Genomic DNA, 138143 nt, shown 5'->3' on the forward strand with positions numbered 1-138143 from the left:
TGACTCAAGCAAGACGAACAGTTTATTTTTTTCCACACCACAGTGGAGCAGTCCAGTCGGTCTGTGGTCATTCCATCATCTGCTGTGTGCCCCTTTCATTACTTTCCTCTTACTTGGAGAATATTAGAAAAAAAATCTTTGGACTTTTTTTCCCCCCTGTATGTCTCTTCTATATGTCATTGTGGAGTGCTTTAGACAGAAAAGGAACATGTTAATATTTCAACAACATTATATATTCAGATATAAGTACATTTGGTGCTGCTGGAGTTAATGAAATATTTTAAAGGTCTAACACAAGGAGGGGAATAAAATCATGACTGTTATTTCCTTTCTGATTTGGTCAAGGTTTTCGCAGGTGAAATGAAAACAAGCGAGTTTCTTTTGTTGCCATGCAAGGATTCGAGAAATAAAAAATGAAAAAGGAGAGACTCCTGGAGTCTTTCTGCGCTCACTCACATGCAGATGAAGCTACTGAATCATATGTTTAATTGTGCTGAAAACATTCTTCAGAGGACAATTCCTTACAGGGCAATTCAACTCGACTAAACATTCATATTTTTATTCTAAAGGCCCAGGTGTTTCCCAGAGAAACAATACTTTAATCTGTGATTCTGATAAGCAGCCCTGAGCTGCTATTTTAGGGTTTGTCTAAACATTTCCTGAATCCTATTCTTACAATATTTCATCAGCTTCAAATGGGGGGAAAAAACACAGTTATTTCCACAAATTCTTTCTGAATCCAGTCTCAGACAGTGTTTTCTTTTTTTCTTTTTCTCTTTCTCTCATCATTTTCGAAGGTTGTGTACCACATTGACAATTTTCTCTCAAGGATACAGTATTGAATGTATTATAGTACAGCTGCCTGAGGGAAAAATAATAATTTAAAACTGAAAATCAGTTGCAGACTAATGGTGTATAGTAAGCAGGGGGGTAAAGGAAGAGACAAGAATAGCATCACACCTCATATAAAGAGCACATGAACTGCAATACGGGCTGAAGACGTGAGTGTAGCACAACACGTTAGCAGATCAATAGTCAAAATACCTTCTGAAGCTCAACCGGTTGTAAATGACGTGCAGATGTGACAGCTGATGTGTGGATTCTGGCAAGTGAGAGTCAGTTTGACATTTCTGAGATTTCTGTTGTAAATACGCTCTTAGATATTCGCTGGGGTTATCAAAATAAGACATGACTGAGATTACATGGGACATTCATGTCAACGTCAAGACTCTCAGAATTTGTGACACCCCCTGCCAAATTTAATCATTCTTTTTTTTTTTTTTTCAAATGCAACACACAAAAAAGCTATATTAGTTTTGCTTTTTTCATTCAGCTGAGAAAACACTTCTAAAATTAGTCCTGCCCTGGCTTTTAAAGACACAGACAAAATGATTAATGCTTTTCTGTTGTGCTTGAGCTGCTGCAATACTTCTTCGCCAGGCTTCTGCAGCTCGGCTCGGGTTATGTTGCTGCTGTTGCTTTTCTCTGGGGTCTACCTTCCCAGTTAGTTTAAACCGCTTTGGGTCTGGTGGAAAGCATTTCGCGATCAAGCGCCAAAGAATACGTGAGAGTATTTTTAGGTCCATTAGATAAGAGTTCTTGCTTATTGTAATGATGAGCCTAAAGCAGATGGCTGAATTTATGTTAGCAAATATCCAGTCCAGTGTTTTTAATTTAAAAAAACTATATGTTCACATTATCACTTAGCCCTAGAGACGTTGTAAGCTTAGATCTGACCAGCTTAATGTCTTTAATTAGTACCTTTGCCTGTGTTTAATTTCTTGCAATACACTGTATGCTTTTTGTATTTTTCCTCATATTGGTTCAAAGTTAAAAATCGTAGCTCTAAGCAACATTTCTTAACATCAAACACATCAAGCAGAAATTGTTTTCGCTTCTGTCCTACTTGCTGTGAAATCCAGACAGCTGGACACGAGCACAGAATAAAATAATTTAATTTGGGTTGAGGCAGGAAAAAAAAAGCATGTGGAAAGAGGAAAACAAGCCTTTTGAATGTCAGTCTATTTCTAAAGCCAGTAATTACAGAATAGATAGAAACCAGACTGAAAGTCTCTAACCGCACTCACTGCCCTGTGAGGCTGTGACGCTCATTACACACTAGAAAACAAAACTGTTGGTTTGGACCGAGTGTCTGTTTATGGTTATGCACTTGTGTCTCCATCAAACCATAAGGCATGATAAAGATTTATTGTAAGAGCACAGGTAATATTTCATGCTTTTAAAATATTAGTGTTCGTGGAAACTCTCCTGGTTTGTGCCCTACATTTCTTTCTGGTCACATCCTTCCCTTCTGTTTCAGTCTTCCAGAGCAGAGGCACCATCGCTGGGGAGAAATGAAGGGATGCTTTCAGGGGACCCATGGAAACAGTGGACCCGGTGCAGTTTTTTCTTTTGCTCCACATGGGGCTCAGCAGCTGTTTGTCTCCGGTGGCCTCCGGCTAATAAGCTTGAGTCGCCTGAGGTGTGACTGCCAGGACTGTGGATCAGCCAGTGGGCGGGATTGGAGCAGACCTCCACCCAGACTCTCTGAAGTGCTTAACTCAAAGTTATTACAGTATGAAGTGCCATCTTTTTTCATTCACTTTACATATTTTGACACCTTCCTCGTTTGATGCCGTACTTTTTGATGCATGTCCCTCAGTGGAAAATCCATCACCTTCTAATGCACGTGAAAGCATCAGAGCACACGCTGGCACCAATATGTTGCATTCAATAATTTATAGCTGTCAGTATCACCATTCATATTATTCAGAGCATCACTCCTGAGAGCGTTCACACTGCGCTGACAGCGGGGAAGAAGAGAAACAGCGACTTTCCAACTTTACAGTACGTCCAAACATCCGGCGGTCTAGTTTTCAGCTCCTTATCTGTGTCAGGGTCAAAAGTGGCAACAAGCAGAGCAGCCCAGATGTCCTCCTTCCCAGCAGCCTCCTCCAGCCTCCTTCTCAGGAACTCTGAAGGCGACTGCAGGTCAGTTGAAGCCGAGGTCGTAATGAGTCCAGGCAGCTTTGTGCTTCGTGGTGGGCTGCCTCTCCAACAGGAAATGACTAGGAGGCATCTTCTCTGGATGCCTGAACCTCTTCAACTTTAACTTAACTCTTCCCTGAATGAGGGTTAGGGTTAGGCTAGGTTATAGCATCATCCTGTTGCAGAGCAAGAAGCAAATCTGAGAGTTTTGCTTTGCTCTTTCTTTCACATTACTCTGATAGAAAGCTTATCCTAACTCAGGATACTGGATTTCAGGGAAACCTGAGGAGCTGTTGATATCCATCTAAAAATGTACTAATGGTTCAGCAAAGAAACCTGCATCCCAATGCGGTCATGTTGGTACTCGTCACAGCCTGGTCGCATTCAGCTGCCAACTCCTCCAGTGCAATGAGGGCAAAAAGTTGATGCATTTGCAGATGCTAAAGATGCACCTAATGTGATGAAATTAAATCCTGTCTAGACCTGAGCAGCACCTTGATTACAGCCTGACTCAGGTGTTTGGCATCTCTAATCAAGAGAGAGTTTGATTTAACCACAAGAATACACAAACAGGACGGCAAGCCCTTTAAATATGCAATCAGCAGCGGTAATAGCAGTCGTAGATGACAACAACTTCTTAGTTAAAATTCCAAGCCAACACAAGGTAATTTTGACTGGCACCAATCATTACAGATATCAACATTTAATTTCTTACTCTTGGAAATGTTCATTTAGATATCTGTAACTTCAGCTCTTCAACCTTTCCAAAATCAATTACAGACATCCATAATGAAATTTTGATGTGTTATAATTTCAGGTTTACAATATCCATAATGTAATTCTGAGAGTTGCAGTTCTGATTAATGTTGTATACAATTTTTCAGTCAAAACTGATCGTTGACATCCACAATTCAATTCTGACTTGGAGGAGGCATGGTGGTGCAGTGGTTAGCACTGTTGCCTCATAGCAAAAGGGTTCCAGGTTCAAATCCTGGTCTGGTCTGCATGTTCTCCCTGTACCATTAACATTAGGTTAATTGGCTACTCTATATTGCCCCTAGGTGTAAGTGTGTGCATGAGTGGTTGTCTGTCCTTGTGTGTCAGCCCTGCACTTGACTTGTGACCAGTCCAGGGTGTACCCCGCCTCTTGCCCATAGTCAGCTGGGATAGGCTCCAGCAACCCTGAAACCCTGACGGATAAGCGGTATAGAAAATGGATGGATGAATTCTGACTTGTGGAAATAGTATTATCTACAGTTATTCTCAGTGTCTAAAATTCACTTCTGACCAATCAAATAAAGTTATTGATATGCCTGCTTGGAGTTGTAACTAATAAGAAGGTAACTTTATAGCTTTCACTACTTTTAACTTTATAGTTTTCTCACACCTGCTTCTCAGATATCTAGAATTGCATTTCTGTAACACAACTGGAACATGAAATGAATCATTTCAAATATATAAAACTGATAATTCATCAGCAAAAGATCAAAAGATCATATGGGTCCATGTTTCTTGTCCATTTGTGTCAACATGATGCAGAAATCAAGTCGATCTTCCTGGGAATTCATCATCAGGGAGACACGGACAACATGACTTCGTTTTCGTCGAAGGTACGTCATATGAATGTCACTGCAAGGTTATTTTTATAAGCCTGTACTACATAAACCCAAAACAACGGCTGTCCTGATAGACATGGAAGAACATCAGCTTCTTCAGATCAGTGATCCTTTAAAATGTGCCATTAATTAATATGAGCAGCTTGTTCCTTGTATTCCCAATCAGCCTCAACTGAAATGATCAGAAGTGAAGTCTGCATTTGCATCATTTACTGTGCACAGCAGATCACTTGTGTATAACAGTAGAGTAAGCATTGACCCCAGACTGAATAAAGCTCAACACATTAGCATGAACTGTCAGATGCTTTCATACAGAGTCCTACAGTACCATTAGCTGCGACGGCCCTGATGGCAAGAAGACCTTCTCTCCAAACAATGTGAGTGCTCCCAACGGGTATTTTTTTTTTCTCCTTACTTTTGTTCTTCATCTAAAAATACTGGGTGCAGGAACACACGTGGGCAGGACTGAAAGGTCTCAGTGCTGTCACTCCAGAGGGGCTGACATGTTGGTCCTCATGTTGGACCCACTAAAACAAAGAGACGATTTTCTGCTACAAATGACTAAAATGATAAACAATGGCATCTTACGTGCCACGCCTGATCTTATGAACCTCTTTCCCAGCTGATATCATTTGAGCAATTTTTTATTTTTGTTTTCTGTCAAGGAAATGCGCAATGAACTGGCGCACGGGGCAAAACATATAGTGGATGAGCACATAAAAGGTTCCAAACCCTTCAGTGCTCACAAATCACTGAGGAGAGCATCATATAGATAGACATGCCGAGAGAGAGACAGACAGACAGGCACAGAGAGAGAGAGAGAGAGAGAGAGAGAGAGAGAGAGGGAGAGGGAGAGGGAGAGAGAGAGAGAGAGGGAGAGGGAGAAAGAGAGAGGGTGAGAGAGAGCTTTGTGGTGAAGCCAATGTTTGTCGTCGAACTCCAGCAAATATGAGGCTGGGAAGATAATGGCCCACACTGAACAGGATGACTGAACCTCCGCAATTATCAGTTTGTGTCCTTTTATGATGCGTTCTGACAAAACCAAACCCGAAGAAGAGACTCTGGACAGCACAGAACAAAGGATCGCATGTGGTTTTTGGACATGTCCAACCATCCTTCACAACATCCTGATGCATTGAGAGCGGATGTTACTGAGTCCAATCTAACATCTTCCTGAAATTTACTGGATCAGACATTTCCATGGATGAATTACTGGAGACTTCTGCGGTGTATGTGCGCACAGAGATGCCGTAGCGCGACACGTACCGTAATAGTACTTTTATGGAAATTGCTTGGAAATTTCAGCTCAGCTGAAAGACATACGGGCAGCAATAATAGCACACACCACACAGACACACTGAAGCCAGCGCCGGCGATCTGTGTGTCTCTGCAATAAGTGGCTGATAAAAAGCAATAAATTCTCTAAAATAAATACAGTCATCCGCTTGTGCGCCATGGGCGACGAGGCGTCAAACTTCAGGGGAAGCAGCAGGACCGGCGTCTCATCACCAAAACCCAGGACTGGTGAGGATCACGGCAGAGCGGAGATTCTGGGCTAAATTAAACCTGATTACCACTGAAAACAATGAGATTAATGATTTTTGGACAACTTGTCAGATTACCACTGTGACAGCTTTTGATGATATTCAGAAAACACGACTCTGGTCTGGGCTGTGTTGGACTTGGTCACTTTGATTTGCTCTCCCAGAGATCAAGTGGCAGAGAGGGACATGAAACGCTCTGTTTTGTGCTTGAAATAACAGAATACAGCCATATCATTTAATCAATAAGTTCAAAGAAGAATCTTTAATATATACATATATATTTTTTTGCACTATGATGGAACCACCTCCATGCTCTAAGAAGAGCCTGTCCCTGTCGCTCCCGGTTCCCCGGGAAGGACAGGCGACTCTGAAGCCTCCGCAGCATCTCTGGAGGCAACCCCGGACTCCGATCAAAATCAAACACCGGGGCTACTCCGACACCGACCGGCACCACCACCGGCACATGGAGCGCTCCGACGCCGTGGATACGAGCGACCGACCAGGACTGAAAAAGTCTCGGATGTCTTGGCCATCCTCCTTCCACGGGACCACAAACACATCCATCGGAAATTGTGTCGGGAATAAACGGTAGGCGAGAGAGGGGTGTGCAGTCCAAACATCCCAATAATAGCTCATGACAGCCCACAAGGCATATGCGTAAACGGGAGGGGAGGGAGGAGGGATGATGGAGGGTGGGGTGTGTGTGTCGGAGGGGGGGTGCATTTTAATGAGTGCGTAATAACGCAGTGTGCCTGAAGGGTTAACTGATATGAAGCGTTTTCTATCGGGAGGCGGGACGCGTGGGTTTTCGGTGCTGATGCGTTATGCGTCTTTGGATAGACTGTGTCAGATGAAGCGCAAACCAGTCCGCCCACTCGAAACGCAGGAGCAGCATCTGTAATTCCCAGTAAAGGTTTATAGGAGTGTCCACATGTTCCATGTAGCTGATGAGAATCAGTCGTTTTAATGGTACCAAAGGTCTTGTGGGTGCGTTCGAGCGTGCGGCACAGCACGGAGATATGACCATCGTCCGCACTCCACTCCAGGCCTTATCAGCTTGTTTGCAGATGGGAGGTTTGGGGCCCAGTGGGTGGAGGACTAAAAAGTAAAAAAAAATGTTTACAAGGATACACCCTGCTTAAGGGCCCTTTAACAAGGCAGAGAGTCTCTAAATTAAAGGTTAAGATCCTGACCTCTGACCCTCCACAGATGTGTTGGATGAGGTGGGCTGAAAATACACTCTCCCTACGTGGTATAAATAAGATATGAGAAAGTTATCAAGTGTTACCTGGACTTATGTCACAGGGATGCCACACAGATGGTTTCAGACAGCATTTAATTGGCACAACGCAGCTGCTCTCTGATCAGATATGACAGCTTAAAATTCACTGCATTAGCAGGAGGACGTTGACTGACACTGGGGACAAACACAGACGAATTATGTGATACTTAAACTCAACCAGATAACAACTCTTCCAGCACTTAAATCAAATTACACGATACATGTTAATCAAGCAGATTAGATTAAAGGCATTTCATTAAGTGAGTCATGGAACGATACAATTCTGATACGATTGCTTTGTTCTTACACAACAGTTGCTCCACTTATCCTCTCTGAATGCAGAACCTGGTTGTTTTTTATTGTTAAACAGTCAGTATGGAGGGGTTATGCTGGTTAATTTGAGTCATTTTTCATGTGCTTGTAAAAAGAGGGGTATCCCTGTTTCTGGGAGAGACTGTCACAGTGTGAAAATCAAGGCTGCAAATGCTGCTCTTATCCTTCGTGTGACCTGAAATCTCCAGATGTTCCTGCGAGCGAAAGAGTTAGTTTACTTGTCTGGATGTTTCAAACGCCCACACCCCCCCGTCACCTCTTCCCCATCACCGATGAAGCCCAAATGTGCTCTTTCCACAAGAGCAACACATTAAACAGGGTGATTATTACACCAACAACATATCCCTGAGCATGTGGCTGGTCTCAAGGGGACTGTTGGGGACCTTTTTTCCCTTTTCTTTTTACTCTTGTTGTTATTTGTTTTCTTTCTTTCATTTTTATAATGCCACAGACGGCCTTCCTGGGAGGCCCCCGGGAGAAGGGCCAACTCCAGCTGACTGGAGGAAGGGCTGATTTGTATTTTAGTCCTCAGGACACGCTCAGAGGTAGTCCAATCTTCAGTGCATTGGGACTGACTCTGCCTGCCCTTTTCCTTCTGTGGGTGGCAAACCATGAGAGGGCAGAGAGAGAGAGATAATTTGATTCCGACAAGCTCAGTTCTGAGAGCACACCAAGCTGGTTCCAACTCTCTCTCTCTGTGTGTGTGTGTGTGTGTGTGTGTGTGTGTGTGTGTGCGCCTTAGCAAAGCATGAAGTGATGTGTACGGTCTGTGGGTGTACGCTGGTCAGGAAGGAGGGTAAACGTTGTGTGTCATGAATAGTAGTGAAATGTGGCATGCACTGTATGCATGTGTGTGTGTGTGTGTGTGTGTGTGTGGAGGTATTTCTGAGTGGGCTGTACACAGGTTAGTGTCAGACCTGTAGCCCATATGGACTGCAATAGGCCTTGTTTTATCTGTTTTCATATCAGCCCGAGGCCAGAGGGATTTCCGTTGTGCTGATGTGATTTTCATTCTTTTCACGTATTAGAGCGACTGTGCTGCCTCCTTACTTATGTCCGGGTTAAAGATGCTTCGAGCTCGATGCTTCATCTCCTCACTGGATTCATCAGGCTTCATCAACATCTATGCGCATACTGCAGCTCTGTGTTCTTAGCTCAAGGCTAACTTGCATTCAGTCCGTCCTATGGAAAGCAGCTCCATGCCCATCTGCTCTCAATGCTGTTCTGGATGCTGTTGTTTCCATGCACTCAGTGCCTGGGACTATCATTACAATAAACGCGGAGAGATGGAAAGAAGACGGACAAGAAGTAGAAGTTGACCCTTTGATCCTGATAACGATGTTCCTGGGTGCAAGACACTCTTCCACTGAGATCTTTTAATGTATACTTATGAATTCAGGATACATTTCCATTGTTTTTAGCATAGAGCAAATATTTTTGTGCCATTGCAACGACATGTAAGTGACTTTGTTGTGGGAGGGTGGAAAAAGTAATATGTCTTCGATTGGTTGGGCACTGATCGACCCAGCGGATGACCTTAGCGTCTCAAGGAAACAGACTGTTCAATCAACGAAGGGTTGGTCAAGACCTCATCTGGTGGTTTGAAAGATCAATCAGCCCGAGAGCTGCTGGTGAAATTGTTTGGGACAAGGTTCCAGAGACAAGCAAATAGTACCGTGTTACTATAATTGATACCCTTGCTTTTGAAAATGAAGCACTCCCAACAGCTGCCAGTCTAGGAACGGATGGCACACAAGTGGGATTCTGGGTGCATAATTGCTTGCATTGTCTGCAACTGTTTTGATGAGTCTATTTCTATCTCTATGTGGTATCCCACAAAATGGCAGTCTTAGTGGCAATCACCCCCCCGCCCCCTAAAGAGTGTCAGTCTTCCTCCTCTTCCCACCCCTGATCTCTTTTGTTAGTCCTTTTGTCAGAGGGTGCTAATATGAGCTTATCAGTCATCAGGTCCCATGCCCAATACGCTGTGGGAAGTTCCTTCACGAAAATGAATGACTGACACTGAACGAGTAACAGCTCTTCCCGCAATTCTGTTGCTATGGTTACTTGTTTTGTGCATTTGTAGAATAGATTTCATTTACCCAAAAAAGGCAAAGCCTACAGGCACTTGATGGGCAGGACTGTATAATTTGTCAGTATGTAGAAGATCCCACTGGATATGCAGCATGACTTGTATGTTTATAAGGTGAAAAAGTGAATATTAATGCACTTCTGATGAAGAACGCCGTTTCATCCCGGCACCAGGGCTTGTTTCTTGTTCAGTCCTCTGCAACAAATTCAAACTAAAGCCTCCCTCCCACCCTTCCTCACCTACCACCACTTCATGCATTCTTTACACCTTTTTTCCTCGAGCTGGGATCCAGGGCTGATTTGTAAACTGGAGCTGCTCTTTTGCCTGCCTGACTGGCCAGCTGCCACAATAATTTAGCTCATAATGAGGTGCAGCCCCAGTTAATTACCACAACAGCTGTATTTTGATGTTGATCATAAATTTCTACACTCCACAAACAAAAAGTCTCATGTAGAGAATTTGTACTGTCAAATGTGTTTTAATAGCGTTAAGTAATAGACCTTTTATCTCATTTGTGTGGTGGAACCATCTGTTTAAGCTACAGATTGCACTCTGCTGTGAATACATTGTGCTTTCTCACTAGTCTCCGTGCTAATTAGTATCTGGAGGCAGTTCATGTACTGGAACGGCGCTCACTTTGGTTGGCTCAGGCAGATTTCAGAGACCTCAGGTAAAATCCCTCCGAGATCTTTTAGCAGTGACACCAAACAGGTTGTTTGCTTGAAGGGAACGAATACAGCTCTCATGCAAGGTTCCTCTTTGTGTTTTTGTTCTCCGTTCATCACTTTGTCTCAGTGGAGGACTCAACGGGCTCTTACAGATACTCAGGCCACTGCTAACCACATTTAGTAGAGTCGGTTTGCCTCATGAATCGACTGCAAACCTTGGCATCGTTGCATTTTAATTAATTTCACACTGAATCCTCTTAAAGTGGTGACACACTAGTCGTTTGTTTTTGTGTGTGTTTTTGACAAGTGTGGATGGGAATGGATCCCAGTGAGAGGAGACAAAAGTGAGCCACGGCATCAAAAATCCAAGTTGCACAACAAGTCCACCTGTTAACCACAAATATCCTCCAGTTTGGTGCATCTGGTCTGCTTCAGTTTTGTCTATAACAATGTGCAGCCCTTTTCGTGTCGTGTTCATGTCCACTAAAACACCTTCATGCCTCAGTTTATTGTGCAACAGTCTCCTCTGCCTCTCTGAAGATGCTCAGTGTGATTGTGATAAGCTTCATGCTGGTGATTTATTATCTCTTCAGATCCATAATAATATTGTTTGAATCAGTCTTTTGTCCCCAAAATTACACTCTTTGATTGCTACATTTCTCTCTTTTTGATCCTCTATTCTCCCGGTGCTTCATTTCACCCCAGTGTAAATGGGGAGTATTGATTCCATCTCCACTTCTGCTCTCCGCATTGTCTCTCTATTGTGCGGCTCGTCTCACCGGTTCTCTTTAGTTCCTCAGATTCTCTCTGATAGTCTTGTTCTTGCTTACAGCAGCATTAAGTGCATAGTTTCTCAATCATAAATCCGTCATTTCATCCCACTCTCCCTCTTTTGTCCACTGAGATCATCAGCTGCTTGCAGAGTCTCTCACCCCCCCTAAGCCATATCAGAATCTCAAACCTTCATATCCCCAGTCGGTGGAGAGCGCTTCCCACCACTGACAGTGTATCGGTGCAGTGCATCATCTCTTCCTATATTCTTCTCCTTTAAGTTATTTTATGCTGATGTAATTTTTCATTCTTCATGCTCTAGTTGTTACTTGAAAAATCACAGACTTCAAGGGCAGAGCAGACTCAAACGCCTTCATCATACGGCTGGCAATAAGCTGCCATCAAACAGACCTGTGCATCACAGAGCAGCCCATTTGAAGGGAAAACAGTATACTGTGCGATTAAAATACCTACTAAAAACATCCTGTGTGAATTCAGAACAGACTTTATTTTTCATCTGATGCAAAAAAAGAGGAAAAAAAATCCTATTAGCAAATTTAATAGTAACTTATTCTTCAAACCTGTAGGCACTAAGAGGAACAAAAAGGAAAAACATTTTTAGTGTAATCAAGTCACCCACTTACAACTAAGAAAAAGGTTTTCGCTGCTGAGTCTTGGGAGAATTTAAACGTCCAAATGTGCAGTGTATTCAATTTCAAAATAAGTAGTAGTTTGTCACCTCTCGGCAAATAGCTCTGCTTGAGAGAAATCTCTAACATAAGTGCTTGTTCTGCAGCAGATTGCCTGATGAGGTAGATGTGTGAACAAGGATATTGTGGCCATGTTACATCCTAGTAGGCGAGGCGGACTGCCAAAATGTAGAAACAGCTGGGGCAGAGTGACCTCCACCGAGAAGACGACCCCACTGAAATGTGCTCCAGGCTACTGTCTTAGCTCAGACCTGTCTGAAATGACGGAGACTGACAAACCTTCTGTCAGCTGTGTGTCAGTGCACGCACACACACACAAACACAGTGGAGCAGAAAGAACAAATAGCATACAGCTGTCAAGCAGAGCGCAGTGTCAGACTAATGTGAGGTACGTCGGGGGAGCGCCAAGAGAGCCGAGTTCATATCAAGAACTCACAATAAATCGGAGCTGAAGCTCAGGATGGAGGAGGGCCCCTGGAGACCACACTTGCCACAGACGAGACAAAGATGAAGACTGCACGTTCGTTCAGCTGCCTGCTGCAGCCTGCTGATGTCAGCGTCTCATCTGAGGTATCACTTCCAAACCTGCTGCCCCAGGATGCTTTTCTTGCCCAAAATTACTGGCAGGATGTCAGCTTCGGATGATTATGAAAGAGTGTCAGTCCTGCTTAGAGAAGAGCGACAGATGGCATTAGTAGTGGCTTACCATGTCGCAGGCTTCCTTACTGTACACTGTGGACCAAAGTGTTGTCCAGACCTTTGTTTTTATTCCGTCCACAACAAAACTCATGCTCGAAACGTGCTGCACATTTTATGATATAACAGTGTTGACAGACACAGAGTATGTCTGAGACAGAAACATAGCAGGAAATGCTTTTGTTTTGTTGTGACTCAGCTCCACTGTTGTTGTGTGAACTTAATTGGAAAAATGCTGCAAACAACATCAAATAATATTCAGTCGCTATCAAAACAATAGCAGCGCAAGGGCCACTAAATATTTCATAGTGTGCTAATGTGGTAAGCAGAAAACCAAATCAGCCTGTTAATATTCAGTGTCATTTGAGCTGCTGCTAGATGAAAGAATAAAATGTCTTTATTGTCATCGTACAGTACAATGAGATTGAAAACCTCTCAGGCAGCGGTACAGGAAATACTCTGATCCTTTACCTGAGTAAAAGTTGCCATATCACAATGTAAGATACACGTCTTTACAAGTAAAAATCCTGCAAAGTATGTAAGTATTGTCAATACTTTGAACATACAAATTAAAAATACAGGAAAAAATTGCTTATGAGTGTTACTACTGAATTAAGGAATAGGCAGCATTTAACTGAGCTGAGGAGCAAGGAGCTAAGTTTAAATTTCATGTCTTGTTGGGTGGTTTAATCAACAATATTTATATTCTATGAGATGATTTTGTTTTGTTTTTTTGATGTTGTTTTGTTTTAGTTTGTGTTACACTATAACTAACTTTGTGGCAGCAGTTCTATTCCAGCATGACTGTGCCCCAGTGCACAAAGCAAAGCTCCATAAACACATGGTTGGATGAGTTTGGTGTGGAAGAACCTGACTGGCCCACACAGAGTCCTGACCTCAACCCCATCCAACACCTTTGGGATGAACTGGTTGGTGTAACAGTGAAGTGTCCCAATGCTTTTGTCCACATAGAGTCTGTCAGATAAGGAACAGTGAAAGGAACCCAAAAGCACATCGCGGGGACAGGACTTGGACTGCCGGGGGTTCGGTACTTGGTAAAGCAGTCAGCAAGAGCAAACAAATCTAGAGGGTAAGACAAAGACGAGATTCACAAGATAAGCAAGGATCCAAGAAACCAGGTAGGCAAAACAGGAAGAATAGCTGCAACGTAGGTCACTGAGGAACACAATGAACTAGCAAGGAACACTAGGAGAGCCCAGGTACACATACAAGAAAGAACAAGGCCCAGGTAAAGGTAGTCGGGGTGGGATTAGTAACCTAAGTGGCAGGAACTGGACAGAGATGGGAAGTGTAACGCCAGACACAATGCAGCAGGTAGACAGGAAACACACAGTTTCTGTAGACAGTTTGAGTGCGGCGTGTGTCAGTAAAGTCTTAATTTGTGGTGTAACTCCAGCTGTAAATGTAGTGGAGTTAAAAAATCCAACACTCTCCTCTGAAGTATAGTGAATAATGAAGCAGAAGAACAAAGTTGCATAAAATAGAGAGGTAAATTACAACTACTTCAAAATTGTATTTAAGTGCAGTACTTAAAGGCAGAAGACGCAGGAACTCCCACTCAATCATCACTTATGACCCACTAGAAGTGTGAGGTGGTATCTTTATCTGTAGACTCTCTGTCCTCTGCCTGTATTTTCTTATTATTTTGCTGTGCTTGGGATGTTTCTGAGCCTCAGCGATTCTGAAGAACGATAGCTGCTTGTTAAGTTTCATTCCCAGGTCATCAAAATTGGCAAAACATCAAAACATCTCAGCCTTGGTGTTTGGCGACCTGGGGAATAAGACTCAAAGATCAACTATCTTTCTCCAGAATCGCTTAATGGTGTGTTTACTAACAGCAGCCGACTGTTACATTCCTGGATACCAGCAGTGCTTGTAGATGTGTGGGAACTAAAAGTCGGTGGTCCTCTTTTTAGCTTTTAGCTTTGAAGCAATCAAAAAACACTTTGGACGTTCCTCATGTTCCCATTTAACAAGATATGTGACACTGACACAGACTATAAAGTTCTCCCCATTGTTGTACATTAACATTTAACAACCGATGGTACACGTGTGCATCCCACATCATTATTATTATTACTGTGTGTTGTGGTACTGATATGTTGATGCCAGATGGTGCTTGTGCTTAGAAATGCATTATGCGTGTTGCCTCATGTTAGAGTCAGGGCGAAATCATTTTTTATTGCCACTGAGGCAGAATGATTCAGAAACCCACGAAAATAAAACAGATGCAATAGGTACATACATATGTGTGTGTGTGTGTGTGTGCATAAGCTGCATGAAGCAGCTTATGATTTATAGTGAACTGAAGTGCGCAGGCAGGCTGATGCACACCTTGGTTCCTAAAAGAGCTGCAGCTTCCAGCTCCTGACCCCTGCTAGATCGACTCGTGAGCGTAACCTTTCTTGTCAGAGCAGCGAGTGCATTTACTGAGGGTCATGTCCGTGTTCACACATTAACACTCAGCATTCAGGCTGTTGGAGGACGGAAAATACATTGCCCGAGGGTTTAGGATGGTTTCATTGGATGCTCTACTTTTCATTTTGAGATATGGATGTTTTTGAAGATTGCACGTTTTATTTCTCGAGCCAGGTCCACAGCAGGAGGTTTTAAGCACCATTCGGCATTATACAAAGCCTGGACAGGTTTTGTAATGATGCTGACGCAGACTGGGAGGTGTATTTTACCCCCAACAAAGGCAAAGTAATTAAGACCACTGAGACTCCAGTCTGAGTTCTCTCTCTTTCTTACTAACTCTCATTTTTGTTGTGTGTATCAAGGGGCTTATTTAGTTATTACTTGTGTGGATTGGGCATTTTTTGTTGTGAGATGTTTCCTCAAACAACACCAGAATTGGGTCTCCTCTTGCTCCTTGCAGCTTTTCTCCTGAGCTTCTCGATTTTGTTGTTTGCAGTTTTTAACAACTTGAAAGGTTGTTGTTGCAGTCCACAGCACTGACAGCGCCAAGCAAACGTTTCAAAGTGTCCATGAGCAAGAGTACCCAATCTTCATGCATGTTTGCATCAACACACTCTTCAGGCACATACTGGAGAGCAGCTAAAATCAGCTGCATCCATCCAAGAATTTTCATCCTCATCCTCAGTTGGAGTACCAGAAAAATTCCAGTGAAACGTCTTGGAATGATCGCAGCGGGGGAAGAGGAGGAGGCGGGATGCTCCCCTGCACATAGACGCTGCCTGCTTTAATAGACGGCAACCCCTGAGCCCATTCCTTCGCATCAAACAGGTGGGACGAAAGAAGCCGACACCAGGGAGAAGGTGTGAAGATAAGGAGAGCGGAGAGGAACAGAAGGTAACTGTGGCAAACAAGGAAGCGCGCATGTGCCTGGAGAATAGAAAATGAGGGCGGTTGTCTTCACAGATCACTGGCAATTGTGTATTTTGTCACATCAGATTTGATGCAAGACCCGTCTGTGATTGGTCGTGTCCCTTGCCACTCGCGGCTGCAGTTGCACAAGCCAGTGATGTTATGTACACGAAGGCCAGCCCTCCTCTCTTTCAGGGTGCTATAAATAGGGGAGGGGGGAGAGAAGCCTCAGGCTCTCACTGTAATGAGATTAAACCAAACCAGCCTCAGCTCCCAATGTTTTATTGAGCTTTATTTCAGTTTCCATTCTGTGTTTCAATATGTATAAGGAAGATATTGAGTGTGGCTGCTTCTGCGTGCTAGACAGAGTCCATGTAGGAATATTACGTAAACATAATGTGAAAGACTTGTGTGAGTATGTGTGTAATGTCCTTATTTTGCACCCCGCAGGGCATGACACATCTCCTGAAGATGTGCTCATCATGATGCTAAAGTCATCATCATGTTGTGCTCTCACGAAACTCCAAAACGAATGGCTTGAAATTCTCATGATTTCCACATTTTGCATCCTGAGTTTTTCAGTAGTTTCCATATTATGCATGTGAGGTCCAGTGGAAGAACGATAGTCAACCGCAGTGCACAAGGCTTGTGCAACGCTATAGTTAAATGTGGATGTGTGAAAGGCAGACAGGGAGCCGCACTGGCACGGCTATTGTGGCTGAGCATGTGCTTGTGCGAATGCTTTCGTGAGACGGAAAGCGTCTGGGGACATGCAGAGTGGGAGACATCCATTCTGTTTGGACATACTGCTGATTCTCACAGCCCATATTCTCAGACTCTGACGTTTCGGAAAGATCTGCCCGACTGCCTTTTCTATCACACTGCTCGGGAATCATAACCCAATCGCAACTTCATCCTCCATCATTTTGCCATCAGTCAGGGAGCACTCGGCTCCCAGAGGTTCAGTCATGATAAAGATGTGATAAAGATATCTGTTATTCACCTCCTGCTTCTGCTGCCATTAGCAGGGAACATAACATTATCAAGATCTGCAGCTCATCGTGAGAGCACATTCATCACTGGTCAATGAAAGAGAGATATGAAATGAAAAAAAAGACAACAAGAGCAGGGCTTCTTTGCATTTACAGCAAACGTAATGCACATAACTAAATGCAAACTGTGTTCATCTTACACAGTTTTGTTGACACATCCCTGAGCTTTTATTTAGCGCCGGCAACACAGCACCCTTTCCAGAGGTCTCCCACCAGATTTGGGCAACAGAGCGTGCAGGTGAGCAGGCAGGACATTTCGGTCAGGTCCGGCCACCGCTGTGTGACACAATGAAGTCGGACAGTTCAAGCTGTTGGCGTGATGTGATGTGAGGAAAAGAAGTGGAGACAAAAAGAGCGCATTTGAATAGGTGAACATTTTAGGAGTCTAAAATTACAGTGCTTATGCTTTAAATGAAAGGAGACTATGAGGGAGACGAGAGGGCACTGAATGACATTAGAATAAAAATGACAGACTGACTCATCAGACAAACATGTCACGTGAGTCAGTTTCAGGACAAGCGAATCCACACAGATTATCCTCCCCCTTTCCCACACTGATATCTAACTGCTATCTGGGATAATCGCCCTGATTTTCTTATTGTTCTCTTACTAACTCGATTCTTCTGGTTAACACCTAGTGTAACAGCGCTGTAATTGCAGTATAGTTTTGCTAATTGTCCTTTATGGTACTTAATTTATGGGATGTTATCTTCCAGGAAGAATTTACCTAATATAAAATCCTCAGATCTTCTTTTTGCAAGAGCAGATAATATAATTTTTCTTTTTTGTTTCATTTAAAGGAGCTACTGTGTAATTGATATTTTTCTAATAATAACAATGTATGAAATGAATATGTGTGAAACGAATCTGGTTGTTTCACAGAGCATTTTCACCAGACTCTGTCGCTGACCTTAGCATTGATGAGCTTCAGAGCATCTTTCAGCTCGTCGTTTCACTTTTCAGGCCTGGAGCTCAATTGTTTCAGCTCACACTCACCGTCTTTGGCTAATTTCAGTGAAAAAGCTCCCAAAAACAACCGAACGCTACCTCTCCAGGACCAAAGGGCAGACAGACTAATGAGACTAGTGAGTGGCTGGTCAACAAAGCAGGCGGTCTTCAGAAAAACAAGTGCGTCAGTCGTGCTGGCAAATGCCCTAAAAGGAAATATGTTTCTGTTCAAGTGACAAAGCCCCCTATAGCAGCTGTTGTAATTATGACTGTAATCCATCAAGAGCAAATGATGTAACTGTGTGACACTGTTGTAGAGGCCCGGTGTCCACAGAGAGTGCATATCAGAGCTGATGGACGGGTCACCTCAGACTTTTTTCTCTATTTATTTTAGCGTCATCTGAAAAACACTGTTGTTCTTGGAGGGCCTGGACGAATAACTTGAGGCGTGGAACATGGTAGAACATTTAGCAGCTGAAGAGCCAAATATTCAGTGTTAGTGGAAACCAAAACAGAGCTAAAAGGCCAAATACTTTCAATGGCCCCAAGTGGCCAGAAACTCAGCTATTGCAGGTTTAAGGGAAACTAACTAGCCAAAGACAAGCATTTCCAAATGTCCCTCACCATAATAATCTAGCTTAATAATAATAATCACCTGTGGGTCTCTCAAGCCAGAGGAATAATACGCTCTCTCTCCAGCCTGGTCAGGGTCTGGTGCCCGGAAAACCTCCGAAGGACGATCACAATGCCTGCCATGTCATCTCAATCTCTGATTCACCACCCAAAGCTCATGACTGTGGGCGAGGACTTTCCTAAAAGCAAAGTTGGTTTTGTTTCATATTTCTGCTTGTTTTCCAAGTCAGACCCATCAACTGCAGCTCACCTACAACTGCACTAACTCTAAAATCAGTCGCTTGGCATACAGCGCTGCCACACGATTGAAGGATGAAGGACAATACAGCAAAATGAACAAGAGGGAAGCAATTCACTGCTGCACTCGCTTTTGTTCAGCCACATCATGAATACATTACAGGACAATCCAGAGCATTAAGCTAAATGGACCATTTCACTGTGTGCTGAAGTCAGATGTGTATGCTTTTCCCTCAGCTGCGCCCTGCTCAGCATTTGTGTTTGCTCCACATTATATCAGTAATTATCTATCATTTCAGGGTAATATGCAGCCAGCCATCTTTGTTCTGGGCAATATGTTTGACGAATTGGATGCCAAGATGGCTTATTAGTCTGCATTTCACTTCCAGATTGGATTAAATATGACGGAATTTGAAATCACAGAAAGGATAAAGAATTTTTCCAACCATTAGATAGATAGATAGATAGATAGATAGATAGATAGATAGATAGATAGATAGATAGATAGATAGATAGATAGATAGATAGATAGACTCTTACATCAGCCAAGGGAGACAGACTTAGTGAAAAGGCAGAAGGAAGGAAAGATAGTGAGGTGGTGAGGAGGTACAGAGCCACAGTGACACAAAGGTATCTCTGGATGACTCACACACTCTTCTCTCTCTCTCTCTCTCTCTCTCTCTCTCTCTCTCTCTCTCTCTCTCTCTCTCTCTCTCTCTCTCTCTAGTCTGGATTAAAATAACAGAGGCCCAGCAGCCCCAGCCTGCAGAGAGGGAGTTACAAGCTCCATCTCAGAGATAGGGTGATACGCTAAAAATACCACTTTTTGTGTGGGCTTGGGCTTGGGGAGGGAGGGGGCACAGCATGGGGAGGGAGGTTTATGGATTCGAGATGCCAGTGCTATCACTACTTTCCACAGTCCATCTCAGTGGCATCTCCAGCATCTCTCAGCCTACTTTTTTTCTCATCATCTCCTCTCCACAATGCACACTAATTGGGTTTTTGTGCAAGCACTCTCCTACTTTCTAGGAATGCTGGTCAGTACAATTAAAAGCTAGTTCTTTCAGCAGGATGCCGCTTTTATCTCGTTAACCCCCATCGCTTCTTTCCGTCGCATCCCACTCCTGCTCACATCTCCCCTCTGAGAAACTCCATTATACAGCAAAAGCAAATCAATATCGCTCGCTGCTGAGAAACAGTTACTCTCCACGCTAAGGAGTTTGTCTCTCAACTCCTAATTTGTCTGGATGCGAGTGGCAGGAAACTAAACAGAGCACCGATTGAACATGTCCCTCCATCTGTCATCTCACAGGATGGTTCTCTGTGTCAGCTGATCCATCTGTTTAGCTTCAGTCTGCACAGCAGCGGAGGCGAGGAGAACTACAGTGGACCTCCTGCGTCATGAAGCTACAAGGTGCTTTTCAAGAGGGACGCTGCCCATTAAACAAGCAGTTCTGCCTCTGATATCTGGCAATCAGTACTCTGGTTTCAAGAAGAGCGAAGTGTTGAGAGTCGCTTTTCAAAGAGCCTGAACTTTCATACTAAACGGCCTCTGGGGTCGCAGGGCACATTTACATATAAAAGGGGAGGGAGCTCCAGGGAGCAAAAAGGATGAGGAGCAACAAGAGGAAGAAGGAACAAGATACCAAGATGAGATTGTGCTGGTGGGTTTGCCCAGTCTCAGTTGTAATTTTTCATTTTTTACATATGCAGAGTCAGAGAGGAGAGAGAGTGAGAAAGACATTCTGACAGGCAGAAAGAGTCATGGATAAAACAAAAACAGAGAACAAAATAGAAAACAATACAGGCTGTGCTGACCTTCTTGCCCCCCATTTCTAACACATGCTGCAAAAGTGCAGGAGCAAAACTACTGCGCAGAGATACAGTGCAGTTAGAAACAGGCTTTTCATTCCTTTGGCTGCACTCCAAGACAGTGACTGTAAGGTTAAAGTGGTGACTTTAAGGATCCTTGGTGGTGTTGTAGGTAAAGATTTGTAGCTGTTTTCATAAAAAGTCCCACATTTAAAAATAGTACAGCAGGAAAATCATCCTAAACACACAAACAAGATGAAACCAATGAATTTTTTAACGTCCAAACTTGACTATCCAGGTCAGTCATCTGACCTCAGTCCAACTGAGCATGTGTTCGGCTTCCTGCAGTCCAGATTGCAGACATGAAGGCCACAAAACAAGCAAAATGTGAAGATGGCTGCAGTACAGGCCTGGCAGCACATGGAAGAAAATATGTCCAAATGTCCAAAATGATTTTTGATTACCTCTGCAGCCTATACTTCTACATATTTCTGTATCGTGATATGTTTGAATGTTAAGTTTTAATTAAGTCACAGAAAGTCCTTTCTAATGTCAATGTTTAAAATCAAACCGATGTGCTGTGGTGCAGAACCAGCACAACAATAACAACAAAAAGTACAAGCACTATACTTTCTCCCTCCACTGTACTGCTGAATTTAAAATCTGACATAACGCAGTTGTGTGCCGCGCAGCGAGACGTGTCACAAAGTTGCATCCGAGCCGAGTTGAAAGACGAGCAACCCCGCGAAGCAGACACAGCGGTGACAGGATGAGTCGCTCTCCACCTGAGGAGAGACTCCTGTGACTTTTCGGGAGTTCAGAGATCTGCTGATGGTGATGCACAGTGACGGACCCCCTCGGTGGATTTCGAAGAATACGGAGCGTAAGACAATCCACAGAGCAGCACGGCCCAAATTCCTCAGGTGGAAGGAGGACACTGTGCTAAGAGCTTTGTGTGTCTAATGTGAAACCACTCAATCCATGTGGAATTTATTTTGTACAGTGCATTAATAGATTAAGAGGCCTCGCTGTGGCTGTCCTTTCACAACGCAGAGACCCTGTTGCTGCTGCGGAATAAAGGCTGATTATCCCGCCTGGCGTAACCCATAAAATAAATCCCTTTCCTGTGGCATTTGCCAGGTGTGTGTGATTGCGGCCAATCCCTCCAGGATCTTCCTGAAAGGCATGTGTTCTGCACTTTGAGAGGCTGAGGCCGGCTCTCTGTGTTCGGCCGCCCGGAGTTGGGTCGTTCATCCTGTGGGCAGGATAATCTTCTGTAATCCCCAGCTCTGTGATCTGACCACAGCGCTGGATGGGCAGGAGAGGCTTGGGTGGGCAGGGCCACTAAAAGCGTTCACTAATATCTTTTATTACAAATATAAATTACCAGACATTTACACTGTGTGATAAATGAACAAGAAAACAAATGTTTGTTCTGTTTGGCCATCAGTTGCTTTAATGTAAGTGAAGATAAGCCTAAGATATCAAAAACAGCGAATGTTCGGTTGTTTTGACTAATCAGACTTGCTCTCCAGTTGCATCAGTCTCTTCAGCACTGACAGAATTAAGGTTGTAATGCTTCGCGCACAATAATGAGTACAGATTTCCCAATATTGTGCACAGCCGCGTTCAGTCCAGTATTAGGAGTGAAATGTGGATCTCGCTGCAGCGCTGGTGACTTATCAACTCAGAGTGTGGAGGTGGGGGCCGAAGTGGATTTGAATTTTCATCGTGGCTAGCGATGTTTTCATTTTTTTCTGAGAAAAAAAATATTTGTGACTCATCTGAGATGCATGCACGAAAGGACTCAGAGCAGGCCTCATGCAGCTACTGGAAGGGCTTCCGGAGAGCTTTGATTCAAATCCAGTGTACGTTGGGAAGTATGCTAATAAGATGACACACTGAAAAAAGTGATTCTGAGCATTTGTAAACCTAACATAAATTAAATCTGTGAAATTAACAATAAAAATCGTAGTTTGTATCTTTACATGAAAATGTATCGTTTGAAATTAATATGCATTTGTTCAAAATACAAAGTATTGTGTGTTTTTTAATTTACAAGCGTTTTTTAGTTATCCCAGTCGATCTTCTCAAGTACAAACACTCAACAAACAATAAACTTGTTTCATTTACTTCGTGCCGTAATCCCGCCAACCGACATGCATTCTGGGTACCTCCTGCATGAAAACAGCGCCACATTTCCAGAGACTGAGCGTATGGTTGAGTCGACTAACCTTTAAGGTAAGAATAAAGTTTGCCAAGTAGCTAGTTAGATTAGATATTACTGTCTTTTCAGTTTTCATAATGTGTTATGTGTTTTTTCCCCCGTGCTTTGGCTCAGAACGCCAGTCAACAGGACCGCCAGAAATTAGCCGGCGCCAGCAGGGACGCCAGTTTCTATTTTTCATAGTGTTGCAGAATTAAAAAGTAAACTTGCGTAAAAAGCGACTTGCAATTATTAATGTATGAAAAGGAGAATTGTTATTTTGTTGAAGCAGTGGGCAGAAGTTATAAAAAGTAATGAGGAAACACTGCTGTCATCAGACAATCATGCATCACATTCAGTTTCATGAAGATTGTAACCGAGGCTGGCTCCCTCAAATAAATGTCTTGCCCCCTCAAATCAAAATTTTAGAAGTTGAAAAAACAACACTTTAATATCCTCACAAAATTAATATATTACAAGTTGACAAAATATCTACAATAGCGGAAAAATCCGCCGAAAAATGGAGACGATACATCAGACTCCTCTCATCTCCGCTGTGTATCTTCAGGTTTCAGCACGGCCACGGCCTTGCTGCATTCACTTACACTCGGAATATGACGTTTCTCGTTTCCTCTCTCCCTTAAGTAGCTGATGTACTTCCTTAGAAGTATTTTAAATGCTCGAAAGACATCCAAACAAACATCAACTTACTGTGGCCAGTCATGTTTTCCGAGGTTGCGCAGTGAAACACATTTACCTCGGAAGTCGGAATTTCCGACCCAGATCTTTCCAAGTTCCGAGTGTAATTGAACGCAGCAGAAGCAGCAGCGTAGTTCCGCACTGTTTTGTTTCAAATAATCACAGCGGTTTTTACAAAGCCAGCTTGCTTATTTTCCTCTCCATCTTTCAGCAGCTCACAAAGAGAAAGTTAATGCTGTGTAATGCATCTGTTTTCCAGAGCTTTTAAAAAGTGCAGTGCTGCTCCTGCCTGTATTGATAGTAGTAGCAATGATGCTGCTGCTAGTACATCAGAGACAGCAGCTAGCATAACTACTACTTTAGCATCAGAAAGCACTGCTTCTCCTGTACCTTCCCCAACAAGTGCTGCCCCAAAGCAGCCTGCTCAGCTACCTAATGACTTAAATGGCAATGCACCATCTCAGCCAATACTGGGTAGTTACCCAAAGCATGCATTTGGTACAACATTAAGATCATTCAATCCTGCCTGGTTTAAGGAAACATGACTGTGTACTTGATAACCTAGTTGTCTCCGATTTAGTCAAACAGTTGAGTGAGTCAAACCCAATTAGCACAGCTTTAAGAGCTGATGGTCCTCTTGCCACATCTTACAAAAGAAAGGAGTTTTATAAGAAGACTTTTAATGTGGTTGAGCCAGTTGAATACATTCTGGACATACATTCTATTGCATACACTGATTATCCACAACATTAAAATCACCTGCCTAAGAGGTTGTTTTAGTGTTCAATGTAGTGATTTATTTACCTGAGAATGCCTCTTATGCGTTTTAATACTGCTCTCTTTTTTTTTTTTTTTTTTTAAAAAAGTTTTTAAGTTATCTCTTTGTAATAAGATGTAAATGAATTTTTTGCATGCCTAAATTCAAAATAACCCTTTGTCTTTTTTTCCTACTACAGAATCAACATGTCTGTCAGACTTCGAGTCATACTGCAGGAAGAAATTCGCAAGCTTACCTTGCCCTCAGGAATCCCTCAGACTGTGGGGGAATTGAAGAATATTTTACAAGAGACATTTGCAATTGAACAAGATTTTAGTATTCAGTTTCAGGACCAAGATTTCGATGGTCAGTTTTTTAGTCTCCTTGAAACTAAGGACATAAAGGACAAAGACACTATCAAGGTGGTTCTTATTGAACCAGTGATCACACTAACATTTGAGGATTGTTTGAATGCTAAAGGACTCCAAGAGAGCACTGACTGCAGTCATGCAGAGTCATCGAAAGATACCTGTTCCACAGCATCCACCATAATTCTGTCTTCTCCAGAGAGCACCTCCTCCCTTCACTCTGAGTCCTGGCCAGCTCAGTTTGAGATACCTACCTTCTCCTTTGACACTGAACTCATTCTGCAAACTGCAAATGAAGCTTACAGAAAGGACGGAACCTTACTCAACAATCCTGCAGTAAAAGCCAACATTCTGGACAAATTAGCAGCTAGCATCTTTGTCTACACTGCCTATCCTTCACAAGCACAAAGGGAGCAGGTTGCTGAGGCCCTTGTTGCGAAGCACCCATCTTTGAGGGACCCAGTATCGTTCAATGGTTTATATAGTTGGCACAACAGCTTGAAGTATAAGCTTGGCAATTACAGAGCAAAGGTGAGGCACCTTGGACTACCAGAGGTAAATGTAAACTCTCGAAAGAAAAAATTGGCTGCAGACTCCAGCACTCCGTGTAGACACTTGAAAAAGGCGACGAAATCTGAGGTAAACTACCTCCCACCCCACTCTCAAGGTGAAACTGATGCAACACTTGAGAAGGAGCGAGTGGAGATTCTCTATGAGTACAAGAAAAGAGACAATAACAAACTCATAAATGAAAAGATGGCAAAAACCTTCTCACTGTGTCGAAATGATGTAATCCTCAACAAACCACCTGTGATTGACTTCAAAGCTCGATGGCCTGCCTTGTTTGAGTTTTCCCAGGTATAATGAACATTTTAATCATGTCTTCTCATTTTAATCTGTTTCTCTTGCCCATGTGCGTCTGTAATTCTTTTCTCTCTGTATCTCATTATGTTTCTACATGTTTGTCTCTTGGTCTCTCAGATTGAGGAGGAATTCCGCAGGATCACGCTGAAGCCACTTCAGTCCACATTCCTGGGCAAGTTGGACCAATACACACCCCAGCTGTTGAGCCTGTACAGGAGGAAGGGTGGAGCCGTTGGGAAGAAACTTGATGAGACCCTTGACATGCTGAATGAGGCATGTATTTACAACAGTGTAGTAGTAGTTAGTTTTAAGAAGTTGTCTTCTGACATCTGTAATCTCATATTTTATATTAATCTCATATTTCTCATATTAATGAGTATTCTCATTTCATATTTTTGTAGGACAGCAACGTTGAGTCCCGAAGAGAAGTTGTGATCAGAGGCCTCATTCTCTACCTTGGTGAAAACACTGGAGAGTTAATCAAGGACTTCCAGGTAAAGAAAATATAACTTTTGATTCAAAGCCCTGTCAGTATGAGATACGTTTGTGCAAAAATAGCTGTTATTGATAATTTGACAAGATTTATTTTGTAGATTTAACAAAGAGTTATGCATCCTTAACATTACTATACAATAAATAAGTTTTATTCTCTCTGGTGTATTTCACAGGTTTTCGATGACGACGATGCTGCAGCTGTCCAAGAAGCCATTACTACATTTGTCCTCGGCATCTTTGTGGTCAGCAAAGCCAGGGATGGTCTCCCCAAGCAAGCTGGAATAGCCATCGAGGGAGCAGAAGTCCTTTTTGGTATCCCAGATGTGGCACATGCTTGCACCTATCTGATGGGCCTTATCTATGCCTTGGAACTAAGGTACCCTAATAAACTGAAATACACATTTGAGGTCTTTCAGAAGATCTTTTTGGAGCTGGAGGATGCAAACAAAAAAATGTCCTCCAAAGTCCATGATCTCAAAGTCTGTTTGCATGCTTAAAAGCCATACAGATGGTGTTGAAAGTATAGGATTTGAGTGAACTCACTCTTGTCAAGTTTGACAGTTAGTTTTACACTGCACATTCTAAGGTTCTCCCAATGCACTCTCTCAGGTTACACTACTTGTTTTTTTATTCTGTGATGCTGGAAAATATTTAATTTGATTGAATATGATGATGTTGGTGCATGCTTAATTTTGTTATGTATTGTGCATTCTATCTGTTCTCTGCACTTTAAATGGCACACATAATGGATGTAGCTGTTTTGACAGCTAGGATTTCATTTAGTTATAGTGTTCTGATCTCTAAGAAAGATCGTCAGTGGGGTTCTGATAGTATGTCTGGAGTTCATAGAGTTCAGTTCTTATTGTCAAATAAATTTGTTTATTTGAGCTAAACGACTTCCAAGTCTTGTTTTGGGTTAAGATGCATAATTATACCTAAGATTGTTTGACTCATGTGGGTCTTGTTCATGGTATACAGTGTGATAAATCGATTTGTAGTTTGGTCCATACTATGTAAGAAAATGGTGAAAAATTAATCACTGTTTGATTTGTCCTAATCAACAGTCCACAATTTAAAACATTCACATCAGAGAATCTGGGATTTTTCTTCTTAAAAAAAATGACTAAAAAAAAAAAAATCATAATTGTTGACGATTAATTTAGTTGTTAGCAACTAATTGATTAATCAACTAATCGTTCCAGCTCCTGGCTATTTATCAGTATGGTCAACACTTAGGTCCACGGCAACATATCTTGACATGTGATAAGAAGATTGTCATTTCCAACAGATAGATGACACATACTTAACTTTTTAAGTAGACCAAGCATGATACAAAATATTGTGCCTGATCTACTTACAAAAGGTAAGGCAACTTTTTGCATCAGATTATTATGTAGATAATGCAAGGCTAGTCTTTGTACAGGCTACTTACTTTCTGGAATGTAAGAAATGGTTTAAGGAAGTAAAGTCTACTTAATTTTGCAAGTAAAGTCAACTTAGCTTAATTATATAGACTTTACTCATAAAATTAAGTTCACTCATTTGCAAAACTAAGTTGATGTTACTTGAAAAATTAAGTTGACTTTACCTGATAAGTTAATATTGACTTTACTTGCAAAACTCATTTCTTACACACAAGAAAGTAAGTAGCCTATACAAAGACTAGCCTTGCTTTATCTACATAATAATCTGATGCAAAAAGTTGCCTTACCTTTTTTAAGTAGATCAGGCACAATATTTTTATCAGTGCAATCACTCTTAGTTAACATCATTTGATGAGTGAAATGAGCGCTCAGCAGCAAGTCACGAAGCCTGAATGGATGATTATTCTGAAATGGTTCTGATTGGGCTAATTGGACATTTTATCTAATTGCATTCATTTAAATAAATCGGGAAGGTTAGTTGATCAGATTTTGCAGTGTGACTTTTGACCAACCTCTCGCTGTCACGCTGACAGCCTTCCCACACCTTTTTCCTCTTGTCCTGTCTTGCCTTTTCTCCTCCCCCGTGTATGTCATTGCATTATTCTCATGCTGGCTCAGTGAAGCTCCAGTGGCCAGATGCTCTCCCTGCCCGTGTGGCTTGGTGCCAGCTCTTTCCCTTCAGAGCTTCTGCTTTTGTGCATCGTACTGTAAATGTCGACATTAAAAGGGAAGCGTGCTGCTGTCTTTCTTCTCTCTCCCTCTCTCTCTCTCATGATTGCCTGAGAGGGACAAAGGGCAAGCTGAGGCAAGTGGAAGATGGCAAGCCCACTGTGGACATGTCATTTGAGATGTGTCAGTTATGGGCACGTTGCCCTAAAAGCATGCCCCGGCCTGAGAGAGAGCTTCATAATGAAAAACCCTTAATGCGCTGATGATTCAACTGCAGCAATAGAGTACAGCTGTGATTATATGGTCAGCCCATAAAAGTAGCGCCCTTTCCCAATTTGCAACTCCCTGCTTCTCTTCCCTTCAACTTCCATCACTGCCACCCCCATGCTGGTAGCAATCAGCCAGGTGCTAAATGCCTGGGTGAGGCACAGCTCATGTGTGAGTGTGTGTGTGTACGTGTGTGTACGTGTGTGTGTGTGTTGGGGGGGGGGATTGCACGTGGAAATAAGCATCTGGGCTTGCTTGGCAGCGAAGGAAGCGGGGGCAGGAAATAACTGTCATTCTGCACAGGCTGAGAGTACGGTGTCTGTGAGTGTGTGTGTGTGTGTGTGTGTGTGTCGTGGGGAGAGAGAGGGTGATGTACTCAGGCAGGTTAATCATTAACTTAGTGAACTGAGGAGAATGAAGAAAAGGGGCAGGCGGTGGTGGGGATTGACTGGGAGTTTTTTCTTCTTCTGAAGCAGCTTAAGTGAACGATCCCCTCGGAGAGTCCTGATTAACGGCGGCATACAGTGTGATGGAGGGAAAGGAGAGCCGACACCAACCAGACTGTTGGGAAAATGCTGATATGGCAGCAGCTACACCCCCACCTCCCAAATTAACTCGTGATCATTGTTAATGAATAATCGATGGCGAGAGGGGGTCAATGCAGGAGATGTGTGTAAATCTCCTCTACACTCTCATATACACTTACAGGTTTAATTCAACTAATCGCTGCATTGATTCAGGCCTCCAAAGCCCTTTGAAGCCTGCCGTACTAATGAAGTGAATTCAAGTCCTCCCCTCCTTTTGTTGCAGAAACGTGTGCAGAGAAGAAAGGGAAATTAAGCGCTGCGGCAGAACAGTCCAATTTCTCCGGCTTAGTCTGCGCACAAGGACTCCCTGTAAAACGATGCACATCGCTAATTTAATAAGCACGCCACAGCAATACCTGGGCACGGCAATCTTCCATCCAAACACGTCTCAGCTTAACGTTGCTCAGCTAAATGATCTTTACATTTTCCAAGTCAGTGACCGCATCTCTCAGTCACGCAAAATGAACCGGAGTCGTGTTGCTGTAAATGTCTTTTAAATTACTGTCCGGCATAGTTAAATGATATTTTGTTTCTCACGTTTATTAATTTCCTGAGTATACGTGGCTGCGATTCGTCCCGTTATTCATATTAAACAGACTGCTGTTTTTCTTATTTTAAAGGAGTAATTTAGAAGGCAAAATGATGCATGAGATACGTGTCAGCACGTCGTGACTTTCATAAGAAGGAAAATGTTGTTTAGCACCTGGCATATCAGGGCACAAAGTTTGTTTTCGTAGTTTGCTTTTTCACTCTGTTTCATGTTGATTGTAGATGGTGAATAAATACAACTTTTAAGCTCTCTGCCTGAGATTGTCATTGAGTTAGGTCAAAAGGTTAAAGAAGTGGAAGCTCCTGAGTGTAAATGAACGGTAACATTAGCTCAGCCTGTCATCAGGACGGTAATGTTTTGTTCTTGTCTTCCGCTTAAACCCACCCAGCATTTTGTGCAGAGTCACAGAGTTAGACCATCATCCAGCCGTGCAGGGACGCTGCAGTTGTTAACTCATCCATTAGCACAGGTTTGTCTCCGGCATGCGTCAGAGTGAGGCAGTTCAGGTAGGAGCCGACACGAGGAACAGCAGCTTTAATGGGCTCCTCTCCATCCTGACAGAGATGGTTTGTTATCTTCCATAAGAAGGAGTCACTCGGCTGGCACAAATCCCCCCATCTCTCTGAAACCTCTGATCATCATGTCATTGTCCGCAGTGATACACGCCAGGGACTCTGCTTTCACATAATGAAACCAAGAGAGCGGCCCACAGCCCGGCTTATAATCACCCTGTGTGCAGAGTGTGTGTGTGTGTGCAGAGTGTGTGTGTGTGTGTGTGTACATGCATCTAGTTTGCCTTTTTTTAGCGTTTGACTGAAAACAAAAGAGCTTCAGCATTAATTCTCATCTGTGTGTGCGCCTAAGTGCACCACGGGGGTGTGTTTTTGTCAGTGTGTGTGTGTGTGTGTGTGCGTGCGCGTCCACGTGTGCGCATGAGTCACTTCGAGAGGTTTCACCAGCTATTATTGAACTGGGACTCTGTATTTAATAGGAGATGGAATAATTGTCTCTTCATCAGCTCTCCAGAGATTACAATAGTAACTGTCATGTGAATTAGAATTCTTGACATTTTACTAAAGTCTGTCTTCGAAAAGCAGTGTTCAAACAGGCCGTACTGCGAGGCCTTTTCACAAGTGACTTTCCAAGAAGAGCTCCACAATCCCACCATCCTGTGTGCGTCATAAACAAACGACTGTTAACTCTCTCCCAGGGTAAAACAGGGGAGGGAAAAAGTGAGAGACTCAGAAGAGATGGCAAACTACTGAATATGGAAGGCAAAGGAGGAAACAGCTTGACACGGCATCTTATCTCTCCTGTGTTCCTCACTGTGCTCGGGCTTTAAGCTGCTCGCTGAAAGGTGGAACGCCGGATTCAGGAAGCAGGTTGTGTGTGTCATTTTTTTAATATATATATTTATTTATTTATTTATTTTGTTTTTGCCGGCTGCTCCCACAGAAAAAGGCTGAGGGAAAATCAGATTCTGTTCACTGGAGCTCTCATTTGGTATGTGCAGAGTGTATATTCAAACCGTGACACAAAGTTTGAATAAGTTCCCTCTTTGTGCTTCACGACGGTCGCAAATAAACACACGAAGACGGGCTGTCGTGCAGACGTGCCTGCACACACAATCTGTCACACTCGGGCGCGCGCGCGCACACACACAAACAAACACATAAACATTGACAAAAAGGTTAGCTCTGCTACCAGAAACAAAGTGTCTGTTTTTCCACTTAGACAAGCAGAAATTAAGAATTAGATTTGCACAAATCAGTCGCCTGTTCTGTTCTCTGTGGGGCCGTTTTTCAGGGTTTGGGCTCGGCTTGCTTCCAGTGAAGGGAAATCTTAATGCTTCAGCATACTGAGACATTTTGGTCAGTGCTGTGCTTCCAACTGTGTGGCAACAGTTTGGGGAAGGCCCTTTTCTATTCCAGCATGACTGTGTCCCAGTGCACAAAGCAAAGCTCCATAAACACATGGTTGGATGAGTTTGGTGTGGAAGACCTTGACTGGCCCACACAGAGTCCTGACCTCAACCCCATCCAACACCTTTGGGATGAACTGGAGCAGAGATTTTGAGCCAGGCCTGTTGGTCCAACATCAGTGTCTGACCTCACAAATGCTCTACTGTGTGAATGGGAAAAAATTCCCACAGAAACCCTCCACCATCTTGTGGAAAGCCTTCACAGAAGAGTGGAAGCTTTTGTAGCCGCAAAGTTCTCTGTGTATTTAGAATGTGATGTTGTTAAAGCCCCTGTTGGTGTAATGGTCAGGTGTCCCAGTACTTTTGTCTATATGATGTATCTTCTGATACTATTAAAGGCCTGTTTGTTACTATATAGTTTCATTTCTTAGTTAAGCAGCTTTGTACAGTAACTGTGTGGAATTAGAAATATGATTCTGGAGTACTGGACAGGAATGCAATCATTACAGAAAGAAATTCTGACGTAATACTCTTATAACTTTCAAAACCGACTCTGAACTTCTTTTGTGCTCTCGTCTAAGGAAATTGCCAAACTTGCAACAGCGCTGTTTCCAAATGGCACTTCTGGTAATTTAGGGGTCAGTGCTGCAATGTTATTAATCAGTACCTCTTCTCAGGAAAATGATAAAAGTCCTGCACATGCATCCATTGTTTTCACATCTTATCCCTGTGTTTTATCTGTGGTTTTAATCACGCTCTGTTTGAAGTGTCCTTATGCCAGCTTGTTTTAGTCATACACCACCTCAGATTTAATTTTCGTGTTAATCTGATTTTTGATTTTGATAAGTGCTTTACAAATAAACCTTGTTTGGTCTTCTTATTGTTATGAAACCTCATTAAGTGTGCTGCCAGTAAACCTCACGCATTCAGTGGTTTAAAAGCTTCAACATAGGCTTTAGCGGCGCCGCGGCCAAACATTTGCTTCCATGGTGCCGTTTAAGACACCATGTTAATTGTAAAGAGTTGAAAAGAAAATAATTCCTGTCCAACGTTGCTGTCTCGGATGCCATCACTGAATTAGTTGTGGCCGACCTGATGCACCTTGTTTGAAAGCTATTTCATGGTCTAATTGTTGCTCATGGAAAATATTAAAGTATTACAGCGTCTGCTCACGTCGTCTAAAGGCCAAGGAAAGTGCTGCTGGTGAACAAGGCTGTTGATGTCAAAATACAAAATGTTTTGGGCGCAAACCTCGCACACACTTTAGTGGAACATGTAAACATTTACACAGGGGTATGAGTCAACCCTGACTTTCTTTTTTTCGCCTCTTTTCCCCTCCTCTTTCTGGGTTGTTCTCTATCTTCTCTTCAAATCCTCATTACACAGGCTCTGTTTGTTGCTCTGCTCTAGCGTCTGCTGTCTGTCAGTCTTTCTGATCAGCCTTCCTGTTGCTGCAGAGGAACTGTGTGAAGAGAGATAAGGACAGTGAAAGCACATGCTTGCACTGGGGAGGCGCGGGGGGGTGAGGATAGAAACAGTAACAAATACAACGTGAAGGGCAAAAGCCTCGCTAATTAGGAAATTAACAGAGATCATCGCAGGTCTCGCGCTTGTTTTTGCTGCGTGGGTTTCCTAAGGGTTGTGGTCTTGAGACGGGAGGCACAGAAACCTACGCACCAGATGGGGACGGAGGTCTGGTGCTGGCCAGCCAGTCCCAGCAACAACGGCAGGACTCAAACAGGGCCGAGGTGGTGAAATAACAGGAGAGTTCTCCTCTGGGAAGCTGTTGGTGCTGAGGAACAAGCAAACTTCAAACAGACCTGCACAGGAAAGGATTAAGGAGACCTGCATAAATCCAGGCAACAAACTGAGGATATGAAAAGGGGTGAACTGGAGTTTAAGCATCCAAGGCCTGAAGATCACAGCGCAGGATATGCATGTTGATGCACTTTGACTCCTCCGGCATGAGACACGCAGGAGAGCAGGACTAAAGGGAGGATCAGGTCTCAATATTAGGTCTGGATCGAAGACAATATGCGCCACCATAGGCCAGGTTCTGTCTGCCTCAGACGTGAGTCGATACACTAAATAGCTGATGAGGTGGACTGTGTGAGAGACAGACAGACAGACAGACCACAGGGGGGGTGGTGGGGTTAGTTTTCTTTAACCGGTCAGCTCCACCGGGCCTCGAGCTGACCGCGATGAGTCAGAGGAAGCTGACACGACAGCTAACGTTGTGGGAGGGTCCTCAGAGTCCACCTCCGGCGCCCTCTCTCATCTCACCTGTGTCACCGGTCGATCAGCCCCGCGGACAGGGGGGATCTGGTCTGTTTCGGCGTCTGAAACTGAACCGCAGCATTCAGGAGCGCAGACGCTCATCCCACTGTACTTGCAGGTACATTTCTGCCTCCAAGCCTGTGTTGTATATCCTCATCTCTTTACTGTTTAAAAATGAAGCTGCAGTAATTTGGGCTTGTTCAGCTTCTGCGAGTGTTATAAACATTTGTGCACATGTTTTCTCCCTAAAGAAGATTTCAGAGTAAATTATTCCATTTATTCCATGCACACAATCCAATAACCTTCGTCAGATGGAGTAGATTTGTGGAAGTGCTGAATTCAGAATGTTGAAGTCTCATAATTACTCTCAAAGTCTGCAGGAAAAAAAAAAATGGAAACAGGGATTAGCGCATGCAGCTTGCAGAGGGGGTCCCCCCTGGCAGACATTTTTTGATGTGTTTCTCATCACTTGTTTAATGATAATTTGATCTGCAGCCAAATTCACAAAGTCTTCCGGGTTGAGGAGTGACTCTTAACAGGCCAATTTAGAAGAAAATTCTAAACATGTCACACATTCAGCCTAATTTCAGAAGTTAAACTGAAAATGGATGACAACTGCATTTTGACAGCAAAAGTCAGAGACGTTCAGGAGATGCGGGTACGTGTTGCAGATAGAAACGTCATCCTATATTAAAAATAGATGCTGTATACACTGCAACCTGTTTCCCTATCTGTCCTTGTCATCCCAAAATGTGACTACAGCCTGGAAGTGACAATTATAGATTCATGTTATTATATATGTGTGTCTTGGCTTGTAGATGTCTAACAAACATTATACATTTCACAAATATTGCCAGATAAATTGGTCTCAGCCCCTATTTTTCTGGTTATATTACACCAAACTCTGCAACCTTAATCAGTCAATACTGGCTTCTTCTTCTTCTTCGCTGCAACATTGAATCATCGTTTCATCTCAGAAGAAGTTGATCTGAAGAGTGTCGCTGAGGGCTGCCGGAGAATGAAGGTCCACGTGACTGCTGGTGCTGGCGAAAACCAGATGAGAGTAACCTGAGAAGCGTGTTGCCGTGTCCCCTTTGGCTGAGCTCGACTGAAATGATCTGAGGGATTAGTTTCTGCCTTGTGTTTAGGGTTTAATGTTTATCAGCCCGCTGCTGGCCTGATGCTGTTGTGTTTCCTTCCCATACTAAAAGGAGAAGACAGACAGCGGTTTAAATGACTACTAAGGTCAACAACAATGTTTCTTCATCACAGTGAAAATATTTTAGGCTGGGTTTTCTACATCTGTTGTCCGCTTTGTCTCTTTTCTTGTGTTGCAGAGGTCTCCTGATAAGTTTAACTGATCTTAATATGTGAAAGTGGACTGGTCTTGATACTGCTGCATACAGATGTGAATGCAAATGAAAAATGTCACTCACTCGTGTCTTCAGACAGACAGCTTTGGCCCAGAGAGAAGCCGCGGTTGACGCGGCTCATTTTGCTCACTTTAACATGACTTGCTCTAAAACATGACTTGTCAGTGAAGTGTAAGTCCCAGGGCAGCCCGGTGGCGCTCTGCCAAACCAGCAGCACCACAGAGTCACAGCTGCATGGGTTCATGCTGTAGCATCTGTCACATCTTCTTTTGTTTCTCAACTTCCTTTTTAGCAAAGTAGAAACACGCTTCACCATGTGTGTTGAGGTGTTTAGGTTTATCTAGCCATTACCTGCTGTCACTGTGGGGTGAGAGAAGCAGCAGTGAAAACAAACACACAAACAAACAAACACCAAACACCTGAATTAAACGTAACAGATGTAAAACTCAATTTCCTCTCTCACCTTTCAGCTTCGATTCGGAGAATGGACCCTCACCAGGACGCAGTCCCATGGATTCGCAGGCGAGTCCCGGGTTGGTGCTCCACCCTTCTTTCCCCCAGAGCCAGCGCAGGGAGTCCTTCCTGTACCGCTCCGACTCAGACTACGACACGTCCCCCAAAACCATGTCACGCAACTCCTCCATCAACAGTGAGGGGTAAGCACGCAGCCATCATCCTGGATCCATCACGCAAGGGACAGAAGTGAAACGTGTGTTTTTTAGATGTGCAGTGTCCACTCACACACTCACCAAAACAGTAGCTGCACATTATCAAAATCAAAACAGCAGTGGTTGTGATTGTAATTATGCAGCCATTATGCTAATGAAATCATGATGAATCCTCTTAGCATTAACTGTTATGCCCTGCTTCCTGGCTTGTCTTTCAGTAAGTTTAACCCGCCCGAAATCTTCCATTAGTATATTTCAGAGCTATTACTCAGTTTGGACCCACACAGGTCTCTGTAAACACCCAGCTCACAGATGCAGCCTCTCATATAAACACTAATACTGAGGGCCTCAGCCGCCAAAGCCGCTCACATTCTTCTCGTTCTCTGCTTCGTGTTTTCATCTTGTTTCCTGTAGGCACGCCGAAGACATGATTGTCACCCCTTTCGCTCAGGTATGTTCTCTCCTTGTGCGCCTTGTCTGAGATGTTTAATTGCTGTAAATGACTAGAAAAGGCGGATAATTAGCACAGTGAACTTGCACCCCCTTCCCTCCCCCCTCCCTCCCTCTCTGTCTCCCTCCCTCCCTCCCTCCCTCTCTCCTCTCTCCCTCCTCCTTCTTTTTCCTCCCACGTTGTCCATCCATCCCCCAGGTGTTGGCCAGCCTACGAACCGTAAGAAGCAACTTCACCATCCTCGCCAATGTCACAACACCCACTAACAAGTCAGTATCATGCTGTCAAACACCCCTCCCCTCCCTCCCCCCCCTCCTCACTTACACTCGTCACGACTGCCTGCTTAGTTTGCAGTGTGTGTTTGCTAATGTCTTCTTCTCCTCACTCCCATGGGAAACACTTTTGCCATCATGATTAACCACTTCACGATTACCAGACTATGCTCAAGGAAATTATGATCCACTTCATCTGGCGTCTCTCCAGCTCGCTGGCTGAGGACTGAATGCAGAGAACACCATGCCTCAGATGTATGTCCCTGACTCTGTATCCAGACGATGGAGACGGTCAATAACACTAAAATTGTTCTCCTTTGTAATGCAGCAGACAGAAGGAGCTCGAGTTGGCAGGCTTTTAGCTGAACATCAATATGATATATAAAGCAATGCGCCACAGAAATTTTTCAGCATCTATAATTATGCAGTGCTGTGCCCTGAAAATGCATACACAATTATGAACCCACAAAGGCTATCTGAAAGGAGAGCAGCGCTCACTCTTTGTCTTTGACTATATTTGGATACTTGAATATTTTAAGTGGAACAAGGGGATTTTTATGCACTTTAAAAATTCACACATTGCAGTGCTATTCAATATTCAAAGACATTTTAATATAGCCAAGTCTTTGTCTCTTTTAAGGGACATATAAATGCATAACACACCCAGAAACATTTAACTTCCCTCTGTGAGCCAAACCTTTTGTCGCCTCATCGTTAATACTAAATGTGCAGTTGAAACCCCAGCAGGGGGCAGCAACGTGCCTTTCTCCATCTGATGTAATGATGTGTTTGTCCACAGGAGGTCACCAGTGACAAGCCAACCCACTGTTCCCCAAGCTACACTCTCTGGTATGCTGTCAGCTAATTAAAACTCTTCATCCAAAGAGTCTCGCAGTCCCCTCACAAGGCTTTAAGGACACACCAAGGCTCCCACACTCCCTAAATGCATCATCAGTAATGAAAATGACTGCAGAACTGGAGGATTTTTTTAATTAACTGTACTGCCTCTATTTTCTGAGACTGGATGGATCTGAAATTACTCAACATATAGCTACAAAAGACATGTGTTAAGAAGTAAAGCTGATGCTAAGAGAGGATTTGATCTCTTTTCATACATGTATGAAAAGCTTAACTTTGGCACAAGGAAACCTTATATGTTCACGCGCTGAAAATGAGAGAAAATGTTGTAATGTAACAAATATTGTTTTTTTTAAGAGGATAAAATGCAACCAGTTGAAAGAAAAAAACAACAAAAAAAAACATTCTTAGAGTCACAACCAGGAATTTTTAACCGTAAAAATTACATGTATAATCAAATAGCTTGACAAACAGATATATGCCTGTGTATTTTTGATACTCAGCTGATAAAAGTTAAGCCCCAATTTCTTCCTGTTTCTTTCGCGTGCAGTGGTTCTATTGATGAAGCAGAAATTTGTGTTTAGAAAAACTTTATTATATATATATATATAATATTTAAAAAAAGGTCACTGTATCTGAATAACTGTTATTATTATATACTCGACAGCTGTCATATGTGTTGAATTTAAAGGTCCAGTGTGCTGATTGGCAGAAACTCCATATAACATTCATAGTTACTTTACAGTGTATAATCATCTGTAACAAAGAATTATTTTATGTATTTGTTACCTTAGAATGAGCTCTTCATATCTAAGGTGTATGTCTTAAATTTAAACTATAATTTTTGTGTAGTTCAGATGAACAGAATTTTCAATACTGACCTGTCTCACTTTGTTTACAAACAACATACTCACATAAACAATCTGACTGCATTAGAAAACACAAACGAGTTTTAAGTTATTGGTAGTGTTATTATACTAAAAGACTTGAGTGGCAGAATATCACGTTTTTAGAATATTTTCTGGCATTTGTCCTTCCCAGAGGAGACATACCAGCAGATGGCTCGGGAGACTCTGGAGGAACTGGACTGGTGTCTGGACCAGCTGGAGACCATTCAGACCCACCGCTCAGTCAGCGAGATGGCCTCCAACAAGGTGCACACCCGTCACTCACACACACACACACACATGTTCATGTTGCATCTTCGCTGTCTTTCTACCTGAGCGCTGACTCAACATACAGACAGTGCATTTCATGGTTCACGAGAGTACTGAGCATTACTGGGCTGCAGCTGTGACATTGAGCATAGAAAAGAAGTTACGGCTCACTTCCTGTTTAAACTTCCAGTCTACAAACATATGCAAACGAGGCAGCTCCATCACGCGTATAAAACTTTCTCATCAAAATTACTTTTAGGAACACAGCATTTGGGTTGTAATAACCTTCATCCTGCTTGTCCAGTCTCCTAACTGAGCCTTCACACATTTTGACATAATACTGCATAGAATATGACCCATGAGCAAGTATTACTTTAGATTGCATTATTTTTCAGAGAGCTGTTAATTAGAGATGGCAGTTCGTGAAAATATTTGTTTCCTGGGTTTGTTTGCAATCTTGTTGTGGTCACTGTATTGATGAGTAATTCATGTGGGCTTTACCACACACGTGGTCACTCGCCTCTGGGTTTTTATGGCGTTTGTTCGACTAAAATGACACATGATTATGTCTTGTTAAGCGTCTGTGTTTATAGCTGCGAGAGATGCAGGTGTGTGTTTTGCAGTGCTATATCGATGTCCCTGTGTGAGTGCACATTGGCAGACTTCTTGTATGCATTAGTATTTGTGGGGTGCACGGGGCCGAGAGAGAGAGAGAGAGAGAGAGAGAGTGGGTGACGGTCTGTGGGTATGGAGGACATGAGAGGGAGGGGGAACGGGCCCTGATGCTTAATGTCTCTGCTGTAACCTTGGTTGCTATCGAGCAGCAGCAGGGTCTGCCCTTCCCTTTTAGTCATTGGCTTGCCACTCTGACCACAAGCCATGTGGTTTGGGTAACAACCAATGAAATAGAGGTGATGCTCCTTTAATAGTTTTCTGCCTTAAAGAGACAGCATCGTATACCTTGTTTTGTTTAATTCTGGAAATTCTTCCAGTGTTGCACTTCACTATTAATCAATGGCAAGGTTCTTCATGTTCATAATCAGTCGGGCTTCTGATGGAACACCAGAGAGAGAGAGAGAGATAACAGGAGATGGCTTAACAGATATCATTTAAATGTGTGTGTGTTTGTGCATATACAATGTGCAGATAGAAGTCTCCTGGGGTAAACAGAGTCTCTGTGAATATGTTGCTGTCTTTTAGCAGCCGTAACTAAGCTTCAGAAATACTTCGCACTGTGCCAACATGGAGGTACACATGAATATTCCCACTCAGTCTCTCACTCTTACTCACACCCTCGCTCACACACATATTTTCAACAGACGTACATGCTGTCTTGTCGTACATGCGCACTCAGGCTGAGAGCAGAAGCAGGCACAGACACACACACATGCATGCGCCTGCAGCCACACTGCCTGATTAGCTTGCGAGAGCCGTCTACAGCATCCAGGGAAATGGCGCAAGAGGCAGAGCATCGGAGGAGGAACGGCAGCCTAAAGAGGCAGGATTAGACCTCTGGCATTTCGGCCAGCTGAGGCATGGATTGACTCGGTGCAGGGGACTGGGCTACGGAGCTATCAGGAGGCAGCCTGACTGACTGTGGACTGACTGTGTGTGGCTGGGATCGGTGAGAGACGGCACAGGAGGGCTGATGCACCGGTAGGACTGGGCCGGGCCTCTGGATCCGTACCGTGGGGGAGGGGCAGTCGACGCAGGGAGAGGGAGCCTGTTTTTCCAGACCATACTCTGGTGTGATTCTTCAGCCTGACCGTCTGCTACAGGCCTGCTTGCATCCCTATCTGTCTTTTTCTCTCTCGCCCTCTCTCATCCTCTCCATCCTTGTTTTTCTCTTGCTACTACCATCCGTTTCTCCCTTCTTTCTTCCCCAAATGTTCCTGCTGTCATCCAAGCTCTGTTTACCTCCATCATTCGACACTACAGTTGTTTTTCTGTCCTGCCATCACCGTCAGTCCGTCCATCTCACCTCCATCATCTAAATTTTTTGTTACTGTTTGTCAAGCAGCTCAGCTCTCTCAAAATAATTTTTTCGTTTACATCCATCTCACATTCCCACTCATCTCCTCCATCTGCTCCTCTCTGTGTCCTTCAGACGGCCCCTTGCTCCCTCTCCTTCTCTGTTTCCCTCCATCTTCCCTCTTTCGGCACCCATCCACCTCTGCCATACAGTGACTGTACATTTGGGTCAGTCTGCTCAGCAAATGGGATGAGATGTAGTCTCCACAGCAGCTGGATCCAGGGGGCTCCTGGTCTGCCCATCAGGGGGACCCTCATCGACGGACCACACTGAGGCTGGAGCCTGACTGGACTGACTGGGTGGCCCGGTTTGATGTGCTGCATGTAGGCAAGGGCAGTCTGCACCTTCCCCCATTCCTTCACCCCCTCTCGGGGCAGCCATCACTCTGGAGTGTCCCGGCTTAACTGGCTGTGGCCTCTCCGCACACACCCTGACGACGCCCTCATGCCACTGGGGCACCCACAGTGGCCCCACCCCACTCCACTATTGCACCTCCTGCCTGTGCCATCGGCCCAAACCCCCCGTCGGCCTCAACATGGGTGTAGTGGAGGCCATTGACCCAGCGCCATCCCCATGCCCCTCGCCTGTACCAGGAGGCTACAGGCTGCCCCGCTCCTCCAGCTACAGCCCCCTGCAGGGGAGGGCAGGGGCAGAGCTGGACCTCGGTGCGGCTGCTGGAGGGGTCCTGGAGGGGGGTGGAACGGCGGCAGAGCGCAGGACGCCCTTAGTGGACCTGTTCTGTGAGACCTGCTCCAGGCCCTGGCTCATCGGCTGGTGGGACCAGGTAGGACTCGGAGAGCTTACAGAGGACAAGAAAAACGAAACAGCCCATCCTTTTGCTCACTCCACGTTATTATGTGTCTTTATTTTAGTCGAACATCCAGTTTGTGAATTTTATTGTTTATAAGGGAGAATCTTACAATGTGCAACATGGGGACTAATTCATCATGTGCTGAATTTATGTGGTGAAGGATGGTCTTGGTGGTCTTATAGCGACTGAATACTGTTGAGTGTGTTCCCGTACATAATTCATATACGAATCCACTGAATGAGAACTTTGATGATAAAGGAACTGAGTTTATTAACTCTGCTCAGTGTTCCTACATTGCAATAGCACTGTAAACAAAGAGACAATATCGCTCTCGTTCCATATCTGGTCTACATTTCTGTTCTTGGAGAAAACACCAAGCTGCTCAGAATCAAAGAAACAGCTTTGGGACTTTGTGATAAGAAATCTAGCTGTCTTTAGGTAGGTTGCAGTGTCACCTAATGTCCGTTTCCATCCTCCACACCTGCGTCCCACATCCTTCCTGTCTCTCTCTCTCTCTCTCCTGCTTCCCTGAGGCTGGCCTCAATACAGACTCAAGGAAGCCAAGCGTATTGTCACTGAAGGACAATGCTTATTGTCTCAGGACTCAGTAGATGTTTCTTTTCATCCCTTTTGTCCTCAGGGGTGTGAACATGCAACATCCATAAAAATGTGTGAAGCAGGGCATTGTGTGAGTTTTGTATGTCAGGTTTGCGTTCAGTGTGGCAGCCTGCCACTATTATCCACTATCAGAACAAATTCTGTCTCTTTCCTTCACTGTTTTCCTAATGATATTGGACACATTAGGATATATGATTCGCTTCTCTGTTGATATGTTTACAGTCTGAATCAATCAAATGTACAGGTTGCATCGAGCAGGTGTGTTATTATGTTATTGAGGCATGTTATTTAAGATTTTAGACAGAAGAAGAATGAAGCCCTCCTGGGTCCCTCACATATGCAGGTGTGTGTCTGTGTGTGTGTTCGTGGTCATGTCTGTGCAGCGTTTGCATGTTTGCTTCATTAGTCAGTGTCAGAGGAAGAGTGTTGTTTGTCCTGGCACTTGGACTGGCACCCTGGAAGTGTTGGTTGGCAGCTATGACTCAGCGTTACAGCATTAGGGAAGGAAAGAACGAGAGAGAGCAAGAGAGAGAGAGAAAGAGAGGAGGTTTGGGCTGAGCCTGATGCCTAAAAGTGTGCCACTGGGCTTGACTTGCTCTCCTGGCTGCATCCTGATGATTGATTTTGCCTGACTGCTTGTACAATTTGCTAGCAGAGAACCAGTTTGCACAAACAATCATGTAATGAACACCAGGCTGGATGGAATGAGTGGAAAAAGAGAGGAAACAAGTGAAAGATGGTGATAATGTGTGAAGAGTGTGCGAAGGCAAAGTGCAACCTGCAATAGAGGAGGATTTTGGGGCTCAAGGGCAGTAGCAGAGAGTGTTGTTTACCTCGAGAGGGAGCGGGGAGCAGATATAAGTAACAGAGAGACATAGGGAGGAAGACAGCAGAGGAAGGGAGGGTTGACCTTGGTAAAGGTCACAAACACCTGCCTACTCCCTCAGATTGTCACCCAAGCAGCCACCGCTCTCCCATCAAGCTGAAGGACTGACTGTGAGGAGGCAGTTGCCACGGCAACCAATCCGGTTGCCATGGAGATTGTTATGTGTGAAAGATCAGTCAGTAGGACACAGAAGGAGGGGTCCTGTCCGAACAGCATTGTTCCTTCACATGACTGGTGCGACAGGTGACCGTCAAGGCTCCAAACGGCATCGTTATCTGTGGAAAAAAACGTCATTGCATAGAAGCTGAGAGAATGTTCAGGAACAGCGTTTTCTGTCTTCAGGGATAATGTATTCACTTAATCACATTTCTGCCAGTACAGCAAGGACCCGCAGACGAGCTCTTCATGATTGCCACTGTAGATGTACGGAGAAAAATATGTATAAGCACGCCACATTACCGCAGCATATGCTGCAAATACATCACAAATTTAGATGCAAGCACACTGAATTGGGATATTGAACAGTATGTTCTCAAAAAGAGGAGGCATGATTCATGATTGATTTTCTCACCCTTTAGTGAAAGAAGCCAGTTTGAGGGTGTTAATTTATTTTCTCATGTTTGACTCATAAGAATGTTCTTTTGTTATGTTTCGGCACAAATGGAATCTTAAGTACAATGTTAATCATTCTGACGGGTTACCAGTGTGCCTGTCTCTACATTTTGGATATGGTGGTAACCTTTAATGCCTCTTACACTGTAATTACCTCCTGTTTCTCTACGTCCTCCCCACAGTTCAAGAGGATGTTGAACAGGGAGCTGTCCCATTTGTCGGAGATGAGTCGCTCAGGGAACCAGGTGTCAGAATACATCTCCACTACCTTTCTAGGTAAAGCCATTATCTGCTTTCTTTATCTGTCTGCCATTATAGCTTTGACCCTCAGCTCAGATGAAGCACAAACCATAAATCTCCATCCTTGGCTGACCTCTTGACTGTTGCCCCCAAGATAAGCAGAACGAGGTGGAGATCCCATCCCCGACTTTGAGGGAGAGGGAGAAACCCATGTGTCACATCAGTGGTGTCAAGAAGCTCACGCACAGTTCCAGCCTTTCCATCTCTGCGATGCCTCGCTTTGGCGTGAAGACTGAACACGAGGATGCGTTAGCCAGGGTAAACACATCTGCAATTGTCTTATTGTGTTTTATTGTTATGACAAATATCAGAACATAACATGTGGAGCAGATCATCAAAAAACAGACAGGCTGCATGTATTTCCCATCACTCTTCTCTACATATTGCTGCATACCAGATAATGTTAAAGTAAAGTTAAAGGGGAAAAGTACCACATGACTCTGGTGTTATACAGTACATGATGTATCACAACTGTAAAACAGTGTAAAACTTTTCCACAACTTAAAACACCACCTTGTAAATGTCTTTTTGGCATTGATTCACCAAAGTCCTAGAAAGCAACTGTGGAAAAGGTTTAGAAGAGGAACCATGTTCTCCAAAGCCACAAAACAGCACAATGCTGCGTAGCCATTAAACACGTTGTATGCTGCAAATTTCATTAGCAAACGGCTAGATTGTCATACATAAGTGTGTTTGTGTTGTCTGCTCTGCCCTCAGGAACTGAACGACTTGAACAAGTGGGGCCTTAATATCTTTCACGTGGCAGAGTTCTCCAATAACCGACCCCTCAGCTGCATAATGTTTGCCATCTTCCAGGTGAGAGGCAGAGATTGTGATTTAACTAGAAATGGATTAACTAGTACATCACCTACCGTGACTTGTTTGTGACCGTGACCCCTGTGGACTGACTCTGCTGCAGGAAAGAGATCTACTGAAGACATTTCGGATCCCTGTGGATACATTTGTCACCTATGTGATGACCCTGGAGGACCACTACCATGCCAATGTGGCCTACCACAACAGCCTCCACGCTGCAGATGTCACTCAGTCTACTCATGTACTGCTATCCACACCGGCTCTAGATGTAAATATCTCCAATGTTCCACCAAAATTCAGCATTACTTCATATACAAACTTAACTGCACATGCACAGACTTTCACAGATACCAGCCTCCCACCCCCGCAAGGACCACAGTAGTCCAAGACAAATTGCAAAAGGCAGTTTAATTTTTTATCTTCCTTTTCTCACTTTCATTTCTATTTGACAGGCTGTGTTCACTGATCTAGAGATTCTAGCTGCTTTATTTGCCGCTGCCATCCACGATGTGGACCATCCAGGAGTGTCCAACCAATTCCTCATAAACACCAGTGAGTCGAGATGAGATTAAGAGACACACAAACATATGAAAAAAACAGAATGGGAATAACAGAGGACATCATGATGGAAAGGACGAACACAAAACAGCTTTTGCTGAAAAACACAAATGGTTCAGGCCTGAATAATATAATAATAGTGTAATAATAACAGTCTGTGTGTGTAGAGGTAATTTTAGAAAGACCACAAGGCCACTTTTATGGGTCATCTATTTTAATAAAACTGGCCTTTCATTCCACTTTACAAAGATTTGCCTTTAGTGTTGTTTGTAACTCATTTGTTCACTTTATTAGTCTGTAAATTGTGTACTTTTACTTGTAAATGGACATATCTGTCTCTAGCTTTTTTCCTCAATAAACTAAGCAGTAGCACATTTTGAAACAGTGCCATCTCAGTCTGATTTTACCTCTGATGGAGGGGGCGTAGTGATTTTAGTGGGATGATCCAATTACTGTACGTGTTTCTGACTCGTGTGTTTTGTATGGTTTTTCCCTCAGACTCAGAACTAGCCCTGATGTATAATGATGAGTCTGTGTTGGAGAACCATCACCTAGCTGTGGGCTTCAAGCTGCTTCACGAGGAGAACTGTGACATCTTCCAGAACCTTAGCAAGAGGCAGAGACAAAGCCTGCGGAAACTTGTTATTGACATGGTGACTGTTGTCAGCACACTCATTCTGCACAATTCTCTTCATCTGCTCCTTAGCGCTCCTTCGCTTTCTCCTGCATTTCTGCTTCACTAATGCATTCTTCTCATTTTTTCCCATCCAGGTTTTGGCAACAGACATGTCTAAACACATGAGTTTGCTGGCAGACCTTAAGACAATGGTGGAAACCAAGAAAGTCACAAGTTCTGGAGTGCTGCTGCTCGACCATTACACTGACCGGATACAGGTAAGATGCCATCATCTCGTCCTGATTCGGGGTCTGTTGCGAGGTGATATTCTATCAATTCAGAGTCCTAAAAAAACCCAAAGGGACTGGCTCTGAGAAGAGGACTTCGCGGGATGTAATCGTTGCTTTGGTTGGTGTTGAAGTGGAGGTTAGAGTGCAGGGGGCCAACTCCAGTGAAGGATGATATATATATTCCTGTGTCAGATCCTCAAATCCTCTGCAGGACACAGCTCCCATGTCGGAGCCTCAAAATGTCAAAGTGTAGCAGTTATACTGTGTGGACTGACAAGAAATGTGAAGAAATGCTCTCTCTGGGGCTTTTTTGCATCTCCAACCTGTTTCCAGCATTGGTAACATTTGTTGATAGTTATGACAACATGGAGCTGGCGAGAGAAAGTTTAGGTAGAAGGGAAAGTTCAAGTATGTTTTAGGATTTGGGAAGTCTGACCAACTCACTGATCCACATCTGTATGACTTGATTGTCACAGACTTTGCTTGAGTATTTGATGGGTGAAGAAGTTGTTCCTTTATCTCACTGTCAGTAAAGAGAGAGGGATCCTATCTTGACAGACTCGAGATGTCAGCCAGGCATGCAGAAATGCATTTCACTGGATTTGACCTGAATGTCAAAGTTGTGGGTCAGAGATACAGTTTTGTGTCACCCAGAAAAGCAAGAATTTGAGCTTTCTTCAAGCGGACCATGGGAAGGTGGGAAGCAAAACATGCATGTGCTTTCCCTGAGATCCTGTTTCCAAGGAGGAGGTGGTCGTTGTTCTTGTCTAAATTGAGGTCAGGAGATCAGCGTCGGTTCAGTATCCCAGTTTGAAGCCCGACTGATGCTTTTAAAATGCTTTCATAACAGTTCTTTACCTGTAGACCTTAAATGTGTAGAGTCGTTCTTGGGACAGTTGAGAAACTATGTAACTTGAAGGCACGCAGCCATGAAAGCAGATGCTCGCTGTGCTAAAACAGAAATGTTTCTGCACCTTTTTGTTTGTAGAGGAGAAAAGAAGTTAAGCCAGACTCATTACTGTAATGAGTGGTGGAAGATTCAATTTAAGCTTTTAAAATATGACCTCAGTACTTGCCAAATCACACCGTGAGCAGAAATGGCAAAGGGAGGAAAAGGTGTTGGAAAACAGGGAAAAAAGAGTTGAGTAAGCTTCCTAGAGGGAGTTGCACTAGCAATTAATAGAATGGAAGAAAGAGTAAAGTAAAAGAGAGAGAGTTCATCAGAAAACTGTTTCTATCACTTCCATTTATCTGCTTCCTTTTGTTCCTTTTAAACAAAATTTCTTTGACAGCAAGAGGAACAGATGAGCTTTAAGGCAGATGACCCCCATGCTTATCTGAATTCGGTGTTTTTAACTTTCCACATACGTACAGTAATACAGCGTGTGACACATGACTGCATGTTTGTGCAGGTGTTGAGGAACATGGTGCACTGTGCCGACCTGAGCAATCCCACGAAACCCCTGGCGGTGTATCGACAGTGGACGGAGAGAATCATGGAGGAGTTCTTCAGGCAGGGAGACAAGGAGAGGGAGCGAGGGATGGAGATCAGTCCCATGTGTGATAAGCACACTGCATCTGTGGAAAAGAGCCAGGTACGTGAAATATACAAGCATATATGGATGTGATTCTGTGCACAACTGGATGAGTGTTAATGCTGTAGGTGGGGTGATAACTACAGTGGGGAGAGTGATCTGTCATCTCTGATCACAGCAGTCATCCTCATACATTTTTAATGCCGGTTTGTAGGGAGTGAAATGACACCACTGTGCCAGCTTATATGATGTCAGTCATACTCCTTTTCTTCTGGATACAGGTGGGCTTTATTGACTACATTGTTCACCCGCTGTGGGAGACATGGGGGGACCTTGTGCATCCTGATGCCCAGGATATCTTAGACACTCTGGAGGACAACAGGGACTGGTACCAGAGCACTATCCCACAGAGCCCCTCGCCACCTCCCGTGGGCCAAGATAAGGATCTAAACGCCTGCACGGACAAGTTTCAGTTTGAGCTCACCCTCGAAGACAGCTGTGAGAGAGGACACAGAGACGTGGGTGACAAGCTTACGCCAAACCACGTTGCACAGGACTGCAATCAGGGGGAGGAAGATGAGGAGGAGGAGGAGGGCAAAAAAGCGGAGGACATAATGGCAGAGGAAGAAAATGAGGACATAATAGAAGAGGAAGATGAGGTGGCAATGGAGGAAGAGGAGGTGGAGGAGGAACAGGAGGAGGAAGAACTGAAAGCTCAGCTGGAAGTGAGATCCGAAAAGGAGAGACTTTCTGACACAAGTCCTGTAGAGGAAGAGGAAGATTCTTCTTCACAAGCTGAAGATACATGAGTTCTGCTCCTGTATCTCCCTCGTCACTTGCACACATTATCTTGCTCATCCTTTCAATGGCCAAACCAAGAACAAATAAGACTGCATTGACAATACAGACCTTTAAATATATTTTTCAAAAAGGGAATAAATAAAAATCGCTTAAAGAGAAGGTAATTACACAGCAACTGTAGATTTGGAGTGGCAACGAGTCTTTCGACTGACTTCACAACGAACTTTAGTCTAAGATGGATTTGGGAGAGCGTTAACGACGGGGACTGAAGACAACGTAGCACTCTGGGACTGGAATGCACACACATAAACACACATAAAGTGACACACACAATCACATTGTAGGAGTAAGTCATGTACAGTACACTGATGCAATGTGTTTATGCATAGGCATCAGTCACGCAGTATAATTGGAGTCTAAATGTACCATGAAATGACCCACTAACACACACACACACACACACACACACACTTGACTGTATGTTTTTATGTGTGCATTTGCATGAGGGACATTGATCAGTAATGAATCTCTTTGGAAAAAGCCATCTCTTAATGGAGTATTAACTAGTGTTCGGTCAGTATTAGTAATTCATGTTCGTTAGAACCTCAACAGAAACTGTTCTCCTCAGAAAAGCTACACATCCAAGTGACTTTTTTTTCCATTTCTGTCGGAAAGAAAAATAAGAAAATCCACAGAGTTGGACGAGGAGGAAAGAGGAAGATATCGAAGGAAAGGAAAGATGCTGCGATGAAGGGACCACCGGGTCCCATTCCCCTTTTCCCTTTACGAGGAGAGTGCTACTGGTGCAAGATGGCTCTGTGCCTTTCTGAAACACCAGCTTCCTGAATGGAGCTGTCGTGAAGCAATGCATTGTGGGACAGGAGTGTCTGATTTTGTTATCATTTTGATTGTCTCTTGTTAAAGATCTCTCTTTACTGTTCATGGTATTGTGGTGTGTATCTCACCCGTACAGTTTCTGTGGTGATATGTTTTAAGCTGTAAGTCTTCCTTTGTTGCTCTTCTGGTGATATAATAACTCAGAACTTTAGACGCAGAGCAATCACTACCACCACCACAACCGCCAGTGGACTCCAGCTTATATTTTTTCTTATTATGATGATTTTTTTTCTTAAACTTTCTGAGAATAAGCCATGTGATGCTTTGAAGCATATGTTTTGCCTATTTTCTATTTAACAGTTGCTAAATATGTTGAAAGGATAGAGAATAATTTCATCAGCAGAACAAATTTTCACTCGCCATCTCAACCCCACTTGCACTGTGTGTTAATGTCTCCTCATTCACAACAATTCTCACCAAAGTAAAGGATGAGAAACTTCGGCAGGTGAAGTAATTTGAAGGAACGGATGGATATGAAAATCAGGGAAGCAGAATGTCAGGGGAAAGAACCGCGACTTGGCCTAAAGATGGTCTTGGCAGTCCCTAATCATCCTTATTATGTTTGATGCTTTTTTGCCTTAATGTCAGATGCAGGATTCATACCTGCCAGTATGTAGATTTATAAGATATATAATAGATATCCTAGTATATTTATATCACGTCTGTATGCTTATTTCTGTGAGTATCAGTGTGTCTATACACAATGTATCCAGCATTGCATTTGGAGGGAAAAGGGAAACATTGCTGCCAGTCCGTCGTTATGTTGCTGCTGTGCTCAGACCAACTTAAAGAATGTGTTGTTTTTTTAATCAGGATGGTGAAATGACTATCTCATAGCTACCTAGAGACACGCAGACGAAATAAGGATTGAGACTGAAGCTTTTGCAGCTCATGAGAATGAATAAGGATGTCCTTACTCTGAATATGTCGACTCCTTGTCACGATGGAGTCGATGCGCGAGTGTTTGTTTGTGCGGCTTTTGTGTTGTCATGAGTAAGCAAGTGAGTAACAGCAAGAGCGGGCAGGATGCTAAAGATGTTGTCACGTGTTATTGTTCCGTCACTGGCATCAACGCATCTCGTCGAATGGTGTTTAGGATTCGATCAGCACAGCTTAAATAGGTCACAGTTTGTTTTGGTGTTTGTTTTTCACAGGGTAAAAAAAATAATTTAAAAAAAAGGACATGGGTGTTTTTTTGGGGGGGTGGGGGGAGAGATAAGACCAAGTTTCTGCAGGTCAGTAACTGAACTTATCTGAAGACGCCACAGCTCAGAGCAACAGAAGCCTGTGTGTTTGACCTGCTTTGCAGGACGGAGCAGAGCTGCTTGGCCACCACACAGGCTTTCATCTCGTGGAAATGGGAATCCAGGATTACTACTGCAGTTACTTAAACACAAGATTCCCGTATGCATCGGCCTTTTACTTTCAAGATGTTGCTTTGTTTTTGTGGCTTCTTGTTATGTCATAAGCTATAAAAACATTGATATTTAATTGCCATACAAACACAATACTGTAGCAATTGTTTCTTATTAAGAAAATTATTCAATTGATTGATTGCTGCCATTCTTTTTAAACAATGAAAAGAAAACCATGGGAAGTGTTTTCTTTGAACAGTTTGTGTACAGTTTATTTTTATATCATTCTGGTGGATGGTCTGGAAAATGAATCATGTGTCGGTGATATAGCTATAAGCATTATCACTCCTGTATATAATGTAATATTGGATTGTAAATTATAAATTTATCCAAGTCATAATGATTGACAAATAACCACTTGAGGTTGTTAAGTGAACCACTGAAGCACTGCAGGCCACATCACCACCTTTTCATTCTCTGACTATGTTTTTGATCACTTGTGCTAACATTCTGTCACATTTTTTAATTGTCCACATTTATTGTAAAAATCAGTTATCTTTGTACCAGCACTTTATTCCATCAGGTTTTGGGGCAGACAGCGTGTTTCAGGTAGTGTACAGTGTGTGCTGGTGGTTTGGTCATTGGCAGTCACCTATTGACTATATTCCATTGGGTCCAACCACAAACTTTCAATGTGCAGTAATCACCGTTAACCCCTTTTTCTAGAGGCATAAACAAACAAACTAGTCATTCTCAGTCCATGTGAGATTTATTTGACTGATTAAGTCAAATGAAAGATGATGTACTCGCATAAGATGTGATTATACTAAAAGGAAAAAAAATGTGTCCTTATCTAACTTGGCCATTTTTAGTACGATGATCACCTCTGTTTCTTAGTAACTTTAATCACAAGCCTGATAGCCTAAATGTCCGTCCAATGGTGGCCTAACTTTCTGGTTCCCATTGGACTGCTGTCAGGTTACTTTGTTGCAGACTAACTCCCTCTGTGAATAATTCTCTGGGCTTTAATTCATGTGTTTGTCACAAGTAAGAAAGATTATTCAAGGGAAAAAACAACATGAAATGATTGTAATATTTGTAAATGATCTTGCTGTAATGTGTAAAATGTGTCCAAGTTATTTTTTATTATATTATTTTTATGAAAGTTTTTCCTCTTAACAGAGCTGAGGTGTCATTTTGTGAATAAATGCATTTAATAAGCAAACATCTATATATAAAACAATATGAAAGTATATCAGTATATTTTTCTTTTATTTCACTGTTCGGTACTGTAAAGTGTGTTAAAAATTCAAATAAAGTAAGATTTTTATATTAAATACAAGACCATTCTTGTGCTTGCTGTTATTGTTAATAATTATCTCATTAGTAGTATATGGTTGATCATTATTTCAAGATAGGTCTACATTCACATGCACACATCTTGTTTTTAACACTGGACCTCTCTGTGGTACAAGATTAAAACTTTATGTTAAATCTGGCACAGAAACTATCATATTCATTTTGGGCTTTATTTGCTTGTTTCCTTTTCACTACAGTATGTGCCTTTTAGCTCACACTTCAACAGTAAACACTAACACTTTAATGTGGCTGACTCTAGCATGAGATGGCTGCATCCTCAAAAATACCCAGAGTTCTCTACTTCAGTTGGGTGTCATGCTCTCCACCAATCACATCAGGAAATCAAAGCGTCAACCAATCACGATGAAACAAGGCAGAGAGGGGTGGTGATATACGCACGCGCATTGTCTTTACGGAACTAGGCGGTGTATTGACCCAAGTACCACAGGTAATGATTAGCTATTAGCTTGTTCTAAGAAGAAATCATTATTTCGTCTTCATCTGTTTTATCAATATATTATATCCTGCAGGTATTGCGATGTTGTAACGACAGACTTGTAATTGTTTTTTTTTTGCACTAACGTGCTCGTTTTTGATTTACTTTTAGCGAAAGCTCTAGTTAAATTCGATGGGTAGCATTCATTTGTTAGCTCTCGGCTAACTAACTGAAGACGTTTTATTCTGTCCAAAATACGCAAGAAAATGAATACATACTTGATTTTATAGTTATTTACAAGGGTTAAGGTTAGCGTTATCGTGCTTGTATTGACATATTTATATTTGCTAACGTGTTTCCCTGCATTAATCTGCTTATCTTGTGTGATTGACGGATGGTTCCGGGTTGCAGCTGAAATTCTGACCCAGAGTGGCGCTGCACCATCATGATGTCCTGCCAGTACCTCCTCCTCCTCCTCCGCCTGCTGCTGCTGAGTGTTGTAGTCTCAGCGGTGGAAGTCCAACGTCCTCGGGGTGTCCCCTTGTCAAGTGAGCGTTTATGAGTTAATTGCAACTAATAAGTCGGATTCATGACAATGGATAGATAGATACTTTATTGATCCCAAGGGAAATTCAATGATAGCAGTGTATTTTGCGTAAGGGTAAAAATGAACAGTCGGTTCTCTCTAGTTTTGAAGCTGTCATGGCACTGACTCATTTCTTCTGTTCTCCCTAAAAAAAAGAACGGCAGTTCTATGAAGAAGGCAAACCTTTCACTTGCCTGGATGGCTCCCACACTATTCCATTTGACAGAGTGAATGATGACTACTGTGACTGTAAGGATGGCTCTGATGAACCAGGTGCGTATTTCCTTAATGCTTCTGTACTCCTGTCCAGTGTAAATTTTTTTTTCCCTCAGTGCACTGAGTTAATCATCAATGCAAAGGTGATCTGCTTAGTCAGTGCAGTTGTGGCTTTGCCAGGTCATAGCAACAGTGAGCACCTGTTTTGTATATTTAATAACACATTTATTTACAGGCACTGCTGCTTGTCCCAATGGCAACTTCCACTGCACCAATGCAGGTTTCCGACCAGCCTTCATCCCTTCCTCTCGCGTCAATGACGGAATCTGCGGTATGAATTTTAAACTATGCTGACAGTTTCTTTTCAGATGTGTTGTATGGGCAGGAATTTGTTTAATGTCTGTGTTTCCTATACAGACTGCTGTGACACAACCGATGAGTACAACAGTGGTGCTGTCTGTCAGAACACCTGCAGGTAATAACTTATGTACAGTTTACAGTCTAAGCCAGATTTTTACACAGAGCCAATACATGTGCTTGTGCATGCATCGAGTTTCCAGAAGATGTTAAATATTTTGTTTTCGTTGATTATTTTATTATTTCATGTGCGACTTGCAGGGAGTTGGGGCGCAAAGAGAGGGAGAGTCTGCAGAAGATGGCAGAGATTGCTAAGGAGGGCTTTCTGCTTAAACAACAACTTATCCACGAGGCCAAGAAGGGCTTAGAGGACAAGAAGGTGTGAATAACATGAAACCTTTTTTATTTGTTTGAGATATCAACTATTATATATCTATCTGTGTCACCTATGGTTTGTTTATAGGCAGAAAAACCAAAAGAAATAGTAAATTTTGAGTACATCCTATTCAGTCCTAATTTTAGGGTAACAAAAGATGCAAGTCTTTCAAGTTGACAGTGAGATTATTATTCCCTGCTGCCTTTGTGAATGGAGTAAATGTTAAGCATTGTACAGACACCCATAAATTTCCTGGGACTGTAGGGCTTGTTTAGTTAAATGTATTATTTTACTTTCTCAACAGTCTAAACTTGGAGAGGTTCAGGTAAGTAAGAAGGATCTGGAAGAGAAGGTGGAGGCTTTAAGAACTGTAAAGGAGACTGCAGAGCAGCCAGAGAAAGAAGCTAAAGAGCGCCATCTGAAGGCCTGGGAAGGTAAATTGAAATGTGAAATTATATCACCATCTACTCTATGTGCAGTGTCACATTATTTATTATCACTTTTTCTGATCAAGACTAAGTTGTCTGGATGTTGCATAATTTACTAGCAGTACTACAAGAAACCTGAGAGACTTCTGTCCTGAAGTTAAAATTTAAAACATATAGTAAGGCTGTATAGAAGATATTGCTGATAACTCAACAAAAGGTGACATTTTATTTTTGTTTCAGATGAAAAGGCTGCCATTCGCATGGAGAAGGACAAGGCTAGAATGGCTGAGGTGTTTCTTGAGCTGGATGTTGATGCAGATGGTTTGTAAGTATCAGCACTCTCCAGAACTGTTAGCACATGTAATGGTGGTGTTTTGAAACATACCTGGGAAAACTTGAAGAGCAAAGTTTTAAAAAATTAGGTCAAAGAATAAGTGCAGCATCTGGAAATCTGGAACCATATTTATTTAAAGTTTTCATGTTGCACCGTACCTTATTTATCGAGAGCCCAAATGACTGCCCCACTCAGACTTGAAACTGAATGATGTCTTTCTGTTTGTCTCAGCGTCTCAGCAGCTGAACTTCTGTCCCATCCTGAACTTGACCCAGATGCAGAGAGTTCATTCATAGAAACAGAGGCTCAGGTAATTGTCCTCTTTTTCTGACTTTACTGCTGTATACAAATACTGCTGTTAAAGTGTAGTTATCATTAAATAGAAGCATTTGTAAAAGAATGTCACACTTGTCTTAAGGTGTTGAACATGTTAAAAAGTCATCTTTTGCTTTGTATAGGGACTGTTGGGAGGAGTGGACAAAGTGGACACGGTAGCATTTGAGTCTGTTTGGAATAACATCAAAGAAAAATATATGTCAGAGGTAAGAAGCTACTTATTCTTTTAGTAAACTCCATGTGTGGAAAACCTGTGCTCTAAGTTTGTATCTTTCTTGTCATTAGGCCAACGCAGACACCCCATCACCGGTGGAGACTCCACTGGAGGAGACAAGGGAACCAGTCCCTGACAATGACTCTGAGCAGTACCCTGAAGATGACATCCCAGAGGAAGACGAGGAGGATGATGAAGATGATGAAGACGATGACCCAGATGAGGGAGACTATAAAGTAAGCCCACAGAGTTTCTCCATCAAACTTATGCTGGATGACTCTCAAGTTTATTCTAGTGAGTCACTCTGATCTGTATTTGATAAGTAGAGCCCTCCTACGATGCAGAGTCAAGACAAGAAGGATGACGATGATGAGGGGACTATGCCACCCTACGACCAACAAACGCAGGACCTCATTGATGGTATGTGTGTGTATAAAACTGAGTGACTCAGCCAGCTTTCAGCTATGAGTGAGTCACACTGTAAAATACTAGAGGAAAAGCTCAGATGATGTGACTGCATACCTATTAGTTTGAATTTTAATGTGCTAACTTTAAACTCATCGTCCTGGTAGCGCAAATAAATTATCACAAGGACAAAGCCATTTATTGAACAGCTGCATTGCTTTTGTATGACTGAGATGAACAGGAAGACATAATTCGCACAAACATTTTTGGATGAGTAGATGTGAGCACATGTAGGTGTATCTGTATGGGTTTTGGACTAAATTAACTTTCAGCGTTTTATTTGTTTCCCAGCTGCTCAGAAAGCCAGGGATGACTTCAGTGAGGCTGAGCGAGCTCTCCGAGAAGTGGATGATCAGATCAGGTAAATGACGAAGAATGCGAATATTAAGAAGCTTGGTGCAGTCAGTGTAGTCTAACTTTCGACAGCTTCAGTATATGATTTTGTTGCATAGTCAGTGTGGTGTTAGTTGAAGACAAACTTGACAATTAGGATTTGCATTTCGTTTGCAGGAACCTTGAGAAAGAAATCTCCTTTGACTTTGGACCCGGTGCTGAGTTCGCCTACCTCTATAGCCAGTGTTATGAGCTGACTACTGGCGAGTATGTGCATATTCTGACTTTGAAAAAAAATGCTCTGTAATTAATAATAATAATAGTTATTATTATTGTATAAGTTCCTGCTTGAAAGACGAGGTTCATCTTCTGTTTTTAGGTATATCTACAGGCTATGTCCATTCAACAGAGTATCCCAGAAGCCCAAGTATGGTGGGTCAGAAACTAACCTGGGGTAAGAGAGCATCTGTTGTGTTTTAACTGTACTTTGCACCGTTGTTGTGTCCACATTTGGCTCATTATGTGCTTTTCATTTTTTGTGCTCTGTAGAACATGGGGGAAATGGGCAGGTCCTGAGGATAATGTCTACTCTGTGATGAAGTATGAACATGGAACAGGGTGCTGGCAGGGCCCTAACAGATCCACCACGGTGAGTCTAAACCCTGATTTATTTTTTTTTTTTAATTTATTGATTTATTATTTTTTTTAAACCCCATTAATGTTTATCATTGGTCAAAGCACAGGAAATAGATATTTTTTGTTTTTCAGGTGAAGTTAACGTGTGGAAAGGAGACTGTTGTGACATCTACCTCAGAGCCTAGTCGATGCGAATACCTGATGGAGTTCATCACCCCAGCTGTCTGCCACGAGCCTCCAGCCCTGGATTTACACGAGCACGAGCATCAGGAGCTCTAGATGCATTTGATTTGTGAGTAACCCAAAGTTTTCTATGTTAGTTGGCAAACCTTCAGAATTAACTGGTGCAGTTTTACACCGTATTGTGCGGGTCACTTACCTGAGTGGGATCTTAACTAGGTCCTCCATTTGTGCCAAAGAGAGGGGTAGAAGAACCATCGTTACAGGGAAAAAATAAACTGCACCTACAGTGAACAACTCTTCACTCTTTCTAAATGGTGCTAACTCAAGCTAAATAAAAATGAGTGGCAGTGTGAAGGTTTAGAGGTTCAACATTTTGTTGCGAAGAAAATCCCCTGTGCAGTTACAGCCTCCCTTTAGAAGAAGAGCAGGACACCAGCAAGAGCAAGGTAATGACAACTTCATTTAGGTTCACTGTAGTTAGGTTAATAGAGGATTAAGATTTAATGAATGATAAAAATTTAATTATGCAGTAGTATATTGTTCCTGGATATATTATCAATAAACTGACCAAGATATAAATGATGTATTCACTTTCCTTATTGGTTCAGTATTGCATCCACCCTTAACATACAGACATTTTAACCTTTAACTTATTCAGAGGTTTACCCCTCACTGAGGCTGTTTGTCTTATAAGGTGTAGCTTCCCTTGGTATAATCAAGAATTATAAAAAAGCTTCTATAATCAAACCTTTCAAATATATTTATACTTCAAGCTATTGTTTTTTTCCTCTCGTATTTTTAATGATGGATGGTGATATTGTAGGCGGCATGATGAACTAAGCCGTAGCTGTAGATGAGTTTAGGTCCCTCGAAGTGAGTGTGGAGGTGAGAGGGTTTGGGACAACAGAATCACATGTTTTTGTTGTTTTTTTTGTTTTTTTGCTTTTTTTACTGTGCTGTGGCACAGTTAACAACAACACAGCCTCTTATCCAAATGTGTGTGTACTGTCCCCAAAATCACGTAAGAAGCAGGTACATCATTGGTGTAAAATTTCCAGTCTCCAGAAATGAAACCTACAGGGATTAAAAGCAACTAATTCCCCTTCCCTTTTAACAAATAGGAGGTCATGACTTAAGCAGACAAGCTGTTGAAGTACGTGTATGCACTCACTCTTGCAGGTTGTTCTCGAGGGACCACAGTTACTGCAGCAACATGAAGTTTCCATGCCGTGAGCGGCAGCACCTTGTTGTCAATTAACAATCAAGAATAAACGATGGAAATTCCAATGAGTAGTTATCTTGTCTACGCATCCAGTTTCCACTGCTTCCTGGCTTGTTGTTTCTCTCGTTTGTGTCAAATGTAGTGATTCCATTGTTTTCAAATAAAGTTACTTTTATCATATGCCAAACTTGTGTTCATTGCATTCATTTTTATAGCCATTTTGTGAAAACTGAAAAGTTTTTAATCAAACCGGTGGCTTCCAGATAAGGTATATGCAATTTTAATTAATTCTAATATTTTTAGTAGGGTTGTACTTGCATAGAAAACCTACAAGTACTATTTTGTAAGGCAGTAATATAGCTATTCTTCCATTCTTTCTTTCATACTCTCAAACCACTTTGCATAACGCTTAGTCTCAATTAATTGTATGGATGTAAGCTTACTCAGAAATGCTGGTATCAAAAGAAATTCTGATACTTGTATGTGCCAACAAACCAGCCTTGGTGAATGAGAATACATGATGGTGAAAATGACAGCCTTTTAAAATGCTTCAGTATCCCTTTGACAGCCAATAAAAACTGGGTCACTCAATATTTGTAACTTTTATTTTATTTTTTTCTGGCATGTAAAGTACAAATAATTAAACAATTCCATGAAAAAGTCTTCAAGCGTCTTCAGCTGAAATCCCAGTAATAAATATCCTAGACTAAACTGAAAGGTTTATTTTTTTTCTTTGTTCAATTTTGACATTGTTCATTTGGTCATGTTTGGAAGTATGAGATTTTATATTTCTGCAACTGACGTTGGTGTCAGCAGAACTGTTTTGATCATTTTCAACTTTGATTTGTTCTACCATTCCAGGAAAATGTAAGAAAAACATCACTAAGTTACTGCGTCCCCTCTTCTAAATAAATAGACACAAAATACAGTTGGTTGAGAAACAGAAGGACCACTCACCCCTTTACTACCCTAAAGACTCCCAAGAAAACTTTCCTGCAGCTTTTCTGAGCTCTGCTGTATTTTGCCGAAGCTCTTGGCTGGGTTTCCAAATGCGTCTTGGCGCTAAAGAACATCTTTGTTTCAATAGCACGAATTGATATTGAAATTGACACAGATGATCTTTGTATTGCAATGCTTTTACAGAAACAAAACCCTGAATCTTTGTTTTTTTTCTTCTTTATATAAATCAAGCCATCAGCATAAACAGGAAAGCATCTTGTGAGCATGTCAAACCTAGGACATCCCCTCTGTTCCTTGCTAATTGCTGGACCCTCATATGGACTGAAGGCTCGCTACAGGGGCTGTCCCATGTCTCAGGGGTTCACAGAGTGGTTGGAAAAAACAAGACTGTGATTAGATTAAATAATTAAAAGATTTTCATTTAACAAGACAAACAGAACACAGGCAGTAAAGGCATAACATCTAGCACACAGCATGTATGTTTATACACTTCAATTAGTTAAATATAGCAGTGCATTCTTTGACTATGGAGAACGTTTCCAAATCGTACTTCTAAAGCTGTTTTTCTATTTGTCCCCCTTTATAAGAAACAAAATGGTGTAACCACAATTTTGGCAAACTTAAATCTTTTAAACTTGCAAATATAATGAAATAAACCATAAATATACACAAAACATACTTTATACGAGGCAATAATAATAATCATAATAAATAGTTTTTAAGTTAACAATAAGTTAAAACTACAAGCTTAAAGTCGCCCAAATAATACAAGTTTGTTGGCGCTATTTTGAATTTTTTCTGTTTAAATTATTTTATGTTGCAACAAAAGCTACCACAGACTTTTACAAACACAATTGAACACAGTTTGATTGAAATAAAAAAATCTAACTAAGTCTAAAATTTGCATACACTGTAAAAACTGCAACTAATTAAATAATGGAAGAAAAATAAACTGTACCCAATCAATGCAACCAAACAAAATCTTTGACCCATGTGTGTTCTCTATGGCAACATCAACAACACAAATATGCTCAATTAACAAGTGAGTCTTGATATGTAAATGAAATCAATAAATTACAGGAAAAAATGATATTTGAAATTGACATGGGCTAAAACTGATGATATATTAGACAGTATTCCTTTCAAGGTCATTGATAATTGCTCTATTAAGTCAGCCAAATATGCAGTTTGTTTGAGTTTGCACGGTCAGAGCACAATTTAGGGGCTGAGAAGGTGATTTTGGAGATTTATAGATCAGAGCTCTCATTGTGTGTTTGATTTTCTTAATGAGTCTGTTCAGTTTAATGTTTTTTGTCTGAACTTTTTCTCCTTTCACTGTTCCACAAACCTTTTCAGTGTGACGTTTAATTTCTTTTTTAAAAAATATATATCATTTGTTCTCAGTCAATATAAAAACAAAGCACATTGCACTTACTGTTCCATAGGAAAATTTTTTTGTCTTTTTAAATGATTATTGTTGTTGCTCAAGCAGTGTAGTACTGTTTCCTGCCATGGTCCTTGGCTCTCTACTGTAGGTGTAGGTATTTTTTTGTATAGACTGTGTATGAAAGGTCATTTTGGGCTGTGAGTTTGGTTTGTGGATTCACTGTACTACATCGGACATGGCTGGGTAAACAACTCCAGCTGCAGTTGAATGTGGCCTGTTACCTCGGTTGTTCCAAACGTCTATCACTGGTCTCACCAAGTGCTCAGTCCTATGGTGCTATCTCTTGCAAATTGCTCGGGCCAAAATAGCTAGATTAGTCCTTCGTGTGATCGGCTCGGGACATAAAAGCAACAACCATTCAGCGTACTTTGGGGTATAAAACAGAATGAGTCAGATTGAAAGATGCCAGAGTAAGTGGTGTGATGTAATTGGTTTTAAAGGATTAAATTGCTCACAAGACAAAGCAGATGATATAAATGTTGGGGGAAATACATTATACGGATGGATACAATTATTCATTTTGTGAGGAGGTGAACTGATTCATCGTAGTTTATTTTTGATATGCCTTTTTTTTTATCTTTCGGTCTCCGCACGAAATGTGTGCAAATGGGATTTCTTGCAACTGTTCAATTTTAGCATTTGGTTTAGTGGTTTCAGAATTTACAAATGCAAACTGATATGCGCAACTTAGATATTTAAAAGTAATGATAACTGAAATCGTAGAGGGTCCTTATTCAATAAATGACATAGATTTGTACAGCAATTACTCAGGAATAATATCTTAATTTATCCTTCTTGATACTGACTTGCAAAGCAGTTCTTTGGCAAAAATCAAATCTATCTAATTGTAAAGAGTCATGCTCGGCGTTCATTATGAATCTGTGTTTAACCTTGTCATTTGCAAGCAGCTATTCAGTTTTTCCAGCTGGACAATGAGCCAGTCTCACTGCCGCTGTGTCTGGGATTCTCAAGTCAAAGAACTTCACTTCACTGCACCATCATTGAAGCAACAATGTACACAACTTCAGGACAAGAGATGCAAGTGTGTCTAAGCACTCAGAAGTAAAGATCTGTCTGTCAGGTCATACCCCCAACTGTTTAATTTTACTTTTTTCCACATCAAATTTTTTGTTAAGTTTGTTTCATTTGTTTTGATATGGTTGAGCGGTTAAGTTTGTACGAGATACAATGATCCTTCGCCCCCTCCCTAAATCCCCACCCATACACCGCGTGCTTATTCCCCCTTGCTCTGCAAAGATCAGAGGGTTTAAAATAAAGCCATGCGATGTCCCAATTTTTCCAAGCTTAAGAATCTGTAAAAATTCAGCACAAGGTCTTGTTCCTTTGTATGTATAAAAATAGATTTATCTCTAATGTAATCCTTTCAAAGAGATCGTCCTCTTTGGCTAACACAGCGTCATTTAGAAAAGCAAAAGCAAAAATGTCTTGAATATACTTGACCGTATTTAATCTATTATCATGTGCAAATGTCTTGATATTGAAAGACATTAGCTCTCCCCACAGTAAATCTCAAGTCTGTAACAGACGTTTCAACTAGACAGGTTGGCCTTAATGTTACATCAAGGGTGCCATAAATAATTTTCATGCAGTTGGGTTGGGGGATATTTTGAGAAATGCTATTTTTGTGGTAGTGCCAAAGAGATTTGAAGCAAAAAAACAAAACAAACAAAAAAAAAACTTTCTGTTGTAAACAGAAATATAATTATGACACTTATTTGCAGGCTTGATGTTGTACAGTCATCTTTCGAGAGGGCACGAGTTTCTGGGAAGCTTTTAAGAGAATAGAGTGGTTTTAAATAAAACTGAGGAGCATTTGGCAAAGCTGGAGGGACTGGTAATCTTTCGTCTCAAAGGATCAGTGATAATTTTGACATTACCAGATATCATTGCTCACACACACACACGTGACTCCAAGTTTTTAAGTTCAGTCATGTGGAACTACAGTCTTGTGAATCTGCTCTATGCATATTGTTACTGTAGAGCTCATGTGTTCCCCTGAATGGTAAAACTCAGACCTCATTTCTTATGGGAGCTTCTATCTGTGCACTAGACTGAAGAATAATACCGGTGCTCTTGAGTTTTTGCTCATCTGTGTTGTTTCTCTACAAACCTGCCTAAACCATTGTTCATTCCATGGGCTGTGTTATTTTACATTGTCTTCAGACTTATTTTTTGCAGTCACTTGGATTGTAATCATATTCAAACTATCCAGTTACCTGCTTCCATTTATCCAAATGAATCTGAAGACATAACCCGTCTTGAGTGCAGTAACATTCACAATCTAAGCATGTCAGCAAGAACAATATAATTTGGCTGTCTGTTACATCCTGCTTGCTTTTTTCTCTTGACCTCTTGGCGGCACATTGCCTTTCAGTTAAAGGGATATCGCACGAAATCGCAGCTAATAATGCCATGCAAAGTAAAATGGCCTGTGTATTACATAAAATACAGGTGCAAAGAAAGAAAATGAGGCAAAAAGTGAAAAATCACCGGTATTTTCCTTGGATGTGGCCGTGTTATGGTGAAATGGTTTTCCCCCTTGCACTTGTCAAGCTCTCGCCCATCAGAGAATTACAGATGAACACTATCACCATGGGAGCACTGCCATTATGCTCTAAGTTCACAGACAGTGTGCCTGTGCGAAATCCGAAGAAATACAGAAACTTTTTTTTGTTTGCGTGGTCTAAATATGTATATATTTTCAAGTTATTGAACTGTGATCACAAGTGTACTATTATGTTGTTCGGTGCGAGACTGTGAGAGAAAGAAAGATTCTGATGGCCTTCGGACTACTCTTTTCTGTGACTGGTATTCATTAGTTAACATAAATCCTATTGGGTCTGAGCTAACAAGCTCATATAGGGTAGAGAAACTGCCTTTAGGCTAGGCACCACCTAATGCAGGTCAGGAAACAGTAGTCAAAGTTTCTAGAAAATGCTTACATACTCGGCTATTATAACCACCTTAAATATTGAATATATAGTTATATTTTAATAGACGTATATAAGAGAACACTGTTTTTTAATTTCATTTTCTTTGATCTAAAAAAATCGCTGATTCAAAATGCCCAAGTGTAAAAAAGTGACTACATCCTCTCCAGCAAGACTGTGGGAGAGATGGTGGGGTAAGAGTTTGGGTAAATTGCACATATTTGTTCATTTAAGTTTTTGATCATTTTGTTCATCAGTTATCATTATTTGCCTGAATTCAATCAAAGCACTCATTACACATTCTCTGTCACATTCGTTAGACTGTCTCCTAAATACATAGCTCTTGCCCCTACCCAGCAAACCAGCTACGTACCCTTTCTAATTCAATCCAGGCAAATATAGGGAAGGACTAGCATGTCGTGTAAAGAGAAAAGAAAAACTCCACTCGTGTGTTTGTTTGAAACTCTGACTTGTATATGCCTGCGTATGGATATGTTTGGTTATGTGTGTTTGTATGTGTGCGTTTTTGTGTGTCTTCATGTCTGTGTTTGTGATAATATATTATGATTTTGTGTCAGAGAGAGACTCAGTCCAGGCCCATGTAGAGTGATGGCACAGGGAGTGCAGTTTGCTCTCCCTGTAGGTTGAAGGAGCTGGTGCCAGCAGCCTCTCTCTCTCTCAGGCCTTGTGCTGCTTGCTGGTCTTGAAGGAAACCTGCAGCACGCGATCACCCAGGCGATAGCCATTAAGGCTAGCGATAGCCATGGCGGCTTCATCGTAATTGGTCATGGTGACAAAGCCAAAGCCCTTACATTTGTTGGTGGTGAAGTCACGGATGACCTTGACGTTGGTGACGGCTCCGAAGGGCCCGAAGAGCTGCCACAGGACGCTCTCGTCTGCCTCCGGGGACAGGTTGTATACAAAGATGCACCAGCCGGCTCCTGTTGGACCGGTAAGGTTGACCCCAGCCAGACTGGTCATGCTGTCAATGGTGATGGGGGAGAATCTGGGGAAGAGAGTAGGAGAACTACCATGGGTGTCATTCTGAAGTTCAACACAGTATTCAGTGCTCTATATTGTCTCTTATGGGCATGTTTCTCAGTGAGAAATGAGATTGTAGTCGGGTATGGAGTCGGGGGACCCCATCTCCATCCCCTCTGCTGTACAGTAAGTAGATAAATATGTGTGGGCACCACAGTAGCTCCAAACTACCTGTTCTCATAAAATGCCACTGTGTGCCCTGAGACACAGACACCCACACATTGTGCATATTTTCTCATTTTCTCTGCTGACCAAAGCCTCTGGAAGAATTAAACATATGAATCACGATGTTCAACGAAAATCACAGCATTGAACAAAACACAGAAACCTAGAGAGGGATGAAAAGCAAATTGGAATCAAATCATACACAAACTGGAGCAAACAGAGGAGACGCAAACGGAATCTGGTATGTCCATGCTGGTGAAAAAAGGGGACATTAAAGCAACTGAAACTGACAATGTTAGTTCATAAATAAATACATATAAATTATTTCTATTAATTAAAACAAAAGAACGAAAAGGTTAAACAAAGCCATGCCAGAATACCCTGCTGTTAAAAGGCTGCACCATTGCCTAATGCGATTACAGATAGTGTTTTGTGTTCTGGGCTGCTTCTGTAACATGGTTTAATGGAAAAGGGGGCATTAAGAATTATGGCCATTATATCTGATTTTGAGATGAAGTCAGCAGGTGGTATTCCAGGCACTTTGTTTGAGGTTTTATTTTGGCATGGATGCTTTTGAAAGTACACCTTTGGCATTTACCTCTTGACTCCGTAGCTGGCGTTTAGTAAATTGTCGAGTCTGCAACGCAAGAGGGAGAATGAAGGGGATGCAGAAGTTAGTTATGAGATCTTCAAGGAAGGGGGGCTTTCAGTTAACAAGTTGCTCCTTCACCAGCTGGCCTCCAGAGGGCATCCTTCACTGCAAAGCAGTCTCAAACCATCCAACCTCAAACTGATGGGGTGTATAATAATCCATGTGTCTCAGCTGATCTTTGATATTGTGCATTAATTGTTGTCGTTTAAGCTCTAAAATAGATTTAACTTACATAGGTTAAATATAAGATAAATGATTAACAAATCCTGTGTCTTAGGCCATCGCTTATCCACTGAATAAGAGCAATTATGTGTACTTATTAAATTAGCATTCCAACCTGAGACTGTGTCTAAAAGCTGTGAGGTTCCTTGAAAATATTTAATGCTCGAATCCTTTGACTTTCAAACTCTGTGAACCTTCAGAATAACCCATACAGAAATGACCAAAATTTTCAGTCTTTATGATGATTTTTGCCTGTACTATAAAGTACAGGCAAAAATGAAAGATTTGTTATTCTTAAACCAAGATTTATTTAGCTTTTATTATTTGGTTGTATTTGGAAAAATCTGGTCTCTTACATTGGTTTTGAGCTGTTATTTGGATCAGGTCCCTTTCCAACTGAAGGGATCATGCTGCAGTTTAAAAGAAAGTCAGAAAAGAGAAGTGAGAAGGAGGGACAATGCAATTTTGCCTATTCCTCCTATACTGTAAAGCAATAATGTTGCTTAAAGAAACAGTTAGCAAGTAAGTATTGACAGAAAAGGGTTTTTTGCTTGTTTTTGAATGATTTCGATTACACAATTTGCTGCATTTTTGGTTGTGCCATTTCATTTGATTTTTTTTTTTTTTTTTTGTATATTTACTATTACCTACCCTCTGGTGTAGTCAAGGCCTGATATTTGTCAAAAAACCTTTTAGAAACGTGACTTTGACTGTTGACTCAATAATGAAATGTTGACCCACCTAACACTGTGTTAAGTGTGTCAACATTTCATTTCACCACTTCATAGTAAAATAGTGGAAGATTGAGTTTGTTTAAGCAAGGCAAAGCAGCAGCATGACCTGTGATTTGATCTTGAAACAGTAGCTTTTTACAGTCTGAGGTGTGAGGTTGGTAAAGGTTCAGTACCTGAAACGCTGAGTCTGGTGGTGCAGGGGCCCCGTGTAGCGGCGGGCAGCAGTCTGGTACAGCTGAGTCAATAAGGCCTGGCCTGTCTTCTGACTGGGGTTGTTGGCGAACTTGACAGTGATGGGCTCAGCAGCACCCAGAGGCTTCTGTCCGTTCAGACCTTTGATGGCCTCCTCTGCTTCGTTTCGCTTGTCAAACCGGATGAAGCCCACTCCTCGTGATATGCCTGCTCCGAATAAGAAAACAGACCAATGTTACTACCTTGGTATCCAGGACGGTGGCTGACTACCAGTCTTTTGTTCAGAAATGGTACTTGTCTGACAGCTTGAGAAGTGAAATAAGGCTATACCTGTAACTTGGTCCACTAGGATGCGTGATGTGATGATGCGACCGTATTGGGAGAACAGCTGTTCCATGTCCTTCTGGCTCATAGTTTTGGGGAGTCCACTCACATAAAGGTTGGCATCGCGAATTGAAGCCGAACTTGGCCGGGCGTATGATACCTAAAACATGTTAAACAAATAATTAAGTGCATTATAGTTTTAAACCTCAAAATCACAACTTTGTGTCAGAGAAATAACAAACACATCAATTTAAAGAGCATGTTAGAAAGATCTGATGTAACTGAACTCAGTTTACAACAAACAGCCTTCATTTTGACTCTTCTTCTCCAGTTCCTCAGACCCAACTGTCTCTTTGCTAGCTGTCAGCTTAATCAGCGCCTTCAAGCTCACACTCAGGCATGATGAGACGGTCACATACACACTAAGATGAGTGTAACCATTACCCAAACTGATACCAGTCATCAGATAACAAGCCCAAGAGCCAGCTTTGTTTTGCACTGAAAAACATCAGCCTTCGATGATGTATTTTCCTGAATTCACTGGTGACTTAATTAGTGCACGGCCATTTTTGGTGCGTCTGTGTTTACATCCCTCATGGTTTTCTGCTGGTCTACTTTTCAGAACATTTTACATCTGGTGCTGCAGAGAAATATCTGATTGGTTAGAGAAAAAAAAGTCATACATATTCCTGTTTTTGTGTTTTATGGGAGCATGTGAACATATGTGTGATAGATAGTCCAGCTCAGTGCATTGTTGGCATTGCTGTGTTTGTGTGTGATGGAGAGACAGAGTGAGTGTTGTATGAGATAGGCTGAGCTGCCCTCCCTGTCCTGCCTCCTTCCTTTGTTTCTGTCCTCAGGGGAAGAAAGGCTCCACTGGCAAACAGCAAACAATGTAAGTGCATCCCAAGACTTGCAGGAACCTAGACAACTTATAAACATACTATTCATACACACACACATTGTTTGTATGTATTTATATGGTAAATACAAATGTTGATGAAATTTAGAAGTATTTGTAGATTTCAATTCGATTTTGCTTATTGCACAGACGCAAAGAAAGTGGTGATGTGAATTAAAAGGACTCAGTGTATTATCTGTCAGATGAATACAGGTGTCCTGATTTCATCCATCAGAACTAAGCACCAGTGTCTATTGTGTACACAGACTGTATAAGCAGGAGGGTTGTGTGGTGCAGTGATTAGGGTGTTCTGGACGAGTCAGGGGGGAGCTGCTGTGTTCGGGGAGCAGAGGCTGCCCTATAATTAACCCTCTCCCTGTCGCTCCCACAGTACAGATGGTGCCTGAAGCCCATATGGCCTCTAATCCTGTCATTGGCATTCTGCTTTCTGAGCTACCCCCTACCCTTCTCCTTGTCCCCGTCCCCCCACCCCACCCCAACCCCCTTTTTTTCAGAAGGAGAAGTAATTTCTCATGTGCAGTCTTTTGCAAACTATTATATGGCATCATTCACAATTCTACATATATTTGTTCTTTCAAAAAGGAACCAACTCCAGAACCCTACTTTTCCTGCAAGTGGCTTGTTTGATCAATCATTAGCCGGAATTAATGTCCGTATTCATGGACAGCTGTCAGAAGATCACCTGCTCTGCTCTTTCAGAGATTCGATTTCTCAATCCTGCAGTTTGTCTCAATCTTTGATCTACTTTGATCAGGTCAGGGTGGGGGTGGGTGGTGGTGGGGGGGTGAAAGGAAGTAGCATTTAATAATATGCCCCCTCTTTCCCTCATCTGATTTTGGGACAAAGAAGCCCCCTAATTAGCCTGGATCGGAGGCAGATGGGGTAACCTGGGCTGACCCTCGTGCACCACAGTCAGGCTTCCTAATTACATTTCCATCACAATAACCACTGCATGCTGTCCGCCCCTTGCTTTCTGACCTCCACTCTCCATCTCTTTTCACCCTTTCTCTCACTCTCTTTGTTCCAGCCACTACTCCCCTTTTGCCTCCTCCACCTCCCCACTTTCCTCCCCTCCCTCTGTCACGTCTGCCACCACCCCCCGCCCCCTGCCAAAATTTCCACTTCCTTTCTTTTTGTGCAGCACATCGTCAAGAATCAAAAATTGAAGAGTGAGTTTTATGGAGGGTAGAGGTCTGCTCACCTTGATTGTTTTAGTCTGCAGTTTGAGACCGTTGAGTGTGTTGATGGCCTTATCTGCATCATTTGGGTCCACATAGTTTACAAAGCCATATCCCAAACTCTGACCTGAAAACAAAGAAAGAAAGAACCATCGTGGTGTCAGCAGTTCTCAAAATCAGTTGTAGTTATTTTATTTTTTTTAACATGAACAAAGTGCTGTACCTGTTATCTTGTCTCTGACTAGTTTGCATGACTCGATCTCTCCAATGCTACCAAACAAACTTTTGAACTCTTCCTGGGTCATGTTCTGAGGCAGATAATTGACGATCAGGTTGGTTTTGCTGTCGTCTGTGGAGCCATTGGTGCTAATGACTGGACCATTAGGCAGACTGGTTCCGCTTGGACCGTTGGACACCTGGGTTTCCATGGTGCTGATTATCTGCTGAGGAAGAGGGTGGGGTTAGATTCATAATTCATAAAGAGACACAGTTGTGATATGGCTGTGTATATGAGATGTGCATGTACAAATATTTAACATATAACACATGCATGAATATAAACTATACATACAACCAGACACACACATTTCATGGATCCTTTGTCATTGTCAAAGGGAAAGGTCAGGAATCAGCATTGCTAAAATGGAGATGGATACAAGGTCTGATTTATCATCTCCCCTCCCCCACATTCACCCCATCTTTCCTCCTCTCTCTCGCTCCCTGCCTCTGGTCCTGCAGATGTCACTGTCCTTTTTTCTTACTCCTCCCCTCCCCCTACTCTCTTCCAGGGTCAAACGCCATTACATCATTACACAGGGACGGATAATAGTGATGGTGGTGTGTGAAGCCAGCGAGAGACTGGGGAGTTAGGGGAGGCAGGGGTCGAGATGACAGACAAAAGACAGAGTGACAACGGTAAATGGTTTTCGTGCCACAATGAATGAGGAGTATCACGGTTTGGTAGCAAAATAAGTTAGGATTACACTGAGTTTGTTAAGGTTTTTTGTGGCAAACTGACATTTATTTTTGTAGGTGGAGTAAGGGTGTGGGTTACTGCACAGTGTAGTGTTTGTGTCTCCTGTGTTCCTCCAGAGTACACTGTGATGCTTAATTTAATTCACAGGGGATTCTCAAGGAACAGCTGTGTGGTCAGAAACACAACTTCCTGCTCCACTTTGCCTTTCCTCACACTAGTTTTCTGTCTCTCAGTCATTATTTCAATAAATCAGTGCAAACTCTTTTTTTGTTCAGCAAAGGACAAAAAAATTAAAATGAACTTTGTTTCTGTGTTGTTACTTGATGCGATACTGATGTTATGTAGCTGCACTGATTTGTTGGACTCCTTTAATTAGAAAAAAATGTACAACAAACCTAAAACTGTGTCAGACTTAATATAAACTATTGACGATCGTATCATCGTTTGAATCAGTCTTATTTTCATGTTCAGACATTATTAGATTACCCTTTTGACTATTGCACTGGACAAAGGACAAGTATGCCTGTTTAGACGCATTTTGCAGTAGACAATTCAAACTTTGATTCACTTCGGTGTCTGTATTCCTTTTCACAAGCAAAAGTCTAAGGTGTTTAGATAACTGGTTTGGAATGCAAATACGGTGTGCTAGTAATGCCAAAATGTCAATTGTTATGCCAGAGTGTAGGTTCAAGCTGTTGCAGGTTTCTAATTCGTGGGTGTTATGAATGTCAATAAGGCTAAATTTGTCTCCTCTAAAGTTCTGGGGGTGTTTTATGATCATGTGTGATCATGATGTGTTTTTATGACCAAATGGACTTAATTAATGCACCTTCAGAATTACTTCAAAATTATTTTCAGTGAATTACCTGACTTGATGGAAAAATACTGCAGGTATTACTGAAACACACAAACCTGACAGTTAGCTCTGATAGCTTTTTGCTTTATGTCCTCCAGTAAATCATAACCAGCTTCTCTTTAATTCTGAAGGTGGGGTGGGTATTGTTTAATTTTATTATTTGTTAATTATACTCATTTCATTTACTGCTTAGCATCTCTTTTAAGTCTGGCAACTTTTTATTTTTACAGGCTCTGCTTGTGTTAATACTGCTTAATACTGCTTATGTCAATACTAAAATAATTCATTTGTGCTTTCAAATCTTCATGCCATTTCATGTGTCCTCTCTCCTTTTCCAGCGTCTGTCAGTGGATCCGTCTAACCTGTCTTTCTCCCTCGTCTCTGTAACCTGCTGTCTTGCTTTGAGCCTCACCTCCACTCAGGTTGCCCAGGTAACAGCCCCTCAAAGACTGCATTGTTTCTAATGGCTGACTAGCTTTCTTACTTTAAGCTCGCTGTGTGTGTGTGTGTGTGTGTGTGCGCGCGTGCTTATTAGGAGCACATATACGGGTCAGACATTTCTTCCTCCATGTTTGCAGAAGCCGGGAATATCAGTAAGTCAAATTGATCGTGACAAGGGGAAAAGGAGAACAGTGACAGAGTTAAGGCGGGCTAAAAATAAAATCCTGAAGACACACATCTACCCACAAAGGCAGTGCAACGTAGATAGCAATCACATCGAGATTTTGATCCAAGGCTACAAGCTGCCTGCTGACTGCTGTCTTTTTCATGCCCCTTATGAATTATGACAGGGCATTGAGAGGAAAAAGTGCAATCAAGCTGTTATATTTATTGTAATATTAACTGAGTACATGGTTTTGTGATGTGATGTGATGTATCTGACCAACAGAAATATGAGCCACTGAATGTGTCCCAAATATGACCAAAGCGTTTTGAAGGAAAAACATATTAGGGGCAAATTTGACTCGCCAACTGAAATAACCCTCAGCATGGCAGTACACACATCCCCAGTGAACAGTGTGAAGTTATATAATTCGCAGACCCACTGAGTATGGGCTGGGCACCGAGATTGGCTGACACAAGCAGCAACAAAGATTAAGATTTTCATACAGAAATACAGGGAAACAGTATGCTTTGAAGCTATTTGAAACAAACCCAACAGAAGAAAACCACACAGGATTGCTGTCATATTTCTTATTGTATACCAGCAACAAAATCAAATAGGCTTTTAGGAGTTTGGTTTGAAGTAACCCAATTACTGTGACATAAAGAGACAATAAATCACTGTAGGAAGGTCTACATGAATAGCATGAATAATTGCACCACATCCAGTATAGATCTTCTCCAGCTATAGGCTCCAGTTTAGTTTCAACTACTGGAGACAATAAAAAATGCTCACTCTGTGACATCTTGGGTGTAAATATGGAGACAATTCTTAGCCTATCATTGCCCCTTTTCTCTATAAACATATTTTTTGTTTATCTGTCTTATAAGGAATGAAACATGCCATAAAAATAATCTTTTAGAAATCTTCTTTAAAAAAAAAAAATTCTCAACGATTCCAGCTGTTAGGGTGGCAGTACATGTCCCACACTGCTTTTTTCTATTTTGGGGTTCTGTGAGATCTCCCTTAATATTTAATGTACTGCATCAGCATCGCCCACACATGGTCCCAGACTTGCACGCAAACAAGAGCTCTGCCTCTTCTGCCAAACACATGAACCCAGACTTGCACGCAAACAAGAGCCCTGCCTCCACTGCCAAGCACACGTACCACCTACACTGTACACAATTAAATTACAAAACACAGAAGCATTACAGGACTAAATGTAAATGCAGTCTGTGTTCTGTATCTTCTGATCCCTATAAACAGCTTTCCCAATTCATTTCTGCTCCAAATGCAGCACAGCACCGGAGGCTATAATGTACAGAGGAATAATTTCCCAGTTCCACTCACCAGATTTGCCATGTTATACATGTTACTATGCACTACAAATCACCACAGATTCACTCTGAATGTGAGATATAACAAGTCGCCATCAGTATTTTGTTTGGGCATGCAGGTCCAGAAAAACTATTAAGTGTTTTAGAATTTTAGACTCACTATAGAATTATATTCACTTGTTGTGTGCCTGTAATGTATGTGTTTTAGTTGTTTTTGTCACAACCAAAACTAATAATCCATCAAGACGAACACTTAAGAAATCCACCTGGATATTTTCAGCTGACAATTACCAATAGCAATTTTAACAATGGGTTCTCCTTTTAATATTTAACCTTGTCTTTAGCCCACATTAATAATGCCTTATATAAAGATTTTTTTGGTAGAAGGCATGAATCAAAACTAAAATGCTAGGCTGAAGTGTAAATGAGCCTTCTAAATAACACAGATTACAGGATTATCCCAAACAAAGGGCATTAGCCACACTCTCTGCAGCTTAAGGGATCATGGTGGCAGCTGTAAAACAACAGGACGACAGGAGTCACAGCTCGTGTCAGCCACGCACCGAGGCTCCATCCTGTTCTCCGCTATGCCGAAGAAAAGATTTCTAAAAGATTTCGGCTCTCTTGAGTGTGTGCTGCTTTGATAAGATGGGAGCAGACAACGTCAAAGGCTCGGGGAGACAAATCTGTCCTGCAAGTCCTTGTAGCATGCGGGGCGCTCTCCAGCGTGCTGAAAAAGGGAGTGGCTTTCGGACGGTCTCATTTGAGGCCACAGAGGCCCTTGAATCCAGCACCAAGACCACCGAGCCTTTTTGTTTTTTATATATTTTGTTCACTTTAAAAACGCTTAACTTCGAGCAATTAGGAAAGAAATCACATATACGACTATTTAAAAAATCCACATGTAATAAACATCTCTCAGTTTCACCGTTTTTGGTTTTTGGGATTTTTTTTTTTAAGGCAAGACTTGTGAGCTCTGCAGGCATTCATGAGCCGGGGCGCCTTTTTGCTGAATAAACGTATTGAGCGGACCAAACAAAAGAGCCACCCGTTCCTCCTCTTCTCCCTCGCAGAGGCTATGGCAGCACTATGAATATTAATGTAAACAGTGGCGCTTTGTGTCGTGGCCAGGGGCTGCAGGACTCTCCGGGAACAATGACTGATACAGTTGCCAGCTACAAGTCAAAACGCCATGATAGGTCAAATAAGATAATAATAATAATTTAAAAAAAACTTGAAAATGTATTATTTATTTACTAATTTCGATCGTTTTCCTGAAGCGAATTAATAGCCTTGCAGGCCTTTTTAGTGATGGTTGTAATCAAAAAGCTGAGTGAACTCACTGTAATCTGGCTTGCATTGGCGTAGCCTACGTAAGGCAAATTGACACTATTATGAACACAAATAAATATTACCGGAGAGTATCAGTCAATATCAACGCAAGCTTTATGTGCCATTTGCAGTGAAATTACATGATCAGAGTGTGACTGTAGGAAAAAGTAGTCCAAGAGATTATTTTACAATCCCAGAGATGCGAAGTCTCTACTTATTTACTCCCAACGGGCTTCATATTTGTTGCTGATAATTACATGAAGTCATCGGCAACAGGAGGCAGATCAGACCGCTTACATAACATAATTGTATTTAACGCCTCATGTAAGTTAGACAAGCCATGTCTTAACTACACAAATCTAACGCAAAATTAAGCCCTTCGAACATTTTCTTTTGGACAGAGACGACAAATGGCCTCTGACCTTGTAAATCATTCACATCTAGGTCTGTTTTGACCCGACATTGTTTTAAAATTCAACATCAAACAACGGTGTAGACTGGTTTACAGTGAGGGCCTCGGCTGCCCTTGTCCTTGAATTGTGTAAGTGCCTTGGATAGGTTATCTGACTCAACGCTTTTATTTGCTTGGCACTGCGGTACAGGCATGGAGGACTGCGGACCATGTGGAGGGGAGCCACAACCTCTGTCGGTGCGATTCTGTCGAGGCCAGCAAGGGACAATAGGTAAAGTGGGCTGTAACAAAGAGGAACTAAAACTGGTATTGAGGATGTGTGAGGTGGACAGTTCGAGCCTCACATCACGTTGCCCACCTCTATTTCGCATCTTTTTTTTTAAGCAATATTCGTCAAAATTCAATAAAAATGGAATCATAAAGTTGGCCCTATTTTTCGAGGACTAACTCAGTCTCTCACATCCTATTTGTTGGATAATTTATTTTGTGTTTCCACTGTTGGCCGTAGACTGGGAAATTCTAATTTCACAGCTCCCCAAAGCTTAACCAATATTGTGACGTTATTAAGCCGGGGTTTTAAACACCTACATGTGTTTAAAGGTTGGACCGAGCAGCACCCTTCTGCTACTGAGTCTGGATTTCTTATTTATTCCCTGGCTTCTATAATTCTATGTAAATGTGTCTGGTCTTAATTGGTCTCCTTAGACAAACTGTCTGTTGTCAGCCGTGGAGCATGTCAAGAGGTAAAGCCGAGTAGGCCTTTTGAGGCTTCAAGGCCCTCGTTTGGTGCTCCAGTCCAAGAGAGACACGCCCAATCCGGCCGTCTGCTCAGAGCAAAGCCAATTTATCACCACTCACATCTTCTTTTATCCGGCAAGCGCGATGCAAGCATGGCCATCTTGTACGTATGCGATGCAATACTTGGAGAAAATGCGCTTAAAATGGAGATGTCCGTGCGTGTCCTTACTGTCGCGGCCTCTGAGATTTCCAGCCCATTTACTCGGTTGCATCGCAACGACAACCCTGAGGAATTCGGACTTTGTCTGATTCAATGCAAACCGATGGATGCGTAATTCCCCCCCCGCCACCCCACCCCCCACCGGAGTGACTCGACCCTTTTTTTCCCTTTGCCTTGCTGGATGGGCCCTCAGCCTCCGAGGCATCATGTTTTGTCTCAGAAACCCGTCTCCAGCATCCTTGTGCTCTACGAGGCAAAGAAAAGCGTGTCCTCCCCCCGTTTAACCGAGCGCCTCCACCGCCTTTCTCCCTCTACATTACTGTAATCCTGCGGACGCCTTGACTCCTGCACCATTTAGGAAATAAAATCAAAGCTGCGGCATTTGGCTGTGATTTTTTTTTTAAAGCTGAACACTGTGCTATCTAAAATGGCAGGATAAAGACTTTATCCATCGCTGATGGTGACTGTAGGCTGGAGCGCAGCCGGCATGGCGCATCACTCAGTATGAGATTGCTAATTGCCTTTATCGATCGCTAGTCTTATCATAATAATATGGCATCGCATATTGGACAAAAACATAGGGCACTAATCCCAAAGCTTCTCTGTGTTTTGGCATGTGGGCATGACCATGGAGCGCTATTTACATTTATATTACTATCTACTAATATATATCAGTAGGATGTGAAATAAATCTGTGTATGGCTACATCATATGTGTATATGTATACATAACAAATCCGACGTAAAGGGACTGAGATGAAATGCAGGCATGCTGCTACAACATTCCCTTCACAAATATAAGAGAAATAGAGTCATACGTACAGTAACCATTCTTGACGTACAATGAAAGAGATCTAGGTCCTTCTTTGCACTGGTCTTGAAGCTGGAGGCAGAGTCTCTGTATGCTCTTCGGCCTTTATATTATATGGCCCTTATGTTCTGTCAGGAGTCCAAATTAAAAGAAAAAAAAAGAAAAAAAGGAAAAAAAATACAGTCTTCGCCAGGGAATCTCAGCCCTCTGAGATTGTAGGTGTCCTCTAAAGGATGAAAATGAGGAGAAAGGGGTTTTCTACTGGATGATGATGAGGGAGAGCGTTCTCTCCGAGCGGCGTGGGCGATGGTTCAGAAAAAAAAAGAGAAGCAGTGATCCTCAGCAGGGTGTGTCCAAGGGAGGGTGTTCTGGTTCTGCTGTTTTTATGTGTAATTCCCTGCTCCTCTCGCAGTCTCCTTCTGTGCCTCTGCTGCAATGTTCTTCTTTTATGCATCCTCCTGGCTGGCAGAGCACGCTGCTGATTGGCTAATTGTGCAGGGAGGGTACTACATGGCAGCCATTGCAATGCGCTCCTCTCCCATTATCCCCTTCAGGAGAGATCACCAAGAGTACCCCCCTACCCACCCACCCTCCCTCCCTGCTTCCCTCCTCCCTGCTTCCCTCCTCCCCTCCCTCTTCCATCCTGGCCCTTCCATCTCTCCACTCCCTTTTTCTCGCTGCCCTTCCTTTCTTCCTGCCCCCCTCTTCACACACACAAGCAGAGCAGAGTGAATAGGGCTCCACCTGCACTTTCAGAACAGATGGGTGCAGCAGAAGACAGCAGACTTGTCTCTCTCATTCCACACACTTTGCACTCACTTCTCCTTCAGCAGTGCCCCTTCCTTTCTCTCTTATTCTCCATTTGGGCCAGTGTGAAACCACAGCAGACGACTTCACTCTCTAAGCCTTTGTCTTTGCAAATAAAAGCGATTTTGAGCGTTGATCGGCAGACTTTCGGCACAAAATATGCAATAAATGGCCATGAGCTAGAAACAAAGAATTAAATCCATAATACGACCAATGACTGGATGATTTCTGGACCTCTCGTATGCAAGGCAGATGGCTAGCTATAGGGTCAGGTGCAGACATGAGAATAACAAATTAGATACCCCCTGAATTAATTCATGACTGTTCAGAGAAAAGTTGAGAAAGGTGCAGTTGTAGCTCTGATCAGGCTGTGCTGTATGATCTCTTTCTTTTATCTCTGTCTAGTTATTCTTTCTCTTTTCTTTTCTGTATGAACAGAAACGTGGCTTGCAGTGATTTTTGTCTTACTTTACGACATCCCAGCATCCCCTTCCTGAGGAGTTCTCATCCCTCTCTGCCCACCTCCTGCTGCTCCCTCCTGTGTCTAGCTGTGTGGTGAGTGCTCACTGAGACATGCTGTTTGGGCTCATCTATAATGCATCCCCTGCCCCGGGACATCATGTGTGACAAATGACCTATTTCTGTGCAGACCCCCATAGGGCCTTGACCTGGGGGGGTTGGTGTGCGTGCGACTGGGCATAAATCAGTGTATGTTTGTTTATTATGAATCTTGAGTTGCTGTTCATGTGAGGAAGTGAGGTGGTGAAGGGAGGTTGTGCTTGCCTTGAATAGCATAAATGTCTCCGGTGTGTGTGTTTTTTTTTTATCTGTCAATGAGTGGGCAAGTGGTGCTGACATGAGCCCCACTGCAACAACAATCAGTTTCTCTGCTCTCCCTAACTGACCTTGAGGAGTCCTCAGAGATCTCTGGCTGTAAGGAGTGGTGGTGCTATGAAGGAGGAAATTGTTTGTGTTATTGACACTGACCACTCGCCTTCAATGGATCTGTGGATGTAGAAGATGCAGTACACAGGACGCACGGGCAGCTAATTTGGTTGGTCTTTACGTCTCTCATTGTTTCTTAGATCTTCCAGTCCCTCCTTCCCAGTCACTCTTGTATACCCCCTCTTCCTTCCTGTCATTGTCCTGCAGCTCTCTTCCAGTCAAATTTTGAACATGGGCCCTGTCTGATATTTTACATAATTGCCTTACATAAGTAGCAAGCTCGGCTCAGAGCTTGGATGATATTAGTGGAGATGAATATTGCATGAGGAAAGCACTCGTTAAGCGTTAATAAGAGGATAGAGATGGAGCCCCACTGTCAGTCTGTCTTAACCCCGCCCCCACCGTTCTGTCAAGCAGTGACTCAACTCAGCCTGGATGCGTTGGAGCCTTTGAGTCAGTTTGTTAGAGAGGGAGGACGAGTGTGTGTCTCCGTGTGCATGCGCACACGTGTCTGTGTTTCTGCCTGTGTGTATGAACGTCTAAGGAGAGACAGCGAGATTCGGTCATTAGGTGCTTGTGTTTTTTCCGTCTTTGTTTGCTGAATAAAGGCGGCTCTTGTAACACAAAGGCACCCAGGTCTGTCAACTGACTGCAGCCCCACTTACAGTTCACACTTAATGCGAATAAATGGGCTTAATTGTGGACCCTCATTAGAGCTCTGGTTAGTAGCACAGCAGCTGAATCCTCCATGTGGGTAAGAGGGCATTTGAAGCATCTATTGTGCATTAGGGAATCAAAGGATCAAGCCTTGATTTTGCTTAAAAGGCTTTTTGTTATTCTACTGATTATTTTCTTATTGTTTAAGGCTCCTCCACTAGTGGATATTAGGAGTCTTGGTGCAGTGGTCCCTTTCTTGTGGCATATCAAGGAATGCTCCTCAGTGCCAGAGGGATGAACTCTAAGCATTTACAAAATTAGTTCACTGATTTTGAAGTTCATCAGCCCACAGAGAAAAAGATACTGAGTGCTACTTACTATGCAGTCATAGAGAAGACAAGGGGCAGACAAATGTATAATAAGTAATTTTATTTGTACAATTTTCAAGTGTATTATGTGTTTAAACTCTGCATTAAAAATATACAATAAAATTTTACTTTGTGACTTGTAAAAACTATTCAGGTCTGAATTCTTTAGCCTACAATCTTCTGTTCCTCATCTCTATTGTTCTCGTAGTATTTCATCAAAATGAATGCCTGTTGCCATTGCCCTGCAGTAAGATACTGGCCTTGTGTGTGTGTGTGAGAGAGAGAGAGAGAGAGTGAGAGAGTGACACTATGACAGTGTATCTGGGGGATGGGTAGGATGATTCAGCCTCAGGTCTGGTTAGTTCAGTGATCTCTCTACTAGGCCTGGCTCTTGGCATTCAGGAAAGGATCCAAAATTAAATTAGCCTCTTTTTAAAAGGACATTTGTTGATAATGGCAACTGGCCTAATTCAACCAGTTATGTATGACTTCGAAATTTTCTTGTGGTCTCCCTCATGGGTTCATTCTTGCACTTTCTCTCTGTCTCTCTCCTCTCTTTTCTCTATATCTTTCTCTCCCTCTGTCTGTCTGGATGTGTTGTCTCTGGGCTATTATTAGAGTAGACAGGCTGGTGGGAGGAAGTCTCTGAAGTAGACGCTCTTGTCATCTTTTTATTTATGGATTATATTCTGCTTTCCATGTGCCTGTTTAATTCTCGGTGAACAGTTATCTGTCTTTTGTTTACTCAGTGCAGTATGAGATAAGTTTAACCTTTTCAGGCAGTGTTTACGCGCCTCGTTCCTATTATTTGATTAAAGAAAAAAATTGCAGATATGTAGATTAATACACGTTAAGATTAATATTATCTGGGCCACCTTTGTATGTTCAAACGTGTGTGTGTGTGTGTGTGTGTGTGTGTGTGTGAATGTTCATGTGGCTTTGAGCTTGGGTGAGGCAGGCCTAACCTCTTTTACAGAGACCATGTTTTACTCAAAACCTTTTAAGATATAAAGCCATGGTTATTAATCTTTCATTTTGTCCTGTCTGAGTTGGTATCTAGGGAGAGACCTTAAATACACAAAGCTCTTAGACATTCTCTTTGTTTTTCTCATGCTCCTTTTCTTTCTGTTTTTTTTTTATCTGGCATGAATAAAAACACACAGATACACACAAGTGACAGACACAAAACCAATACAATAAACGCAAGTATACCTGCCAGTGTTAAGCTGATTTTCATGAACTGTGTAAATGCCCTGGCTTTTAATGAACAGTAAATAATATAAAACACATTTGCTGCCTCAACCTGAAATGTGCTCATTGTGCTTTCAGGCAGAATTTGTTCTGTATTTACTTGACAGAGAGAGAGAGAGAGTAGATTGTTAGACAGATAACACAGGCTGGCCAAATGCAATATGATAACACCTCCCTGAAAAAACTCACTGGTTTAGCCCTTGCACTCTATTTTCTCCCCTTCCATCCTCATCCTTTCTCCTCTCCTCCTTCAATCTCTTGCTCTCACTCCCTGCAGTCCAGTTCCCCCCCGCCCCCATGGCCCTCCCCTGTTTCAGTAATAGGAGACTTGAAATCAATAGCACATTAGTCTGACCGGAAACTCTTGTGGAATTAAATATGAATGACTGAGATTGCAGCTCTACCTGCTGCTGAGAGAGATGCATGGTGACTCTTGGGGATATGGGTTTTTGTTTTTCATTCCTCCCGCCAGTAAACAGTCTGGCCATTTTGTGCTGTTCTGACAGCTTGCCGGATCACAGAGCCACCTTGTTGTGTCGGAGATCAGCGAGCAGCACTGTGGACTTTGATAGGTATTGTTGGGGTTGTCATTTTGTCCTCGGCACTGAACAGTGACCGGTCGGATAGCGTAATTTGATAGAGCAAATGGGATTGTGGACGTCACAAAGCCGCGACAGATCAGGAGGCAAGAAGAATCAGACAGCCACACCCATCCTTCCAAACACAGTAGCAGCAGCATTTGAATATGAAAGAGCTCTCTAGTTATTAGCAGATTGCATCTTACTTTTTTTTTTTTTTTTTTTTTTTTTTTTGCAGTATTTCTTCCAAATACAATATGTGCTTTCTCTTCCATCAAGCTTTTAGGTTCACTGCTCTACACATTCATGCAAGAACTTTTTACATGCAAATTTTGTTACTTGGTAGTCTTTTTTTTTTTTCATTAACTGGTTCACTGTGTAAAGTGGAATAATTTCTTTTAACATGCTGTTTGGCTTAAAAGCATAATTTGCAAGGTGGTTGGAGAGTGCTTGCTGGTGGGAGGAAGGTAATATGAGACAAAAAGCCACTGCATATACTTCTGGGAATTGGTAGAGGCTTGGGCACCAGTAAGCTAATACACGTAGATGATATAGAGTTAGATGTATGTGTGAGCTATATTTCATCCCATCAGAGATGAAACGGTTTGTGACAGATGGAGTGATATTGTTCCTCTGTACGGCCCATGAGTGCAGCCCCTCCTGCATTCCCTCCCTGACAGATGTAGGGGGAGGACCACAGTGCACTCTTCTTTCTTTCAATTGATTTGGGTGCTTGAACCCTTAGGGACTGGAGGATGGTGGTGAGATGGGGGGGGTGGAAACGTTGATGGGGGTTTAGTTGCTTCCTGAAGCACAGAACCTGTAAAAAAAAGTCGAAAGCAAGTGCTGTAAAGAACTCATATAAACATATTATATGCATATATCTGCATATATTCAAACATGGAATGCACTAATGGTTAGTGTGCTTTGTGCACTGTACTTAGTGGAGCTGGAAGGGAATATTTCCATAAATCTTGGTTAGTGAGTGACAGCACTGCATGCATCCATGCGTGTAATGTAAGCACAGTGGAAAGTATGGCTGTGCATACTGGTGGCTAAGCCTTATGTGTTGCTATCCAAGGTACGTTCTATTGATCACAGATTTCTAGTGAATAAGCACAGAAATGCAACAAAGTTTTTCTCCTGTCTGATTAGTTCAAGATAGTATTTTGGGGCTGGAGGAGGCGTGACTACCAAAATATTTAGGTTGGTGTGTTTTGTTGCAATTAAGTAGATTTTAAGCGATTGGGCAATGATTACCTTTGTCCACCACCCTCACCCCATGACTGTAGGATCTACATTATGGGACTTAACAGCTGCCTTGTAGCAGATGTGTGCTGTAGCTACGCCTCAGCTCTCTGTCCCTGGAGGGGAAAGGTCAAGACAGGAGGTGGAGGTTGAAGCAGAGATTCTCTTGAAGATGCTACATGTTGCTGATTTAAGGAGAAACAAACAAATGAGCATCTGCCTGCCCTTTAGGATGGAGATTAGAATTAGCATTATTGATTACAGTATTCAGTCTGGTGTAATTCCTTCATCCTGCTTTTAAGAGCAACTGAACTAAGAAGATCTAAAATGTCCTGTGCAATCATTTCTTTTTTTCTACTTAAAATGTATGATATTGGATAATGTTGTAGAAAAACATGCATTTATCTTTTTTTTTCCTCTCTTTTTTTAGTCCAAAGCAGGAGTTAATGTTGAGAAAGTTTTTACTACTGGCAGAGTAATGTCCTGGAAACAGACCCCAGGAAAGAAAAGTGGTTAATGATTTTAATAGGATTCCCTGGTGGGGTGGGATAGAGAGGGGATGTGTCCTGGCCATGGGCGCGTGGCAGCGGAGCAGGTGGATGACGAGCAGCTGAGTAGTGGGCTCCAGGGGGAGGGGGCTTCCATTTTGGAGGACTCTTGGGGTTGAGAGAAACCCTGAAAAAAGCAACCCCATCTGGAACTGAGGTGGGGGCTCTGGTGTGAAAGAGATCTAGTGGGTGGTGTCTGACACTCTCTCTTTTGTTCTTTGGTAACACAGCAGTGATGATGGTGGTGGTGGTGGTTGTGGTGGGGGTGGGGGCTGGGCACTCAAACAATAGTGCCGATCTAGGAATTGAAAGCCTTCGGTGAACAGAAAGGCAAGGAAGCAGGCAGGGAAGGTGCAGACGGAAGGATAAAGCAGGCATGAGGTCAGCCCACTTAAAGTAGGAGGGTTTTCCAGCTATACAAGGACACTGCAATGTCATACAAACATCATGGTAAATATTTAGACATATATTTCTTCGGGTTAGTTTAATCAGATATGTTTGAGATGTCTACACATGAATGCTAGGAGAAGAATAACACTTTATTCCATTAATAGACAAATCAATTATGGAAAGCACCGTTGCACAATAAATTAGAGTTTGCTGAACCCTGGAGCAGCAGAGAAAGAAAGATGAGATTTGTGATGGAAGCGTGCCTGTTATGGGGGAGAGATGGAGAGCCTGAGCTTCATTTATTTTCATTAGCAGCGTGTATGGCCCAGACTCATGCCTCCTGCGAGCTCTTATGCTGCTCTGACTGCTGCTCCATGCATAAACATATATCCCCGAGACGTCTGTTCTTGCTCTGCAACAGCCAAGCCTCTGTCACGCAAGGTTAAATTTACCTCCGTCTCCCCTCCCTCCACTTTTCACATCTCTCCTATGCAATCCATGCAATTTATCAGCCATCTCACAGAGGACTGGGTACCTGCAGAAGCAGCTCTCCAGGGTGCTGAATAGGATGACTGTGGGGTGGATGGAGTGAGCATTGGGGGGTGGGGGCTGCAGCAGTGAGCATTGCTATATTAATTCTTCATAGTAGGCATTGGGGTATGAGTGATTGCAGGCAGGGAGGAGGGAGATTTAGATCTGCCATTACAATAAACTGGCAAGTCCTCCATTTATGGGAAGGGTCTCTGACTGTGTTATTCATCTTCTAATCAAAAATACAGAGAAAGGGTCCTGTCAAATATACATCTTTTGACGTATTCGTTTAGCCCACCTTAAAGAATCCATAGCATCCTTGTAGCTGCTTATTGTAAAACTGTAAAAGAAACATTGACTCAGTAATCTGACTCTCAGTTACTGGTACAGGCTGCAAGCCAGTAAACAAAGCTATTGCTATTTCTCATCTTCCTTTTAGAGGTCAAATTTGAGGACTGAATCTTAAACAATCATTGATGGGGCAAGACTCTCTTTCTTTTCTAGTCATGGTGAAGAGCCCCACCTGCTGGCGTGGTCTCGGTAAGACACGCTCTGTTGTCCCATACGGACACATGCCGTATGATGCAGTGCAGGCAGTCCTCTAGATGCTGCTGTTGTCCATTTGGTTTTCCTTGTGAGATGAAACTCGGTATAAACAAAAAGAACAGAACCGTTCTTGTGAACTAATATCATTTTAATTTTTAATTTTGTTAATGTCGTCGCCGTGTTGTCAAAGTGAAGAAATAATCTCTGAAGAAACACATAAGAGTAACACGGGGCTCGAAACTTTTTTTTTTTTTTTTGGTCTGCTTCCCAAATTTAAAACAGAAATGAAACCAGTGAAACCCTAAACTGAGGTGAATATGCGCCATTATCAGGTCTCTCTAAACCGGTCAGGTGAGATTTCTGCGTGAACAGATGGTGGATGTAGCCACTTAGTGCAAGCGGCTCAAATTAATGGGAAAGAGTCGTTTGTCCGGAAGTAGGAACATGACTTCTACGGCGCTGTTACATGGAAAAACATCGATACGCATATTTAAAATACTAGATCTTTTTTTAAAAAGACTGCTGTGAAATAAGTTGTACAAAACTAGCGTTATCTCCTTGCGTATGACCAAATGAATAATTAGTAATAAACGCAAGTGGGATTTTATTTTGAAGTTTTACCGGATGTAGTACATCTATCATGGCGGACTTGACTTTAACGGCCACTGTTCAGCTCCCAGCCGCTAGGAGGAACAAGGAGGGATCCGTGCCCAGTCCCAACGTGGAGTAGGAAGCGGTCCGAGAGTCCGCATCACCACACAAGACAGGACGTAGCCAGAGAACGGGAGGTGGAGAGTACTTTCACTTTGATTTGGAAGAGCTTCTTTACATGGGGACAAGACATGACATCCACGGCGAGCGAAAGGAGGGCGTTTGCTCATAAAATCAATCGGTGAGAGAGTAACAGAAGTTATTGTTTAACAGCTACAGTTGTGCCGGCCGCGGTGCGTGAGAGTGACCTGCTGGACAGGCGGCACACATAGCCAACATGCTAGGATTTGTAAGGTGTCACTTACTGTAAACCTGTTGGGATAAACACAACTGAACCTTCCCGGAATGGACCAAATGTGCTGTACTGAAGCTGTTTTTGCGCTCTCCTGAATGGTCTCTGACACTCTGAGGAGTTTACGGTCGTGTTCTGTGCGTTATCGTAGCATCGCACGACCATTGTTATCAACAATGATTGAGCTACTTTAGAGTAAGATTGCCAAGATGGGCCCTAAACTAATCCCTTAGATCACTCGGGAGTTTTAAAAAGTGTTAACCAACACCGAGGAAAATACTTAACACATATCCAAAAAAATGTTCCCAAGTGATTTTTAATTAACATGTTTTGTTCTTGTGTCGTGTGAACGCCACGCAGCATTATTGCTGTAGCAACCTGTTTCTACATGTTGTGAACTGGTTTTCCCTCTTCATGGAAACATATACCACTGCATGGACTGTAAAGAAAGTCTGTCTTATTATCAGTGAAATCCTGTCTGTCAGATCAATATTTATCAGTTTCCGAGAGAAATTGCAGCGGCATCTCTTATCTGTCAACCAGCTCTTCGCATGGCATGCTTAAACAACGCCAGTGAGGGTGGAGGTATTTGCATCCTTGTGCCACCCTGTTTACTACAATAGGTCGTCTTACAAATAGGGCTTCTTCTAAACCTCGATTTTGTGTTTTTCCCCTGTCTTCACGGTTACCAAGTGATTGTTTGTTTAATCAAGACACAGATTAGCCTTGCCAAACCTGTTAGCTTCTCCAAGCCCGTGAGAAAACAAACAGGATGACACATTGTAACCTTGCAAGTGAGTATTTTTCTCACCTTTGTGAACACATCGCTGACATCATGTCTGTACAGTGGTTATAATAGAGATTAGAGCAGTCTCCATCACCAGTTGGACTTGTTTAATTCTAAATAATCTGTTGCATTATTGGGAGCCTGTAGATCGTCAGCAACATTGGCTTCATTGGGCAGCCTCTGCAGGCACTGCATTCCCCAAGTCCGTTCTGTCCTCTCCTTAGTGGGACTCAAACCATTGTTTGGTCCCGGATGCAGGAAAGGGTGGGAAGTGGTGGTCTGGTTATTGCCCTTCCAGTCGATCGCTTTCCTTTTTCCTGTTTTAAATTGAGGTATGCGAAGCTGCCGAAAGTGTCCACATCTTTTGAGAATATAGCACTAATGTGATTTAAACATGCAAAATAAATGCTGATTTCAATGAAGGCTAAATTATCCACAGGAATTTAAATAAATCTGGCTCCATCGGAGGTTCCCTTCTCTGCCTTACAGTCCATGCATATTGATGGAATGAAGACATTAACTTTGACAATGTAATCATGAGGACCATGGGTTGGGAAATGTTGAAGCCTTTGCAGCTGTGTATATGAAAGACATTTTGGGATTCTAGAGGAACAGCTGCTTGCTGTCTCTGTGAGAGGATTTAGGTCCCCCCTCCACACACACACACCCTCTTGCTTTGTCTGTCTTTAACCCTCCCATGTGCCGTTAGTCCATAAAGGCCAGGGACAGAGTTCTGGCTCTGTGCCTGCTCCCTGGAGCCAGCTTGCCACCTCTCTGTGAGATCCTGCTTGAATCCCTATTCAGAACAGCTGCTGGCTTTCAGCATCGCTACTAGTACCAGGAGCTGAAAACCCTGATCTGAAGAGGCCTTTGCAAATCGCACAGAACATGACGATGAAACTTAGAGGTTGAGCCATGCAAGTGCAGATCTATTTGTCACCCCCCCAAAGAGAGTTTTAACACAGAAGCTGAATCAGAATGAGCATCACTGTGAGTGAAGAATTTCAAAGTGGTTTTGTTTATGCAGATTTCCCGGTACTGTTAGATCATTCAATTAGGTCGAGTGTCTTTAGCAGCGGTTTTAGTTCTGGGAACATGATAACGTGAAATGTGTTCATGCACTCCCATCAGTCACTTAATATTTTATCTTGAATACCACACATCTTGACTTTTGGCAGGATTTTTACAGATAGTTTTCATGTCTGGAAACTTCTGTTTTTTGTGTTGTTTGTTTTACTCGCTGACTTATCCTTTACGTCTTTCTCTTGCTCAGGACGGTAGCTGCGGAGGTCAGAAAACAAGTGTCGAGAGACTATGGCTCCCCTCAGCTGACCAAGAAACGAGGAGGCGCGCACCACCCTGTGAGTCACCCTGTGTTTAAACTGCTGCTCTTTCAAGCCAGCAGGCTTAAAGCTGCAGTTAGCGAACCCATCAGAAGTGGATGGGTGTAACTTTGTGAAGTTTTAAGTTGTAATTAGATGCAAGGAATGCAGATGAGTGTACTTTTAGTTAGCAGGTGTGAAGGGAGGTGGTTTTGAAACATGATGTACCTGCTTTCACTCACCTGTATTGTTTGACTGCCGGGCAAGATTTCTGCATGGATGCTCACCCAAAATAGAATAAAAAATAAGTTACGTAAGATGCCGTGCTTTGGGAAATCTTTCAAGTGTTGCATTTACAAAGATGCCAGTGGAGATTTTTATTCCTCCAGCAGAAATTTACCAGTACTGTGTGGACCAGAAACCTCTGACAAACCAGAGGTGTTGTGAAACAGAGACTCAGTGCAGTCTTGAGACATCTTCATAAGAGCAAGTGAGACAAACAGAAATGCGTTTTATGTTAATATTGCTCACACAGTTTATTAAACTAATATTTATATCAAAACTGAGAGACTGTGCATACAGTAAGTGTATGCAAATAGGAGTGGCTGTGGCAGATTCTAGTTTGGCTTTAACACAGACAAAGGTGAGGGCACCAAAAACAAATTGAGAAGCAAAAACTGAAAACCAGATGTTATCAGCTGAGCACATACAACAGTAATCTTATTGTTTTTTGTACATCTACAGCATGCTGCACATTGTTGTCTTCTTTTGACCCGGTGATGCGGACGCAAATTATTTTCCGTGATGCATGTAGAGTTTCACAAGGTCGCTAAATGAAAAAAATAGTGTTGTCTGTCTTATTATCATTAATTTGCTGTGTTTTGTATCGTATCTAAATGTCAAATATCCTGCGTCATAACATAAAGTGGCATCCTGTCTCCTCGTACTGCTGCACCTTTTAAGTCCTTCGGATCACATTAGGGTCCATCAGTAAAGCCACGTCATAGTTATTGGTACATAATAGTTTCATGTTGGTTGACAGTTGCCCTTGACGGAGGTGGTTGACCCTGTGGACTTTGAGGAGTATGTGAGCAGTCACGCTCCTGGGGTGGAGTCTGGCCCCCTCAGACAGCTAATGGAGTTCCCCCAGGATGACATGGAGCTCCTCCACCAGGACAAAGAGTGCATTACGCTGGAGCCGCCACTGCCTGAAGAAGAGGAGTGAGTCCAACTGCTAATGGCCAACACAATTCTCATACTTTAACACACGCACACACACACACACATTTACACACATCCCTCTTTGGTCTTTGCACTACCACACACAGCGGGAGTAATATACTAGAATGAAGAACAAGCATCCCGACAGATAGGAACAAAGCCTTTCTGTCTGTGACGATGAATGAACACACTTATTAAAAGCGTGCTTTGCTCAATTATTAATGTGTTTTTCTATGTAGTTCACTGGATCCCAGAGTGAGAGATGCCTTGGCAGTCTACACAGATGACTGGCTCATCATTCAAAGAAAGTGAGTGGTGTCAGTGGTGGTGCAAGTTGAGTGAGCCTGCAGTATTTGTTTCGTCTTTTGTTTAATAATGTGCACAGCATTTGCCCTGATTGACACTGATATTATCACTTTGACAACTATGTTTTTTTGTTTTTTTTCCCTGTAGATATCAACGCTACAGCACCATGTTCACCCCTCACAGCTCTGAGCGACAGAGAGAGAGACAGCGAGGACTGGTCAAACAGACCTTTGAACTGGATGAGGTGGCTGCTGCTGAGCGCCAGGACGACCAGGTAGCCGATGGTGATGTCCAAAGGACTCGTTATCTTAAACGCAGAGTGACCATTCAGTCATTTTAGGTTCACTTAACAAATTTTATTGATCTTCTGTAAACACAGTGTTGCCTGGAGTAAAAGCATAGAACCTTTGTCATATCTGATACCTGGACAAAGAGATGGAGATAATAGCAAGCCAATGATGCTATTGCCTCATTAGAAGGCAGCATGAGTTATATTGTGCTCAGCAAGTTGATCGTTGGAGAATGAGTAATGCCTAAATGGATATACCATGTCCATTATCCCTTGCGCAGCCTCCATGTGAATCATATTAAATAAAGGTAATGGGATCTGTAGCACGTTGTTCTCCCTGACCTTTGAAAACATTTGCAGCAAGCACTTAAAGGTGACATCTTTTCCTGGAAGTGAAAAAACGCATGATCTCACCTCCCTCACGTCTATAGGAAGACGCAAAGCGACGCTCAGTCAGCCTCGATGAGACTCCTCGGGGAAGCTGGGCCTCCAGCATCTTTGACCTGAAGAACTCCTCTCCAGACGCTCTCCTGCCGTCTGTGCTGGAACGTACAGCTCCAGAGGACATGGACCGTCGCAATACTGAGGCACGCCTGCAGGGGCGCCACAGTGACCTGCTGGGCCTGTACCCTCCCCCTGATGAGGTTTGTCTTAAACCATCCTGTACCTGCCTTTGTTGTGGATCAGGCTGTTAAGTTTAGAAAAATATAAATAACTGTAGTTGATTGCTAGTTTATATCACATAATACACTTGGCTCTTTTCAGTTCATGCAGGGTCGTTGTAGTTGAACTTTCCTGCAGTGAATGGTGATGTGTTCAGCTTTTGATGATCCTTCTAGCGCATTTGAACAGTGATGCATTCACTTACTGACTTTTCTAAGATTGATTTCTGAGCTTAACAAAGTAAAGAGTTCTTCTTTTGAAAGTCAAATGTCCTCAACAGCAAAATCTAAGAAAAGGAGTTCAGAACCTTGGCCAAACAGATTGATTAAAACTTAATCCCAGAGATAACGACTTCTGTAAGATTGAAACCAGCAGAACACTCACATGTTTGTAATTGTAGTTGCCATTTGTTCAGCTTAGACAGACATTGTTGGATTTTCCCATCAAGTGAATGTCCATAATGTCTGGAAACCCAACCACTTGGAGAGAACTGTTTGCTTTTCTTTCTTCTGTGTTCTCCTTTTCTCACTCCATCCTCCTTTTTATGTCTGTGTACACACTGTTGCTTTCTCTGTCGCCATGACATCTGTGTAAATGTTGTGCTTGCTTGTGTGTGTGTGTGTTGTACATGGCTTTGTGGTCTGTGTGGCAGGATGAAGCAGTAGAAAGATGCTCTGCCATCGAAGTACCAAAGGAACACTGTGGCCAGAGGATCATGGTCAAGTGTTTGTCTCTGAAGTGAGTAACATTTGGAACAGAACAGCAGACATTTGGGTCTTTGAGCTCTGATTCATTGTTAGAAATACCCACAATATCCTCCATATTTGACAACTTTTTAAAAATGTTTTTCAGGTTTGAGATAGAAATTGAGCCAATATTTGGAACACTTGCCCTGTATGACATAAAGGAAAAGAAAAAGGTATTTAAAAATCTTTCTTTTTTAGTTCCAGTAGATGACTTTCACTCTGCGAAACCACTTACTTAATGCTGAGCTCATACTTAACTAATTGAATTTCCCTTGTCTCAAAAAGGTCTAAGTGGCCTTGTGGTTTAGCTCACTGAGTCAAAACTGAATTAAAAATCCCTTGACGTGCATTTCCATTATCGTCTTTCCTTCCCCTGCCTCTGCCTTTTCCCGCTTATCTCAATCTCCCCTCCTACAGATCTCTGAGAATTTCTACTTCGATCTGAACTCGGATCAGATGAAAGGGCTGCTTAAACCACACACACCTCACATAGCCATTTCCACATTGGCCCGGTCTGCCATTTTCTCCATCACATACCCTTCTGCCGATATCTTCTTGGTTATTAAGGTACTGAAAAAAATGCACTTTCACGCAGGAGAATCTCACTTAACTTTAATGGCATAAAATAACTATTTCTTATTGGATTGTATAAAAGCTCACTCACCCTCTTTATTTGGAATTTCAAGTGCTACTTAAACTTAAATTTGATTTGAATGTGAATCCATGACAAATTTAAGAATGTGATTAAAGAAGTGCTTTAATGCATTAATAATAGTGTGCTTGTATTTCAGCTTGAGAAAGTCCTTCAGCAGGGAGACATTGGAGAATGCTGCGAGCCCTACACAGTCATGAAAGAGTCAGATTCCTCCAAGGTAGCAGAGCCAAAAGCATGTTTTAAAACTGTTGCAAAGCTCAAGGCTGACATCCTGCACATTTACTGTCTAATCACAAGTATGACTCAATTCTGTCTGAGTGCCTGCAATATTTACCATCCTCTTTGGCAGGTCAGCTCAGTTGGCCATGGGTGATATTTGAAGCCTTTCTTTTTTATCTTTTATTATATCATGTCTACTCTTTTCCCGCACTTCAGCACAAGGAAAAGCTGGAGAAGCTGCGTCAACAGGCAGAGCAGTCATGTTGTCGTCTCGGACGTTTTCGCATGCCTTTTGCCTGGACAGCCATCCACCTTCTCAACATCGTGAGCAGCGTGGGAGGTCTGGAACGGTCGGACCCCGACTCCGACTCTGGTACTGCTTACTTCAAACACACTAACAGATTTATACACTGTCACACATGCACGTACCCAAAGCATGCAGCTACAGGGACAAAAATAGCATTCACTAAGTAAACAAGTACCAGTCATGCACGTGTTTCTCCAATATTACTGACAGAGCGAAAAGGTCATGGGACATGGAATGAGAGAAAGAAAAAGGGGTTTGAGCGGATGAGTGTCGGGGATGACATCTGCAACTTTGCCACTTTCCGCCCCGCAACGTTGACCGTCACCAACTTCTTCAAACAGGTTAGACTCTCTAGTGGTAAAGTGGCCAAATGAATGATCTTTTTACTGGTAAAGCTGAGTATTGTTGCCATAAACAGCAAAAGGTGAGGAACCTGTACTGTAGTATCATTACTCTGTGTATTTTAGTATTTATAGCTAGCATAACTATATTATAATGAATCTGAGTTCCCAGTACAAACTCAGCTCTTCTCTTTGTGTTCATGGAGGAGGGGGACCGACTGAGCGATGAGGACCTCTACAAATTTCTGGCGGATATGCGCAGACCGTCCTCTGTTCTGCGGCGACTGAGGCCTGTTACAGGTAGATGTGGTTTGCACACATAGTCAAGATATTCATGTGAAAATGTTTGAAGTCATGTTCAAAGTTTCATGAATAATCCGCGATTAGGTTTTGCTCATACCAAGCGAGCCTGCACACATGTTGATGTAAACAGCCGCTCGACTGGTTGACTGAAGTGGTGATTCTAGTCTCTGTCGTGTTGTGTATTCATGATGTATTTTGCCCTTCAGCCCAGTTGAAGATTGACATCTCTCCAGCTCCGGACTCGCCACACTACTGTCTGTCGCCAGAGCTGCTTCACGTGAAGCCTTACCCGGACCCGCGTGTTCGCCCAACCAAGGAGGTGCTGGAGTTCCCTGCTCGCTATGTCTACACACCACACACCACCTACAGGTGAGTGGTCACCTGTCTCACACACACTGTATAAATGTGCTCTGTAAGTTGACCTATACAGCAGATGTACATTCAGCCCTTCATGGCATGCATGTCTTGTTGTTTGTTTGTTTGTTCAGGTTCTGATTTTCAAAATAAAATGTATTTCCTGCCTTTGATTGTTTTGTTAAACAACACAACAAGCTAATAACATTTTCTTGGTGTAGAGTCAATAAACATACTGTTTGATAAACCAAAAAACTTTAATAATTTAGCAACCTTAGTTGAAGGGTTAATTTCAAAAAGTTTACAAAGTACATCAAAGTCATGACAAAAGACACAAAAAATGTTCCATGGTAAATAGATAAGAGACACAACAACAAGTACATAATCACAAGAGTACGAACAACAAATATTTTTTGACCATACAGTAAATCTGCATACGTAGCAGGATTGGGAGGGAGTGCAGTGATGTCACACAGTTGGGATCTGGATGGACTTAAGAGCTTCGCAGACTGGGAGACCTCAGTGGTGAATCTTAAAGTGACTATGTCATGGCTTCACTCTCGAAGATGGAAATACAATGGAAAATTGTATTACATAAAATCAGCACAGGTTTCAAACGGATGTTTTGATTAAGGGACTTACCATCTTCTGCAGTTTGGAGAGCTGATGACTCTGAGTGTCAATATTCTCTTTTTGGTATTCAATCAAATGCTGTAAACCTTTCAAGACATCAGAGTGCTCCTCTGCTCTCTCCTACAGCAGGAATAAAGATAAGGTGTTTACTGTGTGTCAGTGAATCATTGGTATTCAGATATGTAAAGCTGCCCTGTGGCTTTATCATTTGTTGCTTCTGCTTGTAAATTGCTTTTCAGCTTTCTGTTAACCTGCAGTTCTTTGATGCTGGTGGGTGCAGAGTTGTTGAGATACGTCTCCAGCCTCTTCACTTTTGTCTTCAGCTCCACCTCTTCCTGCTCCACGCTGGCCAGCCAGTCTTTCGTCATCTTGGTCTGAGCCTGTTGCTCGGCCATCTGGACCTGTCAAAAGAGCATCTGCCCATGTTATCCTCTTTCCCCTCAACAATGATGCCAGTGCAGCTGGCAGTTGCCTGACCCATAGCGTAACGTGCAGCTTTCCAACGATGCGCTCGATGACGATCTCTTATCTCAGATAAAATAGTTAGATTTATCCACAGACATCACATCAGGAAAATAAATCAAAAGAATCATTTGGTGATTATGGAGAGTGAGGTGCTCAAACATGAAGGGTAAATGTAGACCTAGTGTAGGTGTTGTTGTGTTGTTTAGCATTTTTGCAAATCGGGAAAGAGCTGCTTTGTTATGTCTTGTTGAGCAGTGTTTTTTCTCATGACACTGAGAAACACGCACACTTAATCTGATGAAGATTTTAGATACGTTACATGCTGCCTCTGTCCCCTTCTGCTCCTGCATGTTGTGCCTTTGTAGATCTGCAGCTGGATTGTTGGTTATCTCTCTTGTAACAGCACAGCCATTCAGCAACATGTAGGGAACCTGTGTGTTTTCTTACCTGTAGCCACTGTATAACCTCTTTCATCTGTTTCTCCACCTCTGCAGCCAGCTCAGTCTGCCTCCCCAGTTTTTCAAGTGTCCCCTCATGGCTCTTCAAAGTCTGGCTGATTTTAGCCATCTTTGCCTCTGTGGTTTCATAGGCGTAGTGAAGGGATTCGCTGAACTGTATGACACCAAACGTGAGCACATTGACTTCTTCCTGTGGCGCTGCCCGGTCTTCTTTCTTGCCGGTCTTCCTGACTGGACCGGCATGAACTGCTCTTAGCTCCAGGGCCAAACATAGCAGACACAGGCTCCAGATCGTTTTCATAATGCCAGTTGGTTAGGAATTCACTGCAGTCCGATCGCCTGTTTCACTCAGTTGTTCAAACGTTTGTGATTCCTTTTCCAGCGATTCAGCCAGTTAAGGGGAAAGTTTGTTTGATGTAAAATCTGCTGTTCTGTCACAGCTGTGCAGAAGTCAACAATGCACTGACTATCTGGTGGATGATGAATATAGAGGGTGGTTTATATTGGATGTGTACATGCAATACCATGGTAAAACATTAGCTCAGCCATGGTTCGATCACAGGTCTTTTCCATGGCCTTAGTCTCAGTGACCTCACCTTGAAATTTAACCCCAGAGATACAAATTTTGCCATTTAGGTCACAAACATATGCGACATACATAACAATGTATGTAGCCCTCTTGTGCTTGACCTAGAAAATGTATAAGCAGTATCACACTTTGAGAAGTCGAAGTTACTTTGAAGATATGTGACCTTGTGGTGTGTCATTGCCTCTTGACAAATGGATAAAATCAGCTGTTTCAAAATATGAACAAACGTTACCTCTAGTGTTTGCCTTGGATAGGTTATAGTGACTTTCACCGTGTAAATCCAGTACTGGGTCACACTCTTCCCATGTGCACACACAAAACTTTATCTTTTTCTCTTCTGAGAAAAAGAATATTGTATACTTTTGTAGGTGTGATATTGTTGACAGCATAAGCTGGAACAGTAGTGTGAACTACTCACCCTGGATTAGCATAGTATGAGTCTGATTGTCAATTAACCAACAAGCAATTTTCATTTAACTCTTCATGTCTTCTGTGTTTGATTCTGTCCTTGTCCTCCTTTGCCAGCTCTAATTTTTGGCCTTCTAATATTTTGTCTGCAGGAACTTGCTCTATGTTTACCCACAAAGTCTGAACTTCAACAGTCGCCAGGGCTCAGTGAGGAACATTGCTGTGAAGGTTCAGTTCATGGCAGGAGAGGACCCCAGTCAAGCTTTGCCGGTGAGTCACAGTCATGGATAATGACGTGATAATGATGGTCTCGGGAGAAAGATATTCCAGTCACAAAGAGCAGCCTGAGGCAGTGAAACCCTGCATGATGTATCCTTGCAAGAGTTTTATCTTCAAAGGGGTGTATATTTGAGCACAGAGGGAAGGAAAAGTTACATGTGTTACATGTGGCGAGCTGCACCAAATCTTTTGTATTATGACTCTGAGCATGATGCAGTACTCTTCAAAAGTGATGCTCCCACTCAAAATCTACCCTTTCAGTACACACACTTTAACCTCTGTGTACTTGGAATGTTACATTTGTAGCTTGCTCATTTATGAAAAACAAGGCTGTGGTCAGACAGTGTTGGCAAGTCGAAACAGAAAAGGTGTCGTAACATCCGCCGAAACATCTCAGACCACCACACCAACACAATCGTTTGCTGCCACCTTTCACGTGTGCAATACTCAGAATGTTGAAATCTAATAACAACCCTTATAAAGCATCTTAATTTCACTGTGCAAGTAACATAAAAAGTTAAAATTAAGCCTATTAATTTTGCACATGAGGTTTCTCAAATTATTTCAGCTTGCTTTCTTTAAAGTCTCCTCAGCTCAAAAATGTTTCGCTTACTGTTGCTCTCTAGGATGTTTGCCCTTCACGGTGCAGAATTGTTTTATGCGCAGACTTTGAAACTTGAAGGCAGTTTGTTATATTGGCTTTCATAGCTTTTACAACTCATATCAGTCACAAAAAGTGCAGAAGTGTGGTTCATCTGCAGAGTGAATGAAGGGTTGTAGGTGGACCTGAAAACATATTGACGATGAACTCCTTTAAATGCTTGACAAGTCTGTGGTGATGATGATGACGATTAAGTCAAAAGAGTTCCTCCCCCTGGTCATGGAACCGCTATATTTCTACACTGCTGTTTGCCCAGGTCATCTTTGGGAAGTCAAGTTGTGCTGAGTTCATGAATGAGGCCTACACTCCTGTCATCTACCATAACAAGTAAGACTCAATCGTCTGTCTGCCCCCACTGTTGACCTTCCACTGGAGTCTGTCCAACTTCTCCACTTTCGCAGTGTCCTCTTTAAACGCTGTGTTTAACTCTTGCTCAAAAGGTCTCCTGAGTTTTATGAGGAGATGAAGATGAAGATTCCTGCCAATCTGACAGACAACCACCATCTGCTGTTCACCTTCTACCACATCAGCTGCCAGCCCAAACAGAACACGCCTCTGGAGACCCCCGTGGGCTACACGGTGAGTACGCTCCTTCAGCTGGTCCGCACTTGATACTCCCACGCACCCGTTTGTTTGATAGTTTCTTCTGTTTTCTTGCCATCGGTGATAGTTTGTGCGTCTTTCTTTCTGCCTGCAGTGGATCCCTCTGATGCAGCATGGCCGACTACGCACCGGCTCCTTCAGTTTGCCCGTCTCAGTGGAAAAGCCTCCACCGAGCTACTCTGTACTCACCCCTGACGTGAGTGTGTTTAACGAGATGGTGTGGATATCAGTTTGTCTACCGATGCCCTACTCCTTTGTGATGTGACTGAGTGTTAAATGAGATGGATTTCACTCCCTTTCAGGTTCAGCTCCCAGGCATGAAGTGGGTGGATAATCACAAAGGGGTGTTCAATGTCGAAGTGACAGCGGCCTCCTCGGTTCACACTCAGGTATGCAAATATGCTTTTCGTACCAGAGTATCTGCCTTTCTACATGCTTTTCGCTCCGGCCTTTAAAAGCCCTATTGGACTTGGGTTAGTGTTATGGGGGGGCGGTTCTGAAATCGTAAATAATCACCCGTTTCAAGTGATATTTATTCTGTTGCGGGCTCTAGGACCCTCACCTGGATAAGTTCTTCACTCTGGTTTATGTTCTGGAGGAGTACTCCTTCCCCTTCCGCCTGAAGGATGTTATCATTACTGAAGCAAACATGGAAGGGGAGCTGAAGGCCAGCATGGCTGCACTGAGAGGGGCTCTGCTGGATACCTGTGTCAGGTTCCTGCACCAGCTGCTCAACAAGCTCATTCAGCTCATCGTCTACCCGCCGGTCATTGCGGGCCAAATCGGTGAGTGAGCTTTGAAGGACAGTTGTTGTATATCAGTGCTACTTCTGGTGATTTGAAGTGCACTTCTCCAAACAAGGCTAAAAAGCTAATGCTAATGCGATAGTTTATTAATATGATGATTAATAATTACTGGTCTTCATAATCTTCACATCTTACACCCAAATCTTTAGTATTTTCAGCTTCAGTACCAAGGAGACATTGGATATGGTTGTTGTCAGTGTAATACACATTTAGAATTGCGCTCTATTGTCATTAAAAATGCTTTGATGTGGACAGTTATTATGATTAATTTGTAATGCAATTATTAAATAATGCTGATTTAAAATGACAGTCTAGAATTATTTGTGTTAATTTCTCCAGCAATATTTTTACGTTCTGCCTCTTCCTGCCTTCTCTCTCTTTATCTGTCTTCAGTAAACCTGGGCCGGACTGCCTTTGAAGCTATGGCTTTGCTGGTCAACCAGATCCACAAGAACCTGGAAGGGAACCAGGACCAACACGGTCGTAACCACCTGTTGGCGTCATACATCCACTACTGCTTCCGCCTGCCAACCGCCGAGCCTGCAGTGCCCCCAACCGGTGAGTCATCAGTCTGTATCTGAATATAAATATAAGTGACTTCCACTTCACTTTTGTTCTGTCGAAGGCCTAAGTCGATGAAATCTTGATTAGTCGACTTTGCTAAGCCTTGTGTGCGTGCTGTCTCTTCACCTTTGCGTATTAAATGTGGGAATCTCTATTCATCCATCTCCATGAGAAGCTGGCTCACAGTCCTACGAGATGCCTTTGCAGTACGCCACCATATCGAGAGCAACAGCCCGTCCAAGCAGCCTGCACTTGTCCCGCTCCAAGAGTATCAGCAACTCCAACCCAGACTTGGCCAGCACACCAGTTTCTCCTGACGAAGAGGTGCAGAGGATCATAGGGAGCAAGGTGATTCCTGCCTGTCTTTTGAAATGTTTATTTTCATCGGAGCTGTAGTTAGTGTGCGTGGAAGATTTTGAAAGTCATGAAAGCAAGTTAAATATGTCGTATTCAGTCTCTCATCTGTGACTAGATGCAAGTTTGCTTCTGTTCAGTGACGAGGTGTACTTTGTTGGAAAGAAAATAGTTCCTACATGAAAAGTGGATCATCTGAAGTTATCAGGCTATGATTTCTAAAAAGAGTTTACCAAATTGGTGCTTTGAGCACCAATGACAAAGTGTCATCTAATTCCAGGTGCATAAATAGCACTATAGGTAAGGTGATAAATATGTATTTCTGATTTTGGGGGAGAACTGTCCCTTTAAATAATGCAATTTCTTTGTCTTCTTCTTTTGTGTTGTGTCCTGTTAAATAATGAATCCCCATCTCGTTATTCTGCACTTCTTTCCCCCGGTAGATAAAAAAAGAAACGGCAGCACAAGATGATCCAGTCTGTTTTAGGATTTTATTTTAACCCTTTGTGACTTACTTATCCAAAGCCCAACTGTTAGTTTGTTCTAATGACAGTCCTCACAGCAGACTCTGTAAGTTCAGGTTGACGGAGAACTCTGCCAACAGTTAATGATGCTGCTTATGTCAACAGTGTAGTTAAGCTTTGTGTTTAATACACTGCCTCCACCCCCTCCTTTGTGCTTTCTCTGCTGATTGAATCCTCACTTTTCTTCACTCCTTGTCCCCTACTTTGGTTTCTTCACGATTTTATCTTTCAAGTAATCTCTTTTGTGGTAATTACCTCCCTTTACTCACTGTGCCCTTGCCTCCTGCCACAATGTGTGTGTATGTGTTTTGTGTGTGCGTGTCTGGTGGCTTACGGCAGGGCATTGACCGCTCCCACTCCTGGGTAAACTCTGCTTATGCCCCGGGGGGTTCCAGATCTGTGCTACGCCGGAACCCCAACTCCAGCTGTGAGCTCAAGCAGGTGCCAAATCCCTCCTCCTCTTCCTCACCTGCACTTCTTCACCACCTCCATCCTGAAACATGATCAACTCTGTCGGGTCATTTCCGGCCTTAGTTCTCAGGGGTTGTATCTTTCGTCTGCCTTTCATGCCTGTCACACTTTTTTTTTTTTCCATCCACGACTACACCCCATCTGTCTTCCATACTTCATCCTCTCACCTCCGCGAGATGTAATCTCTGCCCGATGCTCGTCAGATTTCCTAACCAGCCTTGCACTCATAGAGAGTTCTCTGGCCACCCATCCATTTCCATTCACCCATTTTCACAACACTTTGTCCCCATTTCTGTGTGTTCACCTCACCGTCACTTCATGTCAGGCAAACGACCGCAGCTGTAATCGCATGTCTGCCTTCCTGGACAGCGTGGCCTTGTTTTCAGTTCCCACAAGGCAGATAGCCAAGAAGGTAAAACTGACACCTACTGTAACAAAATGTAAAAGTGACATTCTTCATAACAAACTAACACATTTTGATTTTCTAAGATTCATGAAATTTCAGTGTCATTAACATTCATTACCGTTCATTACATTTTAACAATTGTATTTCTTTATGAGTTTGTGTTAAAGGTTGTTGATATGCTGATTTTTAATATTCTACCCTTCAAATCATCGCTTGAAAGTCATTTTAATTTATTTTATCTCAGATTGTTTTACCTGAACTATAGACTGAGTACCTATGAAACAGCTGTACTTGTGTAAACACCCTACTTTATCTTCATAGCTCATCACCAGCCACTTAGTTGTGTAGTTGTGGTTTTTTCACAGCACTGGAATCGGGCTTGTAGGTTCTAATGTGGTTTCCTCATGTAAGCTAAAACTTGTTCTGTTGGTTCATGTGTAGCTCCTCCACGAGGAGCTGGCATTGCAGTGGGTGGTCAGCACCAGCACAGTGAGGGAAGCAGCGCTGCAGCAGGCCTGGTTTTTCTTCCAGCTCATGGTGAGGATGCCTACATTTATATTAATTGTACACCACGTTCTATAAAAATGAAGAATAGTACAATAACAAGCCTTGAAACACAAATAAAACATTTTTCCTTCAGTGACTAATACTTCCTCATGGCTTTCTCCTCCAGACAAAGAGCATGGCACATCACTTATTCCTGACCTCAAAACTGAACGTTCCCAGGCGTCAGCGTTTCCCAGACCGCTTTGTGGACGACATCGCTGCACTCGTGTGTGCCATCAGCGCAGACGTTGCCGGTCGATACCACAAGGTGCACAGCCCACAAAGCTTCACTAGAAGCAATTCAAGACATTGAGAACACCAATTTGTTTTCAGTGAACAAAAAGTAATAATAATAAAAAAGGATCAGAGGTGACAGTAGTTTTTAAATTTTTATCCAACAGAAGGTTGTCTTATCTCTTAGGCAAGTATGAGTATTTAATCTTATCTGCTCCATGTTTTGCTCATTCCTTTCCTCTTTTTTTTTTTTTTTTCTTTTTATAAATATCTCCCCCGCTCTCTCTCAGGATGTGGAGCTTGTGGAGAGATTAAATAGCAGTCTGGCTTTCTTCCTGAATGACCTGCTGTCTCTCATGGACCGGGGCTTTGTGTTCAACCTCATCCGCTCCTACTACAAACAGGTGCCTATTACTCCCTTCCCCGTTTTCCTTTAATATCAGACACTTTAAATCGCACTGCTCCCACACACATTTTTAACCTTAGCCTTGTCTGCTTCGAACAAACTTGTGTTAAACAGATTGCCAACAAGCTCCACACAGCGCAGAACCCCAGCTCTCTGAACGCCCTGAGGATGGACTTCATTCGTATCGTCTGCAGCCACGAGCACTACGTCACCCTCAACCTGCCGTGCTCCACTCTAAGCCCTCCAGCCTCCCCATCCCCCTCCACCTCCTCCACCACCTCGCAGGTACTGGTGCAGGCTTTGGAATATAATACAACGGTTTTACAGTGCACACTGTTCCCATTGTTTCCATATTTTTCCCTCCTATCACATCTTCACCCTCCTATCCGTTGTTGAATCCTCAGAGTTCAGCGTTTTCCAGTATGGTGCAAGATCAGGGTGTGGCCACCATGTTTGAGCTCTCCGTCCCTTTTCGCCAGCAGCACTTCCTGTCTGGCCTGCTGCTTACCGAGCTTTCTCTCATCCTTGATCCTGATGGAGAAGGGTAGGCTCTTAATAGTTCATTTGTAAGAATCAGGATTGTCATTGAGTTTCTCCATCGGGTTTGGCAGGCTTTGAACTTGAAAATGGGATGCATAGTAGGTTAAAGGCAGAATATGCAGCAGTGGTCGGTTGCTGTTTGTAAACACACAATGAAGCATTTCTCTGTAAATTCCTGCGTATTATGCCTTTAAAACACAGTGAGAAGCACTAAAATTGTACTGATATGTGTGTATATATATATATATTTTTTTTTTATTTTTTTTTTACCTACAGAGTTTTTTTCCTTCATAAAAAGGCCATTAGTGCCGTTCACTCCCTGTTGTGCAGCCATGATGTAGACCTTCGCTACACTGACCCTCAGGTCAGGGCCCATGTGGCCCAGCTCTACCTGCCCCTCATCGCCATCGTCATGGAGACATTGCAACAGCTCCACGACTTCTCTGGTCAGCATATGCAGCCCTCTGATATCGTTATAGCTATCCACTTCCTACATGCATTTATTTCTTTTGAGAAATGTTCTTGTTTCCAGTCTTCCAGTACCTGAAAGTGCTTTTCTTATTTCTTTGCAGACTCCTCGCCTGCTCGGGTCCGCCATGCCTCAGCCCACGCCGACGATGCCGACCCAGACAGCGGCAATACTATCAGTCAGTCTGTTGCCATGGCAATTGCCGGCTCCCCTTTGCCGCATGCCAAAGCCAACCCCTTCGCACTGCCCACAGTGGTGAGTGATAACGGCAGGGGTCATGCTGTTCCCCCGGGCCCTACAGACCGACAGGTCACAGATCTGCCTCTGTGTGGGAGGCTGCTGTCTCAGCTTGACAGACGATCTCTCTGCCCTTTCTGTAACTCCACACAAACACTCATTTAAAAAGCATTTGCATTCTTCCCATGCTGTTCTTCTTTTCTGAAGTACAACTGCTCCTCTTAGCCTGTAGGTGGCTCTGTGTCCTCTTCCTTTATAACTCTGTCTAAACAGCCATTTTGTGCTGGGGCACATTAAGACTGCCACTGAGATTGTGTGTTTGTCTTCACTAGCCTGGGCGCCAGTCCAGCTCTCTGTCTGCCGAATGCAGCAGGACTCTGCTGGTGTGTTTCCTGTGGGTGCTGAAGAATGCAGATGCAGCTCTCCTGGAGCGCTGGGTGTCTGATTTGTCTGTACTGCAAATCAACCGCCTGTTGGATCTGCTGCATCTCTGTGTCTCCTGCTTTGAATACAAGGTACAAAATCGACACACTGTCGCCGTCACCCGATAGGAGTCAAAATCAGTTTGCAGATGCTCAATTTGCAGACATGCCAGAGCGACAATACATCATTACAGATATGTCAGTTGTTGTTTCAAGAAAGTTTCTTGTGTTAATTACCAGCAGTGCAGAACGGTTATCTTTTTTTCTATTAAACTCAGTATTTCGGCTCCCTCTGACTACAGTCTTGTTTTTCCCTTATCTCTCTTTTTTTTTGGCCTGCGATGGTTGTTGGTTGTTGTAGGGGAGAAAGACTCTGGAGAGGATCAACAGCCTGACATTCAAGAAGTCTCAGGACATGAAGGCCCGGCTGGAGGAGGCCATACTGGGCACCATCGGAGCTCGTCAGGAGATGGTTCGCCGCTGCAGAGGTAAGTAAGATGAGAGCAGAGTAATGTGTTTTTTGTCAGTAGCTGTTTTTGCCTGAGGTTTTTATGAGTTGATGTTCATGGCGATTTGCTTTCTTTCTCTTCCAGAAAGGAGTCCCTATGGCAGCCAGGAGAATGTTCGGTGGAGGAAGAACGTCACTCACTGGAGGCAAAATGCAGACAGAGTTGACAAGTATGTTCTTTACATTCGTTACATCAGTTCCTGCTAAAAACAGTCCTGTCATGTGCACATTGTATAGAAAAATTCCTGACAGACTTCTGGATTTGAATTTAAATCGTGATGAATACCTCACAGGACTAAAGCTGAGGTGGAGCAGGAGTCTTTAGTGGATGGAAACTTGGCTACTGAGGCGTCTCTGATTGTACTGGATACGCTGGAGATTATAGTGAAGGTAAAGCAATGGAGGACAAAAAATGCCCATATTAGATGTGATGTGTTGCCGTAATTTGTTGTAATTTTGTTGTGTGTATCCTCTGTCAGACTGTGGTGGCATCAGAGCTAAAGGAAAGTGTCCTCGGTGGAGTGCTGAGAGTCCTCCTTCACAGCATGGCAGGCAACCAGAGCGCCCTCTTCCTGCAACACTGCTTCACTACACAAAGGGCTTTGGTCTTCAAGGTAGAGTGCAGTTATTATGGTTTATGTTGGTTTGTTGCTTTTTTTTTAATATCTAATATTAATTAAGCTTGAAATGTTGTCACAATAACTCAACATGTGCACATTTTTTCCTATCACATTAACCTGCTGACTCCTTTTCAAACCTTCTTGGGGAAACCAACAACAAAATTGTTTCACGTGTTCATATGTGGTTTATAATTATATAAATGACTAGAATTTCAAAAAAGAAATATTAAACCACTCTTAAGATATTTGTGTATGGAGCATGAGTGTGTTTGTATAGTTCCCAGAGATGCTGTTCGAGGAGGACACCGAGCTTTGTGCTGACCTGTGCCTGCGTCTCCTGCGTCACTGCAGCAGCAGCGTTGGCTCTGTCAGAAGTCACGCCTCCGCCTCCCTTTACCTGCTCATGAGGCAGAACTTTGAGATTGGAAATGTAAGTTCGGACCCTGCCTTTTGTATTTTTATTTCCTTGTGAGGACTAGGGACAGTCCACAGAAATCCATGTTGAGGAACGGACTCTGTATTGATGCTATGAGTCACAACCTGACCTAATTTTTCCCTCGGACCAGAACTTTGCTCGTGTGAAGATGCAGGTGACCATGTCCCTGTCATCACTGGTGGGAACGTCGCAAAACTTCAACGAGGAGCATCTTCGTCACTCACTCAAGACTATCCTGACGTATGCCGAAGAGGACGTGGAGCTGCGCGACACACCCTTCCCAGAGCAGGTGTGTAACAGCCTCTGTACAAAGGCCCATCTATAGCTGCTGGAGTGGATAAGACTTTACTAATATGCTGTCACGCTTTTCAAACTTCAGGTCCAGGATCTGGTATTCAACCTGCACATGATTCTCACCGACACTGTTAAGATGAAAGAGCATCAGCAGGATCCGGAGATGCTCATCGACTTAATGTACAGGTACTGTGATGCACATTAATAAGGCTTGCATACAACAATTGAGTATCATAACTAAAATAACTGTTAATATCTCCTTTTTTTTGTTTTAGGATTGCAAAGGGCTACCAGAACTCCCCTGACCTGCGTCTGACGTGGCTCCAGAACATGGCAGGAAAACACTGTGAGAGAGGGAACCATGCCGAAGCCGCCCACTGTCTGGTCCACAGTGCAGCACTGGTGGCAGAATACCTCAACATGCTGGAGGATTGCCGCTACCTGCCAATAGGTTGTGTCACGTTTCAGGTCAGTGCGTGCTGTGTCATTTAGTAACCCATTCTGCTTGCAAACAATACATGTGGGCAGCAGAATGAGACATGATGTTGTCCCAGAACTGGAGCACCAAGCCTCAAGCCCATGATTGTTGAAAGGAGCGACTATAAAGATTTTATGTTTGTTCTGACTTCTTTGTTTTTCCTTCAGAATATTTCATCCAACGTATTGGAGGAGTCGGCTGTGTCCGATGACGTCTTGTCTCCTGAGGAGGAGGGGATTTGTGCTGGGAAGTACTTCAGCGAGTCTGGCCTGGTGGGCCTCCTGGAGCAAGCAGCTGCCTCCTTTAACATGGTGCGACTCACATTCTCTAACCACATGGTGACAGACTGCATGTTAACACAGCACAAGGTTACAGCAGTGCCACGGCTGCAGGAGTGCTGTGTGATTGGGTGGTATGTGTAAAACTGACTCTCTGTGTGCTGTAACTCCAGGCTGCCATGTACGAAGCCATCAATGAAGTGTACAAAATTCTGCTGCCCATCCACGAAGCCAACAGAGATTTCAAAAAGCTGGCTACTGTCCACGGGAAGCTGCAGGATGCCTTCAACAAAGTCTACAACCAAGTGAGTTTGATCCTGACATCAACTGCGTTTTAACCGGGCTGTTAGTCTTAAAGGAAAATGGCCATTTTTCTGGATTCCTTCTTATATGTGTTCTTTCCTTTTTTTCCAACCTTTTCAGAGTTCAGGATGGGAGGTAACAAGTTCACTTCTCATTTATTATTTTACATTCATAGTTAAACAAATTCAGCAGTTCAATTTTTTTTTGTAATGACTATGTTTTCTTTCTTCATTATCCTTTTCCCCTCCTTTGTGACCGGCATGTTACCGGTGAGTGATGCAAAACTTGCTTTCACACTTTGACATTGTTGACTTGAGTCACAGTTACGAAACAGTTTCCATTCAAGCCTAAATATATATTTTCCCTTTGTCCTTCAACAGTTGCTCTCCTATTACTAAACATTTTTACACAGTAACAAGAGACCAGTCGTTATGCACTGCACCCATAAATCACCTCATCTTTTCATCCCGTCTCCAGTGTTTAGAGAATGTTTGGGACCTACTTCCGGGTGGGTTTCTATGGCTGCCGCTTCGGAGACCTGGATGAACAGGAGTTTGTCTACAAGGAGCCATCAATCACCAAACTGGCTGAGATCTCTCACAGACTGGAGGCATGTTAACTCATCATGACGCTAATAAAGGTGTCATTAGTGATTTATGAGCAACATATTTCTGAAGATGAATCTCTTTGGCGCACAGGAGTTCTACTCAGAGAGATTTGGCGATGATGTGGTAGAAATTATCAAAGACTCCAACCCAGTGGACAAAAACAAACTGGATCCCAACAAGGTGATACGTGTACACAGTGTGTGACTAATAGTGTATCAGTGCAGATTTTGTATAACTGTGCTAACGACTGTGCTTGTTTCAGGCCTACCTCCAGATCACCTACGTTGAACCGTTCTTCGACACGTACGAGCTGAAAGAAAGGGTCACCTACTTTGACAAGAACTACAACCTGCGTACCTTCATGTACTGCACCCCCTTCACCCTGGACGGCCGAGCCCACGGCGACCTGAACGAGCAGTACAAACGCAAAACCATCCTGACGACATCTCACGCCTTCCCTTACATCAAGACGCGCATCAATGTTATCCACAAGGAGGAGGTGGCTGTCTGTTACGGAGGGATATTTGGTTATGTGAAGGGAGAGCGTGAAGAACGGCGTAAGTCAACTATCTCTGCTGTCTTTGCTTCTCCAGATCATCCTTGTCCCCATCGAGGTGGCCATTGAGGACATGCAGAAGAAGACTCAGGAGCTTGCATTCGCCACAAACCAAGATCCTGCCGACTCCAAGATGCTGCAGATGGTTCTGCAGGGATGTGTGGGCACCACTGTCAACCAGGTGTGTGTGTCAATATGTATAACCAAAATGCATTTTAAAAAGCCCACATCCCCCTGGAGTATTAATCCCATCCTAATGGGGCTGGATGTCTGGGTCAGCGTTTTAAGAAGTGACAGAAATTCCTTCGCAGATAAGTAACAGTTTCCCCACCCCTTTCACAGGGCCCCCTTGAGGTGGCGCAGGTCTTTCTTTCCGACATTCCTGATGATCCAAAGCTGTTTCGCCATCACAACAAATTGCGCCTCTGCTTTAAAGACTTCACTAAGAGGTGATGACACGCTCCACGAACCCAGACGCAGACTGCTGTGTGACTAATAAAAAACAAATCCCAACTCCCCGTTGTCCTCTGCTCTTTTTCATGCAGGTGTGAGGACGCCCTGAGGAAGAATAAAGCCCTGATCGGACCAGATCAGAAAGAGTACCACAGAGAACTGGAGAGGAACTATAATAAACTGAAAGAAGCTCTGGGTCCTCTCATCAACCGCAAGATCCCCCAGCTATACAGAGCCCTGCCAGCTCAGGCTACACAAACACAACGGTAACCTGAGACATTAAAAACACACACACACACACACACACACGCCTGCACACAGAAACACAATAAATGAGCTCATGTGTATATCATCAAAGCCTTACAGGAGCAACATAAAACCAGACTTTGTCAAACTCCAGGTCACAGACTCATGCTTTCATACATTCACCCATGATGGGACGTAAAGCCAAAATCCAGTGACATTCTTCTAAGGTTTTACATTAATTTTCCAAAAAAAGGTGCAGTTCCTGGAGTATTGGGGCCCGTTTGACCATGTAAACTGTTACCATATGTTTTTTTTGTTTTTTGTTTTTTGTTTTTTTTCATCCACTTTTGGCCTCAGCTTTGTGCTCGCATGTGAGGGTCTGAGGACAGCTGGTTCATAATCAGACACAGAGCTGCAGTCACCTGCCAGAGCAACGCTTCAATACTGAGATGTGTATTTTAAATGCGGTTGTTTGTTCCAGACTTAATCAGCTAAACGTAAAAAAAGATGCTAAAACATTTTAGTGTACCTGAATTCAATCTTGAATTTTTTCAGATTTTCTGATTCACTTTTCAGCGAGATAAATGAAAACCCTTGGAGTTAAAAACTTTGTTTATCGCCTTGCTTTTCTCTGGCAGGAACTCCTACAGCAGGTCCAGTCTCCGCAAGGTCGACTGTTGAGGCACAGCAAACTGGATAGCGACGTGGAAAGACAAGCTTTAGAAATGAGCTTCATCCCGCCTGTTTCACCCCCTCCCCCCTCCAACGTATTGCACACCAACTGTCACAAGCACACACATGCACCGTCCTCTTGCCCGTCTAGCTCGTTGTCTTACCCAACCCCCCCCCCAGCCACCCAGTCATGCAATAATCCCCCCCACCACCACCACTTCCACCACACACACACAGACCCTCATCACCTCTTCCCTGCTGAACCATCTCCCCCGTCGCCACCACTCTCACACCTCCTTAGGAGAAAACCTCGGCTGTTTATACTTCGAGGTTATCCCCACTGTAAACATTGTCATATGGAGCGAGGCTCTGACATGTCAACGTTTTAAACCAAAAGTAAACCAGAAGTAGCCTCCTCACAGTCACCTCTCCGGGCTTGATCTAGTTTTAACTTCTCACAGGACCACAGCTGCCAAACACCACTTTTAAACCAAATTGTTCGTGAATGTATTTGTTTTCCTTTTGCCTCTGGTGTGTTTGCTTTTGAAGAGGCTGTAGTTTGTCTGTTTCGTGTCATTTGTCGGTTTAATTTCTAAAAGACTGTAAACCATGCCTGGTGGTCACTGCCAGACTTGGTTATTAAATAGTCCCAGGGAGTTTTCTTTAGTTATCAGCAGACCAAATAACTGACATTCCTTCATTCTCAAGTTGTCACACTTTTTTTTATCCTGCCTATCCCTTGTTCTAAAAATTCATTACTGGAGGTGGAGATGGGATCACTCTGTCCAAGTGGAGGTTGGAGAAGGAAATGGATTATTGTAGAAGGGGAACAGCAGGATGTTTAAATGTGTATTTTAAACTGTGAAATTTCCTTGTAATGCACTGCAGTCACATCAGATGTTTATCACAGAAGCACTGCCCTCGGCCAGGCCGTCCCCCTCACCCACATGAATGCGTTCAAACTGTGACATTTACTCTGCAGAACAGTCTGATAATTTCATACATTTTTTGACTGCTTGGTATCAGGCAAGTCCACGTTTGACTGTATCTGAACTGCTGTGAGAAAGCACTCCAAATGCCTTGTGTTTCTCTAACATCATGTTTATATATTCATTGTAGTTATTTCCAACTACTGTATTATATTGCACTATTAAGCAAACTGCAGCACATTAACACTGTAACTACTAAGATAACAGAGCTTTTGTTAATTTACAAGGCTGGAAACTGTTTTCTTTTTTTTTTTTTTTTACCAATTAGATATTTTTTTTAATTTATTTACACTGTCTTTTCTTTTTTTACTGCTTTCTATTAAATTTATCTTACTGCACCCCTGGTCAGCTTCTATTTCTGCAGCTACAAAGCTGAAGAATAGACTAATGGAGTAGTTAAATAGCTAATCTCACATGCTGTAATGCAGTTATCAAACCGTAATATATAATATTCCCTTTAGTGTGTTCATGTTGTAATATAATTAGCTTGTTTAGTGTCTCTAATGAACACAACTAACAAACAAGAGATTCTGATTAACCTGACAGCACATAAATTCACCCAAAGAATAAAATTTAAAAAATACAAACAAACAAGTTGAGTAAAACAAAAAAAATTCAACTCTCAGACATATTTACAAACTCGTTTGTCTGCACTTAAGATTTTTAACTGTTAAAATTAAAGCTACTTGCCTTAAGTCTTATTTTAGGGTTAAATAAAACGTACATGGATATATGTGAGTATGTTGATGTAAGATATAATCATAATTTTATATGTAATTTTAAACTCCTTGTACATCAGTGAACTTGCCATCTTTATTCTGTCTTCATATCTTTGTAATCAGTAGCTTTAAGCAGGAGCACCTGGTTTACCTCAGCGCCAAGCAGAATTACCTTCAGTTCACTGAGGACAGAACAGTTGAAAGTGATTTCACTCATTAGTTCACCTTCTGTAGACATTAAAGTCCTCATGCTGAAAACCTGTGTACTTAACGCTCTGTGCTAAATCACGTTGTTTTCTTCATTCACACGGGCCTACACTCTTCACTAAACTTTGTCTTACACGGTTGTAAAGACAAGGCAAAAAGCGTATTCAATCCAGATGTCTTCCTGGCCTGCCTTTTCCACACCGTTAGTCAAATTTCCTGCAGCAGTAGGACGATCTACATTATAGCCTTCAGCGTTTGCCTAATTTACCAGAACGAAGGGCCCCGAATTTATAATCAGGTATTTTGCAAAGACTTGCAGTGGCTCAGTCTATCATAGTTGAGGACTGGAAGTTTTCCAGTTAATTATTTTATTTATGTATGTGTCTGTATTTGAACTCCCTCTCTCCTTTTCCCTTGAGGGTGCTTGGACTGTTTTGCAGCTCCTTAAATGTGCTTGAAAGGTACAAGGAATCTTGAATGTTCTTGAAAGTTTTTGTACATCCTGGAACATTTGGCAAAGCTGAAGTTACTTCCCTGCTAGTCGTTGCAGGTCAGTGCAGAACCTTGAAACTGTTGTAAAATCGTGACATTAAAAGGTGTTGAGGAGATCTGGCAGCTCCACCCACCAAGCAGAATCGTGGACGCCATTGGACATCCTTGGTAAGCTGTGATGGTCGTGCAGTAATAGAAAGTAATTAAGTATATTTATGCTCCTGTGTTTAAGTACAATTTTGAAGTTCATGTTAAACTACCCAGCAGTATACTTCCAATTAGCTTTACTGTAGCTACATACAATAAACAATGCTGCATTATAATAATATGGTAATTATAATCTATTTACATCCTTTCATTCTGCACAATAGATATATTTTGCTGGTAATACTTGTGTAATTTTATGTAAGTACGAAAGCAGGTCTTGTAGTGGAGCAGCTGTACCTTGAGGTCTTGCTACTTTTACTTAAAAACTCTTGTACCACCACAGGGGTCCTGACTGATCCTTGTAGGTGTGTCTCGTCCTTAAAGCGCCTTTAAACGACCTTTAAAGTCAATGACGGTTTATGGAGGTGTTTGGATTTCCTTCAAGGTTCTTGTAGGGTCCATGAAGACGCATGGCTCCTTGGAGCCAAATGGAGGTTGCCTGGATGATTAAAGCCCCCCCTCCTCTGTAAGATGATGGAGGTCCCCGCTCGGCCGCTTCTTGGCTGCTGGCCCTTTAAGACGAGCGGGAGGGGTCGCGGCGGAGCATCTCGGCTGCGGTGTTTTTGTCTCCCTGTCAGTGAGCGCTCCTGGGCCGAGGCGGCTGAAAGGATCTTCAGAGGGTCAGGTAAGAACAGCAAAGAAGTTACCATTGCTCTGCGTGAAAACTGTCCCCGCGTCGCTTCGTCTAGCTGGTATTGTAAAGCCCTTGTGGCGAGCCGCCTTCTCGGCAGTGTTGACTTCTTTTGTGAAGCGTGGGTCCTGCCCATTCCCCGGGTCCTCTCTCTCTCTCTCTCTCTGTGTGTGAAGTAACGGCTCCTTTATCCCACCGAAACCGACCCAGCATCAGCTGCACAGCCTACTACCTGCTCTTCCCACTAATTGGTGTTTATAATGTCACACCTGCGTTTCTTTACCTTCAGCTGAGTCTCACCGTCCCTCCGCCGGCGTGAACCTCTTTTCTTTTTTTCCCTGTTCGGAGCATCATTGACTCAGTCAGGCTGCGCGGTGGCGAGAAGCGCCTTTAGCGAAAATCCTCCATAATATCATAATAATAACAATATTCTCACATGTGCTTAAAGCGAGTCCGTCAGTCAGGGATGTTAGGGCACAGTGAACCGAGGTTTCGTCTGGTTTACTTCTCATAATATGGGGGAAATCTGGCTCCACGAAGCGGTGCCTTTTCCACACCGGATCCAGATTAAATCCTTCTGTGTTGTTATTTTCGCAGAGGGCTTTTCGAGCACCGATTTTGCCACGCAACTTTCATCCCGATGGATCAAAAGCAGGAGTTGCAGCGAGCTTACAGCCGGGCTATGTTGCATTGCTATATACAGCATTATGTATATATACATACAGCATATATATTCCCTTCCTCATGTCATCTCTGAACAGTCAACACATTTGGGTGCGCGTTTCTGTTTGGCCTTCATTGTGAAACTTTTCCTCCAAGCCTCACACATGATCTGTTGCAACAATCTAACCATTTTCTCATTTCATTAAAAGAAAAATATGAAGTAATAAAAAAAGAAAAGCCCAGTGAAGGCAGCAGGCTCGGGGGAAAGGGTGGGTCCGTGCGTTCTGCAAGTTTTCATTACTTCCAGATGTTCATCAGCTTTTTCGTCGTCGCTTCTCGCCGTCGGATTCGCTCGTCTCGCCGCCTGTTGCAGCTCGGCGGTCGCTGAGGGGAGTTTAAACCAGAAGACGAATGAGGAGCTGATGGAGCCGTTTGTCAGCTGGGCCAGGAGCACGAGGGAAACCCAAAAAACTCCATTTAGCTGCATTTGTGCTTTTCAGATAAAACTTACAAAGGGGCACACAAAAATGAATTTTCCCTTCGTTGCGTGTGTTTTATGTTAATATGGAGGATATTGTTTAATGATGAACCTTATGGGACAGGATGTCCACATGATGTGTGTGGTAGACTGTCCAGATTGCAGTAAACGCATCAGATGTTGTTTTGGTGAAGGACATGCAGAATTTGGCAGGATGTGGGGGGGGTCTGTTACACTGCATCATACAATACCCCACTGTCCTGTCCTGCTGTTGTGTAATGGGCTGCCGGCCATATTAAATCACCTACCAGTGGACAGCCAAAGACTGCAGCAGCTGCATGGCACTCGGATGGGCCCTGGTGCTGTTGCTCATGTTGCTACGTGGGCATGCTTTCTGTGGCTCTGCTGTTTTGTCTAATCTTTAGTTGACCCACAATGATGTGAACTGGGTGGACACAAGTATAATCTCTGTGATGGTATGGGTTTTTTTTTTGCAGGACTGGTGTATGGGTTTTTGTTTGGTGTCCCTTCTAAACGGACAACTGAATGTTTCCTTCACTCACTCCTTTAGATTAGATTAGATTAGATTAGATTCAATTTATTGTCATTACACATGTACAAGTACAATGCAACGAAACGCAGTTTGGCATCTAAGCAGAAGTGCAATAAGCAGTAAGTGCCAGGTATACAGTAATTTACAATATGTACAGGGTATGTACAGGTGTCTATGCTACAGATATACTATAAACATGATGTACAGGTAGTTGTCATAATATAATATACTTTCCTTCACTCTTCCTAGTTTGTCTTGGGACCCCCTGGGTTCCACCCCTAAGAGTGCAGTTTGGGAATCTCTGGTGAGGTCTGTCAACAGCTGGAGTTTCCTTCAGCAGTTTTTTGTCTCTAAACCTAACTGGAATGTGATTGTCTCATTACAGCATTTGGACCCAGGGGTGCTGCGGTGGAATGCAGGGTTATAAACCCCATTTGCACACTGGGCCACACGCCGGGCATTTAAATGGTTTAGCGGGGATAATGAAATTACGCTCTGAACCTGCATGAGACTGTCTGTCAGTGTCTGGGGTCTAACACGGATTTACGTAATAATGAGTTATCTGATCTGTTAAAACAATATGCAACAACGGACGATTTTTATAGCTTGACAACAGGGAAATGTTTCATGTTTTCCACCCTCCAAAGCAGCCTTCAGACCTTCACAGCATGTTTTCTTATGATGATTGAACCCAAAGTTCTTTGTATCAGAGGGTGATTAGTTTATAAAGTAGAGATAAAAACTTTGGCACAGTATCAGGCTGATTTGGTCAAGACAGTGAGGGTTAATGCTTCTAATTAACTGTATTGATTGGGGCGACCAGTATAGCGATGCTTTCAGTCAGCATTTGGTCTAATCTGTGTTTTGAGTTCCTAGAGACAGTAATTCATTATCTGCTTGAATAATCTTTCTTAATCCCTTTAATACATTAATCACTCAGGAAAGCAAGATAGACTTTTCTGCCCAGTAGAGCACATGAACGTGTAGGAAAAGTCACACTTAGGGATGCTTTCCTGGCCTGTTTTGTTGTCTTTGCGTCCACAGTCTTTTGATCAGCAGATCTCATTGAATCAGGAAGTAATTGATGAAGTCCCCAAGAGGGAACCACTTTAGCTCCATCACCGCTGCAGTCAGATTACTTCCTCTGCTCTGCTGTGCCATCCGGTCGGTACCACAACACACGCTGACCTGAGCTTTTAACCCCGACGCTGCTCTGAGCGGCCGTCCTGCTGCTCTGGACTTCGTCTTCTTCCCCTCCAGACCCCACAGTTTCTTCAAAAAGAAAAAAAAGGTGCATGCTCTGGCCTCTCTGCTCGGCATCATCTTAAATCCCCACCTCCACAACTGCACAGGAATTTTCTTCCAAACACCCCCCCCCCCCCCCCTTTTTTTTTGTCTCTATTTTCCGGTGCCGCTCCTTGCTGCTCAGCCCCACCCTTGCTCAGTTTCCTGTTGGAGGTCAGCACAATGACCAATAGCAGACTGGCGGGTGTTTACTCTGCTCCTGTTCCAGGAGTAATGGGAGCCGGCCAGCCCCTCCCCTCGGCCGTACTCTAGCCAGCACCAGACTGCTCGGCCCTGCACCGTCTGCTTCTCCATACCACCAATCCTTAATGTAAAAAACATGGCTTTTTTGTGAACAGGCAGAGAGTCCTGGAGGGGAGGTCCCTTGGGGTTATGATTTCACTGTCCACAGTTTAAAGCCCAAATTAGTGAAAAACCACATGTCCGCCAGCACTGTAAGAGCGCACTGTATTGGCCATGTTGATATGAGATCATCTGGCCTCGTTACGCGTGGTGAGGCTGCTGTCTGTCAGGCAGTGACGTACGCCTTTCAGCCACTTTATGCTTGGTGACAAGTCTTGGTTGTTGCCTCTGCATTAAGCACTATTAAGCTGTTCAAGGGAGAGACTTGTTATAATTTTTTTCTTATTTATTATTCATTCAGGTCCAGTTGGCTGAATGAAGCCATCTGTGCTGCAGAGTGAGGAGGAGGAGGAGGAGGAGGACAAAGAAGTCTTAGTTGATCGATAAACAACCGTGTGTCCTGTTGTGATCTTTGTGTAACATTTAAAGTTCTTCATGTTTATATTCAGGTTTCTGTGGCCTGTTACTTTGAGCTTTGAACCTTTGGTCAGACAAAATGCAGCTTCTTATAGGGATTCTCTATTGTCGGCCTATTTTTAGGAGTGGAATGCACAAATGATGGTAATCTTCTGGGCGGATCCATTTAAGATTAAGAAACTTTCTGTTCTCATTGTTAGGTGTTTTAGCAGCCCTGTGTGTGGTGATTTTTCTGTTGTCCTTCCCGCGTCAGCAGCAGCAGCAGAATATATTCTGGTGTCAGCGGCGGGATCTGCTGTGATTCATACTGGTGGAGTCCAAATGTGAGAAGAGTCATGGTCTTCTCATTCGAGAAGTTTCCATCTAAAACTCTCAGCAGCATTGCTTTTTTTTTTCCACCCTTCTCCCTACTCTTGCAGTTTTGTCTTTCTTTCTCCCTCTCCCTCCCTCCCTCCCTCCCTCCCTCACATACTGTACTGCTCTCCTCTGTACTCTTCTCTCTCTCTTACCCCCGCTCAGTTTTTTTTTTCTTTCTCGTTTATGCTCTGCTGCTCCGTGTTACTCTTTCTCCTGGGCTGGGAGGAAGTGACCGGGTTGTTTCTGGATCCGTTGGGAATAGAAAGATGGAGCTCCCTTTCCTGTAACCCTTTCTTCATCAGACCTCAGACTATTGCAACATATCGTCTCTGTGTCGGCCACAGCAATTAACGTGGTATGATGAGCAGCAGTGATCATCTGCGAGCCTTTCCACGCTGGAGGAAAGTGCATTCTGCCGCAAAATGTTGCAACTTATTGGGAGGGGGGTAATAAATCTTAAAATTACAGTCACACTCTCAGATGTGTCTTCGGGAAGACAGACAAATTAAAAACGGTTAAATCACTCGCCTTTGCCCTTGCCTTTACCTGAATAAATCAACTTAAAAGATACAGCTATGTTTGTTGAACTGTGGGAGTTTTCAGGCCTCAGCCGGCGTTGGTGTGCTGGGGTTTCTGTGTTTTCATCCGTGTGTGGGAGTCGATGGGAGTCTGAGTTGTCTCCTGTAAAGTTTGGCATTCGTCTTACGCAAGTATTTGCCATCTGCACCAACTAAACGCTCCGCATAGTTCACCGTCTTTAATACTCTCCTTTCACAGCAGCTTTTGGCACTGACATGTTCGCAATATTTTGTTATCTTACTCAATTAGCAGCACTGATATCCTCACTCAGACACTTCTAGATCGAGATATCAATCACTCGGTCCGGCTCCTTGTATTTCCACTGTCTGTCAGTGTGCGGGTCCATAACAGCACTTCATCAAATGTTTGTTTGTTTTGAGGTAAATTTCCTCACCACACACTCATATACACACTGATTCTCTGTCTCTCTCGCTCTCTGAGATGCCCCTCCTTGCTTTATATTAGAACCAGCTGTGGAACCAGAGGCTGAATGAATGGCTCTTTGTGACTTAGCCGTCGTTCCAGTCTAAAAGGTCTGCTTCTCCCCCCCCACCCCTCCACCCTCTGTGGTATTGGCATGACAACAACATGAAACAATGGACTCAACAACAGCAAGTCTTGTTATGATATCATGCAAAGGTCACCCATCTGTGTTTTTTTTTTTTTTTTTGTTGTGGGGGGGGGGGGACGACTGCGAGACCCTCCAACAAAACGTCGGCTGCACTTTACACAGCAGCTCGTCTCTGAGCCGCCGGAGCTGAAGAATGAGAATCAGCAGACACGGTCATGCTGCTTATCTGTTGGACACGCACGCAGTAGCTACAGCACACCAATCAAGTCCGCGTTGTCCATGAAAGGAACACATTATAAGGCTCGTGAAGTCAGTCAGGCTGGAAGTCTTTAAAGGTGATCTGTGCAGATCACGGCGGTTCCCACAAAAACAGTGGAGGGCGTGTTGTATATGCCAGTGGATTTGGGAGTGTTAGTCACAGGCGCAGGAAGACGCAAACGTTGCCCAATCACATGGCAGGGAGGCTCCCGGCCTTGAATTGATTAGAGAGCCTTGGATCGGAGAGAGGAATGGGGTGGGGAATGTGTTTCTAGAAAGCTGGGAGAGCAACTATGCCTGGATCAGGCTTCACCCATGCTGCACTACAAGGAGGTCAGAGAGTGATTGTCATTTCATGGGGGTATGTTGTTCGCATCCGGCTTGTCAGTCAAAACCACTGGAATGTTTTGGAATGTTTTTTCTGGCTTTGCAGCCTGTGTTTATAGTCTTGTGGAGGGACCACTCTTTTGTAACCTGTCATAAGTCTGTTTTTATCTCTGTGTCAACAGAGCAACACACCTTTTAATGGAGTTTTGCTGACGTACCCTGATGACTACTTGTCTAGATGTCTCCTTTTATTTTCATGTCATTTACATTTTTCCAGGCCACGAACTCCTACAACCAAAAGTGGCGACTGACAAAGTTTAAGCTCCCTTTATTCTTGTTTCCCACAGGCGCTGACTGCAAGAGTGCTAGAAAAGGAAGGGAGAGCGAGGAGCCTGGGGAGGAGAGATCCCGTCCGTGCAGCGCAAGCAGCTGGTATGAAGTGGAAAATAAATCCCTCTTTTCCTAATTCACAAACCATACCCAAGCTCCAGCAGAATAGTAATCACCAAAAGCTGAGAGAGTCAGTAAGGCAATGGAAAAATCCATGAAGATCATCTCTGGGTGGTGGGAAGAGTGGTATTTCTGACTTAGCAATACTGAGGTCTAATCCTTTGTAATGGCAATAGTAATAAGGTGACTCAATGAATGGAAGCAATGAGTTTGATAAACTTGGGAGAGCTGACCTCGAAATGAAGCCTGGCGTCTTAAATTAGTTTTCAGGGTGGTCTCAATCCTCTGATGCACCAAGGAGACGAAAATCTATATGCATGCTGTAAATCAAACCCAGTTTTTAGTCCTCCAGGTACTCTGAAGAGTTTGACTGTAAACTGGAATTTGCCTTACGTGTACAAAAACAAACTTCTTGGTCTTCATGAGAGGCCAAAGAAGCTACCATGGAAAGCAGTTTTTCTCCTTACAGGACATACCACAGACATGTAATTTGTGCTGGATGACCTGCATCTTACCCCCCCGCCCCCCACCCCCCAGGGCTTGTCTTAATCTTAATGGCAGAGAATGGAGGGAGTAGGCCAGGCGATGTTAACTTCTGTTAGTATGGTATGCAGCTGTATGAAGGGGCAGGGGGTGTAATGGGGGCGAGCCGGTTGTCCTCGATGAAGCCGGCCAGGGAAAGTCGCCTGAAGAATGACAGTGTGGCGCTGGGGAAGGGCGCACACTGCTTTCTGTTCAGATGTCATCTCAAAGGAACTCTGTTTGAGAGCCGAGAGAGAGGGAGAGGGAGGAAGGTCAGCCACTCCACCCCATCCACACACACACACACTCACACACACAGAGAGAGAGAGTACATGCACACATGCTAACACATCTGAAACACCCAGTGAGCCACTGTCGGAGAAGCAGATGTGGAGGCCTGGTGGTGTGGGCATCTCAAGGGGGCCATGTGGCAGGAACGGCACCAGGAGTGTGGAGTAATGTGAGTTTGTGTGTGTGCGTGTGTGTAGATACAATCTGAAGGAGCTGAAAAAGCCACACTGTGGGATTCAAAGAGGAATCAAGCGGACGGTGTCGGCCGTCTTGTCTGCTGGGATTTGATGTTTGGTTGCTAAACCAAACCAGATTCTAATTATATCTCATCAACTGTCCCCTGTCAGCACTGTCCTCCACCCTCCTTCACACACACACACACACACACACACACACACTCTCACGCACATGCTCGCTTTCTCCCAGCCACTCCCCTTCTGTCTGTCCTCTTCTCGCTTTCTCACACATGCAGTCGTACCCTGACAGCACTTGAACAACACGCAGCATATAATCAGCGTGACACTTTCATTCCACACCAGAGACACACCATTCGGTGAAATTCAGCTAAAGCACTTCAAATTGAGATGAAAGAGAGATTTTCTTCTTCTTCTTTGTATCACTTCGATGCTTCCCATCTTTTTTTTCCCCTCCGCAAATCTAATGGAAAGAAGTCTTGAAAATGACATCAAGGACATCTGATAAATTCCTCAACTGTATGCTGAAATAATGTCGGTGGCCCACAACTTTGACAGTGCGATCTTTTCTTATCTCAATGGTGCGACGAACGCTTTTAATTCTGTTAGTATATGTGGGTGCGTGCGGTATTTCTGTGCCTCATAGTGTGTGGCCCTCTTGGTATGAGAGGGCGATGAAGGGCCACTGATAAGGCGAATCGCACAAAGACATTAAACTGACTACAGAACTTCAAAAATACCGAGTCAAGTTAGTCAGTGTTTCCAAGTGCCCTACTTTTCACAAACGAGCAAGCACTGTCTAGGGTCACAAGATAGCGAGAGGGAGAAGTGAGAGATGAGAGAGTCTCAGTTCATGCTGAAGAAACAGAAAACCAAAGTGAAGTGAACTGGATTTGCCCTAAAAAAACAAAATAAACAAACCAAAGAGGACGTTTGCAGTCCAAACTTCTGATCTTCGTTCCTTGAAGCAATATAACGATGTCCAACCGGCTAATGCTGTGGATGGCTTAAACATTACATCCCCAGTTCCCACCAAGTGATGACCTAGAAAGTTAATCTTTTCCAAGCATTCACAAACTCAGAGGCATGGGCATTGTGGGCGCTACATCGTTGCTGACACTGTGTTGCACTCTGTGGGAGGAAAAAGCACAATCTTTTGTTTATAAAGAGTCAAACTGCATTACTTCTGGTATGAAAAGTGCACAGAAGTCCTCTGCAATTTACCAGACTTTCTATGTTGAAGTAATGAGCGGGTGAATGGGGGAGGGAACGAGAGAGACAGTGACCAGCAGAAACCTCCTGATCGTCAGCTGACATCGAGGGAGGGGAGAAAGCACCAGAAAAACATAAAAAGAGGACAAAAAGAGAAGAAACTGGAGGGGGGAAGACGTGGGGGAAAGCGAGGCAGAGAGAGAGAGGACAGAGTGTCTGCAAACCCTAAATTGAGAGGCAAAGTTAGCGTGCGCAGATGATTCCTAATAAGGTTGTAACTGGCAGTCTGAAACCTCTGTTCTGGAATTAGCTGCCAGGAAACTTTCCCCTGTAACTCCTCTCCTCTGAATGCTAAGAACAGAAACAAACACACAATCAACTGTGACCCGCTATGCTCTGAAAAATGAATGGATAAAATTAGAAAGGGGTGCAAGAGGGTGAAGTAGTGAAAGAAACAGTAAAACTATTTCTGACCGTCACACAAAAGCCGGAATGAGGTTGAAATGAGCGGTAATTTGTTGCCGCAAAGCAAGCCTCGTTGTCGTCTGCGTATTCAGCTCATGAGATGTCCGTTTTGTCACTGTAACAAAAGCAACTCTTGCTCTTTATAAAACATATTTGGTATGCTCTTTTTATAAATTCAGCGTGTCTGTCTTTCCGCAGGTGAGAGTTAGCGGGTGACTGAGTAGCTGCCACAGGCCCATTATGGCTCAGGTGCTGCATATGGACCCCGGCTTCCCAGGTGCAGCTTCTCTTTATTTTTACTAATATTACTTCTCATAGCAATGGCATTATTTAAGATAATTAGTTATTTTTGTTGTGATTTAAACTATCAGGCCACTTTTTCTGCTCTTCTGAACTATAGTACCTTTACGCTTTGTGCTTAATTTGGTGATTGTTTAGTAAATATACAGTAGCCCAATGTTAATACTTTTCCAAAGTCTAAGCCCAAGATTAGATGCAGATTTCCGTCTGTTTAAAGTTGATTTCCTCCCCCTCCTCAGGGAAACTCAACCCGCCTGCTCCCCCTTCCTTGCACGGCAAAGAACAGGAGGCGCCCTACTCAGTGGAGACCCCCTATGGCTACCGTCTGGACCTAGACTTCCTCAAATATGTTAACGACATAGAGAAGGGAAACACCATCAAAAAGGTGCCTATCCAACGCCGGCCACGCTATGGCTCCCTGCCCCGTGGCTATGGCTATGCTGGCTCCTGGTGGACTTCCACAGAGTCACTGTGCTCCAATACAAGCATGGACAGCCGGCACTCCTCCTTCTCCTACTGTGCCCCAGGCTACCACACGACACAGAGGCCCAGCTTCAGCACTGCCCGGGTGGAGAAGACCCTGTTAGATGCACGCAGGAAGCTGGAAGAGGAGAAAGAGGGGCGGAGGTTCTCCAACCTGGGTAGCATGCACAGCAGCGTAGCAGGGTCTAACACGTCTCTCAGCAGTGCGCACAGCTTCAACCGAGCCCATGGTGGAAGTGGATCCTTCACCCCAATAAATTCTGGCCTGTCTACTCCAGTGACCCCAACACCAGCCCACCTGCAGCATGTCAGGGAGCAGATGGCTGCAGCCCTCAGGAAAATAAGGGAGCTTGAGGAGCAGGTGAAAACCATCCCTGTGCTGCAGGTCAAAATCTCTGTGCTGCAGGAGGAGAAACGGCAGCTCAGTGTCCAGCTGAAAAGCCAGAAGTTCCTGGGCCATACTCTGGGTTTCGGCCGAGGTCGTTCCCGCGGAGAACTCTACATCGACATCCCTGAGGAGGAGGAGCGGAACGGAGCCAGGAGCGGCAATAAACCAGCAGGGTCTCTGTCTCCCACCACACCCGAGGGCTCCAAGCAAGACTCAGGGTGTGAGATTGAGGACACAGTGATTGTGGGTGGAGCTCGACCAGATGCAAAGCGGGAAGTGCGCACAATTGGAGTGGGACCAGAGGACTCAAGGGGCTGTTGTCAGGTGGCAGTTGGGGTTCGGGAGGAGGATCTGGGGCTGCTGCCGGAGACAGTGGCTCTTAAGAATCAAGTGGGTCAGCTTGAGGGCCAACTAAAGAGGACAACGCAAGAGCTGCAGGCTGCACAACGGCAGGTTGCAGCAGTCCAGAACGCCCCACAGGCCGAGCATCCAGTCATGGCTACCAGCATGGGCTGGCAGGAGCCACAAGACTGCAGCCTGCACACTCTGGTCAGCTTCACACAACTGCCCAAACAGAAGGAACAAAGAACTGTAGGAATCCAGGTGTACACAATGGAGCAGCCTACTGTGGTGGAGGTGGGCACTCTGCTCAGAGCAGAGACCTGCAACTCCCCCTCCCTTCAAGCAGCTGGTCGAGTCATGGAGGGCCACCTCAGAGGACAAACTGAAGGTCTGGGTTCAGCTTGTAATGTATGACCAAGGACACTTAGAGTTAGAAATGTGTTGCCTTTACTAGACGAGTCACATGCATCCCAGTGCGGCGGTCTTTGCTAAAGCATTTAGTTCAATATTTGATGAATATGTCACAGACGTTGTGTGTTGCATTACATTGTACAAGTGTAACCAGCAAACTGACAGCTCAGGGTTCTTGAGCTTGTGTTAACAACTCCTTATAAACATGTTAGTAAAAGTAGTGTTTACCATACTCCTCCACAAGTTATTTGATTTGTTAAGGCTGGAAAACTTCTTTCTGACTCGCAGATGGTCCAGTTGAGTTGCCGATTGCAGTCAGCTCAAAGCAAGTGCGCGATGTCCTCAAGAGCGAGTTGTCCACTTCGGTACCCGTAGCTACTACTGTCATCGCTGTAGGCACGTCTGGCGATCAGATTGGTTTGTTGCATCCAAAAGATGGAGAGACACCCCTGCCCACATCAGCAGAGGCTGTCCAGTCACAAGAAGGCTCTCAGACAGGTAACTTGACCAAACAAGGAAACCCTTCTGACTTGTTCAAACCTCGTCACGTTTATGTATAATCACTGGTGTCTTTTCCAGCCTCTTCACCGCAGTCTTCTCTGAGGTCCATTATGAAACGGAAAGCAGAAGGTGAACCAGGATCTCCCACCACAAAGAAAAACCTACAGTTCATTGGAGTAAACGGAGGGTAAGTGTCGGCCATTGCGATCTGAGTCTGTTCTAGCCAAGGGTTTACTCTCAAAATTAGAAATTAGAAATGCATTTGTATTCCCTGATTATGTATGGTGATAAACCAGGTATGAGTTTCAAGTTCCGAGTAGAAATTTGGAGCTGTTAGACAGTGAAACATGTTCTTGCATTGCAGCTACGAGTCCACATCATCAGACGATAGCAGCAGCGAAAGCTCAGACGAGGGGAGTGACTCCAGTGAATATCACGAAGCCAGAGAAAAACTGCCAGAGTCAGCAGCCCAGCACCAGCAAACAACCCACAGCAAGGCTTCCCAGCCGCCAGACAGCAACAGTGTACCTCAACAGACTGCCGTGAAATTACCAGCCGTCGTTCCAGACTCACAGCAGAGTCCCAATCAGACCGCAGCTATAGACATGAGACTGCCAGATAAATGCCCACGGTCACCAGCGACGGACACTGTTGTGCAAAACTGTGCCTCACTGCCACCAGCCTCTGACTCATTTATAACTCCAGCATGTCCAGCAAATGATTCTGTCAGCCAGCCGTCAGAAAAGCACACAGTCGCGAAGGAGATCACCTCCACGTCACCAAACACTGAATCCACTCCTGAGCAAAGCTCAGTAAAATCCTCGCTTACCAGTTCTTCATCGCCGTGTGTCACTAAAGCCACTGAAATTACACAGCAGCAATACACCATCCAGTCAGAGACAACAGTCCTCTCCGGCCAGTCGGACTTAAAACCAGCAGCTGAAGACGTTGCAAATGACGCTGCCTCTGCATCTGCCAAACAAGTCAGGTAAATATACACATGGATGTAGTGTTACTGGAACTAAAAAGCCTGTTTATGAGCATCAGTGGTTGATGTTGTCTCCTCGTCTGTCTCAGACTGGAGCTGACTGACAGCCTGATGTCAGCTCTTCACGCCCTGCAGAAAGCCCTGGGGGAACCCAATGCCTTCAGCCAACAAGGAGCAGTAGGTGTTCATTTAGTTCGCTTTTATTTAACCAGGAGAGTGCACTCAGTATCGATACTGATTCCCAGGAAATCCCGGAGTTTCCTCTTTTAAGAGCGATCACAATGACAAAAACAATTAGAAGCACAAACAACAAAACTGATTTATCTCAAGGGCACGCTCAGATATTTTCAGATCATTGTGAAGTCTGTCCTGACTCTAACAGAAAGGGGGTGTTTTTTATTATGTATGTGCTTCTCCTTTGGTTTGGTTTCCAGCAAACCCTTGTGATTTTGACATACTTATCATGGTCATTTTTTCCTCATGTAAGCTGTTCTCTTTCATTCCTCCAGCAGTCTGTCCGATGCGTCCATGTCTCTAATTGTCCTCATTGTGTCTGACTTCAGAGGGCAGCCTACACCGCCGTGCTGCAGGAGTGGCTGCGCGTGTCCTGTCACAAAGCAGCTGACACGGCTGTTGTCAAGGCCTACATGAACACATTCGCCTCCATCTCCCCTCAGCTGCTAGAGTTCGTGATCAACATGGCAGACGGTAACGGTAACACGGCGCTTCACTACACCGTGTCCCACTCCAACTTCCCCGTGGTGAAACTTCTGCTGGACACTGGTGAGCTGTGTGTTCGTAGGTGTATGCGCGTGGGCATGAAAACACACATGTAAAAGACAAACTCCTCTTCATCCCTTTGAGTCATTTGTTTAAGTGTTTTTCTGTGTTCAGTTACTTGGTCTTAGTGTCACTCATAGTCTTAACAGATTCATCCCCGTCTCTGTTTGTGCTGCTGTTGAATCACCTGTCATTCTGATTCTCGGGTTTACCTGACAGGCCTTTGTAATGCTGACAAGCAGAACAAGGCAGGCTACACGGCCATCATGCTGACGGCTCTGGCTGCCTTCCACTCTGACAGCGACCTTCAAACAGTCCTGCAGCTGCTGCGCACAGGGGACGTCAACGCCAAGGCCAGCCAGGTGCGCCCTCTACTGCTCATTAAGCTTTACTGCATCTCCACATGCGATGAAGCCCATAACAGAGCTTCCCTTTCAGACCATTTACATGTGCTTAACAGAACTCTGCTCGCTAATGTGTGTGGTGTTTGTCACCAGATGCACATTGCAGCATGTAAACCAATTCAGTCTGAATGGCAGCAATTCACTTCTCAAATTAGGTCTACATGTTCAAAGATTTTAAATAACGTGTGTTTGCAGGCCGGTCAAACGGCGCTGATGTTAGCGGTCAGTCACGGTCGCGGGGACATGGTGCGGGCGCTGCTGTCCTGCGGGGCTCAAGTCAACATCCGTGATGACGACGGCTCCACAGCGCTCATGTGCGCCTGCGAACACGGTCACGTGGACATTGTGCGTCAGCTACTGTCTGTGCCGGGCTGCGATGCCACACTCGCTGATAATGTAAGCGTATTTTTCCCTCTTCTTCCTCACATTCTGCCCACATCCCTTCATCTCACCGTCTTCCTCTCGTTTCTTACAGGACGGCAGCACTGCTCTGTCCATCGCCCTGGAGGCCAGCCAGAACGACATCGCTGTGCTTCTGTACGCTCACCTCAACTTTGCAAAGCCTCCTTCCCCTGTGAGTACTTTGATATGCTGCTAGCACGCACGAACTCACTGTTTTCACAAGAGCTTTCTTCTCTGTTTTGCGCCCTAAATTGCTCGCGATGGCTGCTTCGTCGGTGTGTGAGTGCCAGCTGTGCATGCATGCGCGTACGAATGAAGCACTACGTTGAAGTGCAGTCCATTTCCCATTGAATACACCAAGGGATCTGCTGTAGAAGAGAAGGGTTTTGGTGACTCATTTGTCACTCCCATTTGCCTCAGTGAATCCCAGCAGCATTGCTTCGTTTGTTTTCAGACTAAGTGGACAGGGTTATTCAGGGAAATGCTAACTGAAGAGGAGGTCGATGAAGCAGACTGAAGTTCCGAAAAAAAATAGCACTTCAGCTGGGAAAGACTTAACATCACAATTGTATTTCTGAGCTGAATGATGAAACAAAGGCAAACATTTCTGAACTTTGGAGTTTTCTTTAAGCTTCACACCTCAGTTGTATTTGTTCCCACAGCTTTAGGACCGTCATGAACAAAACTGTTCGCATTTTCCTTTTAACCCAAGTCTGCAACATTTTCCTACAGTTCATATGCAATAAAACCTTCACCTCTGTATAGTCAGGAATCTAAGGATGTAAGTAGTTGCACCACCAAATAACACCAACATGCAACAATAATACCTTGTGTTTTTAACCTCGTCTAGGTGTCACCCAAGTCTCCTCTCTTGGGTTCCTCGCCTCCTGCTGGTGAAACAAAATAAAACCTGTTCGGCCTGCAGGTGACAGCAACTCTACAGGTGACAGCGACTCTGCAGCCAATCCGCACAGCCGCTCCTCACTTTACAGTGTGATTCTTCTTTTCATCTGTTTAATTAAGACAAACAGTGAGTTTGTGCGTGTGTTTACTTTCACCCTCCGTAATTTAAGTACATTATAATGTGCAGATAATTATATGATGGCTTGCATCCGTTGCTTTTTTTTTTTTGGTAACACTCTCAATGGTCTTATTTCATCACAGCGGTGGTTGAAAATGTGGATTTCACATGTGGCACAATCTGACAGACTGAGCAGTGTTGTCCAGTGTTGCAGTGGTCCAGTTGTCAGCCCAGTTTTTCATGCCACAAGTCAAAACTGTTCACTAAATGACGCTATTACAGTCCATTATTACACACATGTTGTTTTAGTCCACATGAATCTCGTATTAGTTGCTTTATAGAGTGTTGTGTTTTCATTGTAACGTGTAACAATAGCTCTAACACAGTAGCATCATTATTTGTGCGACCATCACAGCCGTCTGGAATAACAAAAGCCACCACCTCCCCCTTCATGAATAAGTGTCCTTGCATCAACTAGCTGATTGGTGCTAACAGAAATATAATACAATAAAACACCTCTTCAAACAATATATCAATATTTATACACAAGATTTATTAACTCCAGAGTATTTTTGATATATTTTTTTTTATTATTATTCGAACTTAATTCTCAAAGGATCAGGATTTTTATTTCCCAGGCAATGTTTAACTTATTACACCCTTTAAACCACACAAAAATCCCAAAATAAACCCAAAGATTTGTTTCCTGTCAGCTCTGTTACACTGTATATTCTGATGATAAGCGTGAAGGAAGAAAGATGTCAGCATTACTCTCGGGAGGCTGCGGTACTACGATGTTTGTATTTTTCTACGTGAAGGTATTTTGGACGGTTGTAAAGAAAGAATAGAGTGTGTTTTGTAATATTCTGTGATTATAAGATTTAACGGGACTTTGTTGAAAAGTGGCAGAAAGCGCTGATGAGACCACCTCCACTGTGGTCGTGCCGGTAAAGATTTGTCCGGGAACTAGAAAGTGACTGATTGGGGTCTTTGAAGGACGTGATAATGTAAGATGTGAATATGAAAATAATATATGTCAATATAAACTGGTAGTTGTTATGCCTAAAATCAAATTCTTTGAACAAAAGTGCATAGGCTATTGATGTCAAAATTTCTATTCCTTTTTTTTAAAAAAAAAAAAAAAAAGATTTTTTTCACAATTTTCATAATCACTTTGAAGCAACTGAATTTTTATGAACTTTCAAGTTTTTAATTTAAGTATCTATCTCTTTTATACATGTAGAATTTTTAAGCTCACATCTACTTTATGTAATCGCACAGCTCTTCAGTTTCTGTTTTATGATGGTTTATGTAAAATTCTAGATTGTGTTTCTCAGTCGATTAATAAATGTGGACCACACTGTTTCTATTGCATTTATTCTGTTTTACTTTTGCGTGTTACCATCAGCAACGTAACACAAGCTACTAGGACTATTCGCACTAGTCTTCCTACATCAGAGGAAGATATTAAAAGGGAAAACATAGATTATAAACACCCTTTTTGTTGTGTATGTTTTATATTTGTTAACCTGAAGTCAGTAAGTCAGTATCTCAGGAAATGTCCACTAGAGGGCGTTCTAACACAAACAGTTGAGTTAAGTTCCTCCCTCAGTCTGTAGCCCCGTTCGCCAATTTAAATACAATCCACTGGTCCTGCAGTGATCCATTTCCTTTCATATGTTCGTACACTTTGAACCATCAGCTGCAGTCTCAACATCATTGTGCATGTGAGATGAATTTTCCTGTGATGTTGCCAACAAAAAATATTATTTGGTAACCAGGTTAGGGGTCTTTGTTCTGCGGTTCAAAAAGTACCAATGAAGTGCAGATGTTGTATACAGTATGCAGACATTTTGATTTTTCTACCCAAAATAAAAGCTTCTTACAGTGTGGAAGGTCTTGTATGCTATGGAGGCCTGCTGAACTTTTTACTATATTGAACACTCAAAAACCACCGACTGAAGCTTCAACAGTTATCAGAAATCAGAAAAGACTTTATTGCCATTGTAAGTGAAGAGGTTTCACATTAATAGGAATTTGTCTTGGTGATTGGTGCATACATAGAACGTAACAAGTAACATATAATAGTAGAATAAAATAAAATAAAATAGAATAAGGTAAAACAAAATAAAATAAGCTAAGTAAAATAAATATGTTTCTGGAGGTAGTCCAAAAGTGAGGTAGTGCAGGGTGGAAGTATAGTGCAAGTAGATGAGGTAAACAGTGCAAATGAACAGCAGGTGGATAATGACATGAGCAGAAATCAGTTCCTGTACTGAAGTAACTAAAGTGCAGGGCAGCATGTTAGTCAGTTGGTGTTCAACAGTCCAACAGCACAGGGGAAGAAACTGTTCTTGTGGCGTGAGGTTTTGGTCCGAATGGACCGTAACGTCCTGCCTGAAGGAGGAGGTTCAGGTTTGTCAGACCAAAAATGAGACAAGAATTAGGTTTGGGTTTCAGTAGATAAGAGAAGGATGTCAGTAAATGTCTAAGATTTGCATGAATACTTTATTAAAACTGTATAGAAATCCCTTTTCTCTCTCGGTGGAAAAGCTTCCATCTTTGAAGACACCACATTCTGGCCTGTCTGCTCCAGAAGTTTTTTGTAGATCCTCAAAAAGAACCTTCAGCTGCAATGGGGGACATCCAACTTAAATGGAACCAGAAGAAGAAACACAAGAGGCCTCAACTGATCAAAGACAGGCTGATGTCATCTCACCAGCTGGAGCCTCCCTGAGAAGGTACATCCCGCACAGCGCACATCTGGGTGTTATCAAACAGTTGGATTGTGGGTGGAGGTGGATGACACATGACAAAACTAAAGGGAAGCCAGTATTCCATCGCTTCTTCGGCTTAGGTGTTAAATTACGAGGCCAGTGGAGACTGTGACTCTCCCCTCCCACCTGAGCCTGTTGGAAGATCCAGGATCAACCTGAATCCCTCAGTACAATCAAGATGGGCCTAAGTTTCCATGTGTACTTGCTGCTGGTGGAGTTTAAATTTTACCAAAGAGGAATCCGAGCAGTCTGACTTTTCCCAAGGTCAGGCCATATGATGAAAATTTCCTCCTCACTGTACGCCACCAACAAACACAACAACCAGGAAATGGGCGGTCGTGTGCTTTCTTTGAAAAGCACTTGAAAGTCAGGCAGCTCACAATCTCGAAGAAAAACACTTGCCAGCTGTGGATAATGACATGAGCAGACAGCTGCTTGTCTTTGGGAGGGTTATGAGAGATAACACACCCGTGTCAAGTGTGTGTCATCACTGCTTTAGTTATGTTTGAGCTGACTTCTACCGAGGCTCGACTCACTTCAGCTCTAACTTCAGACCTGTTAATTGATAGATCACATCTCATACATAAGCTTTATTTGGCAAGTGAAACGGCCAAACAGGACAACGCGTGAAACTGGGACCCGACTGAGGTCGCACCTCTGCGGTCTACACTCCCAAACTCTTTAGCCCCAAAACAATTGCTCTGCTCAATTCTTCATAACTGACTGACAATTTCCAGTTGTGTAAAGCATCCAGCGTGCAGCTTAACATTAGATATTGATATCAGCTGAGCAGCACACTGGAGAAAAGCAGCTTATCTGTGTGCTCTCTCGAGTGGATCCACCCTCACAGCCGTCAGCCACGGGGCAGTGGATCAGATAAGCCTCAGACACACACGAATTGGCAGGAATCGCAGAAAATGGCTAAAGACATCATGTTGGAAGGTTACCAACTGATAAACAAACCTATTAATATTACGTGATTGCAGAACTTAGATTTTAAATCATTTTTGAACAGGGGGAGGGGTTATTTTGTCTTACCAGACATTAATAACTGCAATGGGCCACTGAAATTTTGGGTTGTTGATTGAATGTGTTGTCCTGGAGTTGGATGAGGTGTCACAATAGGATTCAAGGATTCAAGGACCTTTATTGCCATTTCACACATGTAGAAACATGAGGTGGAACGAAATTATTTTCCCCGGTCCCAGTATAAGCCCAATTACCTAACAAATGCAAATAAATATAAACAACGCTATATAAATATAAAAAGCAATCAGAATAAAAGCTATCTAAACAGTACTGTGGAATTGTGCAAATGACAGTAGTGCAATGAGATGAGTAGTTCAATACCAGCAGTAGTAGTAGTAATAATAGTGCAGGGCAGGTGTTAGGCCTTGTAGATCTTTTGTTGGTCTGGTTGTCTGTTCATTATTCGTTAAGTGTAATTGTTCTTTTTCACAGGTTTTGTGCAGTTATGACTCCTTCTCCACCTCGCTACACACCTGTTATGAGTGTGACTTATTTGACAAGAAAAAGGACAAAACCTAAGCGAAGTTTAGAGACAAATTTGACCGATGGCTAAATATCACCATAATATCCCATCGTGAACTACTTTGGTCACAACTTCTTGTAGTGAAAATCTGCCAGCCCATCTAATTGTCCATATAAAATAGCATCTGAAATAGCCCATTTGTAAAGCTTTTTTTCTTTCTTTTTTTTTTTTTTTTTTTTTTTTTTTTTGCTCTTGTTGTTAAGCAAACAACGTCCGATCATCCGGACCCCCCTCCTCCCTTTGCTGCCTATCTTGGAGGTGGTCCTGGGTGTGACCAGGCTCTGTTTCAAGTATAAAAACCCAACCAACGGTTTGGACTCAGCTTGGCTTGGACGCTGCATTCAGTGAAATCGTCAAACAAAAGCAAGATGACCACTCTCACCCCTAAGGACAAGGACACAGTCAGGGCCTTCTGGGCTAAAGTGTCTCCAAAGGCTGATGAAATCGGCACCGCCGCTGTGTCCAGGTAAATATGAAAACACGCTGACTGAACATGATGAGACATGGATGGTTTCATTTGCACACACTCATGGATTTATGTCCCCCCTCCAGGATGTTGGCTGTGTACCCTCAGACCAAGACTTACTTCGCCCACTGGAAGGATCAGAGCCCCTCCTCTCCCTCCGCCAAGAAGCACGGAATAACCGTGATGAATGGAGTCGGAGTTGCTGTGACCAAAATCGACGACCTGAAAGGAGGCCTTCTGAACCTGAGCGAGCTGCACGCCTTCACTCTGCGCGTGGACCCCGCCAACTTCAAGGTGCGGACGCTTTAACAAGACAACAGCCTGTCATTTAGATTAAAGATTAAAAAAGATTAAAGTGACATATTTTGTCATTGGAGGGAACTCACTCCAACGAAATTTGTTCTCTGCATTTAACCCACCCAAGTGACGTGCACACACACACAGCAAACCCGGGGCAGTGGGCGACCGCGTGCAGCGCCCGGGGAGCAGTGGGGGTTAGGTACCTTGCTCAAGGGTACCTCAATGGTAGCTGACCTCTTGGTCAAACTGAGGGCCTTGACGGGTTTACGTCCATCTGTTATTGCCGTCCACTTGATGCCAACATAGTTTAGATGATGTTTTCCCATTCAGATGATCTGTGGCTGCAGAGCGATGGATATTTAACATGTGTCTGACTTTCCACAGATTCTCGCCCACTGCATGCTTGTGGTCCTGTCCATCATGTTCCCCAACGACTTCAGCCCTGAGGTCCATGTGTCCATGGACAAGTTCCTGGCTGCTCTGGCTCTGGCCCTGTCCGAGAAATACCGATAAACTGCTGGAGAAGAAGACTGCAGCATGAGCTTTACACTGCATACTGATTAATAAATGCATGGAAGCAAAAATCCAAAACAAAACGCAAAGCAGTTGTTGTTTATTTCTGGCTCTGGTTCGTGTTTTCTTTGATTCCGGCTTCTCCAGTGTTCTCTGTTGTAAACGGGACTTTTTATCTCGATGTTTTGTCGAGTAAACAATTCATTGATAAACTTGCAAAATGAACGGCAGGGTAATGAGTACAGAAAATAATCTTAATTTTCTTCTGAACACGATGTTAAACTCACAGGGACAGTGAGATCAGTTGTAGGCCTCACATTTCCGAGTTTTTTTTAACATAACATCTTAGAAAATGAACTTTTGTAAATTCTGCTTTTATACCTTTATAAATGATGAGGCCGGTGAAGATTGTGACCCCCACCCCCTCACCTGGTGGCTGAGCTTACACATTGAAGGGGAAGCAGAGACGTCTCTAGACTTTTCACAAGGCGTGGAAATCTAGTTCATCTATTTGTGCTTAACAATTATCAAACCATATGAAGACAATTTCCTCCTCACTGTACGCCACCAACAAACACAACAACCAGGAAATGGGCGGTCGTGTGCTTTCTTTGAAAAGCACTTGAAAGTCAGGCAGCTCACAATCTCGAAGAAAAACACTTGCCAGCTGTTTTCGTCAGACAGCTGCTTGTCTTTGGGAGGGTTATGAGAGATAACACACCCGTGTCAACAGTGTGTCTTTACTGCTTTAGTTATGTTTGAGCATTTAGTAACCAAGAGAAAAAAAAACAATGTGAACAGAATAAGTTTGGAGTTGAGTCCAGTTGTGTTGACCTCAGATCAGCAGTTCGTTCCAGAGAACAGAATTACAGTAAATTAAAGTTCCCTCACCGGCCTTTCCATCTGATGCTGATGGCCTGAGGGACCTGATAGGTTATAATCAATCGATCGATCGATCGATCAGTGGCAGCAGTATTTTCTGTCAATCGATTCGTCTGCAGTTAGGCAACCTGCCATGTGTTTCCTCTGTAATAATAAGAATTACATCATCAAAACATTGTTTATTTTGTTTATCTTAAGGTGATTAATCTTCTCGTGTTTTCCATCTGTGGTACGTTCAAGTACATCAGCATGATTCTTCCTCTCTATGCTCATCTGACCGTCGGTCGTGACTATTTTTTCCCCATCTCATATTGTAAGCACATGTATTTTGGAAATAATTACTGACAAACAACTTGTTACAATCGCGTTTTGTTTTATTTTTTATTTGTTTTCCAGACAAAAACAAATAGGCTCTCGGGAAACGAGTCAGCGTGTGACGGTCTTCTGGCTGCAGCTCTCTAGTGGTACTGCCGTCCCAGGGAGGACACCACCACGGACAGGAACTTCTGGAAGGCTGCCTGCACCTCACCAGTGAAGTCTTTGCCCATCTTTGCAGCAACCACAATGGTGAGGCAGTCAGACAGCAGCTGCAACGCGAAAAAGCATCAGAATATGTGAGATTTGGGGCGTTTTTGCAATAATCGTTGACTTTAACAATGCTGACATCAGTTCTACAAGTTTACCTTGAAGTTGTCAGGGTCGACGTGCAGTTTCTCTGAGTGCAGCACACTCAGCTCGGAATAGGTCTCCTTAATGTTGTCCATGTTCTTCACAGCCCGGTCCAGACCGTGGAGGACAACTTTTCCGTGAGCTGCAATCTTTGGGTTTGATTTGATAGCAGCGGCGTTGTAGAGGTTTCCAAAGTTGCCAAAATACCTCTGAGTCCAGGGGTACACGATCAGACACCTGAGGAAACATCAAATGTTTCGTTGTTAGGTAAAGTCTGTGTGACAAACTACTCGAATCAAACTATCGACGCTTCACCTGGAAAGAGCTGCAGGTCCCACGTCCTCATAGTCCATCTTGGAGAAAATGTCCTGGATGGTGGCGCGCTCGAAGTCTGTCCATTCAACCATTTTGCCGGCTCTAGGTTTTGTTGTGCGTGCGAGTAGGTTCACCTCGGCTCCAGGTCCAACTTTTAAAGCAGTTCTGCTCCCCTCCCAGAAACGTGCGATCCCCTGGGCGGGGCCGAACAAGTGCTGTGTAATAGATTATCACAAAAGTGATAAGAGGAGGACGCATCTGGATCGCTTATCTGGGGGGAGACAAGGGGAAATTGTTCCGGTCCAGCCGTGAACTCTGGCATTCAACAATAGAAAGTAATTCAAAGGCTCTGACAACAAAAGTGATTTCTGTTAAAATACAGGGGAGCACACACCAAGGCTGTTTGGGCTGCCATGGACCCGAAACCTGCGTGCCTCCACATCCACAGGCCCAGGATCAGCACCTTGGACAGCGAGCTTTAAAGTTGTTTGTTGATCCCTTTTTTTATGAAACTAAATAAAAATGTCAGAAGATCTCCTGAGCCGAACAGAGAGGCAGGATGGAGGAAACCTCAGGCTGCTCATTGATGGTCTCTGTTATCTCATCTGCATATGTAGACTTCATTTTACAGGTTTTCTAGTTCAGCGTAGTTGTCAAACACCAACAATTCATAGATGAAAACGAAGCCACATCGACCGGATTCTGCTAGGAAATCAATAAAAGAAGAAAACACCACATCACTCTCAAACAGCTTCAGTTAGTCATATGAAAATGTTTATTTTGGGTGGCTTAAAACATAAATTTCATCTTTCATTGGAAAGAATAGCCTAATTAACTCAGTGTGCATATTAAGCAACATTTAGCAATTAATTCAAAGGGTTAAAAAAATGTGTGACTCAGTGTTAGGCAGAGTCATCCTCCAGAGTCATCACCAAAAGATTTTTTTTTCTTTGTTGTTTATCTCATGGGGGCCTCGACCTGATGTGGGAACGCCTTGTGCAGCCTCTGGTGGAGGTGGTCCTGGAGGTGTGTCCAGACTCTTTTCGGAGCATAAAAAGCCCCGACTTTTCGGACTGATCACTGCATTCAGTAACACTCGAGGCAAGATGACCACTCTCACCCCCAAGGACAAGGACACAGTCAGGGCCTTCTGGGCTAAAGTGTCTCCAAAGGCTGATGAAATCGGCACCGCCGCTGTGTCCAGGTAAATATGAAAACACGCTGACTGAACATGATGAGACATGGATGGTTTCATTTGCACACACTCATGGATTTATGTTTTCCCCCTCAGGATGTTGGCTGTGTACCCTCAGACCAAGACTTACTTCGCCCACTGGAAGGATCAGAGCCCCTCCTCTCCCTCCGCCAAGAAGCACGGAATAACCGTGATGAATGGAGTCGGAGTTGCTGTGACCAAAATCGACGACCTGAAAGGAGGCCTTCTGAACCTGAGCGAGCTGCACGCCTTCACTCTGCGCGTGGACCCCGCCAACTTCAAGGTGCGGACGCTTTAACAAGACAACAGCCTGTCATTTAGCTGAACTCTTGGTCAAACTGAGGGCCTTGACGGGTTTACGTCCATCTGTTATTGCCGTCCACTTGATGCCAACATAGTTTAGATGATGTTTTCCCATTCAGGATGGATATTTAACATGTGTCTGACTTTCCACAGATTCTCGCCCACTGCATGCTTGTGGTCCTGTCCATCATGTTCCCCAACGACTTCAGCCCTGAGGTCCATGTGTCCATGGACAAGTTCCTGGCTGCTCTGGCTCTGGCCCTGTCCGAGAAATACCGATAAACTGCTGGAGAAGAAGACTGCAGCATGAGCTTTACACTGCATACTGATTAATAAATGCATGGAAGCAAAAAAAAAAAAAAAGTTTTCTCTGCTTCGTTTGTGATCATTTGTGTCATTTGATCAAATGTACAACTACAACTACAACTACAAAACTACAATAGCAATCAAGTCAGTTTTGCTCATAACATTCCAAGAAAAAAATGTGACAAATTGTTTATTTTAGCCATCAAATTTTGTTAATTCTTAAAACCCCAAACATTTTTTATTGCAGTTTCTTCAGTGTTATCACTGTAAACTGCAGTGTTAGTCCTGGTGGTCTGAAAAAAATCAAGAAAAAAACCCAGACTTGATGGATATTATGACATGCTGTAGACTAAAATAAACTAAACTCAGCTTCGCGTAATGTTTAAATTACAGGAGACTTTGAGGTCACTTGTAACATTTGTGAAACTTTTCCCATCTTTATTTTAGAAGATAAGAGAGTAGAAGACATATGAAGTGGCTACGTTCTTTGAACAGATCTTAAAATTTTCAAATTCAATGTTTTGGTGAAATCAACGTTTCTCTCAAAATATTATATAGACATAAATTAACGCCCCCATGTGTGACTTTATTATTATTGTCATTATTATGGTCATTGTTGAATAAAAAATATAAAACGTTAAACTGTTTTTTTACATTTAATTCATGTTTCACTGATGTTTTAATTCATGTTAATCGTGAAACAGAAGATGAAGAAGAAAACCTGTGAATTTTGACAAAATAAACCTGAACTTTTGCAAACTTTTCTGCTTTTGTTTTAATCTCCTCACAAATTGACGAACGAAAAAGAACATCGCGAACATTTTAATGGCAACATTATTTTCTGTGGAGCCATTAATCATCAGAAAGGCAACCTCTGCATTAACAGCAACAAAATGAGTCTTTCTTTACCGTGTGAAGTGACGGTGCTTCGTCTTTTCCATTTCTGCTATCTTTTTTTAACATAACTGATTGACTGTTACCACACACAGGCGCTATTGTTCCTCTCTTGTTTGAAAGTCAGTCGTTATTTTTCATGATTATTTATATTTCTTGGGAATAATTACTGACAAACAACTTGTTACAATCGCGTTTTGTTTTATTTGCTTCTGTCTTCTGGCTGCAGCTCTCTAGTGGTACTGCCGTCCCAGGACAGGAACTTCCGGAAGGCTGCCTGCACCTCACCAGTGAAGTCTTTGCCCATCTTTGCAGCAACCACAATGGTGAGGCAGTCAGACAGCAGCTGCAACGCGAAAAAGCATCAGAATATGTGAGATTTGGGGCGTTTTGTGCAATAATCGTTGACTTTAACAATGCTGACATCAGTTCTACAAGTTTACCCTGAAGTTGTCAGGGTCGAGTATTGCAGTGCAGCACACTCAGCTCGGAATAGGTCTCCTTAATATTGTCCATGTTCTTCACAGCCCTGCAGTCTTTGGCTTTGATTTGATAGCAGCGGCGTTGTAGAGGTTTCCAAAGGTGCCAAAATACCTCCTACGAAACATCAAATGTTCCGGGGTTGGATCAAATCTGTGTGACAAAGTGAGCGATTGCGCGCAAACTACACGACTGACGCTTCACCTGAAAAGAGCTGCAGGTCCCACGTCCTCAGAGTCCATCTTGGAGAAAATGTCCTGGATGGTGGCGCGCTCGAAGTCTGTCCATTCAGCCATTTTGCCGGCTCTAGACTTTACTTTGTGGTTAAGTTGCTCATAGTAACACACACACCTTTTTAGGAAACCCTGCTCCCTTCCCACAAACACACGGTGGGCAGGACAAGTGCTGTGATGTGGATTTTTAACAGTGATAAAGATATCTGCATGTCTGGTTGTTTCCAGGACAAAAATAGAAACTGGTTTAGTGATAGTATTTCAGGACTTTTATCTCCGTCAACATGCAATTTGTGTTACTACACTGTTGCAGAGACAATTGGAATAACTGGAAGCCCTCAACTAGTAACCCAACTTTACGTCAAACCACCAGCAGAGCGCGCTCCAGTCCACGTTGACCTGCAGTGTTGAGGATACAACATGAGTTGGCCTCCTCTTCCATATCTTCTGCATCAGCTTCGGATTTTAGTCGTATTTTTTTTAATTGGTGGTTTACAGTGTCGTAGCCTGTTATTTCATTGGTTGTGTCTGTTGGACTCTTTGTCGTTCACTTTGTCATTTTAGGCACAGTGTATGAGTGGACTCAGAGAGACTTTTTTGCGTTAACATTTAACCCTCAGGTTACCGAACAGGCGTGTCTGGTGGTGGGCGTGGTGGAAATGGGCGGGTGAAAACATGAACCAACGACGTTTGGGGCGTGGTCGACTATATGAATGAACTCCATTTTTACTACTCATTCAGTTGCACTCTAAGATGGTCCATCTGAGGCTCCTTGAAACCGTTAGGCAGTTGAAAATAT

The 138143-nt window shown here is 43.2% G+C and overlaps 9 protein-coding genes, 1 long non-coding RNA gene and 1 pseudogene across 28 annotated transcripts; 7 read left to right on the forward strand and 4 right to left on the reverse strand.

Annotated features, from left to right (window-relative positions):
* Positions 1–5514: 5514 nt before the first annotated feature.
* On the forward strand, positions 5515–51019 carry pde4a (phosphodiesterase 4A, cAMP-specific). 3 transcript variants are annotated; one of them, XM_046414043.1, is made up of 15 exons: positions 5515–6736; positions 35658–35843; positions 36270–36306; positions 36505–36575; positions 37378–37427; positions 38478–38590; positions 43735–43828; positions 43947–44110; positions 44570–44668; positions 44772–44936; positions 45121–45220; positions 45725–45879; positions 45998–46120; positions 47545–47727; positions 47949–51019. In XM_046414043.1, the coding sequence occupies exons 1-15, from the start codon at positions 6441–6443 to the stop codon at positions 48474–48476; spliced, it is 2364 nt and encodes a 787-aa protein (XP_046269999.1). In that variant the 5' UTR covers positions 5515–6440; the 3' UTR covers positions 48477–51019. The 3 variants fall into 3 exon arrangements, with proteins under 3 accessions (XP_046269999.1, XP_046270000.1, XP_046270001.1); XM_046414044.1 differs by lacking the exon at positions 5515–6736 and adding an exon at positions 32916–33932; XM_046414045.1 differs by lacking the exons at positions 5515–6736; positions 35658–35843; positions 36270–36306; ... (1 more) ...; positions 37378–37427; positions 38478–38590 and adding an exon at positions 40911–41409.
* LOC124072571 lies at positions 20193–27012 on the forward strand. 2 transcript variants are annotated; one of them, XR_006845542.1, is made up of 4 exons: positions 20194–22971; positions 24592–25618; positions 25742–26118; positions 26293–27012. XR_006845542.1 is itself a non-coding variant. In XM_046414049.1 (3 exons), the coding sequence occupies exons 2-3, from the start codon at positions 24599–24601 to the stop codon at positions 26057–26059; spliced, it is 1338 nt and encodes a 445-aa protein (XP_046270005.1). In that variant the 5' UTR covers positions 20193–22971; positions 24592–24598; the 3' UTR covers positions 26060–27012. The 2 variants fall into 2 exon arrangements, 1 of the variants encoding a protein (XP_046270005.1); XM_046414049.1 differs by having other exon boundaries at positions 20193–22971; positions 25742–27012.
* Positions 51020–52420: 1401 nt separating the features above from the next.
* prkcsh (protein kinase C substrate 80K-H) lies at positions 52421–58388 on the forward strand. 2 transcript variants are annotated; one of them, XM_046414047.1, is made up of 18 exons: positions 52421–52527; positions 52927–53063; positions 53258–53374; positions 53553–53648; positions 53735–53792; positions 53936–54053; positions 54355–54484; positions 54719–54803; positions 55044–55122; positions 55271–55354; positions 55434–55598; positions 55689–55782; positions 56119–56188; positions 56338–56427; positions 56540–56614; positions 56710–56809; positions 56929–57088; positions 58159–58388. In XM_046414047.1, the coding sequence occupies exons 2-17, from the start codon at positions 52961–52963 to the stop codon at positions 57073–57075; spliced, it is 1611 nt and encodes a 536-aa protein (XP_046270003.1). In that variant the 5' UTR covers positions 52421–52527; positions 52927–52960; the 3' UTR covers positions 57076–57088; positions 58159–58388. The 2 variants fall into 2 exon arrangements, with proteins under 2 accessions (XP_046270003.1, XP_046270002.1); XM_046414046.1 differs by having other exon boundaries at positions 52460–52609.
* Positions 58389–58581: 193 nt separating this feature from the next.
* Positions 58582–76818, reverse strand: elavl3 (ELAV like neuron-specific RNA binding protein 3). Of its 8 annotated transcripts, none has more exons than XM_046414051.1 (8): positions 76289–76818; positions 69213–69429; positions 69013–69116; positions 66896–67049; positions 66547–66772; positions 65996–66049; positions 65364–65402; positions 58582–64565 (listed from the first exon to the last, which is right to left on the reverse strand). In XM_046414051.1, exons 1-8 carry the CDS (start codon positions 76295–76297, stop codon positions 64238–64240), a joined length of 1131 nt encoding a protein of 376 aa, XP_046270007.1. In that variant the 5' UTR covers positions 76298–76818; the 3' UTR covers positions 58582–64237. The 8 variants fall into 8 exon arrangements, with proteins under 8 accessions (XP_046270007.1, XP_046270006.1, XP_046270009.1 ...); XM_046414050.1 differs by having other exon boundaries at positions 66547–66775; XM_046414053.1 differs by lacking the exon at positions 65996–66049.
* A 4286-nt stretch (positions 76819–81104) lies between these two features.
* LOC124072688 lies at positions 81105–85259 on the reverse strand. The gene is made up of 3 exons (XR_006845573.1): positions 85163–85259; positions 82144–82247; positions 81105–81703 (listed from the first exon to the last, which is right to left on the reverse strand). It is a non-coding gene; the product is annotated as an uncharacterized LOC124072688 (long non-coding RNA).
* On the forward strand, positions 84821–109516 carry LOC124072686 (dedicator of cytokinesis protein 7-like). 6 transcript variants are annotated; one of them, XM_046414269.1, is made up of 50 exons: positions 84821–85038; positions 87210–87297; positions 88301–88479; positions 88719–88787; positions 88933–89059; positions 89506–89718; positions 90390–90475; positions 90590–90656; positions 90901–91050; positions 91275–91355; positions 91574–91730; positions 91875–92005; positions 92212–92305; positions 92515–92677; positions 95368–95485; positions 96412–96482; positions 96596–96734; positions 96853–96954; positions 97061–97147; positions 97312–97543; positions 97958–98122; positions 98304–98476; positions 99346–99447; positions 99803–99889; positions 100325–100420; positions 100557–100697; positions 100954–101067; positions 101184–101354; positions 101474–101613; positions 101886–102055; positions 102182–102333; positions 102648–102830; positions 103099–103225; positions 103331–103415; positions 103539–103635; positions 103725–103859; positions 104143–104295; positions 104432–104590; positions 104681–104781; positions 104871–105063; positions 105241–105384; positions 105525–105656; positions 105775–105789; positions 106139–106264; positions 106353–106442; positions 106525–106761; positions 106856–106999; positions 107161–107267; positions 107364–107537; positions 108156–109516. In XM_046414269.1, exons 1-50 carry the CDS (start codon positions 84989–84991, stop codon positions 108196–108198), a joined length of 6360 nt encoding a protein of 2119 aa, XP_046270225.1. In that variant the 5' UTR covers positions 84821–84988; the 3' UTR covers positions 108199–109516. The 6 variants fall into 6 exon arrangements, with proteins under 6 accessions (XP_046270225.1, XP_046270226.1, XP_046270227.1 ...); XM_046414273.1 differs by having other exon boundaries at positions 84831–84934; XM_046414272.1 differs by lacking the exon at positions 84821–85038 and adding an exon at positions 85329–85943.
* Positions 109517–111328: 1812 nt separating this feature from the next.
* kank2 (KN motif and ankyrin repeat domains 2) lies at positions 111329–127801 on the forward strand. Of its 3 annotated transcripts, none has more exons than XM_046414275.1 (13): positions 111329–111428; positions 117632–117716; positions 120617–120695; positions 120958–122319; positions 122631–122840; positions 122922–123030; positions 123208–123831; positions 123921–124008; positions 124395–124614; positions 124831–124973; positions 125211–125411; positions 125491–125589; positions 126268–127801. In XM_046414275.1, the coding sequence occupies exons 3-13, from the start codon at positions 120659–120661 to the stop codon at positions 126322–126324; spliced, it is 3150 nt and encodes a 1049-aa protein (XP_046270231.1). In that variant the 5' UTR covers positions 111329–111428; positions 117632–117716; positions 120617–120658; the 3' UTR covers positions 126325–127801. The 3 variants fall into 3 exon arrangements, with proteins under 3 accessions (XP_046270231.1, XP_046270232.1, XP_046270233.1); XM_046414276.1 differs by lacking the exon at positions 111329–111428 and adding an exon at positions 116827–117318; XM_046414277.1 differs by lacking the exon at positions 111329–111428 and adding an exon at positions 116827–117290.
* A 1228-nt stretch (positions 127802–129029) lies between these two features.
* Positions 129030–132117, forward strand: LOC124073917 (hemoglobin embryonic subunit alpha-like). The gene is made up of 4 exons (XM_046416480.1): positions 129030–129179; positions 130971–131233; positions 131320–131527; positions 131918–132117. Exons 2-4 carry the CDS (start codon positions 131136–131138, stop codon positions 132044–132046), a joined length of 435 nt encoding a protein of 144 aa, XP_046272436.1. The 5' UTR covers positions 129030–129179; positions 130971–131135; the 3' UTR covers positions 132047–132117.
* A 1179-nt stretch (positions 132118–133296) lies between these two features.
* Positions 133297–134412, reverse strand: LOC124073793 (hemoglobin subunit beta-2). Its single transcript, XM_046416294.1, has 3 exons — positions 133913–134412; positions 133612–133834; positions 133297–133515 (listed from the first exon to the last, which is right to left on the reverse strand). The coding sequence occupies exons 1-3, from the start codon at positions 134002–134004 to the stop codon at positions 133387–133389; spliced, it is 444 nt and encodes a 147-aa protein (XP_046272250.1). The 5' UTR covers positions 134005–134412; the 3' UTR covers positions 133297–133386.
* On the forward strand, positions 133370–135786 carry LOC124073794 (hemoglobin embryonic subunit alpha-like). The gene is made up of 4 exons (XM_046416295.1): positions 133370–133495; positions 134915–135116; positions 135204–135411; positions 135585–135786. The coding sequence occupies exons 2-4, from the start codon at positions 135019–135021 to the stop codon at positions 135711–135713; spliced, it is 435 nt and encodes a 144-aa protein (XP_046272251.1). The 5' UTR covers positions 133370–133495; positions 134915–135018; the 3' UTR covers positions 135714–135786.
* A 1078-nt stretch (positions 135787–136864) lies between these two features.
* On the reverse strand, positions 136865–137407 carry LOC124073647 (annotated as a pseudogene).
* Between the last annotated feature and the right edge of the window lie 736 nt (positions 137408–138143).

This window comes from Scatophagus argus, chromosome 16, assembly GCF_020382885.2.
Source record: "Scatophagus argus isolate fScaArg1 chromosome 16, fScaArg1.pri, whole genome shotgun sequence".
In the NCBI taxonomy this organism is placed as follows: Eukaryota; Metazoa; Chordata; class Actinopteri; family Scatophagidae; genus Scatophagus; species Scatophagus argus.

Bases quoted from the DNA above. Each gene is read 5' to 3' on its own strand.
- pde4a (XM_046414043.1), top strand. From the start codon at position 6,441: ATGATGGAACCACCTCCATGCTCTAAGAAGAGCCTGTCCCTGTCGCTC. The intron at 35,844-36,269 runs GTAAGCACGCAG...TGTTTCCTGTAG, and splicing joins TCCTCCATCAACAGTGAGGG to GCACGCCGAAGACATGATTG. The intron at 43,829-43,946 runs GTAAAGCCATTA...GTTGCCCCCAAG, and splicing joins CATCTCCACTACCTTTCTAG to ATAAGCAGAACGAGGTGGAG.
- LOC124072571 (XM_046414049.1), top strand. From the start codon at position 24,599: ATGTCTGTCAGACTTCGAGTCATACTGCAGGAAGAAATTCGCAAGCTT. The intron at 25,619-25,741 runs GTATAATGAACA...TTGGTCTCTCAG, and splicing joins CCTTGTTTGAGTTTTCCCAG to ATTGAGGAGGAATTCCGCAG.
- prkcsh (XM_046414047.1), top strand. From the start codon at position 52,961: ATGATGTCCTGCCAGTACCTCCTCCTCCTCCTCCGCCTGCTGCTGCTG. The intron at 54,485-54,718 runs GTAAATTGAAAT...TTTTTGTTTCAG, and splicing joins CCATCTGAAGGCCTGGGAAG to ATGAAAAGGCTGCCATTCGC. The intron at 55,599-55,688 runs GTAAGCCCACAG...TTTGATAAGTAG, and splicing joins CAGATGAGGGAGACTATAAA to AGCCCTCCTACGATGCAGAG.
- elavl3 (XM_046414050.1), bottom strand. The intron at 66,050-66,546 runs GTACTGAACCTT...TTTAAACTGCAG, and splicing joins CACCAGACTCAGCGTTTCAG to CATGATCCCTTCAGTTGGAA. The intron at 65,403-65,995 runs GTAAGAGACCAG...CTTGCGTTGCAG, and splicing joins AATAACAGCTCAAAACCAAT to ACTCGACAATTTACTAAACG.
- LOC124072686 (XM_046414269.1), top strand. From the start codon at position 84,989: ATGACATCCACGGCGAGCGAAAGGAGGGCGTTTGCTCATAAAATCAAT. The intron at 88,480-88,718 runs GTGAGTCCAACT...TTTTCTATGTAG, and splicing joins CCACTGCCTGAAGAAGAGGA to TTCACTGGATCCCAGAGTGA. The intron at 90,657-90,900 runs GTATTTAAAAAT...CCCCTCCTACAG, and splicing joins ACATAAAGGAAAAGAAAAAG to ATCTCTGAGAATTTCTACTT.
- kank2 (XM_046414275.1), top strand. From the start codon at position 120,659: ATGGCTCAGGTGCTGCATATGGACCCCGGCTTCCCAG. The intron at 124,615-124,830 runs GTGAGCTGTGTG...TTTACCTGACAG, and splicing joins GAAACTTCTGCTGGACACTG to GCCTTTGTAATGCTGACAAG. The intron at 124,974-125,210 runs GTGCGCCCTCTA...GTGTGTTTGCAG, and splicing joins TCAACGCCAAGGCCAGCCAG to GCCGGTCAAACGGCGCTGAT.
- LOC124073917 (XM_046416480.1), top strand. From the start codon at position 131,136: ATGACCACTCTCACCCCTAAGGACAAGGACACAGTCAGGGCCTTCTGG. The intron at 131,234-131,319 runs GTAAATATGAAA...TCCCCCCTCCAG, and splicing joins GGCACCGCCGCTGTGTCCAG to GATGTTGGCTGTGTACCCTC. The intron at 131,528-131,917 runs GTGCGGACGCTT...GACTTTCCACAG, and splicing joins TGGACCCCGCCAACTTCAAG to ATTCTCGCCCACTGCATGCT.
- LOC124073793 (XM_046416294.1), bottom strand. From the start codon at position 134,004: ATGGTTGAATGGACAGACTTCGAGCGCGCCACCATCCAGGACATTTTC. The intron at 133,835-133,912 runs GTGAAGCGTCGA...ATGTTTCCTCAG, and splicing joins GGACCTGCAGCTCTTTCCAG to GTGTCTGATCGTGTACCCCT. The intron at 133,516-133,611 runs GTAAACTTGTAG...TTCGCGTTGCAG, and splicing joins TCGACCCTGACAACTTCAAG to CTGCTGTCTGACTGCCTCAC.
- LOC124073794 (XM_046416295.1), top strand. From the start codon at position 135,019: ATGACCACTCTCACCCCCAAGGACAAGGACACAGTCAGGGCCTTCTGG. The intron at 135,117-135,203 runs GTAAATATGAAA...TTTCCCCCTCAG, and splicing joins GGCACCGCCGCTGTGTCCAG to GATGTTGGCTGTGTACCCTC. The intron at 135,412-135,584 runs GTGCGGACGCTT...GACTTTCCACAG, and splicing joins TGGACCCCGCCAACTTCAAG to ATTCTCGCCCACTGCATGCT.